This window comes from Rhinatrema bivittatum, chromosome 4, assembly GCF_901001135.1.
Source record: "Rhinatrema bivittatum chromosome 4, aRhiBiv1.1, whole genome shotgun sequence".
Lineage (NCBI taxonomy): Eukaryota > Metazoa > Chordata > Amphibia > Gymnophiona > Rhinatrematidae > Rhinatrema > Rhinatrema bivittatum.
In genome coordinates this window covers 428,651,289-428,795,467 of record NC_042618.1, presented here as the reverse complement: position 1 = coordinate 428,795,467, position 144,179 = coordinate 428,651,289, and the positions used below count along the sequence as shown (strand labels likewise).

General features: G+C 44.5%; 1 protein-coding gene across 1 annotated transcript; it reads right to left on the bottom strand.

Moving 5' to 3' along the window:
- Window positions 1-23,174: 23,174 nt before the first annotated feature.
- SSUH2 (ssu-2 homolog) lies at window positions 23,175-136,308 on the bottom strand. Its single transcript, XM_029597527.1, has 10 exons — window positions 136,060-136,308; window positions 115,640-115,818; window positions 67,839-67,968; window positions 66,644-66,704; window positions 56,535-56,659; window positions 51,122-51,204; window positions 49,080-49,172; window positions 35,060-35,177; window positions 31,311-31,418; window positions 23,175-24,159 (listed from the first exon to the last, which is right to left on the bottom strand). Exons 1-10 carry the CDS (start codon window positions 136,306-136,308, stop codon window positions 24,013-24,015), a joined length of 1,293 nt encoding a protein of 430 aa, XP_029453387.1. The 3' UTR covers window positions 23,175-24,012.
- Window positions 136,309-144,179: the final 7,871 nt, after the last annotated feature.

Here is a 144,179-nt window from a genome sequence, read left to right as displayed (position 1 = left end):
GGTCAAAGCTTATGCTGTGTTTCAAGTCCCCACTCTCTACCAGTGAAAGCGCTCATCCTCCAGTACCGCCCATGCCGTGTTTCAAATCCACCTTCTCATCCCACAAGCAGCTAAAGTACCTGCTATCTGGTGCCACAAATGCATTTGAAACACTCACAAAATATTGTATACAGCTATGAAAAAGAAGAGCTCCTGTGAAGGAGTCTTACGACCATCATAAATTGCCTCTAGAAGCTTTCGGCTTATATATGCAGCCCTTATAGCTCTGGGCTTGACTAATCATAGGTCGTAAGAGGTCCTGTTATTCTCCAACCGGAGCTGTAACATAAGGTAAGGCACTAGATGTATAACTGCTAATACGTGCACTTAACTTAAATCCACAGGCAGCATGTGAAATCCTGAAGACTATCCTCCCTCCGACACGGCAGTGTTTCGGAGTGCAATACTCCTTCTTCAGGGAGCTTCAGGAACCGCAGGTTTATTAATGCGTCTGTGTGGGAAAATCAAAAAGTAGAGCCCTTAAAAAATGCCTACCGGCTAATATAGCATGGAACAACATGGAAATCTTAAACTTACAATATGACACTATTGTGGTCAGTTCTGGGCTGATGGGAGCGAGAAAAAGCGCTGGGAAAACAAATTTAAAAAATGATTAAGGGCTGCATATATAAGCCAAAAGCTTCTAGAGGCAATTTATGATGGTCGTAAGACTCCTTCACAGGAGCTCTTCTTTTTCATAGCTGTAAACAATATTTTGTGAGTGTTTCATACTTTTCAGCTATTTCCTTTGGGGATTTTCATTGTGCTGGGTTACAAATGCATTTGAAGCAGGTCCCTGGACCTGCAGAAAAGCAGAAGTGTAGTGCTGCAGAGCGCGGAAGCCTCAATAAGCTGCTGCCGAGGGGGAGAGAAGCCTGGAGTTACCGCCAGTAAGGATGAAGGCTGCTGGAGTGGGGGGGAAAGGGGGAGAGAGGGACATGCTAGGCGGGGGATGGATGAGGGGTAGAAATGGGAATGTTGCTGAGTGGGTGGGTAATGTTAATATTTTATTGTCCTTGCTTCTGTCCATTAAAATAAACTCCAATATTTACCTGGAAAAATTAGTCTTTTTTTTTTCAACTGATTTTCTCCTGTTTTTGTTCTTGTCATAATAAACCCATTCCCAGGAAAAATAAAGAACAATAGAAACCAAAAATGAAGGTCCTTGGATCTGGGTCACAACATAATATGAATATAGCAACATCTGAAAAACAATGCCAGCAATGAGTTTTCCCCCTCTCTCCTTCAAAATTTCCTTCAAAATACCTCCACCAGAATACTCACAGGAACTAAAAAGTATCATCACATCACTCCAACTCTCATATCACTACACTGGCTCCCAATAAAATACAGGATTGACAACAAAATCCTATCCATAATACACAAAATAATATATGAAAAACAAACAAACTGGCTAAGTGCATCCATAAAACCCCACTAACCAAACCGAAATCTCCGTTCAGCCAACAAAGGTCTATTAAAAATTCCACCGGCTCGGCAAAAACGTACCTCAACTCGGAAGAGAGCCATATCCCTAGGAAGCCCCGAACTCTGGAACACCCTCCCAACTGAAATGAGAACACAGCAAAATTTAAAAACCTTCGAAAAAGAACTAAAGACTTGGATGTTCACCAAAGCCTACCAAAACACCCAATGACTCTATGTTATAACTTCCTTCCTACCGATCCATATAAACATGTAGATCTAATCCATAGCACATAACTTAACCTGTACAGTTCAACAACCGAACTATCTTATAACGCCTACTATAACTATGTTAACAAGCACGTGAATTTTTGAACTCCCTGTTAAACATCGAAACTTTGTAAACCGTTGTGATGGTGAAACCGAACGACGGTATATAAAACTCGATAAATAAATAAAATAAATAAATCTTTAGTCTCAGACCCTGCAGTGCGATGTCCCTCCCATCACTGACCTTTGACCCTGTGACAGAATGACTCTGTTTTCCTTTAAACCTGTACCGGACCAGGCATGGGGCCTGGACCTCTTTAAATCCCACAGAGGGCGAGAGCTCTGTGGGCAGAACCCAGCTCGGGTAGGGATAAGAGTGTAAGCCCAGCTGTGATCAGGAGGCCGGCAGCTCCTGTAAAGCATTTTGTCCAAACCAGAAGGGAGTGAATGTCCATTGGTCAGAAGCAAGGCAGTCTACAACCCCTGTATGTATGTGAATACTGCTAAGGTAGGCAGATCAGAGTTGTGCTGTGTTAATTACATAAATAAAAGTTTGTTTGCATTTTAAGGCTGGAGTCAGTGTGAATTTGTTCATCCAGCCTGGGAAACACTGCTTGGTCTCCCACATATGGTGTCAGGTTGGGGATTTTTTCTGAACCTTGGCACAGAAAAAGGCCCAGATCTCCACGGAAGGACTGTGAGCAAAGGTTTGTATGTGTAGCCTGCCAGAAGCACTTGGAAGCAAAAGGGTATGGCTCAGGGAGCACAATGAAGCAGAGTGGGCTCTTATACTGAGTACAAGAGCACTGGAAGATAAAGACTTGTGGCTCATAGAGGAGCACAGAGAAAAAAAAATCTGAAACAGCCTTTAAAATAGTGAAGAGTCTGGGAGCCTGAAAAGTAGTTAGAATTAGGTTTGTTTTGCAGATTAAGGAGAGAAGCCACGTCTGGAGTTTAGGGATTGTGCTACACGGTGTAGTTAGTGCTGGAGAGGCAGGGGTTTTTTTAAACTTAAAAAAAAAGATAAAAAACAGTTGTGCACTAGGGTGGGAGCAGGGCGTGGCCCAGAATGAAAGTGAAACTGCCAGAAAGTACAGAAGCCAGAGAACTTAGTGGCCTGGGCAGTACTTCAGAAAACCTGGCCTGGATCCAATGGGTGTAACTGCAGTACAGGTGAAAAAGAAAGAGAAGCCAATGGGCTTAACTGAAGCGCGTAACCATTTGCTTCTGTGTAGTGGGAGTCCTCAGTCCCAAGAGCCAGACAAAAGGGAAAATATTAGGATGGAGGTTTGATAGCTAGAGAAGCCGGTCAGGCTAGTGGAGCCAGTGAACCCACTGTCAAATGCCATATATGCCCAGAAAAAGAAAGGCAGAATTAACTGGCAGCAGCTGGGTTGCTGAACCACAGGAGGTTGCAGCAAAAGGGACCCAATGGGAGGTAGAGCTAAGGCAAGTCGCCAGAGAAAACACTATGGTAGTGAATGAGTTGAGAAAAACTGCCAACCTGCCTGGAGCAAGGCCTGAAATTGACACTACAGGAGGTCTGGAGGAAGAGCCTGTAGGCTGCGCAAACACTGCCGGGAACCAAGAAGCAGCTCCCATGAGAATCCCAGAAAAAAAGGGGAGGCAGAGAATCCTGAAAGTGGTATCACAGAGAGCCCTGGAAAGAGCAACATAGACTGCCCAGGAAAGACCACGGAGAGTCTGGAGAATGGAAGCATAGAGACTCCAGCGAGAGGGGCTACAGTGGAGCCAATGCATGGAAGCATCAAGGAGTCAGCGAGCGCCTTGAGGGAGTCACCAGGGGGCGCTGATCATGACAGTGCAGAGGAGGCAGAAGTCATCGCAGAGATGAGTGAAAAATACTAGAGTGGAAGTGGAACCTGGAGCTTCAAAAAGACTCAGTTAAAGGACTGTGGGCATACACTAGGTGAGGGCCACAGTGGGTGGTACTAACAGTGTTGTCAGGGGTAACTCTAATGTGTGAGAGTGAGCAAACCCTAGATCCCATCCCCAAGCCTTGCTGGTGGGAGGCTAGGTGAACGGGAATGGGACATTTTGTACTCTTCTGGATGGAATTGAGAAGGGAATAGTGACGCTCAGACCAACAGGTCCAAGCTGAGGGGGGGTGGGATGTGATAGAGTGACCGTATTTTCCCCCTTTAAACCTGTGCGGGACCAGGCATGGGGCCTGGTCCACCTTAATTCCCACAGAGGGAGAGAGTTCTGTGGGCAGGACCCAGCTTGGGCAGGGATAAGAGTGCAAACCCAGTTGTATTCAGGAGGCTCCTAGGCCTCCAGGAGGCCAGCAGCTCCTGTAAAGTGCTCTGTCCAAAGCAGAAGGGAGTGAGTGTACACTGGCCAGAAGTAAGGCAGTCTACAGCCCCTGTATGTATGTGAATACTGCTGAGGTAGGCAGCTCAGAGTTGTGCTGTGTTAAAAGACAAACTTAAACTTTTATTTATGTAATTAAGGCTGGAGTCTGTGAATTTGTACCTCCAGCTTGCGAAACACTGCTCGTCTCCCACAGACCCCAAAATGGGGGTCTCCTTGAATCCTCCTATTGCTGGCCTAAGGCCTGCCACCCCACCCCCAATCCATTCAATCTGAGTGATTACCCCTTTCCAGTTGAAATGAGGTGTGGTAAAGTAGCCTTCATGTAGGACAATAATCTGAAGAGGATTTAGTACCATTTCTTTCTCCCATGGAGAGAGGAAGAGATAGAAACAGCTCCTGTTTAAAGTCTTTAAGAGCCACCAAAGGATGTAGGGAATGAGGTTCTTCTGGAGGGGAGAATCCAGGGAATACAGTATTACCGGGGCCACAGAGGGATGTCTGAAGGAGGATGGAAAGAAGTTACTGAAAGGACCCATGGGTAAAAAGTGAAGCTATAATGTCAGGGTGCAGGAAACATGTTCAGTGAGAAATCCTCAGGCTAGGAGCTCTACTCACAGGTCACCAGTCTGCCTGAACTAAATCCTAACTCGGTTGCGAGCTCCTTCGAGACATGCAAGCTTTCTAGCAGCGGTGAGGTCGCGCTGCATTAAAAAAATAGGCTGATACCACCAGACACCCAGTACCAGGTGGGAGCCGCCAGAAGGAGCTTTGGATGGAGCAGCTGCTCCACCCCTGCCTGCACTCTGCTTCTTAGTGCAAGTCCGTGAGGCACTTGCAGGGCTGCAGTCACTGGAGACAACTACTTTATGCATTATGTCATGAAAGCTCTGCTTTAAATGAAAACAGCAAGAATGACATAGGAATCAGTAAAGGGCCAAGTATGGTCATTTCTCGGCTTTAAAATATGTCCTAAAATGCTTTGGTTTTTTTTTTAAGGTTGATTAATGAAGGCAAAACATTAGCGAGAGAGAGAGAGAGAGGGCCCTGCCTCCAGTGCAAGCCCCTTCCCTCCCCTCTCAGCCCATGAACTGCTCCACTGTTGAGGGGGAAGGAACAGAGTAAGTTGTATCCCATTGAGCTTTCTGCACAAAATATGTGCTGTGTCAGAAGTACGTAAGGAATGTGCAGGCAGACGCTGGCTGTTGTTCTTTTCTCCATGTCCTGACCGAGCAGGCCATGCTCTTCCTTCTGTCCCACAGGAGACACAAGAGCTACACTTGGATCAGAACCAGCAGCTGCTCCAGGAGAGGAGGAGAGAGTGGCCTTGGTGACCCTGAGTATGAGGCATCCCTACCAAACTCTCGTCTGCAATCAAGGGATCGACAAACATCCATTCTCACTGATCGTGATTCAAGATGGGACTAAATGAGCCTGCCCATCAGATAAAAAAATAACCATCGCCAGTCCTAGCATCATATGCTATTTTATTGTAATTTGGGGGTCTCTTAATTGTGAACCAATAACCCCCTGTCCAATGATAAATATCTGGATAGTGGGTAGGGTTTGAATCCTATATTTAACCTAGCTCTAGAGAAAAGCAAAATTCACTAAAATCTTCTGAAATCCATGATTTATTCCTCCGACACTAATTTAACCAACTCTGTCAGTATCCATCACATTGTAACTCCATGCTACAGACCTATAAATCCCACAAACTCAGACCCTGATCTCACTACTGCCACCACTCACTATAATATGTGACTTTCAGCAAGGCACACATGAGCCAATATTCAAAGGATTTAGGAGCCTAACTATGGGGCCGATGCAATAAAAAGCAAGGAAAGCTGGCACTGACTTTTCAGCGCCCGCAAGGGGGGTGCCATGCTATAACCAAATTAAGGGGTCGCGCTAGCAAGGAGGCGCTAGGGTCGCTTGCACGACCTTAGTGCACCCTTGCTAACGCGACCCCCGCCGCGGCTGCTGGTTATGAAGACTGACGCCGGTAAACTCGGCGTCGGTTTTCATAACTGGCCGTCTGCTAGTAAGGAAACGGCTACCGATAAACAGGCCGATAAACAGGCAGGCGTTAATAGCTGAGCGCAAAATGTGCGTCTGAGACGCACACTTTTTTTTTTGCATGCGGAGTGAATGAGTAATTGCCTCATTCACATGCATTTCCATGTGATGAGCGCTATTGCATTCACTCTGGGTCCGAGACAGGTTAAATAGGCGCTAATCCCCCTATTGCAATAGGGGGTGGATTAGCGCCTACTTAACCCGTGTGGGAGTGCGGGTCATACAGTGCGCTCAGCTGAGCGCACTGTATTGCATCAGCCTCTTTGGGAATTGGGAACCTAAATTGGACCCTTTCAAAAGTAACTAGGGCTGCATGCCTAAATTTAGGTTCCTAATTTCAATAGAAGCTTCAATTTAGGATCCTCAAAAGTGGGCAATTACAGGGGGCAGAATTAGGGAAGGCAAAAACGTTAGGCTCAGAGCACTGAGCTGATGAAGAAAGGATAACTCTGGAATGCTCATCCCAAAAGTATTAAGTTAGTCCAATAAAAAGGTATCGCCTACAAATTGTTCATTGACCCTTATTTGTACAGCCCCTAACTTAAGCTCCTAACTCCAGGCACATGAAGAGCAGGTGTAAATTTAGGATATTACATTTAAGGTACATTTTCAGCTGAAAACCTAAGATCCTCAGTTCTGCTGAAAACAGAAGAACTGAGGGTCTTAGGAGCTCAGCTATTTTTGAATATCAGCCTCAGAGTCTCTTTGTCCTCCAAGTAAAAGCATTGTGAAACAAGGACGCCACCAGGATTTATTACGCAGTTTATGAGGCTTCGTGTATTTGTCTGGTACAGTAAAGCAGAGGTTGGACCAATAGGTCACTGGCACTGCAGTGAGCTACCAAGCAAGAAGCTCGCCACGCTCCCGCTCCTCAGACCGAGAGGTCTGGAGATTCTGAGTGGTAAGGAGCAGTAGATCACAAGAGTTAGGGTTCCCTGATGGCCTCTGTTCATAGCCCCAACCTGGGAGGGGGGAGAGGGAGAGATGGAGTTAAGGAAAAACCAATTCCTTATAAATGATGAAGTCTCAATCCCAGGCCTCCGCTTCAGTCTTAAGGCTGGGACAACAGCATTTCAGTCCAAGGAGGTACAAGGACTGGAGATCCTCGATAAAACCCAGAAACGAAAAAAAAACCCATTTCTGTCACAGAGACCCAGGAAAGTGCTGTTGGGGAATTTTCTCAGGAATGTCTCAGGCCTGCTCCGAATGCGCAGCCATAAGAACTTGCCACATTCTGAGCATCAAGGCGCTTTTCTGGTTTTAACAGTCAAATCTTCTTACTGGACTATTTCCAAATGCATTTGATTTAAGGCCCATTCTCAAGAGATGCCAGGCATGTTTTCATCAGGTATGGCAGCAAAAGCTGGCCTCAGGCAAGCTACCAGCTGCAAAGGATGCCGCTGACTCCCGTAGAGCCACAGTTCCATGCTCAGAATTGATGTAGGACTGTCCCCCATTGCTTGGCTGAAAAATGGTGCAGCTCAGTCCACTATAACCTTGCAGCTTGTTGCTGACCCCCCTTTCGGCATTTTGCAAAACGCATAAGATCCCATTCTTTGATCAAAGTTTTATTTCTTTGCTGAAGAGAGATAAGAGCTTAGCGTACAGTATCCGGAAGCTCCTTGTATTCATTAACTCCCTTTATTATGAATCAAAACAAAACGGGTGCATTTAGTTCCCTGTTAATTGTTCTATATGTTCTAAATTCTCTGTAAATAGTTAAATGTTCCAAATCTTACTATAAAATGTTAACTGTTCTAAGTTATACTGTAAAAATAAGCAGCCCACGCCTTATTTACTGTTCTCTTTATATGTGAACCGATGTGATACCTCGAGTGAATGTCGTATACAAAACCAAACAAATAAATACTCTACTTTGAATAAATGAAGAAGGGAAATAAAGGAGATCTTTACAAACAGAGACCAGAATGGAAGGTTCATGTCTTTTATTCCAAATGAATACAAACTATGGTGTGCTCATTCCAAAAAGAAAAGATCCTAGGAATAAGATCAGAAAAAAGCATGGAGAGGTAATTGAGTGATTAGAAAACCCAGGAAAGCCAGGCTTCAAATCCCACTGCATGCTTTGTGACCTTGGGTAAGTCACTTCACCCTCCATGGCCTCAAACACTAACTTAGGGGCCGAGGCAATACAGTGCGGGTTAAATAGGCACTAATCCACCCCCTAATGCAATAGGGGGATTAGCGCCTATTTAACGCGCGTCTGACGCGGAATGAATGAGTTAGCGCTCATCACATGAAAATGCATGTGAATTACTCATTCACTCCAAATGCAAAAAGATAAATGTGCGTCTCAGATGCACATTTATCGCTCAGATATTAACACCTGCCTGGAGCAGGCGTTAATGGCTGAGCGCACTGAAAAAAAGTACAGAAAAGCAGAAAAAACTGCTTTTCTGTACTTTTTTTAAAAGTAGAAAAAACATTTTTTTTTTAAAAATCTGCCGGCCGTTTTGAAGACCGACGCCGATATGCTCAGCGTCGGTTTTCATAACCGGCCGGCTGCAGTAATGAAAACCGACGGCGAGTTTATCGGCATTGGTGTTCATGACCGGCAGACCGCCGGTAACCGCGGGGTCGCGTTAGCAAGGAGGCGCTAAGGTCGCGTTAGCGACCCTAGTGCCTCCTTGCTAGCGCGACCCCCTAATTTGTTTATTGCATGGTGCCCCCCTTTCTGCAAATTTTATTGCTTCGGCCCCTTAGGACCTGATTTACTAAGGGTTTTTGTTTTTTTTTTCTCATTCTGTATCTATGGGAAAAATGCTTAGTAAATAAGGCCTTTAGAATGTAAAGCCTCCGTGGCAGGGAAGTGCCTACATACTGACTGTAACTCACCTCTAGGCATAGGCTAAATCTAAATAAATAAGAACCGGAAGCTATAGTGCCATAAAATAGTGAACTTGCTGTTTGTTAGATCAGAGCTTATGCTGCTGACGGAAGCAGATGGGAAACTGAGATAAGATGTTAACTGTCTTATTGAGTCCTCCAAACTCCAGGCTGTAGGCTGGAAGACAGCGTCCAGACACCCAGGCTCATTCAGGACATCCCAATCCATGTACAAGCGGCCCAGCACCCTCACGTCCTTTCTGTATGTACTGATGTCCCAGGATGCCGGAGATACGGCTCAGGAGCACTCGCAGTTACCAGCCCGTCATTCTTACAGGATTAAACCATGTTCTAGGGTGATTTAAGAACCCTTGCATGAACCAGATTAAAGTAAAAAGCAGTGACTGCTTTGGGAGGAGAGCAGTCTGGTACAAGAGATACAGTATGTTTCCAAAATGAGAAGTATCATGGAGGTATGAGCTGTGTGAAACGAGCCTCCCACAGCAGGAATGTGAATGTGAATAATCAGATTGTGCAGGAGAGTCACCCCAGGAGGAGGTGGAGGAGTCAGCAGTGATTTACCGAGTTTACAACAATGTCAGAGGGATGGACTGGCTGAGGAGTTCTGGTGGGTTAATTAAACCAGCAGTACAAGAAAAGACAAAGATGATTCAGCTGGAAACTAAATGCAAGCATTCCTTCTGTTTTCCATTCCTGCAGAGCTTAGCCCTTAGCGTTTTTGAAAGCTCCTCCTACTTAGGGGCTGCTGTGCTGATCGTCATCAGAGCCCACATGCAGGGGATCACACAAAAAGCACGAATACAACCAGGCAGTCTGAAAAACAGAACCAGGGAAGGATACTTATGAAACAGAGCGCCATAAAAAGATGCACTCCTTTTATTTCCCAAAATGTACAACATTATGGCTAATAAAATATAATGAGACCTGAATATAAACGCGGTCCTGGTTTGTGATTTCCGGCTGTGTACGAAACGTGCACGTTGAAAGGCAGGACAGAACCTGGTGCTTCTAATCTCCAGCACAGCCTCACAAAACAGATCCCAAAGGGAATCCATCAGCCCGCACACTTTAAAACTGGTCTGTGGATTCCTGAGTAGATACAAATTTCTGTTAACGCAGTGTGAATTGATGCATGCTTCAGTTCAAACCTGATTTATTTATCAAAAGCACACGCGCTCACCTTTTAACAAAGCAAAAGGTAGGCTGACCTTAGGAAAGTAATGCGCTTATAAAATTGAAGATTTCCAGATTTATCCAGAATAACTCGGGAAACGAGAAAGGGATTGTTTTTCCTAAGGCAAGCTAGCTTAGCTATAGGAGCTACGTTTGTGCTTAGATAGCCTTGCAAATGTGTAATAAGATTTAATAATGATTGTTATGTTTTGGGCAGTGGCTAGCCAGAATTGATTTTTTGGGTGGGCACAAGGTTAACATGGGTGGGCTGTAGGCATGCAGGTCTACTAGTTGTTTTTTTACTGATAAATAATGCCAAATTATGCAGCATAGCATTCACATCTACGCCTAAGTATGAGCTTTACTTAATGATACAAACATAATTCACGGTGATTTGTGGTACTTTAGCCTTCTTATTATTACGATTTTATACACGGCTCCTACCTGTCCATAAATTTTGAGAGAGCGGTTGTGTTGCTTATATTTAAATTGCTAACATCTCAAAATATAGATATATATGTTTACCTTTGTTGTCTGATCTTTGTATTTTTCTAATCAGTTGGTCCTGGTCTCTTTTTCCCATTTTTTCCCTTATAGCTCATTTCCTAATTCCTTTTCAGTGTCTTTCTTCTATTACTGTCTTCTTCCCTTCCACACACACACACACACACACACACACACATACACGCTTTCTCTCACAGACTACCTCTCACACACTCAAGCTGTCACTCTCACTTGCTCTCCCCCCCCCCCAAGCTCACATTCTCTGCAGACACACATACAAGTTCTCACTTTCTCACCCCTCCCCAGGCTTATATTCTTATGCACACACAGACGCACATCCAGGCACCCATTCTCACCCACACACATAAACCCAGACTCCCATTCTCACCCACAAACCCATGCTCCCAGTCTCACCCACACATATTCAAGCTCCCATTCTCATCCATACATATACACATTTAAGGTCCTATTCTCACCCACACATACACACATTCAAGCACCCATTCTTATCCACATATTCAAGCTTCCATTCTCACCCACCCACACAAAACCAGGCTCTCATTCTCACCCATATATACACACATTCAAGCTCCCATTCTCACCCACCCACAAACCCAGGCTCCCATTCTCAACCACACATACACACATTCGAGCTCCCATTCATCCACATATTCAAGCTTCCATTCTCACCCACATACCCACCCAGGCTCCAGTTTTCACCCACACACACTCCCATTCTCATCCACACATACACATTCAAGCACGTGCACAGCTTCCGCTTTCTCCCCCAGAGCAGGAAGATCAGCTGCCTCTCCTGCTACCACCGGACTCCTGCTATCTTCGGGCGTCGGGCCGTACTGCCCGCCGAACTTCCTGTTTGGGGGTGGGGGAGCGGAAGCGCCGCGCACAGCTTCCGCTTTCTCCCCCAAAGCAGGAAGATCAGCTGCCTCTCCTGCTGCCACCGGCCTCCTGCTATCTTCGAGCGTTGGGCCGTACTGCCCGCCGAACTTCCTGTCGGGGGGGGGGGGGAGCGGAAGCGCAGCGCACAACGTCCGCTTCCTCCCTCCCCCCCCCAAGCAGGAAGATCGGCGGGCCATACGCCCGACGCCCGAAGATAGCAGGAGGCCGGTGGCAGCAGGAGAGGCAGCTGATCTTCCTGCTTTGGGGGAGAAAGCGGAAGCTGTGCGCGGCGCTTCCGCTCCCCCAAACAGGAAGTTCGGCAGGCCGTTTGGCCCGAAGATAGCAGGAGAACGGGTGGCAGCAGGAGAGGCAGCTGATCTTCCTGCATTGGGGGAGGAAGCGGAAGCTGCGCGCGGCGCTTCGGCTCCCCCCCCCCCCCCCCCCCCCGAACAGGAAGACCGGTTGGCCATACGGCCACAGCAGCGCTTCCCCATGTGTGCCGTGATGGCGCGCGAGGCGTGGGTTCTCTTGTTCGCTATCGCGGGGATGGGATCCCGCGACAGCCTTGCAGTTCCGGTGCCAGTTGGGTGGGCCTGGGTCTAAGTTGGGTGGGCACCTGCCCACCCAGGCCCACCCGTGGCTACGCCACTGGTTTTGGGTTTTTGTTTTTTGTCCCTGAGCAATTGTAGTCCTTTTGGGACTCAAGGAGTTCTCTTTAGACTCTTCTCCGGAGTTAAAGATGGGATGTAATTTAAATTGTAGACCTGTATAATCCTGCTATGCAATTTCTTTTGTCTTGTCTTTTTTTTCCTAAATTCTCCCTTATTTGTGTCCCTCCTTCCTGCTGTTGATTGATCTGGCTCTGGAAGCAAATCTCTTGTAATCGATATTTCCTTTTCTTTTTCCTTGCATGGTTTTCATGTTTCTGCACATAAAGACACTTGTGCTTTGTACAGTATATATATATATTTTTTGAAACTGAATAAATATAAGGTTTAAAAAAAAAGCAAAAGGTAGGCAGCGGAGTAAATGTCCAGGGACGGGGGTGAGGCAGGGCCACTGCAGAAGTTTATGGAACTCCCATCCCGTGCAATTCAGGGATTTGTAGATTTGATTTTTTTTTTTTTTTTTTTTAGGGCCACACATTCCAGATATGAGTGGCAAGGTGGCACCTAGCCAGGGACAGGAAATCGAGCAGCAGCTGTAGGGAGCACTGCTCAGAATTAGAGAAACTGTTCCCAAAGAGAGCGTCCCAGCAGCGTGAGGGAGAGCAGGGTGGACAGGTGAGCAGAGGACTGGAGAGAGAGAGACTGAGAGAAGGATGATGTTCAGTATTTACTAGGGATGTGCAGGGGGAAGAAATCTGTTTGGTTTTTGTTTCGTTTTGGGGGTGGTAGTTCAGGTTTCATTTCATTTAATGTTTATTTCATTTCTGTAGTTTGAAAAAACAAAATAAACATTAAAAAAAAAAAAACCAGAACAAACTGAAACGGGACATACCCAGGTCCCCACTTCTCCCTGTCTCTCTCATCCTGCCAAATATTGCCGGGGCCAGGGATCTCCCCAGCTCCCACGTACCCCATCCATGGGGGATCTGCAGAAGTGGGTCCATCCGAGTACTAGGCCCAGGCCCAAAGACTCAGCCTCATGTATGCCCAGGCCCAAGTCCAATGCTGGGGCCTTGAACTAGCTACAGGCCCCAGGCCCGGAAGTCGGGCACCAGGCCGTAAGGAAGGATCCTCTTCTTTCCGCCATCTTCTTAAAATGACGTCTTCCACCTGAGGGATGTTCCAGAGTGACCTAACTCGGGGTAAGTGGGGGGCTGAGGAGGTTCCTGGCCCTGGCAAATTTTTGGGGTTCGCTATTGGGCCTTGGCCCGGACCTAGGCCAAGGCTCCAGTGACATGACCAGGCTCAGAGGTGGGGCCCGATCTCCAGGTCCTCGGCTTAGGACCAGACTTGCCAATTTTTCTTAATTTTTTTTTTTTTTCAAAAACGAAACAAAAAAAAAAAACAACAAAATTTTGTTGGGTTTTCTATCCTTTTAATTTGAAAATGTTATAAAACAAAATAGGAAATGTGTCATTTCCTATTTCATTTCAAATGAATGCACATCCCTATTATTTACCACCCCCCCCCCCCCCCCCATGCACTGGCACAAAGCATATCCCTAGCGTGACCTCCTGAGAAACTATGTGCTGTAACCTCCATATCTACCACGGAGAGCCTTAATCAGAACCTGGATGATAAACAGAAGAGGCAGGAAGAGTCACTGTTCAAGGTTTCTGAGCAGAAGTGGTTAGAGCTGTGACCCTTCTCCCGTGTCTGTGCCTCATTCTTTGTGATAGCAGACAGTAGCTATCCATAGAGCAGCCCACATCATGACGTAAAGGACTACTAATAACCCTGACATTGAACATCTGGTAGGCGTGAGAAGTAGCAGAGGTGCTCGGAGTGTTTCTTCCTGTCAGGTGAAAAGGAAACCAGGCAGGAATGTCCCAGCAAAAATCCAACCTGAGATCAAGAATCAGGGATCAAGCCTTGGAAATCTCTCCAAAAGCAGTCAGAAAACCAAGAGCAGACTAGGATCTCATCAAGACCTGGAGTTAGACTGGGCATGGGAGTGTCTACAACTTGTGCTCACTTTGGGGATTATTTTCTAAAGGGTTATAGCACGCGCGATACGGCCATATCGCGCATGTGATAAGCCTCTATCGCATGCGATAGCATGCAAATTGGATTCGGGCCGGAGTCGGCGGTGTCTTCGCTGCCGGCGATAATATTACTAACATTATCGTCGGCAGTAGCGCGCCAAATAACTACACCTCTTATGGTGTCGCTATTCAGCGCGAAAGCCAGCAGCCGGTGCACCGCAGTGGTGCGAAGGCTGCGGGCTTTCGCAGGCCCACCCGTTTTCGCAGGATTCACCATTCTGCGAAAGAATGGTGAATCCAGGCCTTTGTCTTACTCAGTCACTGTTTGTGTTTGCAAAGAGTTTACTGCCTTCCTTTGGAGATTTTCCCGAGTTGCTGTCCCAAGGTGACACTTCAGCACGTTCAGGCTGAGTATTTCCACTTGGCATATCCTTCTTCGGCTCCGGAATAGCAGGAAGGTATGTGCACTCTGCGCAGCCTTGAGAACAAGCCTCTGATGCCATCACCTATAAATCATGTTCAAAATCCTCTGTCCCAAACCCTGCCAGCGTTCCCACACCATGCAGCGAGCTTCATCTATCTGGGCAAAAGTGCAATAAATGAAAAGCCAAACTCCATGGAGGGATTTCATGTTCTTTATTAACAGGCTTGCTGTGCTGGCACAGTCTCAGCCAATTCCTCTGTAAACAGCAAATTGAAAACTAAACGCTACTCAAAGTCAAATGAAAGACGGCAGGCATCGCCCGGGGTTCTCATGTTTCTCCCCACATCCTGCACATACACAGAAACTCGATGAGCCAACGTCTCTGGTGATCTCATATATGCCCGCATTTGTGAGGTCACAGTGCACAAAGGATTGTGAAGTCAGACACAAAAGTGAACAAAGGGAATATTTCTTTACAGGCGGGGTGGTGGGCACTTGGCCCAGCCTCCCAGTGGAGGTGGAGGGGACAAAGGCAGTATCTGAATTCCAGAAGGCACGGGATAAGCATGAAGGTGTGGCGTCACCAGAGAAGTTGGATGAGGAGGCAGAGCAGCCTTCAGCCGTGTGCACAGGAAAGAGCAGCTCACAGAGACTCTCCTCATTAACACTGGGAGATTTTTTTTTATGTTTTATGTGAATGGAAAGGAGGGGGCTCAATGATCTTAATATGAGCTCTGGGCCTTATTCTGATAAACAGGAGAGGACGTGACCTTGAGCTGCACAGCACTGACAGCCCCTCCAGTGGGAAATCTTCCAGTTTTTCCCAGCAGATGATGGTTCAAGTGATTCTCATTATCAAGGCTGAATACAAAATACCTTTACTTTCCCCAGAGCTTTAACTGTCACCTCCCCCCAGGTCCAAACGAGGTCCAGAAAAGACCATCTGAGCAAAGGCAGGGGCCGGCTGGCTGGATAACGGAGACCCATATTTAAAGGAAGACAGCACTGAGATGTTAGCAGTCATAAGAGGACTGGTGGCAGGAGTTTAATTTGCTTATGGTCTGAACATAACAAGAGTTCCTGTACCAAGTGCCAAAAATAACTTCATGCTTCTCTATCAGGACTCACAAGGATTTTTTTTGTCCAGTGTCAAGAATTCCCAGGCCGTAGACTGAAATCAGGACATCTTATGGATTAATAAACATTTATCCCCAGATATCAGGGTAACTTAGCTTTTGGGGCCTCCTGATAGCATGTGATGTAGTGAGTAACCCCTGAACCCACCAGCAGGTCAAGGTCCAGCATATTAGGAAGAATCGGGAGACTATAACTGTATCTACTCCAAGAAACCCCCCTACCCCCACCCCCATGTTCCCCTACATCTGTGTCCAGTACAGTGGCTGTCTGTATACTATATCCCATCAAAAACTAGGGCCTGAGAGAAAGCTCTAGGACTGCATCAGTACACGCCAAGCAGAATTACTCTGAGGCCCAGCATTCAACACAAACAGCTGTAGACAGAAAAAAAGATACAGGCAAACCTAAGAAAAGACAAACAGACAGGGATCTATACTGAAGCTAGAATAGGTACTGTTGATTAACCCGGGATAGATGGTGATGAGGAAGAGGGCTGGAGCATACCAAGAAACTCCATTCAGAAAGTAGTTCAATATCAGATCTCTACAGAGATCATACCGCCACTGGACCCCCCCACAGGGAACTTACCATCATCAAAATCCAACAGAAATTATATCACCATAAGATGCCCCAAAGGAAACATCACTATCTGACTCCTACAGGATGTATACCACTATTGAAACCCTACATAGAACATACCACTACTGGAACCCTACATTGAAGATACCACTAATGGAACCCTACATAGAACATACCACTACTGGAAGCCTATGTGGAACATACCACTACTGGAACCCTACATAGAACATACCACTACTGGAAGCCTAGGTGGAACATACCACTATTGGAAGCCTAGGTGGAACATACCACTACTGGAACCCTACATAGAACATACCACTACTGGAAGCCTAGGTGGAACATACCACTATTGGAACCCTACATAGAACATACCACTACTGGAAGCCTAGGTGGAACATACCACTACTGGATCCCTACATAGAACATACCACTGTTGGAACCCTAGGTGGAACATACCACTACTGGTACCCTACATAGAACATACCACTATTGGAAGCCTAGGTGGAACATACCACTACTGGAACCCTATATAGAACATACCACTAGTAGAAGCCTAGGCGGAACATACCACTACTGGAACCCTACATAGAACATACCACTACTGGAAGCCTAGGCGGAACATACCACTATTGGAACCCTACATAGAACATACTACTACTGGAAGCCTAGGTGGAACATACCACTACTGGAACCCTACATAGAACATACCACTACTGGAACCCTAGGTGGAACATACCACTATTGGAACCCTACATAGAACACACCACTACTGGAACCCTAGGTGGAACATACCACTATTGGAATCCTACATAGAACATACCACTACTGGAAGCCTAGGTGGAACATACCACTACTGGAACCCTACATAGAACAAACCACTATTGGAACCCTAGGTGGAACATACCACTACTGGAACCCTACATAGAACATACCACTACTGGAAGCCTATGTGGAACATACCACTACTGGAACCCTACATAGAACATACCACTACTGGAAGCCTAGGTGGAACATACCACTATTGGAACCCTAGGTGGAACATACCACTATTGGAAGCCTAGGTGGAACATACCACTACTGGAACTGCACAGAAAGGACAGTGTAGGAAAAAAATGCAAAGCTTTTTCATTTGTGCAGGCTTAGCCCAAGCTCTAGGATTTTTTCTGATGTGCCAGGGACCTGAGGTTGATGATGAACTGTTTAACTGCTGTGGAATATTATTTTATTTGTATGATGATATGTATATGTCTGATTTAGTTTGTATGTGTCATATTTTGTTTGATGTAATATAATGTATTTTATCATGTTTTACTATGTATGTTAATCGAAATCCTCATTGAACTTTGGTGGAAAGAACTGAAAATAAATATGAATAAATAAAGTATATCACTATATGACCCCTACAGGGAGTATACCATCATTGGAATGCCACAGCTTCAACCCCTTCAGTAGGAAATTGGGGTTTATTTTTAATATTGTTTATCATTGAGAAATATGAAAGCATCCATGAGAATCAATTGTTCTGTCACAGAAAGTGTATTTGTTTATATATTAAGGCCACAGATGAGAAAAGAAAAAAGACTAAATGGTTAAACTTCAAAACCATATTAAAAAAAAAAGAATTATCTCAGAAAGAAAGACTTATGTACTTTTAACAAGAAGGGAGTGGTGTGTGGAAGTCCATGGAGATGTGCGAGTCACCAGTCAGGGTCCGGGGCAGGCTATGTGCAGGCATGGTCAGAAACAAGCAGTAGTCAAGGTAGGCAGCGTTCAGGCGTAGTCGAGTTAGACAATGGTTGAGGCAGGCAGTGTTCGGATGTGGTCAATAGTCAGGCAGTGGTCAGTGGCAGGCAGAGTTCAGGTGAGGTCAAGAATTAATCAGACTGAAGTCAGAATCAGAGATTCATCTGAGGGAAGGTGGGTCGGTTAGGCAGGCTGGGAGGTGAAGAACAAGTCAAGTGGGCAGACAGCGACACAGAAGACATAGAAGAACTGAAGACTGACCACAGGACGAAGACAAAGACCAGGAACTGAAGAGATGAAGACCAGGAACACAAGAATGCTGAGGCAACTTGCTCTACTCGAGGTAGTGGACCTATTGCCAAGGTGCTAGAGGTAGTGTCAGTAGAGGCCTTTTAAATGCCAAAGTGGTGATGTCATCATCGGGGCCGTGGTGAATTTTCCCGTCACAGTCCCTTTAGCTGCAAGAGGGTCACGCGCAAGCCTAGGAGAGATGCTGCGCTCGGGGCTGGTGGCGTCCAGTCACTTATACGGGCAGCTTCAGGGCAGCATGGATGGTCAGGTTGATGGCCTTCTGCCACCTTGAAGGATGATGTCACCGGCTTCAGGAGCCGGCCGGGAGTTGAGGACAATGGTTCACAGTGTTAGCCTGCAGACCACTGAACATAACAGTATGTCCATGGAAACTCAGATCCCAAGATGACAACAGGATCAGAGTAAAAAATCTAATCATTAGGTAGCAAAAAAAAAGACTGACATTTATTGTAACAAAAATGGTTAGAAATGCAATCAAAGCAAGAAAAATAAGGCTTCAAATTAGAGTTCAAACATACTTAACTGACATATGTCTCAGTATATGACACTTTATGGTTCTTGTCTCACAATGGCGGACGCTTTCAGAGACGCAATATCGTTCACATAATGGTGCCCTCTACAAGCTTCACAAAGAGCAGAAGTACAAGACGCAGCCCTCAGACAAAAGTTACAGCTTTCCTACAAGGGCCATGTTTCTCCGAGTAGGCTTTCTCAATAGAACCATGCAATCTGAGAAGAGAGCTCCAATGACCTGCAGCGTCAGATGCTAGACTTCACCCAAAGCATTTTCAAAATCCTATTTAAAAAAAACCTTACAAAAAGCAAGAACATTTGTAAGGAGTCTCTTCAGCAAAAAACAAAAATGATCATGCTTTTAATATACTAAGGCCAACAGCAGACTGAATATATCTGCATAATAAGTAAATTTCTTTCCATTACATTACCATAACTCAGTGATGGTGAAGTGACTGTATCATTGATGAGTGTCACAAATGTCCAATTCTACCACCATCCCAGGGAGACGTGTCCCAAGGGCATTGAAACCCAAGGGAGATATGTCCCAAAGACACCACCACCATCCCAGATAAATATATCCAAGGGATACTGCCACCCAAAGGAGATGTCTCCCACTCAGGAATGAGTGACATTCAATGACACCAGCACCTGGGAGAGACACATCCTGATTGAGAACATCCCAGTAGCAGAGTGGTTGACACAGTCGATGGCACATCCTGTACTTGGGGCATTGAGCTTCTGCATATGGTGTTTGAATGGGCCTTCATACCTCAGTGCATAGATTTATTATCAGATTATAAGGGCTTCACAGCCCAGTTTTGGAAGGTCATCCTTTGCTGAGCTCATTCCTAAATTTAAACTCCCAAGATACTGTTTCTCTTCTTCTCCAGGTCCTACCACTGTGGGTTTGCTTGTGCTGGTAATGGAAGTACCCATCCTCTGTGGCCCTCAGGAACCAGTGTTACATACCTAGGTTATCAGACATTGTGCAGTTTAATTTAAATTACATGGCTTTGTTTATCCCTTTCTTTGGCTGACCTCAGCTCCTTCCTTTCGTTTTGGAAACATCTTGTAAAAGTTTCTTCCCTAGTAGTTTACATTCTGACTTGATAATAGGGATGTGCATTTATTTGAAATGACATAGTCAATATCAACACCATTGTCTAGTATGTCGTTTCTTGTCATTTTCAAAATAAATGGGAAAAACCCCACATCATTTTGTGATTTTTTTTCTTCTATTGTTTTAATGTGCACTATTTCCAAAACATAAGAAACAAGAGAAAAAAGGGGAAAACATTAACAAAAATGAAAATTGTCCCCCAAATGACACAACACGACATGAAATGACCTATGTTTGGCCTGCACACCCCTCAGTAACCATGAGCTGCACTGCCCTGGAAGGACGTTACAGTCTGTAAGAACTGCACTCCCGTGGTTACAAGTACCTAACCCTCTTCACTGATTCTCCTCCAATTGCAGAACCCTTCTGTGCAAACCTTTTCAAGTTCAGACACATTTTAAAATGTACAGTTTTCTGGCAGTTGTTACTGAAGATACCTAGGCAAATCCTCTTTTTTGCTGAGATTTTCATGACTAAGAGCTAAGAAAACCATTAAGTGTATAGTTAGAGGCACAGCATTAGCAAGGATGCATTAACATAATCCCTCTCTTTTGTTCCAGGTGATATATAATTCCCAATTTATATTTTCATTATTAATGAGAAGTGATGAGTCATGCAAATAGGGTGCAGAAAACAAGAGGAGCAGTTTATGGTTATCCATCTAAATGGCTTACCCAGCTATATTCAACCTTTATCCAGCTACATTCTAGCCAGCTAATAAATTAGGCAGCTAGAATTTAGCCCGATAAGTTAGGGGCCGTCCAGGGCATAACTGGGAGGAGATAAGTTAGCTAGCTAAGTTAACCGGCTAATTCCAATATTCAGAGTTAGCCCAATGACTAAGCCGGCTAAGTCGGGTCAAGTCAAAGCGGTGTCCTAAAGTTAGCCGGATATAATTAGCCAACTAACTAATTAAGATAGCTGGATATATAGGTTTATCTGGCTAACTTTGCTATCCAGACTGTGTCTGAATATAAATATAATCTCAAAGTTGCAAAGCAGTATAACTAGGCATTGGCCAGAGCTAGAGGGATGCTGAAGTGCATATGGAGAGGTGTAACCAGTAAAAAAAAAAATAATAATAATAAAGGTGATAACGCATCTGTACACAACATTGCTGAGATCTCACCTAGAATAGTGAGCCCAGTTCTGGAGGCCATAGAAGGCTGGAAGTGGTCCACAGAAAGAACCAAAATGGTGCAGGGTCTGCATCAAAATCTGTAGAGATGAGAATGAAGGTGTTGCATCGGAGGTGGACCTTTGGGCCGAGGTGGGGTTGACACAACCCATAGGTAGGGACCCACGGGTTCCCACCATCGGCAGGTGGAGTGGGCTGAAGCTAGAAGCCACTGGAGCTTCACCTATACCAGCCCTCGTTCCCCTTGAGTCGAGCCTTTGGGTGCCGGGGCCGGCAGGATTTAGGTGGGCCTCGAGGTTAGTTAGTAACGAGAAGTGGTTCAGCCCAGAGACAGCAGCCAGTAGATGGCGTAGTCCTAACCGGACTGGATTTGGTACAGGAACTCAGGTGCCAAAGGAACAACAGGTAACTGGAGGTGCTCAAACAAAGAAAGGCCAAAGCCTTGTAAGTCCACGTCCAGAGGATAGGCAAGAGGAGGCATCACTGACAGGCTAGGATCAGAGCTGGCGGCAAGTGGAGGTCGTGGCAAGCAATGTAGAACTCTGGACATAGAAATGTCTGTAGCATAGTCAATCAAGGCAATGGTCAGGGCATGGAGATGGCAGGCGTAGTCAATTAAGGCAATGGTCAGGGCATGGAGAAGGCAGATGTAATCAAGCAAGGCAATGGTCAGGGCATGGAGATGGCAGGTGTAGTCAATTAAGGCAATGGTCAGGACATGGAGAAGGCAGGCATAGTCACGCAAGGCAATGGTGGGGACATGGAGAAGGCAGGCGTAGTCAAGTGTAACTGAGGTCCGGGGCTGGAGATAGGATGAAGAATAGTCAGGTCTAGCAGAGGTCCAAGGCGGGAGATAGGCTGAAGAGTAGTCAAACAAAGCAGAGTCAAAATCCAAAGAGTCAGTCCAACACATAGATGAGACAGGAACGAGGAAGACAGGAACCAGAAACCACAGGAATCAGGAACACAAAGTAGAGAAGAATATCAGCAAAGAGTACTCGGAGACCAGTTGCAAAGGCAATGCTATGGAGCGAGGCCTGAGCTTTTATACGCTGAAGAGTCTGACATCAGCATCTGGGGCTGCAGCCAAGTTCCCGCCATGGGCCCTTTAAAAGAACTAGTGATACGCGAGGCGCCGATGGCGGCATCTCTCCGAAGGCCACACAGAGAGGCCCGACGAGCAAGGACATCTTGGCTGGCAACACTGGGGACCATGGCAGAGCCGGAGGCAACCTGAGGTTGGAGCTGGCGCCCCACCGTCACCAATGAAGAGGAACCAGGAGCTGGAGTCTGCATGAGAAGGTGAGAGGGCCGCACCGCGGGGCTGCCGCGGGCGGCACCCATAACAGAAGGACCTACAAATGCATCTCCTGCATGAGAATAGAAACTGGGCAGGGAAGGGGGCTGGAGGAAAGGGGGCATACAGGAGAGACATTCAAATATCTGAAAGGCCAATAATGCACAAGAAGCAAACCTGTAAATCGATTAGTTATAATATGGGACTAGAGGCAGATAGAGGAAGAGAACTGCTGTGCTTAAAATCACTGCGGGGTAGAGCCACAGGAGCATCTCTAGGAAGGGAACAAGCATTTTGGAATGCACGGTGAACAAGTTTTTGAAAACGTCACTTTTCATTAAAATGAGTTCAGCAGTTAGCATTAAATAGCAGCAGAGTTTCTGGGGCTCCCATGTGATCACCGGCTCCTGCTCTGATGAGGGGCAGATTTCCCCACTGCAGCCTCTGCCCATTCCCCCTCAGAACTCTCCATCATTCTTATAGGCAACAAACAGGCACAGCCCATGTGCAGGAAATGAGCTTACTGCTCTCTTACATCTTCTGTCTCGCTATTCCCAGGAAAAATTAACATTTTTCTGTAAAGTCGCTGCTTGGATGAGGGTAGTGATGTGGGGAAACAAAGCAGAGAGGCATGCCGGGCTGGCCTTGTAAGTTTAAGTGCTTTCCACAAAACGTTTATTAGAAAATATGTACAACAAAGCATATCGTAGGCCACTGAGCTTTTAAACAAGACTTCTGCTTGATCTTTATCCCTTCACTGCAGGGATGTTTCAGAGTCCACACAACACACGCATGTAGTAATGTTCTTGCATCAAGGTTGTAGTAGAACTGGACTTATGTAGTCCTGCAGCATGGCTGAACGGCAGATCAAAGCCTTAGCCAGCTGCTCCCCGCCCAAGCTCAGGGATGTACTTTAACAAGTAGCTGATTTACCTTTCCAGCTTGGGACAATATTAGCCAGATACAAGAAGGTCTCCTGGGTATGAAGCAGGAGTACAGCTTTATCCTCTATATCCCACAGTCTGCATTTGCATTGCAACCAGATTCATTAAGGCTTTTTTTTTTCCCCCCCATTTTGTGTCTATGGGAAAAACCTTTAGTGAATCAGGTACTTAATCAGGTGTTGAAAAACACCTGAGAATTCCCTGCGAGAGCTGAGCACTGGTACAGCCTCACTCATCTAACAGGAATACTAATTACTTCTTCCCTGGAGTTTCATTTTATCCTGCTGCTACATATTTCTTGGAGGTTTGGGTTGGGAAGCGAGAGCTGTGGTTGGGTTGGAGACAGAGAGCTCATTTGGCTTGAGAAGCGAGAGCTGTGGTTGGGAGGGAGCTCTGTTGTGAGATGGGAGGCGAGAGCTGGTATGCGTTGGGGAGGGAGAAGCAAGACGAGGTTTGGGTTGACAAATGAGAGCTGTGGTTGGGAGAGAGCGCTGGTGTGGGTTAGGGGAGGGAGAGCTGTGGTTGGGAGGGAAAGCTGGTGTGGCTTGGGAATGATGTCACATGATATTACATCCACAGCAGTGTTTCTTGGGGTAATCCGGTGCATACACTCTGTTCTCCAATCCATAAAGGTAGAAAAGGAAGCGTTTTCTGTCATACCGACAGTGAACCACCGTCAGGGGAATCCACTCCACACTTTGGCGCTGGGAACATGAAACCAAGAAGAGAAAAGCATGAAAAAATGTGCATCCATTACAGTACAACACTAATGTATACAGCACCTTTCAGACAAAATCTCCCCCCCCCCCCCAATACTTTGCAGTGCTGTGGGAATGAACGGATATCATGTAATAAACAAGGAGAGGGTGAATGCATGAGATGCGGCATAATGGAATGAGCCAGTGGGTGAAGACTCGATTGTCCATCCCGTAGGGTCTCAGACCTGGAGTTAAAACGAATATCCAGGGCCCAAGGAGGCTTCAGGTGGGATTGGAAAAGAAGTAAGGAGTCTCTCCAGAAGCAGGGGCAGGAGCAGCTACAGGGTTTGGGGTAGAGGATGGTGAAGTGAAGCTGCAGGAGTGGAGTTTCAAGTCCAGGGAGCCATTTTATCTGAGACCCGTGAAAAGCTTGGGAGATTCCGCTCCATCTTACATGGATTCTAAGCTCTGTGTAGAAGTGTCTGCTTCTCAAGAGTATCTTTGCAGCACTCTCTGGACTTGACCTGGATACTCCAGAATTCTAATGGACTTTTGCCAGGTCTCCAGAAAAACACCGGAAAACTCTGGATCCTGCTGTTGAAGCAGCCTGAATATGTGAGCTCCCGAAAAGGAAGTCACCTGGAGGAGTATCAGACTATCAGCCATGTGGCTGGAAGAAGAAGCAGGGGCAGTGTCGGCCGCAAGAAAGAGCGAGGGCAGTGTTGACTCATGCAGCCAGCAGAAAGAGGAGTTGTCCCATCAGCCACAAGAGCCTGAAGTGGAGGCTGCTATTGCTGCTCAGTTTGGGGTGGGGAGAGAGAGAGAGAGAGAGAAGTGAGAGTTTGAGTGTGAGTGAGAATGAGTGTGAGAGGGAGAGAGGTGAGTGTTTGTGTGTGAAGGGGGAGAGAGACAGGTGAAAGTGTGAGTGAGCATGTGTGTGAGAGTCAGCAGGCTAGCATGATCTATTGTGCAAGCTGTGCATTTGCACAAGGTTGTGGCTCAGAGGGGTAGCGGCCTGGCACAGCAGAAATGACCGGTTGAATCAGTAGCAGCGCAGAGGCAACTTATCTACTTTAACCCTGCCCTGGCAACAGAAAAAAAAATATGAACAAATTTCTCACTTAATAATGGACTATGGAAAACAATATACTTGTTTTTTCAGCAACCACCATCTAGCACAGGGTCCGAGATATTCACCTGGTACCCTTTAGAGCTAAAAGCTTCTTTGTGCTGTGGGTAACTTCATAGGTTGCTTTTAAATTGTGTGAACATAAAGTCTCATATAAAGTACTTAACTCGGTGTTGGTAGAGATGAAACTTCTCTGTAATAAATGCCGCTGAATTGCAGGTCCCTTTCAGGTCTTCCTTATGCTTACTGTTAAATCGCCCGTATTGACGCCGTGTTTGAAGGTCCCTTTCAGGTCTTCCTTCTTATATTCGGTGATGAATCGCCCGTATTGACGCCGTGTTTGAAGGTCCCTTTCAGGTCTTCCTTCTTATGTTGGCTGTAGAATCACCCGACTTTGCAGGGTTTCGGAGTAATCTCCTTCTTCAGGGGTCCAGCCAGTTCTTACAAACGAGCTGGCTGGACCCCTGAAAAAGGAGATTACTCCAAAACCCTGCAGAGTCGGGCGATTCTACAGCCAACATAAGAAGGAAGACCTGAAAGGGACCTTCAAACATGGCTTCAATACGGGCGATTCATCACCGAATATAAGAAGGAAGACCTGAAAGGGACTTTCAAACAAGGCATCAATACGGGTGATTTAACAGTAAGCATAAGAAGGAAGACCTGAAAGGGACCTGCAAATCAGCGGCATTTATTGCAGAGAAGTTTCATCTCTACCAGCACCGAGTTAAGTACTTTACCTGTTTATATGAGACTTTATGTTCACACAATTTAAAAGCAACCGATGATTATACCCACAGCACAAAGAAGCTTTTAGCTCTAAAGGGTACCAGGTGAATATCTCGGACCCTTTGCTAGATGATGGTTGCTGAAAAAAAGAGGTATATTGTTTTCCATAGTCCATTACTAAGCGAGAAATCTGTCCATGTTTTTGTTGTATCATTTTTCTCACAGTGAGAGGTTTTTTCTTTATACTGGCAACAGAAAAAGCAGGTGGTGCCAAACCCAACTTCTTCGCTTCTTTCCCCCCTTCCCCAGGCTAGCAGAAGGAGCAGGCAGTGCTTATCATAGAGTTAGCCTCTGGTGCTCGGGGCCCCCACTCACCAAACGTTGGTGCTATGATAAGCTACTGCTGCTGGCCTGGGGAAGGGGGTCCCACTTACTTGGAACCCAGCAGGCCTACCTGAAGGAAAAGAGAAGCCTTGGTGGCAGCCAGTTCTCCATTGAAAGAAAGACCATTGAAGCGCTTGAAGCTGGTGTGCCATGCTTAAAATTCCTGCAGCGGCCCTGCCCCCAAGGAAACCCTTGCTAGGGAATCACTGCAGGACCTTGAAGTGTGCACACACCAGCTCCAGGCACTGCTGGGTTTTTTGCTGCTAGTGTTGTTGCTCCTACCACTGGACCAGGAATACAATTTCTTGGGAAAAAACACCCTTAAAAGGTCCAGACAAAAAGGTAAAGAGAGGAGGGCTGGAGATGGGGGAGAAGCTGGGAAAGGAACTGAGAAGAAGGGAGCGAGATCATGAGTGAGGGTGGGGAAGGAATAAGAGGGAGAGGGGCCTTGATGGGAGAGAAGGGATGCAGAAAGAGGTGGAGAGCCCTGGAGATGGGGGAGGGGGGCGGTAGAGGCCAGGGAAAAGGGAAAATGGGTGAAAGTACAGTGGATAGGGTGGAGGGTGCAGGAGAGAGGAATGAGGATGGAGAGAGAGGGAAGGGAAAGAAGGATTCATGATGAGGAAGAACGGATGAGGGAGAATGAGAGGATTGGTGAGGTGGGGAGGAATCCAGGAATATAATGTATGAGGGAAGGGGAGAAGAAAGAGAGGAGAGAGCATAGTGGAAAGAGGAGGGATGGAAAAGGCAGACAGGAAGAGGAGACGAGGAGGAAAAGAAAGTATGGAGGGATCAATTTGGAAGAAAGAAGCAAAGGAGACCAAACTAAAATAGAATAAAAGGACATCAGAGAGAGAAAATTAAAAAAGGAAGAGAGACAAGCAGAGAATGAAAAAAACCAAAAGCTGGAAACGATTTTATTATCTGATAGAGAATATTAATAACTCCTCAGTGTAAAATATCCTGGGACCCAGTTCAAAGTCTCTGACAGGGCCATGTCTCCCACACAGAATTTACGTTTGTTTGTTTTTTATGTCACTTATTTTTTACAGCTGGATTTCGTAGGCTGATTTGAATTTTTCTGGTGCATAATTCATTCCCTTGTATACAGGACATGCCCACCAGCCTTGAAGCTTTTGTATTGGTTTGAAATATTTAATGGTGACAAAATTCCAAGAATGTGCTTTTAGGTTCATTTTGGAGAAGATTACTGCAGTTTCCCATGGAGCTAGTCCTCTGGACAACCCTTTTTTTTTTTTATTTAAAAGTACTTAATGTTCCTGCACCCTCCTATATTGGGGACGGGGTACAAAATTTACATACATAATAACATCAAGAATACAAAGTCGTAGACAACACAACAATTCACACTACCTGAAACGGATAAACAATTATTATCATAAGGTAATAAACCTGCTACTGGGTTTCTTACTGGGCTGTGTATCACAACATCGGAAATTCCTGGAAAAGCTGTTTTAAACAGGCGGGTTTTCAGGGCCTTTTTAAATTCCTTAGGATCTTGAAACGGCCGTCTATGCAAAGAAAGTGCATTCCATATGCTTGGGCCTGGTAGAGAGAAAGTCCTCTCATGAGTAACCAAAAGCCGGGCAATTTGAGAGGATGGTATGTCAAGTAAATGTTGACTGGGGAGGATCGCAAGGCTCTTGATGGGAGTAGAACTTCAGGCCCGAAGTAATCCAGGGAGAAGTTGCATTATTTAGAAGACTGTGAATTATAATGGCCCACTTGTATTGCATATGTTCTTAAACAGGAAGCCAGTGGAGGCGCTGTACTACTGGGGAGATACGCTTGCCCACTACAGGCACAGTGGGGGAACAAGAGAAGGCCATGAAAGGCTTCATTAGAATTCAGTGGGGGGGGGGGGGGGGGTAGGGGGAGGAGGGAGAGCACAGTAATTGTTTGCACAGGCAGCGAAACAGGTAGCACCTGAGCGCATATGTGTGTGAATGTGAGAGAGAGAGAGAGAGAGAGAGAGAGAGAGTGAGCAAGCGAACGCATGAGAGAGTGTTTAGGGTGTGCATACATCTCGTCCCTCCCCCCCCCCCCCCACTCCCAACTATTCCACAACATCAGAGGGTGACCAGAAATCCAAAGTTCCCATGCATTACATCCTTATTCCACTAAAACCAAAGCTGACCAGACACCCCAGGAACTCTCCATGACTCCAAAATGGTCTTCTTCTCTTGAAGCGGCAATCACTTCAGCTTCAGCGAGCTTGGTAGAAACATAAAACTGACACTAACTTCCATAACTGCAAGGAGCATGCAAAGAAACCTAAAGGAGCCATTCACCAGGCAAAAAAGGATTACATCTCTAAATAACTAGAACTCTCCATGAATCATCCAAGTAAACTATTCAAACTAGTACCGAAACTCTCCTGTCTCACAAATGACTTCCACCACCACAGGGGACCACCCAGCAGAGGACTTTGCCAAATTCATCATGAACAAGATCCTAGCGATATGCTCTTCCTTTGACAACTTTCCCTTCATCATCCCATCACTAATGACCCCATCCTCTCCATCCTCTAGCCAACATCACAATGTCTGAATTCAGAACCATCACTCCCCAAGAATTGGAAAACATCCTCCAGAGAATCAGTCAATCCCCTAGCCCCCTGATCCCCACACTATCAATGTTCATTTGTAACCCGAAACAAGAACTAGCCCCTTCCTCTCCAATATAAATAATATAATTATCTCAAGGCCTCCTTCCCGACATACTTAAAACAGCAGTAATTAAACCTATCCTAAGAAACCAGGCTCTGATCCCAAAACCATAGATAATTACCACCCTGTCTCCAGCCTTCCCTTCTTATCCAAACTTGTGAAAAAGGTAATCTGCTTCCAACTCCTGGATTTTCTTGAGGAGAGAAACATCCTGCAAACCCACCAATCCAGCTTCGGGAAAGAACACAGCACTGAATCTATTCTTATGGATATCACCAATGGCATTTATCTACATGCAGTTCAAGGGAGTGATTCCATTCTAGTCCTACTAGATCTTTCTGCAGATTTTGGCATGGTTGGGCATAGTCTCTTGAGTCATCACCTAGGAAATATTGGTATTGAAGGGAGCGCCCTTAGATGGCTTGAATCCTTTCTATCCTACAGAATGCAGTTAGTTATGTGGGCAAATGAACAATCCACTTCTACAAATGTCATCTGTGGAGTACCACAGGGTTCGGTCCTTTCCCTGATTCTCTTCAACATCTATATTCATTCTAACTGCGATCTAATTCTTTCAACATATCAATTGTCACCTGTTTGCAGACGACATCCAACTTTGCTTCAAACTTGGAGCTGACCAAGCCACTCCCATTGCTAATCTTAACAACTGTCTGAAGGCAATAGCCCAATGGCTCAGCAACCACAAACATAAACTCAACGCCTCCAAATCTTAACTCCTCTAGTTAACCCATTGAGGTCACGCCTTAAGAACAATGTCCACCCTTTTAGGTAAGTAGCCTAGGGTTACATCTTGACCCTAATTTCACAATGGAATCCCACATCTCTAAAGTAGTGAGAACCTCATTCATTTACCTCCATCAGATTTGCCAATTATGCAACTACTTTGACCAGCACAGCCTTATGTTGGTCATCCACTCACTAATCACCAGTTGATTAGATTTTTGTAACTATTGTAACAATAGTGTCTCCCTGATCTGCCTGAAATGACCACAACTTGTGCAAATTAGTGGCCAGAATTTTGGTAGGAGCCAAATCATTGGACCACATACAGACTCCACTGGCTACCAACTGAAACCAGGATTAAATTCAAAATCCTCTGCTTCATCTTCAAGTGTGTAAACAATCAGGCCCCGGACTATCTTTCCCCATGTCCTAGATTTCTACACCCCTGCTAGACAGCTCCGATCCACACAAAAGGCTCCTCTTTCTTCACCATCTCTGACTTCCACAAAACCAAACTGCACGAGTCTGAGGGCCTACTGCTGCAATGCCTCCCCAAGATCTGGACTGAGGCTCCACTACCCATCCGCCTGGAACCAAGCTACCTTGCTTTCTGGAAAAAAAAACAAAAGCACGGTTATTAAACCAGGCCTTCCCTCAGTTAGCCCAGTAGGAAGCTCACAGACCTTATTGGATTTGATTCTACTAAAATGGAATACCTCTAACCAATATACTTGTTAATTCTTAAATTGATTGTAATCCACTTTGAGACCCTCACCGGTACAAAAGCAGAATATCAAATGTCTGTATAAATACAATGTACAGCGCGACCTAGGTCAAGTAGTGCTCTAGAAGTGTTTAGTAGTAGTAATGTTCTCCGAGGACCAGAGAAATGTGAGCCCACTGAGTGTGCATGTTAGACACGTGGATTTCTGATGCAGGTGCTTCATTTGGGACCGCAAGGGTTTTCCCTGCACCAGAGATCATATGTTTTTTTTGTAACGTAGTGTCTATATAAAGATGTCGCTAATGTTTTACCGTCTTCTTTTGTCTCTCTCATCCCTATCCATCTTGCTCTCCCTCTTCTCTGTCTCTATTTCTGCCTCTTTCTCTCTACCAAGTATAACTGTCACTAATAGGATTATTTTTCCTGTCTGCATATTAATGAGGTGCAGAGCAACACCTTCATGCTCCTGATCACATGCTTCCATCTAGTGGCACACTGGAGTAAGTTCGGCACTGATAGAATAAAACATTGAACCCATCCAAGATATACACTGTATATATTCATTTTCTGTGGAAAGGTCAACCAATCAGAATATAGGATTCCCTTTTCAGAATTGCAACAATATCCCCTTAACTGTTTGATTACTTAATCTAAAGTTAAGAAACATCTACACACTACTGTGCTGCATGCAGTGGATTGTACACTGTCCAATATCACAGTGAGATGTACAATGCTGCAGTGCCAGCATCTTCCTCACCTGCTGGAGAATGAGTGACTTGTTAGCATACACAGCTTTGTGTTCTGTGATCCCCCTCAAAGATGCCTGAGAGATCTCAGAGTCTGGGAAGTCAATGATGGGTTTAACCTGAAAAAGATAAAACAAGAAATAACACCAGAAACCCCTGAGACTTTTTATTTTATTTTATTTATTTATTTATTTATTTATTTAATTAAGGGTTTTTATATACTGCGGCACGGTAGGAAACATCACCTCGGTTTACATTGAACATTAACTTAGCAACAGCTTTACAATCCAAATCAAGTAAAAAAGGGTATATCACTCATAACATTAAAACTATAAGATAACATAGGGAGCATAACGAAAAAAAGGGTACAAAGCTGATAGTATTAAACTTGCAAATAAATAATATCCAATAAGTTCAAATGAAGCGCATTTGGCCAGCTGATCAAATTAAGAGTACAAATAATTACATGATGGGCCATATGAAACATGATATGTGGATTATTTATGGTTCAGAAGAAAATTGATGGATCAGTTACAATATTAAGAAAGCTGTGTATATATATAGGTCAGGGGGAATGCTAAAAGTGATTGGAAGTAACATGATTAGAATAAGTGTTATAATTAGTCTCTTAAATGTTATTGTCTGAAGGGAAGTAGTCATATATTGTAGGCCTGTTTAAACAGCCAGGTTTTCAGGTTCTTTTTGAATTTCTTGTGGTAGGGTTCCTGGCGCAGATCTGCGGGCATTTTGTTCCATAAGTTAATTCCAGCTATCGTGAATGATCTTTTTCTTGTTGAAACATATTTTGTATTTTTGAGCGTAGGGAAGGAGAGTTTAGCTTGGTGCATTTTTCTTATTGGTCTGTCTGAAGTATGGACTGTAAAATATCAGAGAACCAGTGCATGTCTTGGTTATGTAATGACTTGTGTATAAGGGTAAGCACTTTGAATAATACCCTTGATGCAATTGGAAGCCAGTGTAGGAATTGTAGCGCTGGTGTGATATGTTTGTGGTGGTGCGTGTTAGTAAGCAAGCGTGCAGCTGCATTTTGTAGCATCTGTAGTGGTTGAAGTGAGTTATTTGGGAGACCTAGTAGTAAAGAGTTGCGGTAGTCCAATTTAGATAATATTGTAGCTTGTAGTACAGTCCGGAAGTCATGTGGGTGTAGAAGGGGTTTGATCCTTTTCAAAGTATGCAGTTTGTAGAAACTATTTTTGATGGTGGAGATAATACATTTTTTTAAAGTGAAATGTTTGTCGATTATAACCCCAAGGCTGTGGACTTGTTGTATGATGTGATGGTCAGCAAGAGATTGTTGAGTGGGGTAAGTATGGGTGTTATTTTGAGGCGAAATGATGAGAAGCTCTGTTTTGTTGGTATTTATAGCCAATGAATTTTCAGTTAGAAGATTCTCAATTTCAGTTAGTGCGGTATTCCATGTATTGAGAGCATTGGGTAGGGAGTCATTGATCGGGATTAGGATCTGCACATCATCTGCATAAATGAAGTGCTGGAGACCCAGTTTTGTCAATAGTCGACAGAGTGGAGTGAGGTATATATTGAAAAGAGTTGAAGAGAGAGAGGATCCTTGGGGTACTCCTTGTAGCAGACTTTTAGGTTTGGATTCGTATTGGCCAACTCTAACACTGTATTTCCTGCCGTTCAGAAAAGATTTAAGCCAACATAGTGCAGTGCCAGTGATGCCGAATTGTGATAGGCGAGTTAAGAGGATGTTGTGGTTGACTGTATCAAATGCCGAGGAAATGTCTAGTAGGGCAAGTATATAAGAGTGACCAGTGTCTAATGCTTTTAGAATTGAATCAGAAAGTGATAGGAGAAGAGTTTCAGTACTATGGTACTTACTGAATCCATATTGGGATGGAGAAAGTAATTCATTTTCATCGAGGTATTCATGAGACTGGCAACTGGGATATACATCCTTAGCAGTGATAATGGGGAAGATTGGAGGGCCATTTGGTTTAACATAGTAGATGATAGCAAATGAATACCAATCAGAGGCCAATTAAGTGATTGGCAATAAGCCAAAGGTAGTTAAACACTTCCAGGTACAAAAGGGTCAATGTATAGGAATAGTCTCGGGTAGGCAACAGTCAGAGTAAAATCATCCCACAATACTCTATAAGCCATCTTCAAAGATAAAAGTGCCAGTCTCTCAGTCTTCACTTGAACAGCAATTAAATCTCCCAACTCTCTGTATCAATACTGTGCTGGAATGTTTGGCTTACATACCTTTATGTTTCAGGACTTAAATTCTCCCCCTTTAAATACACTTCCCATCTCATCCCAACCAACCGTAATATATAGATTAAGTACATTAATCCCAGATTCCTCGCATGGGACGTTAGGGTTACATCCCTTGCTCCTGGGACCTCTCACTCCATACCCCATGCCATTACGCACACCTCCTTGGTCTTCTTGAACTGGGTTCCCTGATTTAACTCCACTCTCTGGAACTCACTGGGGCCCCCTCATACTAGATTCATCCCTTCTCCTTCTCAAGCCAGCTTTTCCCTCAGGTGGAGGAAATGCCTCTGCACGCCATTTTTCCTTTCCTTGGGAGGAGGAAATCCTTCCTTACTTTCCCTTGAGAGAAAAAGCCTCTGCTAAGCCCTCTCCGTACTGGAGGGCTGTCCGGTCCCCGCCAGTCGACAGGCTGGCTACTCCAGGTGCTCTACATCCTGGAGGTCGCTCTCTCTGCCAGCTCCACCCTAGAAAGGGCAAACTACGGTCAGATGGCCCAGAATTTATATCTCCCTGGGACACGTCTTCCAAGAATCAATTTAACCCATGCTCCCTAAGGGGACCAGCACACAACATTAAAATATCCTATAGACCCTCCCTACCACAAATGCTATCCTGTGGACATTCAGGGATATTGCACACACACAAACAGTTGAAACATTTTAGACAAAACTTTAAAACAATGGGAATCCTTGTTTGACTAGAAGTGGAAAAGAGCACATATTTGGGGGTATCCCCATCCAACAATACAGGATTTTTTCTCTGAATAGGTTTGATGAAATCTCAGAGAATGAAAGGTTTCCCTTGCAATTTTCCCAGTAAATTAAAGATGGATGGTTTCTGTCCCACTGCTGACCGTGTGAGGATCACACAATGCAGCAGCTACAGACTCGGACACAGATGTGTCATCTTCTCCTGGACCACAGAGCTGATGGAGGAGGGAAGACAGGGCGGGGCATATGGGAAGGAAAATGGGAGCTGTTATGACTTGTCTAATGATCCCATCCATCATTCTATTATTTATTAATCAAATTCTATGCTCTCTGGAGATCAGGGGGCTCAGCTGGGGGTCAGGGGTGAGGAGGATGCTTGGAGATTCAGAGCAGACAGGACTGTGGCTTCCTACTGCTTCTCAGAGCACATGGTCAGACAGGATGGGGCCATGGCTTGCATATGAGAGAGAGCAGCATAACCCAGGAATTCAAACTTCTTTGTGATGTCTGCTAATGGAGACGCTAAAGAGAATTACAGATTCTACGTTAAACAGGTCCTTCCAAACTTCAACAATTCAACCACAACTTAGTTTGAAATAAAATTATCTATTCAAATATTGTAGTGCCAAAATATTTCATAAGATTTTCAGCACAGCTGCCCCCATTTGTTGGAACGTCCCCTCATCTGGTAGAGGTTACAGCTGCAGCACCCTGACATGCCATATTCTCAATTAATGCATAGCACTTCAGTAGAGTAAAGGCAGTAGAGAAGCTGAAGATCTCACCAGAGCATTCTCATCCATAAGCACGTTCTTCCCATGGACTTTATTGAGGAGCTCCAGTGGAAAGGCCTCCACCCGCTCACGCTGCAACTCCGAAACAAACTCAAAGGCATCATTCTTCCTGGAAGAGGTAAAAAATAATCTCTGTAGGATGAATAGATTCGTATTATAGTTGGGTGAAATTTTTCCTGCTGCCGTCTCTTCCTCCATTTAAAATGGATGAAGGATTGGGTTTATCTCTTGTACAAAAAAAATGGAAGATTAAAATGTGTGTATTCCTTTTAAACCTCTACCAAATGCTGCAACTCTAAGGGTTCCTGTGTCTGTCAGGGAGAGGGTGGGGAAGAACAGGCTGGTTGGGACCTGGGTCCCTGTGTCTATCAGATAACCTGCCTGGGGGTGGGTGGAGGGAACAGGTTGGTTGGGACCTAAGTGCCTGTCTCTGTACAATAGCCTGTCTGGGGGGTAAGAGACTGATTGGGAACTGGGTCAATGTAGGGGAACTTGCCTGGGGGTCAGGGGGTACAGGTTGGTTGAGGCCTAGTCCCTGTCTCTGTAGGGTAACCTACCTGGGGGGGAGGGGGGGGGGAGAGGAGAATTGGCTAGTTGGGACCTGGGTCCCTGTCTCAGTAGGGTATCCTGCCTGGGGTGGAGGATGAGGGTAGGGGTGAAGAACAGGCTGGTTGGGACCTGGATCCCTGTGTCTTAGAGTTACATGCCTGGAGGTGGGGGAGGGGGATTGAGACCTGGATCCCTGTGTCTTTAGGGTAACAAGTCTGGGGGTGGGAGTGGAGTTGGGGGGGTTGTGACCAGGCTGGTTGGGGCCTGGGTCCCCGTCTCTGTAGGGTAACATGTCTGAGAGGAAGGAGCTGGTTGGGACTTAGTTGTATAAAGTCTAGACAGAATAGGGAGATTCAGAATTATAGCCAATTCTTGTGAATCTTAATGAAAAACAGGAGTGTACCAGGCAGGTTTTTCATTTCTTTTTTTTTTTTATTATTTTGTTTGTTTCAGCTTTTTTTCTTTTATTTAAAATGAAAAAAAAAATGTTGAGCCCTCTGATCCTGCCTAGCCCCTACCAAACATGGGACAAAGACGATCCCTGGTCACTCCTGTCCTGCCCCCCATTCCCCCCCCCCCCCCCCACCGGTGATGCACTCAGAAATGGCGCTGGCAGACCGAGGCCAGCACCATTTTAATTTCATCCATACAAAATGGTGCTGGGCTGGGTCTGCCAGCGCCGTTCTTCAGTGAACCACCAGTGAGGCAGGAATGACCAGTGTTACGCGTCCCACCTGCAGCCGTCCCGCGCACGGACCTGCTCACCTTCATGGTTCCACAGTGGGTCCCGGGACGACCTCCCTCGCAGTAGTTGCTAACCCTGCCAGGCCCCGGCGTCCCGCGGCAGCAGTCGCCGGGCCTTCCACTGTGCGTCAGAACTCACGCCGAGGCTCGGCGTCCTCTGCCATGTTAGCCACGCCCTTACGCGTGCACGCGCAGACTGCCCGGACTCATGTAGGGTCAAGGGCAGATCTTAGCTCCGCGGCGCGCCCTGATTGATCCCTCGATACAAGGAAGTTCCTGTCTATGCTTCCTTGCCTTGGCAATCGGTTCGGTTTGTTCTAAGATTGCCTCTGCGTTTGTTCCTGTTCCTGCCTGTTCCTAGTCTCGTTCCAGCGTCCTTCTGTTCCTGACTTGTTCCTGCATCCTAGTTCCTGCGTCCTGCTTGTTCCTGTGTTCATCTGTCTGTCTACCCAGGTAGTACCCTTGGACTGTCTTACTGGTACTGACCTCAGCTTGTTCCTTACCTGTCTGCCTCAAGACCTCAGCCTGCCTTTGACCTCATCTGACCTCCGGTATCTGACCCCTGCTTTACTGACCATTCTCGGATTGACCTCTGGATCTTGACCTTTGCCTGCCTGACCTCGTCTCCAGATTTGGCTCTGTTCCTCGCCTTGTCATCACCAACTCTGTGTTCTGGTTCTCCTTGTTCCAACCAGCCTCCAACTTCGAACCCGATTGCGCTCCCCCTGTGTCCGTGGGCACACCAGACTTCCATTCCTTCAGGAGTCCCTGCGAGGCCCACCTAAGTCCAAGCAGCCCGGGCTTCCAGTGGTGAAGCTCTTCACAGCCTCTGTCTCCTCCCGTGCTCCGCCCCCTGGGGGCAGTTACTTCCTGTTCCCTTTCAGGAGGTGTTCCTCCACTGTCCCAGGACAAGGGTCCACCCCCGAGCGCAACAACCGGGAAGTGTTTCTGCCCCATAAAAAAAGGAAAATGATAAAGATTGGCATTTTGTTTTTTTGCTGGTAGCAGCAGTGGAAACATTTTTAAAATGAAATAAAACTTACAAAACTGTGTTCATTTTTGTTTTGATTAAAAAAAAACAAATTGAAACGAAATGGGAAATTTCATTCAAATTTCCCATTTCATTTGAAATAAATGCTCATCCCTCGAGAAAAATAATGTAAACTTAATGGCTGTTATCTGCCTCTGTGACTATGGGACCAGCATTCTTTGTATATAAGAAAAATTATGAATTTCATCTGAAACATTTCACTGCATACTTTGGGATAAGCAGACAGCTGATGAATATTTTCCTAAAGAGCTCACTTAGGGGGTCATTTTCCAAAGCGATCGCAGATGAAAAAGGGACTTTTCGCGTGCAATCAATAAATGGGGGCGGAGTCGAGGCGGCATCAAGACTGGAACAGGAGGAGTCGGGGCGGACGCCGCAAAGACATCGCGGACAGCGAAAAGGTAAGAACCCTATCAGCTGCCAATTTCACGCCCAATAGCCCCACCTTTTATGATGGCGCTATTGGGTGCGAAAGCCGGCAGCGATCGCACCGCAGAGGTGCGATCACTGCCAGCTTTCGCAGGCCCCGCCCCCCGCTTCACCCCCCCCCCCCCCGCCCCCCTGTACCGCGCGATTCAAAGAGCCCGGCGGTATTAGAGAATCCAGGCCTTAACGAGAATGCTGAACACTGAAAATTAAGAGGTCAATATCCAGTGGACCCAGATATTCAGTGGAGCAGTGAGTGGAAACATTACTTGGGTAACTTTACGCACACATTCAGTGGACGGGATCGTTACCCAGATATTCCACGGAACTTATCTAGGTACATCTTCTGCTGGATATACCCAGGTAACTTTCCCACTCACCAGTCCACTAAATTTCTGGCTAAAGTTATTTGGGTAACTTGAGGGCCGTGATTTTTCTGACCAGACTTACCCAGATAACGTGCGCCTCTGGATATCAGTGCTCACCAGCTGAAATCTGACCCCGCCCTCGGAATGCCTCCGGTGCTTCGTCACTTTACCTGACCAAATTTTGTCTGAGTAATAAGTTACATATATGACTTTTATGTAGTACTGGATCCCTCCCCCACCTGATAGCCTAGGCCACCTGGAACAAAGAAATATCAAGTTGAGCTGACAGTGAATGAAGACAAAGAAAGGTCAGTACTGATTACCTCAAAAATCAGATAAATCTGGTTTCACCACCTCACTACTTTTTCTCCACTTCCAGAGCCATTCAATTGCATACACAACTGTTAGTGTTTGCTGAACATTGTGACTGTCCCATAAGCTAGCTAAGGCCGGTTTTATCCTTCCTAGTGCTAACCATCCGAAGAACTGGGAAAATCTTGTCTTACCTCTCCTGCTCCCCATCGACACAGTATCCCAAGCAATGATCTGCTGTGTGATGCGATCAACGTATCACCTGGACCAACACTGCTGCAGTCCTACTCCGACTATACTGGAAGAACACCGATTCCTAGACCAGCACAGAGCTGCGCAAAAGCTTCACATGCACAGAGCATCCCAGAGGCCAGCAGACACACACATGCACACACATGTATACGCCATAAGAAAGAGGATTAAGAAGATGTTCTGCAAAACCACAGCAGCGAAGAGCTTTACTATACAACCTGGTCATCTCCTACAAAATCCCTGAAATATGTAAGCTTTAGTGTTTTAAGTCGGAGGTAACAGCGTAAGCATTATTCGCTGAAGATCCTGAGAGAATTGCAGGTATATAAGCTCTGAAAAGTGTTCGTCTTTATAAAACTGAAACTGCGATAACACACAGAGTAAAACTAACAAAAACAACAATCTTACAACAACAGGTAGTGTTGATACTTAGGAATGTGGATAAACGTTAATACAATCAATGAACAGGAGCTTACACAGCACGGGTTACATACAGGCCGATGTAATATCGGTGCAAGGAAAACGGGCGCCCGATTTAATATTTAAATTGAGTAACGCGATAAAAAGGAGGCACAAGGGGAAATCGTGCGCTCCTAGCACCACCTCAGCAGCGGGCACCCAGGAGAGGTGGCTGTCAACGGGTTAGGAAAAAGGATGCTCGTTAATTGAGCGTCCCTTTCCCTAACATGGCTGCCGGCACACTTTTTTTTTTTTTTTTTTTTTTTAAACGTTCTCCTCCTTTTTGTTCCTCCAACTTATTATCATCACGATATTAAGTTGGAGGAAGTACAGAAAAGCAGTATTTTCTGCTTTTCTGTACACCTTTTGGGCTGCTCAGAAATTTCTGAGGGTAAAAATGTGGGTGTCGGGTGCACATTTTTTTTTTTGTGTTGGGGAAGAATAGCTAATAGCCTCATCAACACGAATTTACATGTCATGAATGCTATTAGCTTCGCGGGGGTGGGGTACGTGTTTGGTTGCACATTTTGGATGTGCTGATCTCCTTATAGCATAAGGGGTTGTGGACGTGCGTCCAAACTACGGGTTAACCAGAGCGCTTGGCTGAGCGGCACTGTATTGCATCGGCATGAAAATCGTCAGACTTGCCTGAAAGTCTGAGTAAATACAATGTTTTTCTAGTTTTTTTTCCTGAAAGTCTGTGTGCACGAGTCCACCTTTAACTCATCAGGTAGAGCATTCTACGTTGCTGGGCCAGCCATGGTAAACGTTTCACAAAAATGTATACGAAGAAAGGAAGAAACCTCAAGAACATTTCTGCCAGAGATTCACAAAGCTCGAGGTGGAACAAAGATGCATTTATTTAAAAATTGATAGCCTGCACCATCCACAATTCTGGACTGTTAAGAAAATATACATTAGAAAATATAGGAAAATAAAACGTCACAAAATAAAAGATCTTTAATGTGGAGGCACTGCAGAATGGCTTATCGTTCAGCGAGCAATGTATTAGGGTCAAGATCTTAAATGTAATGTGCCACATAATAATTCGTAGCCAAAGTAAAGAAAACAGTACAGGTAAAACAGCAGCATTTTGCCACATGCCTGTCAGCACACGAGCCACGGTGCTCTGTAGCATTTGTAAAGCATTTAATGTGGATGCTGGGAGCCTGATAAACAGCATTACAGTACTCTGAACCAGTAATATTCATTGCCTGCAACGCTGTTCGAAAGTGCTTGAAACTCCAAAAGGGCTTCAATCTCCCCGGTGACCGTAGTTTGAAAAATGAGCCTTTCACTGCAACCTTAACTTGTGGCTGGAAGGATAATGCAGAATGAAATATAATACCCAAGTTCGTTAACTTGCTCAGAGACAGGGATTACCCAGTTTGTCCACTTGTAATGGTAGGGGGCTCTTCAAAACTGGGAAATCTGGATAAGATCATAAGTTCAGCATTAATTTGTTCGCAATTATTCACTGTCTGATTGCCAAAATTACGTTTGCCACTTCAGACAGAGAATCTGAGCTAGATGATGATGATATAGGAATAGAGAACTGTATATCATCAGCACAGAGGTGATAATCAACCCCTAATCTGGCCAAAAGCCTATAGATGACTCTTCAATGTTAAAAAAAAAAAGTGTTTCCCATAAGGCTATGCCACCCCAGTTTCTAAGTTTACCAGGAGAAAATTGAATGACCAACCCTGACTTGTTGTACTCAGTCAGACAGATACAATCTAAACCATTTCATTACAGTTGCCTGTATTCCTATTGCTGCTAGCCAGGACATAAGCGCGCATGTTACAGTTTCAAAAGCCACAGATATTAAAAAAAAAAAAAAAAAAAGTCAATGTATAATGCTTGCCAAAGTCAAAACCTCTTCAGAAAATGTCAAAGCTTGATACAAATAATGCTCTAGCATTATCAGTTTATTTATACCACACCAAGCACTTAATCTCTTGTGTGGTTCAAAAAAGAGCAAACTATGTATACAATAATTACATAGGGGCCAATATTTAAAAAAAGTTGAATTTAAGCCCTTAAATTAGGTTCCCTAAATTTGACACCTATTTTCAGCCAAACTTAGGGGCCTTTCAGATGAAAATTCACATAAATTTAGGATGAATTCACTCCATCACTGTCTGCTGATTGGTGCCTCCATTGATAAAAGTCAGTAAAAGGACCAATCCTCTTTCAGAAGGCTCAGTGAGGGAAAAGCCCTGCTGGGAGGAGTCTTCTCCAGCAGGTGTTCCCAGGTGTGGAGAATGGATTGACACTTTTTTTTTTCAGGGGATAATAATGGGGTGGAAGGACAACCAGACCTAATGGACCCCAGCTCATCCTTTGATTTCTAGGTAGGAGATATTTTCCACATAAATAAAAAAATAATAATAATAATCAGCCTTTTAACTTAAACACAGGGTTGCCCCAGGCCTTATCAAGAGTTTAATCATCCCCTTGTAGGTCACTACCAGATAAATAGTAAATGCACTAATAAATTTAATGAACTCAAATTGTATGCATCCCTATTCCCATAGCAACCTAAACTTAACCAGGAACTAAAAAAAATTAAGATGAAGGCAGCAGTCCAGCAGCAAGAGTGGGGGCTTCCGTTTTTTTTGCATCAAGTGTCACATGTATGATTTTTTGCCTGCCTATGAGAGGTTTTAGGTGTGCACCCAGTGCAAAGAGCTCCTGTCTCTCAGAGAATGAGTCCAATCTCTGGATGCTAGAGTGGCAGATTTGGAGGAGCTGAGATAGACATAGCAGTATATAGATGAGACCTTCCGGGTCATAGTAGCCAATCCCAACTCTAGTCTGGCAGCCCTGGTGCTGCCTTGGAGGAGGAAGGTTTCCTAGTTGGACAGCATCAACCTGATGTGGCAGGAAATGATCCTGTAGCAAGGACCTGCTCTCCAGGTGGTGCATTGTCCTCTTGCACTGAGGATGTGTCTTCCAGGGCTACAGCCCAGGAGGGAAGGGTTAGGTGGGCCATCATAGTTGGTGATTCGATTATTAGGAATGTAGATAGCTGGGTGGCTGGTGGGTGTGAGGATTGCCTGGTAACATGCTTACCTGGCAGACTTCATGTGTCACCTAGATAGGATTTTAGACAGTGCTGGGGAGGATCTGGCTGTCGTGGTACATGTGAGCACCCATGACATTGGAAAATGTGGGATGGTGGTTCTGGAAGCCAAATTTAGGCTCTTAGATAGAAAGCTAAAAACCAGAACCTCCAGGGTAGCATTCTCTGAAATGCTCCCTGTTCCACGCGCAGGTCACCAGAGGCAGACAGAGCTCCGGAGTCTTAAAGCATGGATGAGACGATGGTGCAAGGAAGAGGGATTCAGTTTTGTAAGGAACTAGGGAACCTTTTGGGGAAGGGGGAGTCTTTCTGAAGGGATAGGCTCCACCTTAACCAGGGTGGAACCAGACTGCTGGCGCTAACCTTTAAACTAGAACAAAGGGGAAACAGACAGTTGCTCAGCAGCGCATGGTTCAGAGGGAGGTATCTTCGAAGGATACTAATGAAGCAATAGAGTTAGGGCATCCCAACAGAGAGGTTCCAATAATAAGAAAAGTAGTTCATGTGCCTATAAGTAAAGAATCGCCTGAGCTAAAAGATTCCAAATTATCCCTGACAACTAAAAAAGCAGAATGTTAATAGAAACAAAAAACACACTTTGAAATGTTTGTATGCTAATGCCAGAAGTTTAAGAAGTAAAATGGGAGAGTTAAGAGTGTATAGCAGTGAATGATGACAGACTTAACTGGCATCTCAGAGACATGGTGGAAGGAGGATATCCAATGGGACAGTGCTATTCCAGAGCACAAATTATATTGCAATGATAGAGAGGCACAACTTGGTGGCATGGTGGTGCTTTATGTCTGGGATGGTATAGAGTCCAACAGGATAAAGATCCTGCAAGAGACGAAATGCACAATTGGATCTTTATGGGTAGAAATCCCTTGTGTGCTGGTGAAAAGTATAGCGATAGGAGTATACTACCATCCACCTGGCAAGAATGATGAGACGGACAGTGAAATGCTAAGAGAAATTAGGGAAGCTAACCCAAATTGGTAGTGCAGTAATAATGGGAGATTTCAATACCCCAATATTGACTGCATAAATGTAACATCAGAACATGCTAGAGAGAAAGTTCCTAGATGGAATAAATGGCAGTTTTATGAAGCAATTGGTTCAGGAACTGACAAGAGAGGGAGCAATTTTAGATCTAATTCTCAGTGGAGACTGGGATCTGGTGAGAGAGGTAACAGTGGTGGTGCCATTTGGCAATAGTGATCAAAATATGATCAAAACTGAATTAATGACTGGAAGGGGGTCAGTAAGTTAATCCATGACTCTAGCACTAAACTTTCAAAAGGGAAATAGTTAAAAAAAATGAAAAGTGCAGCTACAAAGGTAAAGAGTGTGCAACAGGCATGGACATTGTTTACAAATATCATCTTAGAAGCACAGTCCAGAACTATTCCGTGCAGTAAGAAAAGTGGAAGGAAGGCCAAACGATTGCCAGCATGGTAAAAAGATAGGTGAAAGAGGATATTTTAGCCAAAAGATCTTCATTTAAAAACTGGAAGAAGGCTCCATCAGAGGAAAATAGGATAAAGCACAAGCATTGGCAAGTTAAATGTAAGACATTGATAAGACAGGCTAAGAGAGAATTTGAAAAGAAGTTGGCTGTAGAGGCAAAAACTCATAATAAAAACTTAGTGAAAGTATGTGGGGCCATTGCCAGGCCGAATGGAAGAGCCTGAAACTGGAAATGTTGACCCAGGACTTTGAACCAGAGGTACCGCTGGTGATCCCGAAGGATCGGGATGTGGAGATATGCCTCGGTGAGATCTAAGGACGCGAGAAACTCCCCTTTGTGCACCGCGGCCACGACCGTCCTCAAGGTCTCAATGCGAAAACGGGGGACTCGAAGACACCGGTTCATCTTCTGCAAATCCAGAATGGGCTGAAAGGTACCCTCTTTCTTGGGAACCACAAAGTACATCAAATACAGGCCCTGGCCCTGTTCCGCTAAGGGAACTAGAACAATGGCTCTGAGGTCGAGAAGCCGTTGCAGAGTCCCTTGCACTGCCTCACGTTTGGCCTGCGAGGCTACACGAGACTCCACAAAGGCCTCCTGCATTGGATACGAAAACTCGAGAGCGTAACCATCCCAGACCACTTCCAAAACCCAACGGTCTGAGGTAATCCTCGCCCATCCATTTAAAAGCTCAACAATCTGCCTCCTACAGCTTCTGCGACGGAATGGGTGCCCCTGGCTTCATTGGGAGGGTTTTCCACGTCCAGCTCCCTGGGGTGTGGACTCTCTGCCTGGGCGACGACCTCCACGAAAGGATTGCTAGCACCCTGGGGCTGGCCTGGACCCCGAAGGAGCTGAAGGCCTACCAGAGTGAAATCTGTGAGAGTCCCAAAAGCGAGGCCGAAGGGGAAAGACCTTCCCTGAAGGTTTCCTATCCTCCGGAAGCTGGTTGCCTTTGGATTCCCCAAGTAACTTCACCAATTGGTCCAGGTCTTCCCCGAAAAGAAGCTTGCCCTTGCAGGGGAGGTTACAAAGCTGAGACTTGGAGGACAAATCCACTGACCAGTTTCGCAACCAGAGGAGTCTACGAGCCAAGGCCGCAGATACCATGCTACACGCCGAGGTACGAATCAAATCATACAGAGTATCTGCGACGTACGCAGCACCTGCCTCCAATTGCGCGGCCTGTAAGGGTCCACCACTGCCAGCATTCGGTGCCGCAGATGCCTCCTAGACCCAACAAAGGCAGGCTCTCTGCATGAGGCTGGCACAAATAGCCGCCCGCAGACTCAGAGCTGAGACCTCAAAGACCCGTTTAAGCTGAATCTCCAGCTTGTGGTCCTGTATGTCCTTCAGTGCCGCAGTCTCGGCAACAGGAATGGTGGTCTTCTTCGTTACGCAGACATTACCGCATCCACCTTTGGCACCTTCACAAGATCCAAAATATCCTGCGAGAGGGAGTAAATCTTCGCCATCGCTCTTCTTACCGTCAAGCTCGCGTCTTGCGAATCCCACTCCCAGGTAACTAGTTTGAGAACCTTCTTTGGTAGCAGAAAAGAGGTCGTCGGACCACAAATCCCCTCCAGGACCGGGTTAACCCCTTTGCTGTCAGACTCCTCCTGAGCCACTTTGCTGTCAGACTCCTCCTGAGCCACCTTGACCTCCAGAACTTCCAAAACCTGGGGAATAAGAGGTCTAAGCTCCTCACGCTTAAACAAGCGCACCACACTGGGGTTATCACCCTCTGATGAAGGCAGCTCATCTGGATCCAGGTCGTCCTGGGTCCCATCACCCATATCCAGCAGGACCCCCGGGTCCTGATCCAAAGGTGAAACCATGGTGTCCTCCAGCAGGGGGGACACCACCTATCTTCAACTTGGGTCCCCTGTTGGTCCCCTGAAGGTGGCTGGGAATCCGAAAGCCCCTTAGATGCTTGCTTAGCCAGAGTTTCTGAAGGCACATCCGGCCGCGTTGCTCTCTTCAGCAATGCCTTCTTCCTAGCCAGGAAAGCCTGGTGAAGCAGAAGTACAAACTCCAGGCAAAACTCCTCTGGGTCCTCTTCCCCCCTCAGCTGAGGGATCCAGTAGTCCAACATCCACCCCAAAAGAACAAACTTGCTCCACAGGGGAAAGGATAGGGGGGGTGGCTTCCTCATCCTGCAGCATCCGATGCGGGTCTCCCCCCCCACGGGGGGGAGGCATAGAACCGGAGGACCACGGGCCTTGTCTGCCAGCCCTTTCCCCGAAGAAGGTCCTTCCTGCCTGGTGCTACAGAGGGAATCTCCATCCAGTGTCTGTCCTGTCACGCCACATGCGTGGCAGGCCGCCATTTTGGTTCGGAGAGCCATGAGCCGGCCCGCGTTGCCACGCGGTAGTCGGCAAAAAAGGAAAAAAAGAAGTCGGGAAAGCGCCACATGGCCAGGGGAACTAAAAATAACCACCTCCCTGCAAGCGCAAAGCTCCGACAGCCGAGACCGGTCGAGAAATGTGGCGAGAGAAAAAAAAAAAATGCACGAAGGCTTCCCCTCCCCCTCCTGTCGACCTACCCGGAGCGCCGGGTCGCCGACAAGGTCTGCAGAGTTCTAAGCTCCCTCCTCACCACTGGCTGCCGGCAACTGCACGGCCCGTCACTAGACAGACTCCACCTACCTTGAGGTAGTCCCTTTGTCTTTTTATTATTATTTTTTTTTTAACTTTAAAGAGACACCCTAGGAGCCTCAGGGAGCTGAGGAAGAGGAGCCGCTTTAGTGGACAAGGAAACCAGGAGCCCCTGGTTGTCGAGCCACTGGACTGCTGCGGGCGAGACATAGGCAGGGGTGTCCAACCCCCCCGGTCGCCCGGCTTCCAAAGAGGGATGGCCCACGAAGGTACCTAACACCTCATGAAGTGGTACTTCTAGTCCTAACTATCCTACTTCTTTTCCCTATCTTTCTCCTTTTTTTCTTTTTTAAACTAACTAACTAACAGACTGCAGTAATGCACCTCTACCATCTGCTGGAGTCAGAGAAATACTGAGGGACTGCAGGTGGCACTCTCGGTTATGTAGCAGTGCCCAAAGTTTTTGTTCTCTGACTCCATCTGCTGGTAGGGATGCATAACCCACTGGTCTGGTCTGATCTGGGTTTGTTCAGGAAAGACATGGTTTAATGAGATACAGCCAGCATGGATTTATCCAAGGGAAGTCTTGCCTCTCAAATCTACTACATTTTTATGAAGGGGATGAATAAATATGTGGACAAAGATTAACCGGTAGATGTGGTGTATTTGGATTTTCAGAAGGCATTCGAAAAAGTCCCTCATGAGAAGCTTCTAAGAAAACTAAAAAGTCATGGTGTTGGAGGCAATATCCTTTTGTGGTTTGCAAATTGGTTAAAAGACAAGAAACAGAGAGTAGGATTAAATGATCTTTTTTTACAGTGGAAAAAGGCAAACAGTGGAGTGCCTCAGGGATCTGTACTAGGACCAGTGCTTTTTAATATATTTATAAATGATCTGGAAAGGGGTATGAGTGAGGTGCTTACATTTGCGGATGACACAAAATTATGCAGAGTAGTTAAATTTCAAGCGGACTGTGATAAATTGCAGCAGGACCTTGTGAGACTGGAAAATTTGACATCGAAATGGCAGATGAAATTTAATGTGGACAAGTGCAAAGTAATGCATATAAGGAAAAATAACCCTTACTGTGGTAACACGATATTAGGTTCCACAACCACTCAGGAAAGAGATCTAAGCGTCATAGTGGATAATACTTTGAACTCGTCGGCTCAGTGTGCTGTGGTGGTCAAAAAAATGAACAGAATGTTAGGAATTATTAGGAAGGGAATGGTGAATAAAATGGTGGCTGTCATAATGCCTCTGTATCAATCCATGGTAAGACTGCACCTTGAATACTGTGTGCAGTTCTGGTCACCACATCTCAAAAAATATATAGTTGCACTGGAAAAAGTACAGAGAAGGGTGGCCAAAATGATCAAGGCAATGGAACGGCTCCCCTATGAGGAAAGGCTAAAGAGGTTAGGGCTGAGAAAAGACGGCTGAGGGGAGATATGATGGAAGGTCTACAAAATCATGAAAGGACTTGAATGGTTAAATGTGATTCGGTTATTTATTCTTTTGGATAATACAGGGAATAGGGGGCACTCCATGATGTTAGCAAGTAGCTCATTTAAAACAAATCAGAGAAAATTATTTTTCACTCAGTGCATAATTAAGCTTTGAAATTCATTGCCAGAGGATGTGGTTACGGCAGGTAGTTTAAATGGGTTCTTAAAAAGGTTTGTATAAGTTTCTAGAGCACAAGTCCATCACTGCTATTAATCAATAAGGATTAGTAGCTTGGGATCTAGTCATTTATTGTTTGGGTACTTTCCAGGTACTTGTGACTTGGTTAGCCACTGTTGGACACAGGATACTGGGCTTGATGGACGCTTGATCTGACCCAGAATGGCATATCTTATGTTTTTATGTTCTGACCTGCTGGACTGGCTAAGGTAAGAAGCAGGGAGGGAGAGATAAGTGGACTGAGGACCAGGAGTGCCTGGCCAGTTGGGCTAGAGTTGGGATCATTTTTATTTTTTTTATTAGCGTGGGATGACATGCAAACAGACTGAGTAAAAAAAAGCATGCTTTTTCAGTTTAGCGCACTTTTTAAATTCCTGGTCTATTTGCATGTCATTAGTTTACTGCATCCCACGAGGACTACTCATTTTACTGCACGCATAAAATAAGAGCCGTGCTACAAGCTAACTCAGATTATAGAGCGGGTTTTATTGTATCAGTCCCTATGTTACTATGGTATGCTGCCAAATGAAGCAAATTTTAACCTTCTGCTGTCATCTCGTGGTCACTATAGGGTATTGCATCTAATTTCTACTCCTATGCATTGCAATCCAAAAACTGCCGTAAACCAGGTATCATTATTTATAAATACCTGCCTCATTGACAAATACTTTACAAGAGGTAACAGTCCAGTTTTTTCACTTTATGCTTCTGATGTGAAAAAATGTACTATATATGTAGAGGTCTGGAACTCAGATTAACTGAGTAACTGCCTCTGTTCTGCCTGTCCCTCAGGGCCACAGTGATAATTCCATCTTTAAGATTTTTAATTTAGTGCAGAGCAACTAAATATACCTCGTCCCATGAGGGTACATGAGGCCCCAGTGTACTCCAGGACGCACTCCTGATATTATCTGTCTGCTTATCTTTGATTTTTTCTTTCTGAAACTCAGGTCATGGAAAAGAAACCCTGGTGTGGACATGAGAATGCCCTGCCCCTCATGACACACTCACCAGGTGATAGTCAGCTGCAGGAAGTGTAGGAGTCTTCCTTCACCTTTGCATGTTGTGCAGATCTTGTGGCCACGTCCTGAACATGTACTGCACCTTAAAGAAAGACCAAGAAAACAGCTTTTTTTGCTTACCATAGAAGGTTAACATTTAAAAAAAATAGGGAAAACAGATAAGTTATAAGGTATACTAGGTGGGATAAACATCCCACTGAATATTCATGAATAAAGTTAACCGGGTACATTTAGCTGGATAACTTTGAAACCTAACTGGATGCATTTGAATTTTGCTGGTTAGGCTTCAACGTTATCTGGGAACACGTACCTGGATAACTTTACTCAAGGATATTCAGGGATGTTCAAAAAATGTAGCCAGTTACATAGTGATGCTAAATTTAAACAAAAAACAAAAAATCCAACCTAGTAGGTCTGCCGGTCCATAACCCCACCCCTCCATCCTGCCCCTCTCCCCCTCCCCACCGTAAGCCCAAGTACAACCCTAATCCCCCACCCCACCCAGAACACCCCCCAAAAACCTCTTAGCGCTGGCTCTCAGAATGTCCAGTGTTGCTATCAGAGTATTGCTTATGGTACCAGTATGACTGTGAAAGCAACGCTGTGAGCATCGGCAGCAGGATAACTGCACTGAGCTCCCGGCAGCAGTGGTAAGAAATTTGGGGGAGGGGGGATTTCCAGGTAGATGGGAGAGTTCAAATTGGAGGGGGAGCCTTCCTTAAAATTTTAATTTTGCAAATTTTGGGAGGAGGAGGGGGCTTTTCGGGCCTATAGACCTGCTACAATTTTGGAATATGTCTGGGGGGGCTTTGGGGGAAAGGGTAAGGATCAGCCAGCAGGGGGCAGGGGGGAATCGGGCTGGGAGTTCTTCTAGGTTTTTCTATTTTAATTTGGCATTGCTATTTAACTGGCTATATTTTTTTGACTACAGCTGGTTAAGGTTATCCGGGAGTTTTAACCCTGCTCTTGATTACGTCTAAACTTAGCCAAATAACTTAGTCGGCTGACTCGTTCGGTTTACATCAACTCTGCCTCGGAATGCCCTGAAACCATATACAAGTTATTCGGATTCATTTTATCTAACGTCATTATCTGTATAAAATTTATCCGGCTAAGAGGCAAAGATGTTCAAAACTTGGCATTTATCTAGATAACTCAAAACATATCTGGATAAATACCTTTGAATATCAATGTCTAAGTTTTCTTTGCAGACCTCCATCAAAGTCTCAGTGTCTCAGGTAGCTCTGGCCAGCTCGGTTCGCTGTTCTACAGCCTCAGCCTCTTCAGGTGAGAAGGCATGCGAAGCTCTCTCTGCAGTTGTGTCAGACAGTAAGTGGGGTGCCATCTTGTGCTGTCACTGATTGTCTGATTAGTGTACAGTATTACAGTGTTTAGGAAGCATTACTATCTCTGGCGACACCTGCTCGGGGGACAGGGAGGACATGGATAGTTTGAAGCATTTTGCACCCTCAAATGTTTGTGTGGTTGTAGTGGCCTGGATGCATCAGAAGATATGGGGGAAACGTTTTAAAGCATGTAATGCCACAATTTGCAGCTGATTCATTAAAACTCGCCATTCTGCTCTCAAGAGCACCAGTGGGAACCCTGGGTGGAAAGAAGCAAATGCCATTGTCCCCTGGTGACACCACTGACCAGTCTGGGAGACCCCGCGCTGGGGCATGAAAGGGTCACTTGGCTCAAGGGTCATGATGAGGAGTGGGGAGAGGATTTAACAAGAAAAACACCAGGAGATCCCTGGACCTCTTCTGTCAGCGCAGAGGGCTGTGATGTCCTGACTGTGATAGAGTGCGATATCCCTCCCCTCCCATGCCCTGGCTGCTTCCTTCTGACGTTCTGCATTCTGCTCAGTAGCAGAATCCTTTTCAAACTTATGTCTGACCTTCTCTGAATTTTCAAAGCTTTCATGGGATCTTCCCCAGCTGGCCAGCAGAATGTGGAGTGCCTGGGTTGCTGTCTCAGGAGCAGGGGTCCAGGTGTGTGTGAGAGACCACAGGGAGCTGGGCAGCTTACCTTCTTCGGCCACTCCCGGCACATAACCGACACTGCTTGTGCTTGTCCCTGTGTCTGGTCCCGTTGCAGGACATGCAGCGTGCCTGAAAAGGATGAGCCGAGACATGTAAGGCGTGTGGATGGAGACACTCAACCCCACAGCCAACGAGATGCCATCAGCTTCAGCAACTGCGGCAAAACCAGCTTTTTTTTCTGAACTTCCTCAGATTTAATATCGTGGTGATATTAAGTCGGAGGAACTAAGAAATAAGAATGTCTGGGAAAAAATAAAATTAAAAAAAAATTTTTAAAAAGGTGTCGGCGGTCATGTTAGGAAAAGGGCATTAATTGAACGTCCGTATTCCTAACTGGATGACAGCCACCTCCCCCGGGCACCCGCTGCCGAGGCGGCGCTAGGGGCGTGCAATTTTCCCTAATGCCCGATTGATCGCCTGCCCCCTTATCGCGCGCCGATCCACCTCTTCCCAATGCCCGATTTAAATATTAAATATTAAATCGGGCATTGGGAAGAGGTGGATCGGCGCGCGATAAGGGGGCGGGCGCTCAATCATGAGCACCGTTTAACGCATGCCGATACTGCATCAGCCTTTGTGTGAGGCGCTCAGTAACTTCCTCACATTCCATGGACGGAAAGCACGATTCCAGAATCAGCTGTCTGGAGCCGTCCAGCTGCAGAGCCTGGTTATGGTTTTACAGTGCCGGACCTCACTCCAGTACACTTATAAAGAGAATCAGACTTGGCAGGGGCTCCTGTGCCTGAGATGTGGACAGTAAACGAAGAGATCTCATCAGTAACATCCCAGTTTAGTTCTGTTATCAGGGGACTAGGTTACCAGACTCAAAGTATTTTACACAGAAATAAAGAACAAACAAAAGTAATTGCTTATGCAGAGATCTTTCTGCTGGACTAACTTAATACATTTCTTGGCTGGATTTTGAGAGTTTACACTCTCTCTCTCAGGTCCAAACACAATCAGGCCGATACTGAACGGTTCGCTCAGGTCAAGCGCAGCATTAGCCCCCGTTTGGACGCGCGTTTTCCACGAGCTATTATTACCCCTTATACAGTAATGGGTAATAGCGCGTGGAAAATGCGTGGCCAACCCCCCCGAAACTAATAGCGTGCATCACATGCAAATGCATGTTGATGAGCCTATTAGTTAGTCCCGCTCAATACAGAAAGTAAAATGCGTGGCCAAACCGCACATTTTACTTTCAGAAATTAACTCCTGCCTTTGGCAGGAGTTAATTTCGGACGGCACCAGGCAAGTGTACAGAAAAGCAGAAAAAACTGCTTTTCTGTACACCCTCCGACTTAATATCAAAGCGATATTAAGTCGGAGGCCCCAAAAATAAAAAATCTTAAAAAAAAAAAAAATCTGCCCACGACCCGCAAGTTGGAAAATGGACGCTCAATTTTGCCGGCATCCGTTTTCCGAACCTGTGGCTGTCAGTGGGTTTGACAACCGACGCCGTTAAATTAAGCGTCTGCTGTCAAACCCACTGACAGCCGCCACTTCTGCCAATAAGGAGGCGCTAGGGCCTTATTAGCGTGGGCCCTTATTTGAATACTGAATCGCGTGCCCAGGAGAGGTGCCTGGGCGCGCGTTGGGAGAGTGGGCGCTCGCATCGGAGCACTTTACTGTATCGGCCTGAATGTTTGCCAGCAGAATGCATGTTCCTGGGTCTGGTTTTTCCACACATCATACTATAAGATTTGAACATTATTATCCATTATACGCACCCTGCCTGCACCCTGGCACCGGCTGCATTTCTTCCTGCTACGCCCTTGGCATTTGTGGCACATCTGAAACAGAAAAACCATCCCGAAGTCAAATAGCTTAGCTGCCGGTCAGTCACCACATCTGTCCGTCTTGTTACTCTGGGGACCCTAGAAATAGCTTTCATCCCGCTCGTTCAGAGTTGATTGTGATGCGTGTAGCTTTACAGTGAGCGCTCAACGCGGCAGAAGTTCATACTGGAATTCACAAGCAAAGGTGCTTCCAGCAGCCTCCCCTCTCTCTGTATCTTATGCTTTTCCCTCTCTCTCTGTATCTCATACCCTCTCCCCTCCCTCCATCTTTCATGCTCCTCTCCATTCTCCTTTTTGGGTCCTTACAGGTTTTGAATCATGGTTATATTTCACTTCTCATTCATTCAGTAGAGTATGATACATTGTAAAATTAAATTTAAGAGTGCAACATCTCTCCCTACTCATTAGGACAGAGAGAATAATCAGCCTGTCACCGAGGTCAGTATGACTGTTCCTGGGATAAATGTTCCAGGGATAAATGTACCCGGAACATAGCATTTCTAATTGCATATGCTTTGTCTGGGTATAAGCATCCCATTCCCCCAGAATACTCGAAGTCTTGGGGGCTTTGCTGATGATCTGAGGGCTGTTGAGTAAAAAAAAAAAAAAAAAACTTTCCATGCTACAACATAAGTCTCTGTCACTTTTCACTGATGTGGCTCCATTACTGCAGGAGTGTGATGGACCTCACCTCCAGGGTGGCATAGGATGGCATGAATAAGGTGAAGCTAGGGTAATGCTTGGACTGGAACTTAGGAACTGTGCATGGGCAAGGCTGGAACTTAGGAACAGTGTATGGTAAGGCTTGAAATTAGGAACCGTATTGCAGGCAGGGTTGGAACATTTGGAAGAGGCTGGAGCTGGGTAGAGGTAAGGGTGAACTGGAACTCAGGAACAGACTGGAGTTGGGTAGAGATAAGAGTAAACTAGAACTTGGGATTAGATCGGAGGTGTATGAAGGTAAGAGGGAACTTGAATACCTGGAACACACCGAAGCAGTGTGAAGATAAGAGTGAACTGGAACACCTGGAACAGACTAGAGCTGTGCGGACGTAAAGGTGAATTGGAACACCTAGACAGACTGGAGCTGTGTGGAAGTAATGGTGAATTGGAACACCTAGACAGACTGGAGCTGTGCGGACGTAAAAGTGAATTGGAACACCTAGACAGACTGGAGCTGTGTGGAAGTAAGGGTGAACTGGAAGAGACTGGAGCTGCGTGGAGGTAAGGGTGAATTGGAACACCTGGAAGAGACTGGAGCTGCATGGAGGTAAGGGTGAACTGGAACACCTGGAAGAGACTGGAGCTGCATGGAGGTAAGGGTGAATTGGAACACCTGGAAGAGACTGGAGCTGCATGGAGGTAAGGGTGAACTGGAACACCCGGACAGACTGGAGCTGTGTGGAAGTAAAGGTGAATTGGAACACCTGGAAGAGACTGGAGCTGCGTGGAGGTAAGGGTGAACTGGAACACCTGGAAGAGACTGGAGCTGCGTGGAGGTAAAAGTGAACTGGAACACCTGGAAGAGACTGGAGCTGCATGGAAGTAAGGGTGAACTGGAACACCTGAAGAGACTGGAGCTGCATGGAGGTAAAGGTGAACTGGAACACCTGGAAGAGACTGGAGCTGCATGGAGGTAAAGGTGAACTGGAACACCTGGAAGAGACTGGAGCTGCATGGAGGTAAAGGTGAACTGGAACACCTGGAAGAGACTGGAGCTGCGTGGAAGTAAGGGTGAACTGGAACACCTGGAAGAGACTGGAGCTGCATGGAGGTAAAGGTGAATTGGAACACTGGACAGACTGGAGCTGTGTGAAGGTAAGGGTGAACTGGAACTCAGGAACAGACTGGGTAAGCATGGAACTGGAACAACTGGAACAGAGGCTAGGGCAAGGACAGACTAAGACAATACCCCTGAAAAAGTCATGAGAGTATCCATTGGGCACATACAAGTTGCCTCAAGCCAATTTTTGATTAAATAAAGAATCCAGTAAAATAACAAATCTGCCCTCTTCATCCTGCAGCTGATGTTCCATTTGGTAAGGAAGTGATTTGGGAATCAGTATTGCAACATTCCTCTGACATCTTGTAAAAGAAGAATAATAGCCATAGTGTGTCTCTTGCAATAAAATATTACGGGATTTTCAGGACCTTAAACATGTTTAATGATTTATTGCGCTTTATGGGTAGATGGATTCCATGTATGCTGAGTTTAGCAACATTAACCCTTGCCATAAAATCTTAAAACAAGCCAAAGCAATAATCTGCCATGGCCGACTGCACTTGCATTACATATGAAGTCTGGATGTACCCAAGTCTAGAAACCCAGAATGTCGCCCCCTATCCTTGCTATGGGGCTGCCCTCCCCATTTTGTTTATAGATTGATAAGCAAAAAATTCCCCTCCCTCACACACACTACATATATCATTACATTCAATCAGACAAACAACCTGCTTGTGCCCCATGTGGTTTTAGTGCTCATGTCCTATCTGTCAAACTCACTTAAAACTGGCAAAGAGCAAATGCTACCATCACTAACACAAAAGTGTAAAATTCAAAACCGGAAATGTAGCCAGTATCCGCAAAAAGATTGAGTATGCAGGGAGTACGTTCTAGAGCCCGCTGTAACGTTTGGCCAGCTGCATTCACCCCAAGACACAGACACACTTCGCGGCTCCAGCACTGCCATTGCTTCGTCACCACTGCCACTCTCCTTAGGCACGCGAGCGCACACATGCATGCATTATTATAGGCCCCACGGCGACAAGCTGGACGTGGCATGCTCAGTTGACGTTGGCCACCTTGGACTATTTTAATCCGCTGAACCCTTCACTCCTTGCCTCAAAAACAGATCCCCTGCCTTGCTCGCAGTGTGTGTTCCTAGTTCCCACTCGCCTTGTTCCTATGTCAGCGTTCCTTGTTCCTAATCCTGCCTGTCCTGTTCCGGATCTAGCGTGCCTTGTTCCTGGGGCAGGGCATTTGCCTTGCCTTCTGCAGTCTGCCCTGCTTTGTTCCCATCACGTCCCACCCTCTCCTCTTGCCTGCCGCCTAGGCCCAACCTCTGCTTTGGACGCAGGCTACCCTTTGCTTACTGCCTGCCCTAACCTCAGCCCGTCTCTGGAATCTCTCGCTCTAACTGCCCTCAGAGACATTCTCCTGTTGGCCCCCTGAACCCAAGGGCTCATCTTGTGGGGAACGGGGCTGGTAAAGGTGAAGCTCCAGCTTGGTCCCAGTCAAAGGCATTTCTGCCAGCCATCAGCGGGGGCCTACTAGACTGGATCAACTATACCACAGCAGAAGAGCTCACAAACATGACACCCGAATCTGTTCGGCTTCCCGCCATAACAGGAAGTCCCCAATCTGGTTTTTCTATGTCTGTATTCCCTAATAAATACTGCAGTAGCATCTCACAACTCATAGAGACTTTGCACCAGTTACACATAGCATGATGTGAAGAGCTCTATAAGAACAGGATGATCCCCCAGGGAAGAGAGAGCCATACTATTAACCAAAGAGGAGAGACACCAGCAGCAAGACGGCCGTTCTGTTACCTCCACCAGTGAGGAGAGACACCAGCAATGAGACAGCTGCACCATTACCTTTACTTGTGAGGAGTGAGGAACTTGCAATCTCCTGGTATTTTCCTGAAACATATTTGGAGCTGAGACCTGAACATCCCATGGCTGTGGCCAGGCTCCATCCTCAGGCCCATCGATTAACTGACCTGCAGTGAGAAAAAAATCTCAGCATAGCAATGAATGGCAAATCCACACCCCACCACCAACACACACACACAACCACCACTACTCATGACTTGGCCTAGATTACAATTTGTATTAAAGAAAGCTGGACATTTTAAAAGAAAAAAAAGTCTACAGGAATACAGTACAGCAATGAACAATCTGAGATAAGTGACTGTTGCCTCATGAGTTTTCAATGCAGAAAAAAGAAACAAAAAGATAAAATCTCATACAGCTATACTGAGTTTGAACTAGTACATGATTATATTTGGTGATTTTTAGCCAAATATATGTGGTGGTTCTTCATCCTGTATGATACCAGTAGTAGAGATGATTTACTGTTTCTAAAGGAAACTATAAGAAGAGAATGTTTAATCAGCTCGGTTGTAGCAGTACCCTGGTCGGCCACCAGATGGCCCTAGATCCTTTATCAAGAAACACAGCTTGGTGAGATTTCCACTCCTTTTCGGTCCCTCTCAACCTGGAGGGCTTTGATTGGTTGTCTCGGGGTACTTAATGAGGTGATCAGTGAGTTCAGGTGTAGCCATTTTCAGTTAGCCTGTGGAGAGGCAAGAGCTCTTTTCGTTCCCAGGAGGTTCCCCTCAGTACACTCCCTATCTGAGGGGTCCTGGCCTAAATTTGGAAGAGAGAGAAATGTTTGCCAGATTCCTTTTTGTATTTTCTTTCTGGGGAAAACCATTATCTCCTTTCAAGGGACCAGGGGCTGAAGACCTGTGAACCATCCCTCTACTCCCCAGGGGAGCACTACCTAGCGTGGGACTTATCCTGTTTTGAGATTGGGACTGTTTTATTTATTTATTTATAGATTTTCTATACCGGGGTACGTAAGTAACATCACCTCGGTTTACATTCAAACAGTAATTCAGCATTGCGCTTTACAATATAACATAGTAACTGAACAAATACAATACAATGTATAACTTTGTATTAATAGAATATAAGCAATATATGAGAGACTGTGGAAATTAGGAAGAGTAGTTGAGGTTCAAATCATTAATAGTAGGCTTTTTTAAACAACCATGTTTTAAGGTTTTGTTTAAATTTTTTGTGACAAAGTTCTTGGCGTAATTCAGAGGGCATAGTGTTCCAAATTGTTGATCCAGCAATGATGAAAGATCGTTCTTTTGTACTAGAGAGTTTAGTCAGATTGGGTGCTGGAATCTTTAATTTAGCTAAGTTTTGGGATCTCGTTGGGCGGGAAGATGTTTTGAATTGTAGTTGATCTGTGAACCAGTGCATATCTCTATTTTGAATGGCTTTATGTATCAGCGTCTTAGATTTATAGATTATCCTGTGAGCCACGGGTAGCCAGTGCAAAGACTGAAGAGCTGGAGTGATGTGATCATGGTGGCTTGTGTCGGTGATAATGCTGTTTAATGTTTAATGTTGTTTAAACCTTGAACCCTTTTGGAGAAGGCAATCCCCTGGACCCAAAGGACAAGGGCTGGAGACCTGTGAGCCTTTTTCTACTTCCTAGAAGAGGCAGGCACCAGTGACAGCATAACATCAGCTACAGAGAGATTCTTGAAAATAAGAAGGTATTCCCATTTTGTTGGTGGGGAGGATTCCTGAACCACCCTACTTACTGCGAATCAGGGCTGGGACAGCCAGTTTCCTGTCCTCCATAAACTTTTCCTCCAGAGCCCACTGAAATCAGGAAGAAGGACCATGTAGGCCCCCCCCCCCCCCCCCCATAGGATCTCCACCTCAAGGGACCAGAACACCAGCTGGATGACCAGGAATGAACATCTGCAACCAAGGTAGGATTTTTCTGTGCTAAAGGGGATCCCACCTCCGTAAGATTTCCCTGTAGCACTGAGACAGTTTATAGAGTAAAAGTGGTAAAGTAGAAAGGACACCTATCCAGAAAAGAGAGACATCTGTAAACAGCACAGCTGTACTTTCACCTGTTGGATAAACTGGACTTTGAATTAACTTTAAAAGAATCAGTAAACTTTTATTTTAATGCCCAGCACCTTGTCCTGCCTGTTTAATCCAAGAACAGCATTAAAGTTATTAAGGAAAAAGGAGCCAGACACACCACCACCTGGGCCACAAGCTTCAGCTTCTCTTTTGGGTTCTTAGTCCAAACTCATGGCCTCCAGCAAATCACTTTACTCAAATTGGAGAATAAACTCTTAGGAGTTTGGCTGCATGATGATTTTCACTGCACTCAGTATGCATGAAAAATCTCAGACCAAATTCAAACAGCAACAAATGTAATTAACCCAGAAAATCACCTTCTCTTCCATAACAACAAGGCTCCTAGGGAAATTAACTTACTACCAGAATGTTGCAAAAAATAAAATAAAATAAAATTGTGAAAGTAGGGAGGTTAAAAAAAAAAGTTTTTTTTAGTTTTACTTTAAAAAGAAGAATACTTTTCTTTTTTATCAATGGAAATTTATGATTTTCAAATATACAAATTAGTGGAGAAACCTGAGACATAGGCCTCACTGATAAGACAGGGAGAATCTCATATAATCTGGGACTCGTGTCACAATCCCACCCTCCCACTGACTCCCTGTGTGACCCTGTGCCTCAGATTTACCTCCGTGCCATTCTCAGGCACAGAGGTAAATCAAGAAATATAATATTAACAACAATGTTCCTCTTTCTGCTAATCTGGTAGCCAAATATTCCTGCCCAGAAGTGGCTGCATGGATGTTTCAGAAATATTGTAATTGTTAAATTCACTGGGATTTTGTTTGGATAAAAGACACTATGAGGTTGATCTTAAAAACATACGTGCGTGCGAACAAAAGTACACCGGATTTTATAAGATACGTGCGTAGCCGCGCGTATCTTATAAAATCCGGGGTCGGCGCGCGGAAGGCTGTGCAAAATCGGCAGCCTGCGTGCGCCAAGCCGCACAGACTGCCTCCGTTCCCTCCGAGGCCGCCCCCGAACCATCACCACGCCCCCGGACCCGCCCCGGACCGCCCCCTGACCCCAGACACGCCCCCACAGACACGACCCTCCCGCCCCTTTTATGAAGCCCCGGGACTTGCGCGCGTCCCGGGGCTTTGCGCGCGCCGGCGGCCTATGCAAAATAGGTGCGCCGGCGTGCAGGGCTTTTAAAATCTAGCCCTATGTAAATAAATTCTAGTTGTTATTTTTATTGGACTAGATATGAAGGGCTGCAGGCATGAGAAGGCTTCATTGTACAAGCTGATGGCCTCTTGCCATATATTCAACCTATTTCTAAAATTTGAAACTTATTTAATATTGCTATTCTTTTAACAACAAATTATTATAGCTTTGGAATTTGACATAATAAAGTAGCCCCTTCCCCCGCGCCCAATTTTACAGAAGGCGTAGACACAACTCCTTTTACAGAGGAGAATGTATAGGAAGAGCTAGGAAAATTGAAAGTGGACAAAGCCCATAGGACTGGGTGAGATACACCCCAGGATACTGAGGGAGCCCAGAGATGTCCTGGAGGGTTTGCTGAAAGACTTGTTCAATAAATCCCTGGAAACGGGAGTGGTGCTGCGAGATTGGAGAAGAGTGGTGGTGGTCCTGCTTCCTAAGGGTGGTAGCAGAGAGGAGGCTGGAAACTATTGGCTGGTTAGCCTCACCTCTGTGGTAGGAAAATGAATGGAGATCCTGCTGAAGGAAAGGATAGTGAACTATGTACAATCCGGTAAGTTGCTGGACCCAAGGCAGCATGGATTCACCAGGGGAAGGTCCTGTCAGACAAATCTGGTTGATATTTTTGATTGGGTAACTAGAGAATTGGATCGAGGAAGAGCGCTCTGTGTGATACATTTGGATTTCAGCAAAGACAAAAGAACTTAAAATTCAAGAAGCAGCTAAAAATTACCCCATCTCCCTGGAAGTACGAGATCTAGGAATATTCATAGCTTACGAGTTCTCAATGAAAACTTGCATTAAAAAAAATCATAAGGGTTGGCTATTTTAAATTAAATATCCTTAAAAGATTAAAACCTCTTCTATTCCCAAAAGATTTTAGAACTGTTTTACAGGCACTTGTCTTGTCAAGATTAGACTACTGCAATTCACTATTTTTAGGCCTACCAGCAAATGTCACAAGACCACTGCAACTTCTGCAGAACTCAGCTGCTAGACTTTTGACAGGAACTAGAAGATCTGAGCATATCACTCCTATATTGAAAGAACTTCACTGGCTGCCGGTCAAGTACAGGGCCTGGCATAAAATCTTGTCCCTAATTCACAAAACGCTCTACAATGAAAAAATTGAATGGTTAACTTCATCACTTCATTTCCATATCCCCTCAAGAATTACTAGATCAACAGGAACAGGGATGTTGCCAATTCCTTCCCCTAAAATTGTGCATCTAAATAATGTAAGAGAAAGAACTATCTCTATTGCTGGACCCCAACTATGGAACTCTTTACCACAAGAATTACGATTGGAAGCAGACATTAAATTATTCAAAAAGGGCATCAAAACATGGCTATTCAAACAAGCCTTCCAAGAGCTGTTAACTTAATGATTTCAAACTACTGATTTTACACCAAGGTAATGTATATTTTTTATTATATTATCTCTTCTCTTACTATACTGCCTCTCTAATTGTTTAAATTTTATGATTATTTTAACTTACTATTTTTTTACTATTTTATTTATTTACATTACAAAACTATGTATCTATCTACTTCCTTTCTTCTTTTTGAAATGCAAATATTTTTAAATGAATATTTGTTAACTACTATAAACCAATTTGATATGCTCACATGAAAAATCGGTATATAAAAATTATTAATTAAATAAATAAATACTGTCCCGCATAGGAGGCTTGTGAATAAAATGAGTAGCTTGGGAGTGAGCACCAAGGTGGTGGTGTGGATTACAAACTGGGTGACCAATAGGGGAGAGAGTGTAATAGTAAATGGAACCTACTCTAAAGAGAGAGCCATGTTAAGTGGATTGCCACAGGGATCAGTAATGGGACTGGTTCTATTCAATTTCTTTGTGAGCAACAGTGCGGAAGGGATAGAAGGAAAAGTTTGTCTGTTTGCGGATGATACTAAGATCTGCAACAGGTTGGACACATCTGAAAGAGTAGAGAGAATGAAAAGTGATTTAAGAAAGCTCGAAGAGTGGGCTGAAGATTTGGCAGCTGGGATTCAATGCCAAGAATTGCAGAGTCATGCATCGGGGATGTGGTAATCCAAAAACGTTGTATGCAATGCAATGGTAGGTGAAAGAATGATGTGCACAGACCAAGAGAGGGATTTTGGGGTGATAGTGTCTGGCGATCTGAGGATGGCGAAACAATATGACAAGATGATACTATAAAGCCAGAAGAATGCTGGGCTGCACAGAGAGAGGAATAATCAGTAAGAAAAAGGAAATGATAATGCCCTTGTACCAGGTCCTTGGTGAGGCTTCACCTTGAATACTATGTTCAGTTCTAAAACCCTTATCTGACAGGGACAGAGAAAGGACAGAGGCGGTACAGGGAAGGGCAATGAGAATGGTGAGGGGTCAGACTTATGAGGATAGGCTGAAGGATCTGAATATGTATATCCTGGAAGAGAGGTGGTGCAGGGGAGATAGGATACAGACCTTCAGTTACTTGAAAGGTTTTAATGATGCACAAATGTCAAACATTTTCTGTTGGAAAGAAATCAATAGAACTAGGGGATCACAAAATGAAACTCCAGGTAGGATGACTCAGAACCAACATCAGAACATAACAATAACCAATTTACATTAACCGGTTGAAGTCCTTTCATGATTTTGTAGACCTCTATCATATTCCCCCTCAGCCTTCTCTTCTATAAGCGGAACAGCCCTAACTTCCTTGGCCTTTTCTCATAGGACAGGTGGTCCATGCCATTTATCATTTTGGTTGCCCTTCTCTGCACTTTCTCCAGTGCAACTATATCTTTTTTGAAATGCAGTGACCAGAATTGCACACAGTATTCAAGTTCCATAAGAACATGCCATACTGGGTCAGACCAAGGGTCCTTCAAGCCCAGCATCCTGTTTCCAACAGTGGCCAATCCAAGCTATAAGAACCTGGCAAGTACCCAAAAACTAAGTCTATTCCATGCTACTGATGCTAGTAATAGCAGTGGCTATTTTCTAAGTAAACTTGATTAATAGCAGGTAATGAACTTCTCCTCCAAGAACTTATCCAAACCTTTTTTAAACCCAGCTACACTAACTGCATTAACCACATCCCCTGGCAACAAATTCCAGAGTTTAATTGTACGTTGAGTGAAAAAGAACTTAAATGTTTTAAATGTGCCACTTGCTAACTTCATGGAGTGCCCCCCTGGTCCTTCTATTATCCAAAAGAGTAAATAACAGATTCACATTTACCTGTTATAGACCTTTCATGATTTTAAACACCTCTATCATATCCCCCCTCAGCCGTCTCTTCTCCAAGCTGTAAAGTCCTAACCTCTTCAGTTTTTCCTCGTAGGGGAGCTGTTCCATTCCCTTTATCATTTTTGTCATCCTTCTCTCCATTGTTTTATTTGCCATTCCCTTTTTAATAATTCCTAACATTGTTTGCTTTTTTTGACTGCTGCAGCACACTGAGTCGATGATTTTAATGTATTATCCACTATGATGCCAAGACCTTTCATGAGTGGTATCTCCTAAGATAGAACCTAACATTGTGTAACTACAGCAAGGGTTATTTTTCCCTATATGCATCACTTTCCATTTGTCCATGTTAAGTTTCATCTAACATTTGGAAGCCCAATCTTCCAGTCTTGCAAGGTTCTCCTGCAATTTATCACAATCCTCTTGAGATTTCATTAGTCTGCATAATTTTGTGTCATCCACAAATTTGATCACCTTACTCGTTGTTACTCTTTCCAGATCATTTATAAATATATTAAAAAGCACCAATCCTAGTACAGATCCCTGAGGCACTCCACTGTTTACCTTTTTCCAATGTGAAGATTGACCATTTAATCATACTCTGTTTCCTGTCTTTTAACCAGCTTGCTATCAATAAAAGGACATCACCTCCTATCCCATGACTCTTTAGTTTTCTTAGAAGCTTCTCATCAGTAAAAATATTGCTAACAGTAATTTTTTTATGGGTTTTACAGTTGCTTAATTTTTTATTGTAAATATTACTACCCTTATCATAAGGCTTGGGAATAACTACACGGATTACCCTTAAGAGAAACTTGGGGGTAACCTGCACTGTGCAGCAGATTTTATCATAAGAAGCTTGCTGGACAGACTGGATGGACCATTTGTTTTTTTCTGCCATCATTATGTTACCTTTCAAATCAATACATGTACCTCGCAAACACTATGCTCCTTGGTATTCCCCTGAGTTAAAAAAAAAAAATGAAGCAAAATTTAAGACAACTGGAACGCCGATGGCAAAAAATTCCTATACCACCATGGAAAACAGCATATTGATCTTACTTACATTTGTACAGAAAACACATTGATGAGACTAAAAACAATTACTCATCCAAAATACATTACACTGGTAATGACTTCTGTTTTGTTCAATATCATTAAAACATTAACCACTACTAAGAAGAATATAACACATTAAGCTACTACTGAACATTGTGATGATCAGGCTAAATTTATTCTGGGAAAAATATCCACAATAAACAATAGTTTTTCCCATCTCCCACTACCAATAATTCCCCTTCTACCAACTCTGAATCTAACTGGAGTTCCTTTGCAGTGGTAACTGCAGATACTATACACTTAATCCTGACCAAAATGAAATCCTCATCAAGCCCACATAACCCATGCCCAACTATTATATTGAAATCTGCCAAAGACAACATCTCACAATACATAACTGACACTATTAATCTATCCCTATCCTTAAGGAAATGACCACCACTTTTAAAGCAAGCTTCAGTGACCCCCATTTTAAAAAAGACTTAAGCCGACACCTCCAACATGTCAGACTATCAGCCAATCTTGTCCCTCTTATCACTAACCAAAGTAATTGAATCAGTAATCCTTCATCAATTATCCAACTTCATCAATGACAACTTCATATGCAGCCCTCATAAACATGGATTCAGGAAGGGCTTTAGCACAAAACACTTTTACCATCAACCTTTGACACGATAATTCTTGGATTTGACTCAAATACAGATTATATAATGGTACTTTTAGACATAACGGCTACATTCGATACACTAGATCATGAAATTCTCCTCAAACAACTGCACTCTGTTGGTATCTCAAAAATCGTTCTAAGATGGTTCAACTTCTACCTATCAGAAAGATCATTACAAGTTGGGATAGATTCTTTTTGTTCCAGCTGGCATGCAATGTCCTCTGGCATTCACCAAAGATCAGCACTTTCCACTATCCTCTTCAATATATAACTAGCCCCCTTTTGCTAAGTTTTTTCATGCCTGGGAATAAATTGTAACATCCACATCGATGATATATAGTTTTTTGTGCCTTACAATTTATCATGGTCCCTAGCTCTGGTTTCCTTATGCCTTAGCACTGTTAATTGTTGACTGACTCATCATCGAGTAAAATTAAATGTTGCAAAAACAGAAATATTACTTCTTACAACTCATAAATCTTTTCCCCCTCACATTCCATCTACACTTAACTTTCAAAGACACTGCATTTTTAATTGGACAAAAAGCCAAAAATCTAGGTGTTACTTTAGACTCCGGTCTCTCCATGAAACAAACCAGCTCCATGACAGCAAAAGCATCTTTTTATAAACTTCATCTGCTAAAACGACTAAAACCCCTCCTTGAACCACAAGACTTGCATTTGATTTTACAATCCCTGATTTTTAACAACATCGACTATTGCAATTCATTATACCTTGGATTACCAGCTTATCAATTACATCCACTTCAAGCAGTACAAAATAGAGCAACTCAACTACTTATCAGTGAAAACTACATGATCATATTTCACCCATTCTATAAACTCTCCACTGGCTTCCAGTCATCTTTAGGATACAATACAAAGTTATAATGTTATTTTATAAATTGTTTCAAAATGAATCATCAATATGGCTAAATACCGTTCTCCGACTTTACAAGCCTACCAGACAGGTACACTCTTCCACAAGATTCTTTTAAAAAATCTCCAGTCCAAAACTGGCCAGACTAGATATCACCAGGCAGCGTGCTGTGTCAGGAGCAGGTCCGTACCTATGGAATGCAATGCCTGACGTTCTACGAGCTGTGTCCTCTACTATGAACTTTAAGGAGGCTTTAAAAAGGAATCTTTTATCCACCACCTTTATCTAATTATTATTATCCAGAGTATGGTTTAGTTAGCTGCCCTGCTAGCTATTGTCATCTTTTACTATGATTGTACCTCACTGCCTTATGTTTATTTTAAATTATTTCTGCTTGGTTTTTGTTAGCTGCCTCATACTCTACAAGAGTGCGGGATATAAACTTTTAAAAATAAATTAAAAAAAAGTAATTCCAATAGTTTCTCACCAAAAAGCTTTTCAAAAATAGCAATAAATGGCATGCCAGGTCTTCTCCTCTGCTGTTATCTGGGGCAAAGGCCAGAAAAATCTCCAGGGCTCAGCCCTTCAAGATACTGAGGATTTGCCCTTTTCTCAGGAAACTGGTCCAAAATGACCAAAAATTCAACAATCTGCCAAACAACTCCTCTCTACAAAACTCCTCGCTCCTTGGGTACAATCCACCAGGGAAGCAGAAAGCCCCCCTCTGATCAATCTTCTTAGGAAGGAAGGGAAAAAAAACCCCTGTTTACATGTTTGGGGTGGGGGGGGGGAGGGGAATTAATATCCCTGACTCACAGTTCACAAAAAGGTGGGGATAAAGCAAGGGGATGACCCTAAAAAATGCAAAGCCCCCCCCCCCCCAAATATACTGGAAACAGGGCAATTTAAAGTAGCAGGTGCTACACCAAAATAATAGAAGAACTGTAATGCATAAACAATCCACCCAGGCGTGACTCAGACATACAGAGCTACCAAGATTCCCATATTACTCACTAGTGTAAGGTTGGAACATCCATTCACAGGACCTGTGCTCACTGAAGGTCTCCAGTCGATACTGGAAAACAGGAGTAAGGAACATTAAACTCAGCCACAGACCAATCAAAGATACAGCAGTTTTCTGCTGAGGCCTGTACTGGGGAAAATGGGGCTATGTGAGGTCCACGTGCTGCCCGCCTTCACTGCATTGAATGTTGCTTTGACAGATGGAAAAATATGACAAAATGCTATCAAGGATTGATGGGAGGCCCAGCTGAGCACGTGGTCATCCTTGTCATGAATGAGAACTTCCCCTTGCCCGCGCCCTTCAAACTCTGCTCCGTCCCCAGAAAGCAGAGCCTGATCTCATGTAAGAGTGAGGACGGCTCTGTCCCTTAGCTCTTGACTCGTTTGTATACCCAGGGAAATTGAGAGATAAACCACGCTAGCCAGGGGAGGATTCTTACTGTAAGCGCACGTCACTCTCACCACTCTGCTGAGCAACTCTCAGCTGATGACTGACTCTGAGAATGAGAGCCCCAGATCGCCAGCCACATAACACAGAGACCTGACGTCTCCTGAGATGGGCACATCCAGGCAGAGAGAAATGCATTTGATTTTACTGTCATTCTTCCTCCCATTACTGCCCTCATCAGTTTAGATCAAACCTCATTCAAAAAAGCTATATTTAGCCCATTACTCTGGAAGGTAAATCAGCCATGTTGCGAGGCGCTGAAGCAGAAGGGGGAAGGAAGAAGCTCCCAACCTGAGTGTAAGAGACTATGAGACAGCTCAGGTTATGCGATCTGTTTCTTTTGCTCCAGACAGTCATTTGTCTTTAGACAGAGTGTTGCAAGTGAAAACGGAAAGATGTTTTTTTGTGAAAAAATAAAATGAGCTCCTGGTGTAGGGGGGAGGCTCAGCTCGGGCACAGTGAGTATGGGACAGAAGGACAGACTGATCATTCGTGCAGTAGGTAGTGCCGGAGAAGTACTTTCCCCTAGCCTCAGATGGGGTGGTTAGGGGTCAATGACCCTTATTGCCCCAGGGCCCAGATCACTGTCAGTCCGCCCTGGTGAGACCCACGAGGCCGTAGCACTGGGAAGGACTTTGCTTGGGAGTAGTGAGAGTGTGGTCTGTGAGGCTGTAGCACATGGGAGGGCTCAGCTTGGGGACAGTGAGGGGGTCTCCCCACTCAGTGTGTTTTCCTTACCCGGTACAGACTCAGTTGATTGAAATCTTGGATGAGCAGCTCTACAAGGGGTTTCCTACTGTAGCAACATTTGGAATTAACAAAGTGGAAGAGGGCTTCCCTCGCCAGGTCTTCGGTTACTGCTGCAACACTGAAGAGAAAGAAGATTCTCTATGATTATAACCCTGGAGTTTCTCAGTAAAATAAACATATCACAACTAGAAATGCCCATCATAGTCTACTCCACGCCCTAATTGTGGTCATGTCGGTGGCTCTGGGACAGTGAAGCTCTGGAGGAGCCATTGGGTGGGGCTGGAATGCATCGTAAAGACAGCATTTTCAGTTCTGATCCATGTGGAGTAGGAAGTCTCCAGTCAACACTCCAAACGCACAAACACACTCCCAAAACACATACCCTCACACAAATACAATTCACCCACTTCCACACATAGTCACACCAGCCCACAACATACACATGAAAATTCTAAAAAGGGGAGTTTATTTGTACGCTGCAGTCTCTGCTAGCTGCATTGTACAAATCAATTCTTTTTCATCACTTATAAGGTCAAAAAATATTTAATAATGTGGATTTTACAATGAATACCTCTGAATTTGTCTGTAACACCATTCCCCCAACCCCAACACACCTCCCAAAAATTCACCCCGAATGAAAGCATCCCCTTTAGAATGGTCCATATATAGAGTATCAGACTGATCCCTACAAAGAGACTCCCCCTTTCTCTCCCCCCCCCCCCCCCCCCAGCCATTTAAAATTCACACAGCTCCCATGCTTGTCAATTTGAGTTCTGGCTCAGTGCAGCTATCAGTCATCTGACATTTTTCACTCCATGTCTCCCTTTCACAAACCCGGTTTGGTCTGAGCGTATTAACTTTGGCAAAACAATATTAATCCTATTTGCTAGTATAGCAGCATTTATTAAAGAGATGGGGAGATAAGAACTAGCATCTTGTGGATCTTTCCCCTTCTTTGGTAACACCACTATGACTCGCCTATTCATATCGGAAGGCAGCTTTTTTTATGTTCAAGATATCATTATAAAATTTGGTCAATGCTGAGAGTATAAGAAATTTCAAAATATTATAGAATTCTGTTCCCGGACAGTCCAACCCGGCCACTTTCTCCAATTTAAGGCCCTATAAGACCTGAGTCAGAGATAGGACGATTCAATCATCCTCTCTCCCTCTCTGTGATTTGCAACCAACAAAAATTCAGAAAAAACTGATCCCTCATCCCCTCATCTAGCTTTTGAGTACTATATAAGTTTTCATAATATTTAATAAAACACCTAGCTATTTGACCTGAGTCAACATGCACCATCCTTTGATGATCCTTTATATTTGTAATAACTGATTTTTGGTTCTTTATTTTTACTACATTTGCCAACATCTTGCTTTCCCTGTTCCCATATTTATATAACTTGTATTGGAAAAACCATAAAGATTTTGCAGCATGTTAAAACAATAGCTTATTCAGGATGCTTTTAATTTGTAGCTCCTGTCGCTTGCCTCAGTTTTGTGCTTGAATTGTATCTCTTGCAGGAGCATTGTCAATCGCAAGATCTCGCTCTCACTTTCTTTTGCTTTGCTGTGTGTAAGCTCTTATGTTTCGCCTCATAACTACTTTCCCTGCATTCCTAAGAAAGTGGGATCTGCCCAGGGGCTGTCATTATACTGCACATATTCTCGCCGTGAGTTCTGTAAATACTTGTGAAAGTTTTCATCCCCACATAAACCAGGATACTTCCGCCAGGTAAAGTTGTTTAGGTTTAGAGTGCCCCAGCTCCATTTCCAGTGTGACTGGAGCATGATCGGATAACGCAGTGACCCCAATCTTCCAACCTTTCACCCTAACAAACAAATTCTCATCCAATAGTATGTAGTTTAACCCGGATTTGGAATAAAATGTGAAATCCTGCCTTATATCCGAAGGACCCGTCTCTTTACATACCAAGCTAACCCCCTTGTGCTGCTTCCTCTCACTTTTTCTCTTTTGGGGGCTTACAGTCTACTTTTTTATTAGCAACTACATTGAAATTAGCACCTGCAATGACTGAGTAATCTGGAAAGCCCAACAATCTTGTTATCACCTCCTGAAAAAAGTAGTGGCCATCTGTATTAGGTGCGTGTAAATTACACAGAGCTAGTTAAAGACCGAACAGTGTACCTAATACAATAAGAAATCTTCCATCTGCATCTTGGATTTGTTTATCGAGCTGGAAGGGAATCTGTTTTTGGATTAGAATTGCTACCCTCTTTGGCGGCGTGCATAGGAAGCAGAAAAGCATTGTCCAACCCAATCCTGCTTCAGCTCTTTGTGTTCTGATTCCATAAGATGCATTTCTTGGAAAAAAAAAAAAGGAATATGAGCAACCATTCTTTTCTGTTTTATGCCATCCACGTTCCAAGTTATCAGATGAACCTGAACCATCAATCTCTGGGTTGCTCACTGTACAAAGTCCCCGTCCCCCCAAGTGGGAGCCCAAGTTGATACCAATTTATCACCCAGAACACTCCCCAGCCTAGGCGTCCCGAACTATCCATCCTTTTCCTGGGATGGCCTGAGTCCTTCCCTATGTCCTTCCATAACTGCTATACTTCAGAAACATTCCCAGCTTAGTGCCAGAGCCTTAATCACACCACATCCACACCCATATATCTCAGCCATATTCTCCCCCTCCCCCCCCCACAATCCCCCAATTCTCCAAGGGTCTGACATCTCGCCACCTATTTTGGCATTAGGATGTGCCCTGGCAGTCTCCCCGTCGTAAAGAAAAATAAATAAATAAAGGTTATTTTACCCTTGGGTCTACCCCAAAAATGATCCTCCCTATGCTCAAACTCCTTCCAACAATTTTGAACTCTCCAAGAATTTAACTTCGGAAGGAGAAACGCAAACATTTCAAAGTCAGCAAACCCATTACCAATCGGTATGGCAGCTGAATTCCAGTGGCATACAAAAATCAGCAACACACATAACCTAAGGAACACAGAAAACCCGCCAGTGCTAATGCCCTAACACTAGGCTTATCTTACACCACAATAAGACCACTACAAAACACAGCTGCAAGAATTCTGACTGGTAAAAGTAAAAGAGACCACGTCACCGAAACCCTAGCTGAATTACACTGGTTACCAGTTGAGCAAAGAATACAACACAAAACACTATGCACCATACATAAATTAATACATAACGAAAAAGCAGAATGGCTGAACACTGCCCTTCGCGTACACGTCCCTCACAGAAACCTGAGATCAGCCAACAAAGCACTCCTAACTATTCCCTCAGTCAAAACAGCAAGACTAACCCAAGTAAGGGAAAGAGCGCTATCCTTAGCAGGTCCTATACTATGGAACACCATGCCTTAGAGATCAGATTACAAAGCGACATCAAAACCTTTAGAGAAAGTTTAAAAACATGGCTCTTTAAACAAGCGTATCACAAAGAGAATGGAGAATAGAATCCAGGGAAGTGTAAGGTGCGGACAGCAGAACGTTGACACACTTCACCTTAATCAATATGTGTGTATTTTATTTTTTCTCTCACCTCTGAAGGAGAAGACACAGTTACAGTTATAAATCTAATCTTGTAATCAAAATCGATACAGATAGAAATGGACATGATTCATCACATTTACCAAATAATAATTTATTATAAAACTATGTTACTGAACTTTGATGGCACCTGTTTAATTGTTATAAGTTGATACATTTACCTACATTATTTTATGTGCCTTACTGTAAACCGTTGTGAAGGTATCCATCTTAATGACGGTATAGAAAAGATTTTAAATAAAAATAAATAAATAAATAAATGCCCTCATTTTATCTGTCTTGCATCAGTTTGATTTCCTCTCTAGTGTGCGACCTGTAGTTTCGGTGCATATTTCTTTTACCGTATATCAGTTCACTCTATCTAAAACATGAACTTTATTGTGAACAGAGAACGAAAAGGACTAGTACCAGCGAGCAGAAACCCGAGTCATATGGTTCTTTTTTCTTTACTTTTATGTTCAGTTCCATACTACAAACTTCATCGCGTACTCCCGCATCACTGTTTGCAAACTTTAATCCTTGCTGCAATGAAGACAAGTTAAGCCCATAGGTCCAGGCAAAGCAGCCACAAAAACCTGTGGCTCCCGTTTGTTACTGAGAAACCTTCTTCTACCTTCTAGATACTGGACTCTGATTTTAGAGGGAAAGAGTAACGCACACGGGAGCCCTTTCTCTTAAAGGTCGGTACAAAATGGCGCCATTTCGCATTGAAAAGCAATACCTTATGCCCTTCATATTTAACTTCTTTAACATTTCTATATGCTCTCAAGATTGAGGTTTTATGATCCCAGTTTAGAATTCTTGCCATCACTGGCTGTGGCCGATTATCATTTTCAGATCGTTGCCCGACTCTGTGCACTCTCTCACATTTTAGATCGATCTCAGCGGCATTCAGGCCCAATTGCTCCAGGAGCCATTTTTCAACAGTTTTTAGCAGCTCTCACCATCCTTCACTACTTCAGGGAGTCCAATTATGCGAAGATTATTTTGTCTCTGCCTTTGTTCTTGGTCTTCAACCCTGGCTGCCAATTTAGCTGTTTGTGATTGTAAGTCGGCTAACTGCTGCTCCAGCTGAAGGGAGCCATCTTCTTGCACCGATATCCTTAACTCTGCCGCTTCGATTCTCTTTGCATGCCCCTCCAAACTCTCTTTTAGATCTTCTATAGTGACTTTTAGCTTAAATCAATCGTTCATTGATTGCAGCGGTAACATTTTTAGAAATTTGCGCAACCATCTCGCTAGACATTGCCACTAAATTTACCTCACTCTTAGCGGTCGCTCCGGATGCCATGACATAGCCACTAAGTTTTGATCGTTCCCGGGCAGTACAAGGCATTTTGGTGCTCATATCCTGATACTTTGCACCAGACCGTTCTGGATCCGCTCACCTCACTTTAGCAGAAACAGCTCCCTCATCAAAAATGATAAAATAGGTCTCAGGGAAAAGCCTTGGGGGTGCTGAAAAGCAGGGAGCACTGCAGGAGCTCTTTATCCCACATCTGCTCAGCTTCCCACCATAACCGGAAGTCAACTCCCCCTTCTACATGGAGAGCATTCCCAAAGCCATGCCTCTGCATGCTTTTTCTACTTGTTCCTATCAGCAGGAGGAGAACAAAATGCTCTAATCTATAATCTGATCACATTTATTTGTCAGTCTTCGTTGCAGCCAAGCATGCCACAGGGACTTATGATTCGACAGACAGGTCCTACCATAGTCATGATTGGCAGGAAGAGGTCCAGACTAAGGCCATTTGTAGCCCTTGCACTCTCATTCTTCAAATGATGACTACAGAGCCAGAGATTCCATGCTATCAGTTCCACTGCCACTTATTTAAGGAATAATGTCTCCAGCTATTCTCTTGCACAGGTGGATCTAGAAGGTTCAGATCCCCAGACCTGGAGCTGAGAACACTTCATGTAATGCTCCTACTGCCTTCCTTGGACAGACTGCAAGGACTTCACTTCTACTGAAAAATTCTCACCCAGGGATCTTTAAGTTAAAAAAAGAAGGATGCATTAACTTAATTAGAAGAGATTTAACATATCACACACATGGTTAATTCTCATCATCCTTTGTTTCCATATTCCTGGTGTGATAATATCTGCTGTGAACCAATCCGAATTTTCAGCTTTCTGTGAACATGCCTGATTCGTGTTTACCCATTCCATTCCGCTCATTATTTTATAGACCTCTATCATATCTCCCTTTAGTTGTCTCTTCTCCAAGCTAAAGAGCCCTAACTTCTTTAGTCTTTCCTAAAAGGGGAACCATTCCATCTATTTTATCATTTTGGTCACTATTCCTAATTCTGCTATATCTTCTTAGAGATGTGGTGACCAAAATTGCACACAATACTCAAGATGAGGTCGCACCATGGAGCAATACAGAGGCATTGTGATATTCTCTGTTTTATTCTCCGTTCCTTTCCTAATAATTCCCAGCATTCTATTTGCTTTCTTGTCTGGTGCTGAACAGAAGCTTTCAGCATATTATCCACGATGACACTAGATCCTTTCTTGAGTGGTGACTTCTTTAACAGGCTGGATGTGCTAGGTGGATTACAGTAAAAAAAAAAAAGATGATAATAATGAACAATTAGAATAATCAACAAATATAAAAAAATCTGTAGTAACTTAACAAGAATAAAAACATAAAAAAATATGACATTTCATCCTTGTCTCCCTCTCCCATCTGTTCCTTCTAGGTTCCTCTCTACCTTCCCCTTCCCTTTCCCAGTTCTCTCTCTATTGCTCCCCCCCACCCCCAGCCAGGTTCTTCTCTGTTTCTTCCCTTCTCTCCCCAGGGCCAGTGCAAGGGTATTAAGTGCCCTAAGAGAACCTTCTGCCTTGTGCCCACCACCCCCTCCCCCCCCCCCCCCCCCCCAGTCCAGACCCTGGCTCCGGCCACGACCTCATTCATTCAGACAGGCCCCATCTCTTACACACACTTAGGTTCTTTGTCTCATTCACACATGCAACCTTACACAGGCTCCTTCCTATCTCTTACTAACACCATTGCTCTGTCATACACACACAATCCCTCTCACTCACACACACACACACACACACACAGAAACAGAGGCACCGCTCGTGGCCCGCCGAGACTCTGCTTCTCTCGGCCATGAGGAGGGTGGGCAGCCCCGCATAGCTGCTCTTTGCTGCCCCAAAATGGCTGGCACCCTAGGCGACCGCCTAGTTCGCTAATTGGGATGCGCCGGCACTGCCTCTACCTCAGGTTTTCCATCTCTCACCCCTTAAATTCTTTTCTATCTCCTCTCTTATGTTACGTTCTATATCTTTAACCCACCCCCACCCAAAGTCCCTCTCCATTTTCTCTTCACACACCCACAGGTTCCTCTCCATCCCCTCCTCCCTTGCTAGGGTCTTCTTCATCTCTCTCACATCCATCCCCATCTCCCCCTTCCTCCACCCTATCTCCCCAGGTTCATCTCCTCCTTCACCAGGGCTTTACTCATCTCCCCTGTCCCTGGATTCCTATATTTCTCTCCCCTCACCCACCTCCCCAGGTTCATCTCTATTCCTCCTCATATCCTTTAGGTTTATCTCAATTTCTTAGAAGCACAGGGAGGAGAGAAGGCAGAAGAAGGTTTTCCTTTTAAATGTGATAGGACTTTTATCTTGGGAATGTTCTGTATTCTGGGGATCTGTCAGTGTCTGCCCAACACAGGCTTATGAGCTTCTAATCTATAAACTGCCTTTCTGGTCCACCAAGGAGTCACCTAATGCTGTTTACGATGAACACCTCCTGCTGCTCTTATCAACTATTATATAAAGTAAAACAGCCAAATGGAGGAACCCTAGCAGGGCTGTCTGAAGAGTGAGGGAAGTCAAAACACAGCAAAGCAAAAGCCATCCATCCCAAGTGAGGTCAAATAAGTAAGCCAGAGAGCTCCAAACTAATGCAGCTCAATCTAAACTGCAGATTTCCACAGGAGATACGCTGAGCTTTTCTCGGTATAATTGTTATGCCCTATAGTCAGAACCTCCATGGAGGACATTCGCTTTCAGGGTCTGCCCCATGTGGAAGTGATGAATTTAGTGATTCGAGAGATACTTTTAAATAATCTCAAATGGATGTCAGCTTTGTGTAGGGGAACCAGAATTTTGCAGTTATCTATATTAACAGTTTCTTTTCCTTCTGCCAGCCTTAGAAAAATGTCAGGTCTCATCTCTGCAACTGAAAATAGCTGAAGTCCCTCACCTGCAGTCCAGTGGCACCGCACTCCTTGTCTCCGCGGTAAGAGCAGGCAGAGGGAACAGGCTTAGTTTTTGGTTTCCCACTAGAGCCGGGAAAGAGGATAGCAAAGATGAGAAAAATCATTGCTCATTTTCTAGGTTTCATTTCTGGGAGGGCTTTTTCATACTATTTGCTAGTCATATAAACCCTTTGGGTCACATATACTTTGCACTTATTATATAGCAACAAAGTGAGAGAATCCCTGGTTATACCTTTGATGTCATCCTCTATGAAAATCTCTGAGTGCAGCAGTCACTGTGCACACTACAAAGTCCGCACACACATTCTGCACACTACAAAATCCACATGTTTTCATTGTGTAGGGATAATAAAACTTAGCTGAAACCATGGGGCCAATTATTGTGCTCTAAGACACTCTTTAGAAAACCTCCTCCCTTTGCAACACAGAAGAAGCTATTTTGGGCATCAGACAGGCTGGCTTCTGTACGGCTCACTACACCCCAGTATCTCAAGAGAACAGTTCTTCCTACTTTTTGTTTTCAGTTCACTGAGCTCTTAAAATATTCTTCCTTCAGTACAGCTAGAACAATCTGGGGCCGCTGACCTTTCCCCATTACACACCAGCCTTTGCTACCTTTTTTTTTTTTTTCTAAATCTCAAAGACTCTAGTCTAGAGGTACCAGCAAGGCTGGCTTTTCGGGTGTGCAACCTGTGTGGCTGCACAGCACACCATGTTAAAAGGGGTGCAGTCACGCCGGCACTCTCTTCCTCCATACCTTTCCACATCATGTTGGCAGATGATGAAGAGGGGGGTGGAGAGTTAATGGTCCTGGGCAAAGGAAGAAAGGGATGCTGAGTAGGAGAAGAAAGGGGGATGGAGCCAGTGCCCCTACTGATGGAGGGAGTGCTGTGCCAGAACCGCCATCACCCAAGGGAGAGGAGAGTGGCACCAATTTCAGTTTTCACAAAGGGTTAACTGAGAGCCAGTCCTGGGTACCAGTGAGGACCAGAAAGAGCAGGAGGTGGTAGCAGGGTCAGGCCAGCCGCTGTACAGTTTATTCTAGTACTCGGAAGAAATGTACACCTGCCAAAAATGGCTAAAATATGCACCTACTATCAAGCCGTTTTTTCTTTCCAGCTGTGCCCTGGGCAGCAGCAGCTAGGTTCCAATGGGTTCAAATTGGCCTCAAGGTCATTAACATCACACAAATAGCCCTATTGTGAGGTCATTACTGAACCTCCTCTGTGCAGAGTGGAGGAGCTGTTTAAAGAATTTCAGATTCCGCAGTAGGAAAGTGATTAGTACTAATGCACAAGGGGCATATCGCTGCTCGCCATGCTGCCTAGTGAGCTGGGAGTGCACTGTGCAAGGGTTTATTCATTATTCTGCTCTGTTATCCTACAGTCTCTCCACTTGTAATATCACACTCCTGGCCTCCCATGCCAGTTTCCTGATGGCCTCTTCACTCTTCCTGTGCCTACGTCCCTCCTCCTGTGTCCATGTCATTAGCCTGGTGCCCACATCACACTCTCTCACTGCTGTCTTCACTCTCCTATGCCCACATCCGTCACTCTCCCTGTGTGCACATCACTCTCTCACTGCTCTCTTCACTCTCATGGTGCACATCGCTCTCTCCGGTGCCCATGTCACTCTCCCTGACTCTTGCTGTTCTCTTCATGCTCCTGATACCCACATCTGCCAGTTTCCCTTTGCGCACATCACTCTCTTGCTGCTGTTTTCACTCTCCTATGCCCACATCCGTCACTCTCCCTGTGTGCACATCACTCTCTCACTGCTCTCTTCACTCTCATGGTGCACATCACTCTCTCCGCTGCTCTCTTCACTCTCATGGTGCACATCACTCTCTCCGGTGCCCATGTCACTCTCCCTGACTCTTGCTGTTCTCTTCATGCTCCTGATACCCACATCTGCCAGTTTCCCTGTGGGCACATCACTCTCTCACTGCTGTCTTCACTCTCCTGTGCCCACATCCGTCACTCTCCCTGTGTGCACATCACTCTCTCTGCTGCTCTCTTCACTCTCATGGTGCACATCGCTCTCTCCTGTACCCATGTTACTCCCTGACTCTTGCTGTTCTCTTCAGGCTTCTGATAACCACATCTGCCAGTCTCCCTGTGGGCACATCACTCTCTCACTGCTCTCTTCACTCTCCTGTACCCACATCCATCGTTCTGTGCTCACATTTGTCACTCCCCCTGTGTGCACATCTTTGATTCTTATTTATTATGAGCTAGGCAATGCAGAGAGCTGGCAGAGCCACCTGAATCATTGGGAATGGGGATCAGGTAAGACTAAATATTTCCTTTACGGATTCCTTAGAGATTCTTTCTGGAATGAAGGTGACCTCTTGTCCTCTGCTTTATACTTCTGCATGCACCAGATGCCCTGAGTGTAGCACTACCCTGTGGTCCCCGTCCCATCAAGCCTCATTACCACTGCCCAGACCAAATTCCCAAGAAAACACAAAGGAAGAAAGAAACATAAACTGCCACTTTCATTCCTAACTAAAAGCAGAAATTAAATACCTGACTGATGATGATCATTACAAAAACAGTGACAGAATCTGCGTAGACAGCGAGTGAAAATTTGTACATTCTTACATTCTGCAGCTTCCAGCCCAGTTGTCCAATGCGGATTACATAATGAATGAATTAACACTTTTCTTTATGGCATACTTCACTGCAAATAACTAAATAGGAGGTGGAGAATAGCAAACACATACCAGCAGGAATGCAAAAGGAAAGGGTGAGTTGCATTAAAGGAAGGATCTCCTCAAGTTATAAGTCCTTTTTTCTAATTTAAATCTTTTTATTATTATTAGCCTTACTGACCATCCCGTCAGTTAAAACAGCTAAACTAACCCAAGTAAGGGAAATAGCGCAGGTCCTATGCTATGGAATACCATGCCGGTCAAGATCCGCTTACAAACAGACATCAAAGCCTTCAGAAAACACGAAAACATGGTTATTTAAACAAGCCTACAACAATGAGAAAGGAGAGTAGTATACAGTGACAAAGAGAAAAAACAAAAAACGATCTGCAGAACACTCATGCACTCTACCCCAACCTACACGGGTATATATTCCACCTTTATTTTTAAATTTTTAAATATGTTTGCTCACAATTTAAAATATGAGACAATAAAGAATGGATATGATTGAACATAACACTCACAATTATGAGTAATTATAAACGAGCTATGTTACCGTATAGTCTTGGCATTTGTTTAGTGATAGATTTTATCTGTTTTCCAATATTAATATTTGTGCCTTCCTGTAAACCGTTATGATGGTACTTAACTTAATGACGGTATAGAAAAGTTTTTAAATAAATAAATAAATAAATAAATAGACAATAAAAACAATCAGAATCTGGTACACACTGATTTCCTGCGTACACCAGCATCACAAGTCAGTATATATATAAATTTCCCCTTATAATCCCCCCACCCGTCGTCATAAAGTCCAGATGTCAAACCCCCACATCTCCTCTCCTTCCCCTTTCTCACATTCAACGATCCTTTCGATTCCCCTCAAAGTGCACTTTGAAGACAATAAAAACATTCTTTTGAAAAAAAGACTCATAAGCTGCGGAAATCCTTCCTTTGATGCTGCAGTGCAGCACACAAGTTACAAAGGGAACGTGAGAGGGCATCTCTTCTACTCACCGTCGGCGTCCTCGCCTCGTCCATCCTCCATGGCACAAGAGGTCTCACCAGGGCATCCCGTCAGCAGCACATTTGCAAGGGAGTGTATCGCCCTGCCCCTCTCTCCCATCCCAGAGCATGCAAGCAGGAGGGGGCGAAGCTGGCAAATTAGCAGGAAACAAACAAAGGGAAAGTATAAAAAGTCTGTTCCTTTACTAAGTTGGTAGCTCTGGGTCAGGAGGCAGCGATCCTTCCATCCAGCAGATCCTGCAATGCCCACATCTACCAGTACTCACCTCCAAACTCTGCTTCCCCTCTCACTTCTATTCAGTTTTCCTCAGCAGAATTCTTCCACAGTGTAAGGTGACAGCAAAAGCCAGAAAGACGCTTGGCTGCACTGGGAGAGGAATGGTCAGCAGAAAAAGGGAGGTGATATTGCCCCTGTATAGGTCCCTGGTGAGACCTCACTTGGAATACTGTGCACAGTTCTGGAGATCGCACCTTCAAAAGGATATAAACAGGATGGAGTCAGTCCAGAGGGTGGCTACTAAAGTGGTCAGTGGTCTTCATTCTAAAGCATATAGGGATAGACTTGAAGATCTAAACATGCATACCCTAGAGGAAAGGTGAGATACGGGAGATATGATAGAGACATTTAAATACCTCCAATGTTTCCATGCACAGGGCCGGCCTCTTTCAATGGAAAGGAAGCTCTAGAATGAGGGGTTCGTAGGATGGGGATGAAAGGTGGCAGACTCAGGAGTAATCTAAGGGAATATTTCTTTACAGAGAGGGTAGTGGATGCATGGAAAAGTCTCCCGATGGAGGTGGTGGAGGCAAGGACAGAATCTGAATTCAAGAAGGCATAGGTCAAGCACAGAGGATCACTGAGGAAGTGGTAGGGGTTATAAAGCTGAATAGTTGGGGGTGGATGGTTGTAATGGTCTTTTTCTGCTGTCACGTTTCTATGTTTCAGACTAAGCCAGGATCTTTCCATCTCCCCCCCCCCCCCCTCCTTCCTTAGTCACCTGTTACTTCCTGGCACTTGCCAACTCTAATTCTCAGCTCCCTATGACTCAATATTGTACTGCTGGAAGGGGTTAGTATTTGGAGGAGGAGAGGTGCCCACTATCCCACAGTGACCATATTCTGCTAATTTAGGACCTGATTTACTTGGACTTTTTTCCCATTTTGTGTCTATAGGAAAAAAGCTTAGTAAATTGGGTCGTTAGTGCTTTGTCACCAGGTGAACATAAGGAGTAGCCATACAGGGCCAGACTGAGGGTCCATCAAACCTAGTATCCGGATTCTAACAGTGGCCAATCCAGGATACAAGTACCTGGCAAGTGCCCAAACATTAAATAGATCTCATGTTAGTAATGCTAGTAATAAGCGGTGACTATTCCCCAAGTCAACTTGACTTGGGGAATGGACTTCTCCAGGAACTTCTCCAGGAACTTGTTCAAACCTTTTTTAAACCCAGCTAAGCTAACTGCCATAACCACATCCTCTGGTAATGAATTCCAGAGCTTAATTTGTGTTGTGAAAAAGAATTTTCTCTAATTTGTTTTAAATGTGCTACTTGTTAACTTCATGGAGTCTTTGCATTACCTAAAAGAGTAAACAACTTATTTATATTAACCCATTCTAGTCCTCTCATGATTTCATAGACTTCCATCATAACCCTCAGCCATCTCTTCTCCAAGCCACATAAGCAATTATCTAGCTAAAATCTAGCCATATAAAAGGCTGAATATACCAAAACTTTTGATTATCTACTTCATTGATTTTAAGGGATAAGATTTCCACAAAAAAGAGAGGTGCAAATCTCTGTTTTTTCCTGGGGCAATATTCAAAGGAAAAGTACCCGTGGACTTTGCCGGGTTGGGGGGCAGGTGCTGTAGTGGGTGGAGGAGCTACTCTTAGTTTTCTTTTTAAATGACATGCAAGTGTTTTAGCACATTTAAAAATGAATGCACATGCTGTCTCTCTCTTTGCATTTCAACACACACACACCTTTCTGGACACCCTACCAAAACCAAGGCCAATGTAAGGGCATTAGCCACCAGAGGTGAACCGGCCTTGCCACTCTCCCCTCCATTCTCCCCACCCCCATCCCACCCCCACCATGCTCCAGATTAACTTTCAGGACCACAGGCTAACCCTCTTGCCCAAGATTTTGACAATTTAAATCATGATGACCCCACCAGTAGCACCACAGAACAATTTTGTAAAGACACAATTGGACACAGGTAGGACAATTTACAAAAGCCATTTATGTGTGAAAATACTGATTTTCCCAAGTAAAAAAGCTTTTTGAAAATTGCCAGTCCTAAGAGCACCTAACTATGCACAGTTGTAAGGAGAAGAATACTTGTATGTCCAATTATGTGTTTTTATAAGATTGTTGTAAGGGAAGAGCAGACCCAGCCTATCATACCAATACAGCAATAATCCTATGTATGAAAAGGCAACAATGCAAATACTACAAAAGTCCTAGAACAGCATTACTGTTCCTCCCAGCAGGGAAAAGGAGTGGCTTAGTGGTTAGAGCAACACGCAGGGCTTAAATCCCACTGCCCCCACTGACTCTCCTCGTGAGCATGGTTAAGATTTTTTATTTTATTTTAATATATTCAATTTTCATCAGTATATCCAATAAACTATTATTGAGACAAACACAAGATACATATCTCCAATACAAGATAATATAAAAAAGAAAAAAAAAGAACAAAATCACGTCTTGTACCCCATTAGTCCTAATTTAAGGGGAGAAGTCAAGTGAAAATACCCAAAATAATAAAACAATATCCAAACTAGAATATAAACTCACAATAGCTGAATTTGCCTTCCCTTACTGTGGGGATCCTCTGGTTACCCACTAGATGGCCACAGATCCCTGCCATAGATATTCCAGCTGGTGGGAGAGACATTTCTATGCAGCACTTGATGCTGGCTGTAAATGGTGTCTCTTTAGCCCGCTTGGGGGAGCTAGGAGTAGGAGGAGTGTGGTCAGTTTCAGTTAACTTTTGAGACGTGAGGAGTTATTTTTGAGTACTCTACTATTATGTTTTGTGGCTCATGTGGCAAGCCATGGCACTCACCTGATGCCACCAAGCTGTCAGCCCCTCTCTTACAGTGGGACACCGCCAAACAGTCACTCCGTGGCTCAGGACGCCACCATCTTCATGCCCTCCCAGCACACCTCTAGCGGCATATGTGCCAGACCATGAAGGCTTTAAAGGGCCCATGGCAGGAAATGCTCGAGGCGCCTCTCAATGACATCAACTGCTCAGCCCTATTTTAGGTCCTTCCAAGACGTCCTCCCTTCGCCTCAGCAATGGGTCGCTTGCATCACATATGTAGTGTGAGTTGAGGCTCTTCCTGTGTTCCTGATCCTGATTCTGTTCCTGTGCCTGCCTCATCCTCCAGCTCAATCTGCCTAATCTCTCCACTCTTGTCTCATCCAGCCTTTACCTTCCTTCGTAAGAACATAAGAACATGCCATACTGGGTCAGACCAAGGTCCATCAAACCCAGTATCCTGTCTCCAACAGTGGCCAATCCAGGCCATAAGAACCTGGCAAGATCCCAAAAACTATGTCTATCCCATGTTACTGTTGCTAGTAATAGCAGTGGCTATTTTCTAAGTAAACTTAATTAATAGCAGGTAATGGACTGCTCCTCCAAGAACTTATCCAATCCTTTTTTAAACCCAGCTACATTAACTGCACTAACCACATCCCCTGGCAACAAATTCCAGAGTTTAATTGTGCGTTGAGTGAAAAAGAACTTTCTCTAATTAGTTTTAAATGTGCTACATGCTAACTTCATGGAGTGCCCCCTGGTCCTTCTATTATCCAAAAGAGTAACTAACTGATTCACATTTACCCGTTCTAGACCTTTCATGATTTTAAACACCTCTCTCACATCCCCCCTCAGCCGTCTCTTCTCCAAGCTGAACAGTCCTAATCTCTTTAGTCTTTCCTCATAGGGGAGCTGTTCCATCCCCTTTATCGTGCCCATCCTTATCAGTCTTTTCCTTGCCTCTTATGCTTGCACTTGGACTGAATACTGGGTTTGACCCTAGCGCTGACATTGACCTTTCTTACCTGCCTCCTACCACAGACCCTTGCCTGGACATTGACCACTCTCATTTGCCATCTGTCTCTGATCCTAGCCTGATACTGATCTTACACTCTCACCTCCTTCCTAGAGTCTCTTGCCTAAGGCCTGCTGGCCCCCAGAACCCAAGGGTTCAACCCACAGGGAAAGGGGTTGATATAAGTGAAGCTCCTGGTCCATCTCTTCCTAGCCTATGTCCACCAGTTGTCAGTGAGGACCTATGGGGCCTTCCTTGTAGCCTGAGCCAACTTTACCATCTTACATCTACTGAATTAGGGTTTATCACCTTGACTTAGTATTTGTCATGATCTGGCAGGCTGGAGTCAGGAAGCATCCTCACAGAAGTGGTACAGGACCACAGCACTGACCTGGAGCTGGTCTTCTGCCTAACCAACCCTCTTCCCTCACAGGTTGAGCCCTTGGGTTCTGGGGGCCGGTAGGACTTGTCTTCTTGAGAACATCATGGTGACAAGAAAGGAGCTGAATATAGGCAGAGCTGAGGGTATAGTCTGGAGTCAGGGGCCAGACTAGGGTTGGAGAAATGCTGGGACTGGAACAGGTGCAGGACAGGCTGGACACAGAGCACAGGCTAGGGACTGGATACAGAGCACAGACTGGGGGTTGGATACAAGAGCAAGGCCTGGGAAACAGACAAGGAACTGAATAAGGCTGGGCAGGATTGGGACTGGATGGGACAAGGACAGGACTGGACAAGAACTAGACAAGGACAGAACTGGACAAGAACATGCAACAGTAAACAGGAAAGCCAAAACTGGGCACAAAGCTGGCTAGGCTACCCTAGAAGGCCCCGAGACACACGGTAAGGCAGGAAAGCACAAGAGGGCACTGAGCATGGCAATTAGGCCTGGGAGCCACAGAACAAGGTCAGAAGGCCCAGAAGTGTCCATTGTAAGGCAGGTAGGCCTGGAAAGGCACAGAGCAAGGCAGGAGGACCAGGTAGGCTGTAAGACAAGGCAGAAAGCCTGGGTAGGCCACAAGGTAAGACAGGAGACCTGGGTATGCCACAAGGCAAGTTAGAAGGTCTAGGTAGGTCACAAAGCAGGACAGAATAACAGGTAAGGCTGGTCAGGTCAGAGAGCTGAAGTGACGCAATGAAGAAGCCTTGAGGGACTGGACAAGCTGAGTTAATAGGGCTGGGGCTGAGGCATCTAGTCTTGGGGGAATTCTGCACTACTGCGGAGCACAGAATTTGCACAGAATTCTCCCCCTGTGCAGAACTGCCATTTTCTTTGCAGAATTTGGCAATTCTGCGCAGAAAATGGCAGAGGAGATCCTAGCATGCCGCAAACGGAGCGCGTGAAGATGAAGGCCCTGGTGCACTGTTTGCTGTGAAAATGAAGGCCACCAGTGCCGCAGGATTCGCGCTGTTCACAGCGAAAATGAAGGCCCCCGGTGCCACGGGATGTGTGCCATTCACCACAAAAATGAAGGCCCCTGTGTGTCGTGAATGGAGTGTGCTCCATTCGCGGCGAAGATGAAGGTCCCGATGAGAATGAATGTGTGTGTGTGAGAGGAGAGGGAGAGGGGTGAGAGGAGAGAGGAGAGTGAGAGAGCAGGGAGGGGAGGATGTGAGAGAGAGCAGGGGGCTGAGAGAGCAGGGGGTTGAGCAGGAGGGGGTGAGGGGGGATGCTTGAGTGTGGGTGCCAGAGAGAGGGAACCTATATGAGGAGATTGCAAAGGTGTGTGTATGTATGTGAGAGATTGGGAGCTGGTGTGTATGACAAAGGAATTGTGTGTATGTGAGGGTGCTAGCCTGTGTGAAGGGATTGTGTATGTGTGAGACAAAGCCTGTGTGAAGGGCTGCGTGAGAGAGAGACATAGGTAGCCTGTGTGAGGGTGTATGCGTTAGAGAGAAAGGGAGCTTGTGTGGGTGTGTATGCAAGAGAGAGAGGGACCATGTATGAGGGGCTGTGGGTGTGCAAGAGAGTGAGGGAGCCTGTATGAGGGTGTGTGTATGTGTACTAGAGAGAGGGAGGGACAGAGGGAGCCTATATGAGGGGCAGTACTGAGAACAGGGTCAAACTCTGGTGCTGGCAATAGATTGGAAGGGGTTGACCCTAGAGGTAGAGGGGAGAGATACTGGCAGGTGGAGCAGCTGGGGCCTGAGAGGGCAAATTGGCCAGGGGAGTAGGTAGAGCGAGTGGAAGGGACACTCTTACAGTGAATTTCTAGGGAAAGTCTGCTCAAAATATTTAAAATTTTGCATCTCTAAGTAATACCTTTTTTCTTATTTAATTTAAAATGTAATTACTTAAAGACTGTCATGTAAATTGTGTTATTTTGACCAATATAAAGTTTGCAGAATTTTAAGTTTTTGTGCACAGAATTTTTAATTTTTTGTGCAGAATTCCCCCAGGAGTAGGCATCAGGTGATCAGTGGGGTGGTAACTTGCACAGCTGGGAGCGGTGCTTGCTAAGGACCCGTTAGTAGAGGGGAGGCTGCGCAGCAGGCAAAACCATATTGTATTTTTCTGTGTTTGATGAGATTCCTGACAGAGTTCTTCCTGCCTGTGAGGATCTGTCTCTTTTTGAAAAAGACTGTTTTGAGGTTTTTGGATAATTTAGTGAGGATTGACTGGTGTGAACTCTGAACTCCCTTTAGTGAAGAACAAATCCCAGGATCCGAAGGGGAGGGAGCTAAAGACCTGTGATCCACAGAAAGAGCTGCAGTGAAAGTGTCATCCCAAATTGAGTTTGGACTTTGTGTTTTTTCTCCTTTTTGGTGTGAGGAGGTTTTTGATCTATCCATCCTCACAGGGAAGCTGGGCTGTGATAGCTGGTTTCCTTCTCTCATTCAGACTTTTCCCTTAAAGAAGTCACATTCATCAGAAGTTCAGGAAGAAAAAGCAAGATCAGGAGACCTGCCACTGGATCTCCACCCCATGGAACCAGGACACAGGCTGGATGAGAGAGAGTGAACATTTGGACTCAGGTGGGATTTTTCTGGGATTAAGTGGTGTATTAGATTAGGAGAGAGTGAACATGAAGTTTTCTAGATGTATGAAGTAGGATAAAATATGCCCCATTTGTTTGAAAGCATGATCAGTAGTCGTAACTGTAAGATGGCTGAACAAGATGTCAGTGAAAAGAGCTTAGATTCTATCTCAGGGATATATTACCAGCATGTAGTGAGAGTTAGATGCAGGGCAGAGATCTTCAAAGGCAGGTAACTAGGCTGAAATTTCAAAAGAGAAGCTTCAAAGAGAAATACAGGAAACTAGACTAGCTTCTATGCATGCACTAGAAATGCAATGCTATGAGCTTAAAAGAAGAATATACAAGAGAGTGGATGGATTCCCTGCTGAGATGCTGAGCCTGACCAGGTCAGCATGACCCCTTCAACAAAGACAAAGGATCCTTGCTATTGTTCAGTCTTCCTAATGAGACCATGCTTGCACATCACCATCTGGAGAACAAGGAGTATATTCTCTCAGGAAAGTGACAAGCTTCTGCTAGGCCATTTGTATATATTTTTATCCCTTTTAGCTGGGGGAATATTTACTCTGCTATATTGCTTGTATAATTTGTTTGTGCCTACATAACTGATTGGTTTGTTACATTCTACGTTTGTGAATAATAATAGAGCTGCTTTTATATACATAACACTAACGGGCCGGTACACTAAAAAATGTGGGAGAGCGGGCACTCCGTGTTGAGTGCCCACTCTCCCGAAGTACACCCAGGCACCTCTCCTAGGCACGCAATTCTGTATTTAAATGAGGTGGCACACTAATAAGGAGGCACTAGGGATAATAGCGCGTCCCTAGCACTTCCTTATTAGTGATAGAGGTGGCAGTCATGAGGTCCAACAAACGATGCTCTATTTTTCCAGCATCGGTTCTCGAACCCGCTGATAGCCACAGGTTAGGAAAACGTATGCCAGTAAAATTGAGCATCCATTTTTCTAACCCGCTCACAGGCGGGCAGAAATTGTTTTACTTTAAAAACAATTTTTTTTTAAAGCTTTGGTTCCTCCGATTTAATATCGCTAGGTCATTAAGTCGGAGGGTGTACAGAAAAGCAGTATTTTCTGCTTTTCTGTACACTTTACCAGGTTGCTCAGGAATTAATGCCTGCCCTTGGGCTCCAGTAAAACAAGACCTGTGACTCTGAGACACCCAGTTTCCCTAACTTTGAAGCATTCTGAGTATTTACCCCCACTCCCATAGAGAAGTCTGACATCCAGGATTCAGAATCTCAGGAATAATTGGATTATAGTAGGTTTGGGTAAAATAAAACCTGTGATGAAGCGACATCCTCTCTCCCTGCTGTTACCCTTACATAATGCATTTTCTGCATTGGAGAATGAAGAAGTCCAAGTAACAAAATATGTAATGGGGTCTGAAAGGGAAGTAGTCACCCAATACACCCAGAAACCCTTCAAGATGATCAAATGTCATGGAGATGGAGATTCCATCATCAGAAGAACCAATTTGGGAACTCAATTTGATGGGAACACAACTGTTAAATGCCTTCCACGATCTTCAGCTAACCAAAATTTAAATCAGGTGGTGAACGCAATTATAAAAGAAAGTAAAAACTCTGATATCAATGTTATCATCCATCTGGGTACCAATGACCTTGCTAGAAACTGTGTCCATAAAGCACAGAAAGATTTCCAAAACCTAGGGAAGAAGATTAGACTCATGGAAAAGACTATTGCCTTTTCAGAAGTATTACCTGTTTATGGAAAGGGAATGGAAATGTTATGCCATATATAGAGAATTTCAATGCCTGGTTCAAAACCTGGTGTAAAGAATGTGGATTTGGATACATTGGAGGCTGGGGCCATGCATGGAGCAATAAAAAATTATATGGTAAGGATAGCTTATATTTGTCAATGGCAGGAAAAAGGATGCTAAGTGAAAAATTCAGATTATATGTTATCAGGTATTTAAACTAAGGAGCAGGGGTGGCAGGATGTGGTCAGTGAATTTGGCATGTTACCCCCAAGTAAAACAGGAAGAGGGAAGAGGAAATAAAATCAATCAGTTCAAAAAAGCAGAAAACTTGAATGTGAAGAGCAGCTGGAAAGCTATGACTACAAATGCTCGAAGTCTGGGCAACAAAATCCCAGACCTGCAGGCCCTAATGGTGACATTGTTGCTGTTACAGAGATGTGATTCACTGATTCTCATGATTGGAATACGGCCATTCCATGCTATAACGTGCTAGAAAGGACAGAAAAAGGGGAGGAGTAGCTCTTTATGTCAAAAACAATATACAAACAACTGAATTGTAAGGGGCGTGGGGTAGAAAAGAAGCATTGTGGAATGACCTAAAAAAAGAAGATAGTGCTTCCATTTTTACTGGTGTGATCTACAAGCCCCTGACTCAAACAGAAGAACTGGATAGTGAACTCATTGAAGAAATTCAAAAGGTGGGAAAGAAGGGTGAAGTGTTGCTTGTTGGAGATTTTAATCTGCCAGATGTGGATTGGAATATCCCTTCTGTGGAATCTGTGAGAAATAGAGAGATAGTTGATGCCCTTCAAGGGGCTCTGCTCAAACAAATGGTAATGGAACTCACAAGAGAGGGTGTAATACTTGATCTGGTGCTCACTAATGGTTGTAATGTCTCTAATGTTTGGGTAGAGGCTCACCTGAGCACCAGTGATCATCAGATGGTGTGATTCGATTTTGTGAATAGGACACAAAGAAGTCACACAAAGACCCGAGTTTTGAATTTTAAAAATACTGACTTTGTCAAACTGGGGACATACCTGGAGGAAGAACTAGAAGAGTGGAAGAAAATGGGTGAGGTGGAACAACAGTGGGCCAAGTTAAAAGGAGCTATTGCAAAGGCAACAAATCTATAGGTTAGAAAAGTAAACAAGAGTAAGAGGAAAAAGAAACTGATCTGGTTCTCTAAGGAGATGGCTAAAAAAAAAAAGCCAAAAAGAATAGCATTCAAAAAGTACAAAGGATCTAAAAAAAAAAACACAGGGAAGAATATCTGTCAAAACTGAGGAGGACAAAACAATATGGAATGCAAAAGATCAAGCGGAAGAAAGGATGGCCAAAGAGGTAGAGACAAAACATTTTTCATATATATCAGAGAAAGAACAGAGGTCAGAAATTGTATAGTGAAACTGAAAGGTGACAAGGAGCAATGTGTAGAGAGTAACAAAGAAATGGCAGAAATATTAAATAAATACTTCAGTTCAGTATTCAGTAAAGAAGACCCTGGAGAAGGACCGTTGCTGATTAATAAGACCATAGATGGGCATGGAGTAGACAAAACTCCATGCCCATCTATGCTAAGCAAACTGGAAGTGAACAAGGCCATGGGATACACCCCAGGATATTGAAAGAGCTCAGAGATGTGCTGGCAGGACTGCCAAAGGATCTGTTCAATAGATCCCTGGAAACAGGAGTGGTGCTGCAGGATTGGAGAAGAGAGGTGGTGGTCCCACTTCACAAGATTGGCACTAGAGAAGAGGCCGGAAACTACAGACCAGTTAGCCTCTGAAAATTAATGGAGACTCTGCTGAAGAAAAGGATAGTGAACTATCAACAATCTAGTGAGTTGCTGGACCCAAGGCAGCATGGATTCACCAGGGGAAGGTCCTGTCAGACAAATCTGACTGATTTTTTTGATTGGGTGACTAAAGAATTGGATCAAGGAAGAATGCTCGATGTGATCTACTTGAGATTCAGCAAAGCTTTTGATACAATCCCAAACAGGAAGCTTGTGAATAAAATGAGAAGCCTGGGAGTGAGTGCCAAGGTGGTGGCGTGGATTACAAACTGGTTGCCTGATAGAGGATAGTAGGTAAAATTTGTTTATTTGTGGATGATACTAAGATCTGCATAGAAAGAGGAATAACCAGTAAGAAAAAGGAGGTGATAATGCCCTTGTATAGTTCCTTGGTGAGGCCTCACTTGAAGTACTGTGTTCAGTTCTGGAGTCCATATCTCAAGAGGGACAAAGAAAAGATGAAAGCGGTCCAGAGAAGCATGACCAAAATGGTGTGGGGGTCTGCATGAGAAGACCTATGAGGAAAGGCTGAAGGATCTGAATATGCATACCCTGGAAGAGAGGAGGTGCAGGAGAGATATGATACAGACCTTCAGATACCTGAAATGTTTTAGTGATGCACATTCAACAAACCTTTTCCATTGGCAGTAGAAGTAGGGGTCACAAAATGAAACCCCAGGGAGGATGACTCAGAACCAATGTCAGGAAATATTTCTTCATGGAGAGGGTGGTGGGTGCCTGGAATACCCTCCCGGAGGTGGTGGTGAAGATGAAAACTGTGAAAGAATTCAAAGAAGCATGGGATAAACACTGTGGATCCTTAAAGGCTAGAGTATGGAAAGGAAGAAAAGAATGCATGGAGTTAACTTGCTGGTGAAGTGGTTACTTCCCTTAACCAATAAGCCTTTATACTCTTGATGCAACTCCATCATGGCTCTCTGCTTCAATGTCAGGGGGAAAAGGGGAACTGGATTCAAATAGTAACCAACGAGAGGCCTGACTTTTATGGTCTGGGAAACTGATAACAGTGCAGTAGATACTACCATAAGCTTCTAGGCAGACTGGATGGACCATTTGGTACTTTTCTGCTGCCATTTCTGTTTTTATGTTTTCTATGAAAGTAGCAGGGGTCATGTCTTTATCTGCAGAATTTTCCAAAATGGAGGTTAAGTTCAATACCTCACTAATATCTTGATCAATGTGATAAGCAGCTAAAGGCTCTTTTTTAAAGAGACGCAGATAATATCCCCTGGCAACTGGGAGTGGGAGCGGGGTGGACAAGAGTAAGGATGTTTCAGGAACCTGCAATACTTCCATAAAATATTTTCTGAACATCTCCAAAGGGGATACAAACTTTTTTCGTGGAAAAGTTATAAATCTAATATTTCTACGCTATTTAGAATTCTCGAAGCTCCATTTATTCTGTAATAATGAGTAACCTTTGTATATAGAACAAACTGAATCTTAAATAGTTTATGCTATTCTTATACATTCATACTATATTTCACATTCACAACTTGCTGTGCAACATTTACATTTCAAAACTCAGAAAGAAAACTCTTGCTGTTTGGTGACAAACTGTCCAAGTTGCAAGGAAAGCTTAGCTATTGCCTCCCATATAAACTCTAATGTGATCTCAGTAGGTTTAATGAAGACATACTCTGAAACCACTGCTGGCTGTAACTGCCCAAGAGGTAATAGCAGTAAAAGATTATCCAGATGGAATGAGTGAATCCTCACGACCCCCTCATGCTGGTAGAGTTCTCCTCATTCTCCATCACACAACGGACACTCATCTCAACTGGAGCAGGACGTCGATCTCACAGTCATACCAAAACCACCATCTCCTATCAACCGTGCCAGGACTTGAGCCACTCCTTCCAGCTCTAGTCCTTGCAACTCCGGCTGCAAAACAGCCTTGTGCATCTCCAAGGAGAATGAATCTTCAAAGTTAGGGAGCACCAGCAAGGATCCCACTGCAGCTGAAACCTCCTGTAATGTCATCCCAAAGCTATGCCGATGGAAGTGCAGGTACCTCAGGGAAGGTATGAACCTTCCCGTTTCTTTCCCCCATGGAATAATGCCAGGAAATATTTTTTGAGGAAACAAAGTTTTAAGTATTTATTTATTTAAAAACGTTTCTATACCGTCGTTAAGTTAGATAACCATCACAACGGTTTACAGCAAGGCAGGCAGGAACAAGATGGCCTCCAGCAGGAAGTGTGGGCCAAGGAACTGGAAGGACTGACCAGCTGGTCCCCAAAGCCCAAAGAGGGCCCTGCTGGTGGGAGGTGAGAATTTCCTATCAGGATCTCACAACCCTTCCTTGTGAACTCTATTCATCAGGAAAACCACTCTTACCTGTGCCCTTCTCCTCCATCACCAGCTCCCAATGCCATGCTTTCCTCCTTGCTGCACGGTGTGCCTGGAGTAGACTTCTTGAGTAGGTGTGTCCTGCCTCCTCTCTGGCCATTTTCAAATCATGCCTAAAAACACATCTTGTTGAGGCTGTTTTTAAATCTTAAACCCAGGCTCATTTTGTTCACAGCCTTGATTTTAACCATATTTTCTCTAACAAATAAAAGTCCTAAATTTCTCTTTTGTCTCATCTGAGTATCTTGACTAATTATAAGCTCCACAGAGTAGGGATTGTTTCTCGTGTATCTGTACAGAGCTGCATAAGTCTACTAGCAAGACAGAAGTGATAAGTAGTAGTATTAGTATTTACAGAAGCATCTTTTTTATTTATTTGTTTATTTAGGTGACTAATGCCTTGGCCTGAAGCAGCTTACTGATCAACATACACAAGGCAATATAAAACAAATCATCCAGCTAAAATCATAACATCACTAACATTAAATAAAACATAAAATCTCTGGATTCAACAGATCAAATTTTGACAGAATTTAAAAAGCTAAAAAAAAAAAAAATAGCAGTGTAACACCCCTCTTGATATATGTTTACTTAGTGCCAAGGGAGAGGGCTACACAAGAAGAATAACCCCCACTTGCACCCCCAGTGATGCGGGGACATCATGGAGGGCCTTGGGTTACATTAGCGACTCTGGGATAGATAATCCTAGTGCCCAATACTCTTTTCTCGAGGGTCCTGTGATTTGCACCCTATGCCTGGTAACAGGGTATAGCAAAGAAAAACACCACTCCACTGTAAACACGTAATGCTTTTACTATTAACTTGGAATAACACAATAGATACAATACTGATAAGGAAGGAATCGTGGCAAACATTCTAACAGAGGAAAAAAAATAATAAAATGAAGTTAGGTATAATTTATCTCGTAATGGTGTGGTATCTAAGAGATGCTAGGATAGTAATAGCAAAATACAATACAGATCACTAAGAACAATAAAGAAAATGCCTGATTGAGCTATACCTTGTGAAGGATACCAGATTATACCCTAAAATCCTTACAGTAACTTCATATACTTGCCCACAAAAAGTATTATACCTTTCCCTGTCACAGTTTCCAGTCCAGTAAGTGGGTTCATAACAAAAGAGAAAAAATAAAAAAAATTGTACAAATAAAAGTTGGGGCCTGTGTAGTTTGGTACAAGATGTTGATAACGCACCACCTCAAGAGTGCCGCAGTATTTTGGTATGGATTGAATTCCCTCGGGGAATAAACTCCAGTTCAATAAATACTCAACTTGCCACTGGGACCCCACCAGCCCTGTAGTGGGTCCTTGTCCACCTGAATTAGTTTATGCTCAGTCTGGGACAAACAGCAGTGTGTTTCTGGAAACTTAGCTGATGAGCCAGACTAACAGTTACTCTGGCTGTGTAGATGTTATAATGCAGGCCCACAGACAGAAAGAGGGACCCTCTGTGTGTATTGCGCCTGAGAAAGTTAATATTTGATTTATGGGAGGTTGGCTCTGTCCTTTGGCTCAGACATCCAGCTCCTGCATCCAAAGACCTGGGCAACCTTTTTCTGAACCCTCCCCTGGACTCCTGGGTGTTGTGACAAGGACCAGGACCATGGGGGAGGAGGGAATCCTCCCAGCAGCATGAAACTGCTCTCTGCCGCTGCTATGCAAACGCTGTTCCTTCTCCTCTGTTTCTTCCTCTCCAGCTCTGTGTTTGTTTTGTTTTTCCTTTTCCTTAGCTCTCCAGTTCTCGGTAAACCAGCAAGCTTCTCTGCCCTCAGATTGCTCTCTCGCTCTCTCTCTGGATTCTTCCCCAGGGACGGTGTCCTTCCTTGCTTCTCTGTGAAGCTCCTATCTCTGGCTAATGGCACACAAACAAAACCACAGAAAAAACAAACACAATGCGCCTTTTTTCTCATCTGACTTTCCAGTGGCGAGGCTCCCCTTGATTTTGCTTCCTGGATCTTTGTTGAGCTCCCACTCACTGAAAAACATGGGACCTCCTAGGTTACATCAGTCTCAAGATGGGAGGGCTTCTTGCTCCGTAAGTCTTACCCTGAAGCATATAGTTCTGAAAAAGCAAAACTGCTGCAGTGCAACAAGTCTGGTGGCACCTACAGACAGTTTCTTCTGGTTTCCTTTTCTTATTTTCCTTTCTGGTAACAGTGGACTGCTAAAGCTTGTGAGTGCCTCTCTTTTAATATGCAACTGGGAGTCAGTATAGCAATTCAATACTAGCACTCATTCTCCATGCCCAAGCCTCACATGAATACATGCTCATGGGGGCAGGGAACTGTACTGTAGTATTCTGCCACAGCCAGCATCTCTAAAATATAAAAAAGTCAACAGACTAGAATAAGATATAATCCAAATTAAGATAAGTTAAAAGCCTGTTTTAAAAAATATGTTTTTAAGACAGATTTAAACCTCTTTGGATACCCTCTTACCCTAATTTCCAGAGGCTAGGTGCTGTCATGGAAAATGCACGTTCTCTGGTTTCACATAGCCTTGCCTGCTTGGTGGGAGGAACATAAGCAGTGTTATCTGAGAAGATCTTAAAGCTCTTGCTTAAAGGTCTTTTTTTTAATGGTATATGATCCTCTAAATCCAGACCCAATTCACTTTTGTGAGTGAAATGGACATTCCAGCCTGCTCCCCCTTCTGAATATGGTTTGGTAGCGAGCCATGGGAACCAATCAGAAACAGCCCGATCCAGTAAAGTCCGTGGGAGAGCGGACTAACGCCCGCTCTCCCGGCGCGCGCACCGGCCCCTCGCTGGTGCGCGCGATCCAGTATTTAAATTAGGCGACGCGGTGCAAACGAGGAAAAGGAGGCGCTAGGGACACTAGCGCGTCCCTAGCGCCTCCTTTTGGCCTGGAGCGGCGGCTGTCAGCGGGTTTGACAGCCGACGCTCAATTTTGCCGGCGTCAGTTCTCGAGCCCGCTGACAGCCACGGGCTCGGAAACCGGACGCCGGCAAAATTGAGCGTCCGGTTTTTCGGCCCGACAGCCGCGGGCCGAATTCAAAATTTTTTTTTTTTTTTTTTTACTTTTTTATACTTTTGGGGACCTCCGACTTAATATCGCTATGATATTAAGTCGGAGGGTGCACAGAAAAGCAGTTTTTACTGCTTTTCTGTGCACTTCCCTGGCGCCGGAAGAAATTAGCGCCGACCTTTGGGCGGCGCTAATTTCTTAGAGTAAAATGTGCGGCTTGGCTGCACATTTTACTTACTGGATCGCTCGGGAATACCTAATAGGGCCATCAACATGCATTTGCATGTTGAGGGCGCTATTAGGTGCCGCGGGTGGGCCGCGTGTTTTCCTCCCCTTACTGAATAAGGGGTAAGGGAAAACACGCGTCCAGAGCAGGGTGACAGTGCGCTCCGACGGAGCACACTTTACTGGATCGACCTGAAAGTAAACCTGCTTACACAGCAGGTGCTCTCTTATTGGCTGCTGTTTCCATTCACACAAAGCAATGCTTCTCCCCTGCAGGCTCATTCCTGGGTTTGCAGTAAGTGCATTTTTAAAATCAGATAAAGTGTAGTGCTATGCCTACACAATGATAGTGCTATACATCTGCAAACTTAGGGCCTTATTCAGAAAGCACGTTTTACCATTCTGTGCCTGTGGAAAAATCTTTATCGAACAAAACCCAGTGCTGCTTGAAGTTTTTAAACAGACATTGAGATATTTCATAAACACTGAAAAATGAAACTTGAGAAATTTTTAGAGAACGCAAGGCCGGAGAACCTGTATTTAACTATGGCAGCCCCCCTATAATTGAACTTTTAACTCTAGAAATGAAAAAAAAAAACTTGGCTCTGTTATGCATTAATGGGAAATTCCTGATTCCTGTCTTGCTATTGAAAGTGCCCATATCGTATTGCGCTAAAAATAAAATCACACAGCAGTCCCTTATCTGAAACCAGAAGCTAGTTGAGAACAATAAACCAACTAGGAACCAGATATTTAAATCCCATTGATGTAAGCACACCAACATGTTTTCATGGTGCTCATATGCTACTTCTTTATTGACTTCAAAATATTCTTTCAAATACATTATCAACTATAATAAAATTAGCGAAAGGTGCCTGGTGTTGCTCAGATAGTATGGTCTGTAACAGCCTGGGGGGGGTGGGGGGGGGTGGCTGTGTGACTGTGTGGATACCTCTGCCTAACAATGTGGGTACCTGTATCTGTGTGTATTTTGGGGGGAGTCTGTGTTTGTGCCATTGCGTGTGTGCATGAGTGCCTGTGCCTGTGTGTATGTCTGCCTGAGTGTGTGTTTGTTTATATGTGTGTTTGGCAGAACCTATGGGTGTGTGTGCCTGTGCCTGTGTGTTTCTTTTCTTGTGTGTGTGTGCCTATGCGTGCACCTCTGCTTATGTGGGGTCTGTGCCTCTGTGTGTGTACCTGTGCGGGAGGAACCTATGCCTGTTTGTATGTGTGAGTGCCTGTTCATGTGTGTGCATGCACCAGGGTGTGTGTGTGTGTGTGTGTGTGTGTTAGTATATCTGCCTGTGTGTGTCTGTGTGTGTGGTGTACCTGTGTGTGTGTGCAACAGGGCTTTACAGACAGAACGAATTGTCTTTGCATAGTGCACCTGCCACTGTTCCGGGAGCCAACTGGTGGCCACAGACAGACACAACATTGTCACCAACTGACTTACACAAGCCTTTTATATATATAAAGATTATGTAAGCTGAAGCAGAGATTTTCAGTCAATCCACAGGTATTAGGAAATCACAGAGAATGGTAGTAAACCTTTGTGGAAATTGCAAGCGTGTGCCTGGGTGTGCTTCCTGAAATGTTAGGAGGATGAACAAAACATAAGATAGGCTTGCAGAATGTAGAAAGTTGTGCTAAAGAAGAGAGAACAGGTGTGCAGGATGTGAAGTGACTGTGTACCAAACAGGCTTGGTGTACACTATTTGAGAATTGTGTAGCGAGCTTGGCACAGGGCATAGTACTAGACAGGTGAGCAAAATGTGGGACAGATGTGAAGAAAGCAATGGTAAAAACAGATGGGTGAAATGTGGAAGACCTGCAGGGATATGAAAGACTTATGGGGACATAGAAAAGCTATGCAGAATGCAGGAGACCTGCAGGGACATAGGAAAGCTGTGCAGAAAGGAAAATTGGTTCTTACCTGCTAATTTTCATTCCTGTATTACCAGAGATCAGTCCAGACTACTTGGATTTGCATCCCTGCCAATAGATGGAGACAGAGAATATTTTACTGACACTGTACATAACCTAGTGTGCCACCTGCAGTCCCTCAGTATTGACCTATATCCAAGCCAAGATGACAGCAACACTCATATCCTTAAATGCAAACTCCCCTGATGAGCAAGAAGACAAGGAAATTGCAACAAAATGGAAAACTCGTTCCCAAAAAATAACGTAAGCACATAGCCTTGAAACCATCAACAACTCTGCATTATATACAAATCAACATTATGAGTGCAGACCCCCTCCCCCCCCCCCCCAAATGGGCGGGTCTCTGGACTGATCTGTGTATTACAGGAATGAAAATTAGTAGATAATAACCAATTTTCCTTTCCTGTTCATACCCAGATCAGTCCAGACTCCTGGGATGTACCTAATTTCCCCTAAATAGAGTGGGACCTGGAAAGTCCTGCTCACAGAACACTCTCCGCAAAGCACATGGAAGCCAGAGTCCCAACATCCAAATGATAAAACCTCGCAAAAGTGTGCAGCAACTTCCATGTAGCCACCCTGAAAATCTCCTGTGGAGATACCTGTTGCAACTCAGCCCAAGAGGTTGCCTGAGAATGCGTCGAGTGAGCCCTCAAACCCTCAGGCACAGGACGATCCTTAGATATATGTCGACCCAATCACCTCCTTAAGCCACCATGTAATTGTAGCCTTAGATGCTTTACTTCCCTTCTTTGGGCCACTCCACATTCCAAAGAGGTGTTCTAACCTTCAGACACCTTAACAAAGCAAGCCTTACATCCAATAGCTTAAGTTCTTTTGTGAGGCGTGGATGAATCCAAATCCGGAAAAGTCAGAAACCATTTGATTAAGATGGAATGCTGAAATCACCCTTGGCAGAAAAGAAGGCACTGTGCATGATGACACCCCTAAATCTGAAATCTGCAGAAAGGGATCTTGACACCACAAAGCCTGGATCTCTGAGATTCTCCTGGCAGAACAAATAGCCACCAGAGTCAAGTTCTTTATGATTGCCCTCTTCAGTGGTTAAAATGGAGCCTCACACATTTCTCTAAGCACCAGATTAAGATTTCAGGACAGACAGATCCTGTGCACCAGAGGACGTAAATTCTTAGCCCTCCGAAGAAACCGCATGACATCCAGATGAGAAGACAGAGGATATCCCTCTACCTTACCTTGAAGACAACCCAAGGCTGCTGCCTGGACTCTTAGGGAGTTAAAGGCCAGACCTTTTGACAAATCCTCCTCTGGAAAACCAAAATATCCCATACTGTAGCTTGAATAGGCTGCACTCTGTTAACTGCACACCAAAACTTGAAGATCCTCCAAATCCTCACATATGCCAAGGATGTGGAAGGACACCTGGCTTGCAGCAAGGTGGTAATAGTCACTTCAGAATATCCCCTCCATCTCAATCATCTCCTCTCAAAAGCCAGACTGCAAGACAGAAGTGAGCCGGCTAATCCAAAAATATGGGACCCTGACTAAGAAGATTCGACAGATGGCGGAACCTTTGAGGTCCGTCTATGGCCATGTTGATTAGATTCGTGAATCATAGCTGACGCAGCCACTCAAGAGCCACCAGAATTACATTGCCTGGATGCTTCTCTATCCACCGTTATCTTCTTGCCCACCAAAGGCCATGGAGGAACGATATACAGGAGAATGCCTCGAGGCCATGGTAGAGCTAGAGCATCGATGCCTTCTGCCCCATATTCTCTCTGGCACCTTGATGTTCTGCCTGGTCACCATTAAGTCTATATGGGAATATTCCCATGTCTTAGGGATGAGACGCATCACCACCTCTGACAGCTCCCACTCCCTGACTGAGAAAAACCACATGAACATTGTCCACCTTGGTAATGTAAGATGTTGCTATCCTCTCCGACTGCTGTTCCACCCAGAAAACCAATTCCTGGGTCTCTTGAGCTACCGCTATCAACTCCTCCCTGCTGATGTTGCATTGTCTGAAAGGACTTGCACAGGATGACCACATAAGCGAAGCAAAAGGCAAGTAATGCATAACGCACCACTCTTGTCTCTAACCAATTAACAGAGCAAGAAGCTTCTTTCTTCAACCATTGCCCTTGTGCCGACTTATCCTGACACATTGCTCCCTAAAAAGAAAGACTGACATCAGTGTGAGTATCACCCAATCCAGAACCTCCAAATCCACACCATGCTCCAGATTGATCCAAATAAGCAACCAAGAAAGACTGTGCTTGCCTTCCCCTCAAGGGGAAGAGGGAGATGGAACTACTCTGATAATGGATTTCAGTGGGAGAGAAGAGCACTATGAAGAGGCCGCATATATGCAAATGCCCAATGCACCAGTTCTAATGTCGATGCCATAGAACCTAGGACCTGCAATTAGTCCCACACCTTGGGAATCAAAAGCTCTAACAGGTGTCGAATCTGACCTTGAAACTTTAGCAACCCCTGTTCCATGAGAAACACTCTCCTCCAAGGTGTCGATCTAAGCTCTCAGATACTCTAGTGTCTGAGAGGGAATGAGATGGCTCTTCACTAGATTCACCATCCAGCCCAGATATCTTAACTGGTTCAGCACATTCTGAACCGACTGCCGACAGAGGTCTTTGATTTTGCAAGAATAAGCCAGTCATCCAGATACGAATGCATCAATCCACCTTCCCGTTGTAAGGCTGCCACCACAACCACCATCACTTTGGTGAACGTACATAGAACCATTGCCACACCAAAGGGAAGGGCACAAAACTGAAAATGTTCCCCTAGAATCATGAATGTCAGAAACTTCTAGTGCTCCATCTTGATGGCTATGTGTAGATATGTCTCTGTCAGGTTGAGAGATGCCAAGAACTCTCCTTTGCGTACCGCCACTATGCCTGACCTCAGGGTGTCCATGCAGAGCCGAGGAATCTTGAGAGCCACATTTACCTTCTTCAGATCCAAAAATGTCCGAAACATCCCTTCTTTTTTCAGAACCACAAAATAGATGTCTGCTCTTTGTGAGAAACTGGTACTATAGCCCACAGACTTCACAAGTGATGCATCATCTCTTGAACAGCTAGTCGCTTTGTGTGAGGAGCACAAGAAGAAACGATACATGTGTCTCGTATTGGACATGCAAATTCTAATGCATAGCCATCTTTTTCACTTTTAGGACCCACTGATTATGATAATTTTGGCACACTCCTCATAAAACAGTGCCAAGTGCCCTGCGACAGCCAGAACTGGAGAGTGGATGATCCTTGTTTCATTGTGAAGACTTCACAAGTCCTGTAGTCATACCAGGGTTGTCCTGGGATGGCTTTCAACCACCCCAAAAGGACTGAACCTAGGATTGAAGTCTAACTGCGGTTTGCTTCTGAAGGCCTGAAGAACCTTTAGTTTGGCAAAATCTTCTACTGTCCCAAAATCTTGCCCGAGCAGGAAAAAAAATCGTCTGCCTTTTGTCTTGTCTTCCAGCAACGTATACACTGTGGATTCTCCCAGATACTTCATAATTTGCTCCGATCAGTTACACAGCATAGTAATCTTCTGGCAGTCACCACTAACATCATCATCCTGGAAGAAGTCCTAATCAAGTCATAGAAAGCATCTACACTGTATGCCACAGCCGCTTCTAAACACTCCATCTCCTGCGCCACAGACCCCTGACTTCGCCTGTGTCTCCTGCAATTGCTGAACCCAGTGTAGACAAGCTCTCTGCATAAAACTGCTACAAATCGTAGCTCTTATGCCCAGGGCCAAGACCTCAAAAATCCTCTTAAGGTAGACCTCCAACTTGCAATCTTAAACATCTGTCAGAGCGGCTAACCCAGCTACCGGAATAGAGGTCTTCTTAGTGACTGCCGACACAGAAGTGTTGATTTTAGAGAGCACAAAAAGCTCCGTCTCTGATAACGGATAAAGCTTCGCCATAGCTCTACCAACCCTTAAGCCGAACTCCGGCATATCCCATTCCTGAACTACCAACTTTTTCACTGACTTATGAAAAGGAAAGGCTTTTGCTGGACTATGCAACCAGTCCAAGACGGGATCTGCTCCTTCCTGGTCAGAATCCTCTTGCGAAACCTTGATACCCAGCTCCTGGAGGACATGGGGAAGCAAAGGCCAGAGCTCCTCCCTGCAAAATATGTGCACCTTGGGATCATCTCCTTCGGCAAGCAGCACTTCTTCTGTGTCTTCAGCTGAATCTGCTACATCAGGCATTGGGGAAAAACTACAGTACCTGAATGTAATCAGCTTTGCAGGGATGAAAAGCGGAATATAAAAATCTGATAAATAAATAAATAAAATCCTGCTGCAGCCATTGGATTATCTGAGTCATCAGTGTCTCCATCATTTTCATCTGTCCACGAGGAAAGGCCCAGCACCCACCGAATGCCCTCCAAGCACTTGCTTTTGGCTCTCATGGGACTCTTTACTAGCCAGGCATCCACCATAGACTGAGATTGCTGCTTTCGTCACTTATGTATAAGGCATATTTAGCCACACAAAGTCTGTAGAAAAGGCTTGGGATTCATCCGAATCCCAATCCAGTGGAAAATCCTCTCCATGACCTTGATTCAGCAGAAAATCCTCAAATTCAGAGTCCTCCCCCCCCCCCCCCCCCCATGTCATCCCCAAAGCCAGCAACCTCTGGTAACAATCGCATTGGAGATGCTCCTGCCTCTCCCGCCAATGGCCCTGAGAAAGAATTTAAGATGGCCACAATTCCCACATTGGTTGGGACACCCTCTGCGGCAGAACTGGACATCTGCGCTGACGTGAGCAGGAGCCTCAGCAGCAGATACTCCTGAAGTGCCTTCTCCACCTGACAAACAGCCAGAACACAGGCCCACGCGATTAAGCTGCGAACACAACTCCCCACAAGTGCTACAAGACTTACTGTGCACCATCGCCACATGGTTCATCCACGTATAGCAACACTGCTGCACCGCAGCACTCACAGTTGGGAAGCCGATCACCCGAGCAGCACAGCCCTGTAGCTCCAGTCGCTGACCTCCAATTGCTCAAAGCACTGCCACTAAAGGGAACTGGGAGACCATCTTTGTTTTGATTCTTTTTTTTTTTTAAACAAAACTTTAGCAACAATCGTCCAGACCTAACTCAAGCTAAATTTAATAAAAGGGATACTTCCCTGCTCCTCTGGGCTGATAATGCGGAGTTGCCAACAAGTTCCAAGGCTACCTCATGAGAGATGATGGGATCTGGACCATCAGATGTCCATCCCATAGATTTAGAACTGAGCCAATAAAAAGGGTCACAACCCCCTCACCATCCAGACCAAGGGAGATGACTCCACCAGGACCTCACAATCCCCTAAGAGAATCCAGACATCTTCTTGCTTTCTTTCTTTTTTTAAGTTTTCTCTTCCAGACTGCAGGTTTTAACTATCTAACATCTGCTGGAGATAGAAAAATACTGAGGGACCACAGATGGCATGCTAGGTTATGTACAGTGTCCATAAATATTTTTCTGTCTCCCTCTGCTGGCAGGGAGGCAAAACCCCAAGAGTATGGCTAATCTGGGTATGAAAAGGAATGTGGAATACTTGCAGGGATGTGGAAGAGATGAGATGTGCCTACATTCAGTCACAATCTCCAGCCACACCAGTCTATGGTACTAGCAGATGAAGACCAAAATGGAAGGAGGGCACTAAAGAAATTTACTGTGATAGCATAACTTTCAAAGAGGTGACTGATAAAATGAGGAAAATGGTTAGGAAAAAACTAAAAGGAGCAACTGCAAGGGGAAGAAAAGCCCTGCAAACCCAAGAAGCCGAACACAAGAAAACAACTCTAAAGAAAAGGAGAGCCATATTTCTTCCGAGAGCCTCATTTCAGAGTTGAAGGTTTGCCACTCTTGGTCTCCTCAGGTGCACCCCCTGATGACATTCCCAGATCCAGCCATTAATCAGGCCTCTCAGAACGCCTTGCAGCAGCATTGCACCCAGTTTGCTTCCATGGCAGGTAGGCTTCGGTGGAGTTCTGCCGTCCAGACGTCATAGAATGCAGAATTTAGATTTAGATTTTTATATTCCACGTTTCGCACTTTTTTCAGCACTTCAAAGCAGATTACATTCAGGTACTGTAGGTAGCACATGCACCGCAAGATGTACCATGCACGTGCGCATACACACACTACAATATGTGGTGCCATAGTACGCGCCATGCACACATGTACACTATGAATTTGGTGCAGGATTTGGTGCTCTAAGGACTAAAGTCCTCCTTTTATCGCGAAAATTAATTTATGAATACACTGCAGTTATTTTCCCAGGTGAGGATCTGTAATTATTTGATGCCACAAACATATCTTCAGGCTAGAAAGCGGTATACAACTCTTGCAGGAGCTAACAGCCTGAGAGCTACAAGGGTAAATGATATCTTTTTATAAGCAGGATCATGGTTGCTACCAGTGAGAGCCGGGCCATAGGATACTTGGGAAGAATCAAATGAAAGGTACCAACAAGAGGAGTTGATTTGTATAAAGCAGTCTCTAGCTAGCTAGAATCATTCAAATGATAGAAATTCATCAATCATATCGAATTTGCAGATAATTCCTCTGACTGTGTATGGAAACCCCCTGCCCCCAGCCCGCCTCGAGTAGAAAGTAGTATATATATAGCATGTCATATTGACTCTATACAGAGGTTCTCTCTCTCTCATGCTTAACAACATGTGGTAACTCTACAATTTGCCTGACAATGCTCATTTTTTATCGCAGGCCCTAATTCCGCTATATTTAAAGCAATTTGATGAATCTAGGGTTACTTTGGTGTGTAGTATCATACTCCTTTAATGCATTTTCACCTTGTTGCACACTATGGGCCGGATTTTCAAAAGGTTACGCGCACCAGGCCTATTTTAAAAAGGCTCAGCGACACGCGTAAAGCCCTTGGACACATGTAAGTCCTGGGGCTTTACAAAAGGGGCGGTGCGGAGGCGTGGCCAGAAGCCTCATCACGGCTGCTGGGCCGGGGATCGCGTACTGGCAGTTGGCCGGCGCACGCAGCTTACTTCAGGTCCAGGGCTGAATTAAGTTTTAAAACAAAAAAAAGAAGTCATCAAAGGTAGGGAGAAAGGCCCGGGGAGGTAGGGGAAGGGAAGGTGGGGTGGGGGGTAGGAAAGTTCCCTCCCAGGCCGATCTGATTTCAGAACGGCCTGGGAGGGAACGGAGGAAGGCAGCGCAGCTCGGAGTGGGCTCGGCCCGTGCAAGGTGCACAATTGTGCACCCCCTTGCGCACGCCAACCCCAGATTTTATAACATGCGTGCATGTTATGAAATTGGGAGTACATGTGTGCACGCCGTATAGCGCGCACATATATGCCTGCGCGCTCCTTTTTAAATTCTACCCCTATATGTGGACAGGTTGAAGAAATGTTAAAAAGTTTACCTGCTTATGGGAGCATCCACACCCCTGGCCAGGCTGAAGAAAGAGGCAGGCAAACTAAATGAATAAAAGGAATAAAAATAAAAGAGAAAAGAAGTAAAATAAATTAAAATAAAAGGAAGAGGGGTGCTTCTCAGAATTCCCAGTAATGCACCGGAGCATGGGGAGAAATAGGATATCAGCAAGGGATCATGGGCTAGCTCAGCTGCTGCTTGGCTGTATGGGAGTGGGCTTCCGGAGAGAAATGGAAGACCGGGGCACTAAGTCCATGCAGCCCTGGGGAGAAAAACAATTTAAACTAATTGTTGGCCAATTTTGAGTATTGGGGTGCCCTGTACTAGCCTCCATCATATGTGCCAGGGAGTTTTGGAAGGTTCTGTTTGCCAAGGGACAAAGCCTCTGTACTGGAACTCCAGTCTAGGCAGGAATACATGCTGGGGTTTGCCTGCAGGTCTCTGTATATTTCCTGTAACAGGCTCAAAAGCATGTGAGCTAGCCTCCTGGGGGTGATTTGCCCAGTGTAGGGACACTAAAAGCAAGGTGACTATCCCCTGGGAACCTTATTTGGGAGCAATGCAGTAAATATAAAAAGTGTCAGAAATAAAATAGAAGTGGCTGACACCTCTGCCCAGTCATTGGGACGGCTGAAAGTGGAAGTGCTAGAGAAACTAAGCAGGGTTAAAAGTGGCACGAATTGGGTGACATCAGAGGAGCAGGGATCTGCTCCCTGAAGAAAAGTAGTCTGCAGTGGAGATCTAAGGAGAGAGCAGGAGATTTTGGAGAAGGCAGTAGTGTTGATAACCAGCTCTGTCTTCCTCCAGAGGAATTGTGGTGGAGCCAACCTTCACTAGAGGGGAACAGCTACAGGAACAAGTAGCACTGCTGTTGCTGTGTTCCTGATGAGATTTGGAAGCAGAAGATGGAAGAAAAAAAAGTTTGATTCCCAATTGCAGAGTGAATCCTGTATCCTGCAAGGTAAAGACAAAAGGGACTGGGTAATTAATGGTAATAAAGCTAAACAGAAGCACGGTCTAATAGAACCTGTTCTAGTTAGAGGGAAGTGTGAAGATTTAAAGGTTGAAAAAGTGAATACTTTCCCTTGAAATTAAAGGCAGTGAATTTTTTAAATTATCTTTTGTTTTCCATAGCTAGATATATCCAATTCCACTAAACCGCCAGACACTACACTAGAAGGATCTTAGGTTTGTGGAAGATACTTGGTGCCAGAAAGGCAGTCTTTATTATTGACTTTTTATAAAGACCAATGTAATGAGGTGTGCTCAGCCTAGCGCACAGGTTAACCTGCAGTTGGACATGCGTTTTGGATACGCTAGACTAACACCCAGGGCCGGCGGAAGCACTAGGCGAACTAGGCGGTCGCCTAGGGCGCCAGCTTCCCGGGGGCGGCACTGCCCCGGTAAAATTAAGAGAGCCGCGCTCAGCCGCTGCCCCGGTAAAATGAAAAGAGCTGCATTAAGCCGCCGCTCCCCCCCCCCCCCCGATAAAAATAAAAGAGCCGCTGCCGGCAGCCCACCCCAAAAGACCCATCTGACCTCCCCCAGCGGTTCGCGTGCTCCCGGTCTCTCCCGCTGCTCTTTCTTCCCTGCTGCCATTGCCGCCGGGCTATCAGCACGTTCAAGCCCAGCGGGAACGGCAGCAGTGCAAAAAAAAAAAAAAAAAACTGTGGCATCCGCGGCTGCCCTTTTCTTCCTCCCGCCCCCCCTGACCTGGAACAGGAAGTGATGCGCGGGAAGGAGAAAGAGCGGTACCGCATGAAAAAAATAGCGGCGACAGCAGCATCGGCCCCCGAGCAATTGAAGCAGCCGGTAATCGGGAAAGGAGTCAGCAGTATGAGCCTCCCGCGGCCGATGGGATTCTTCCTTTTTGGCCTGCGGGGGCTGGAAGAGGAGGCTGCTACAGCTACCATTTGTGCTGGGGGGGGGGAGGAAGTGAGTGAGAGAAAGAGAGAGAAGCAGCCAGCCTGCCTGTATGTGATTGAGAGCCTGTGTGTAAGTGAGAGAATGTGTGTGTGATTGAGAGCCTGTGTGTGATTGAGAGAATGTATTTGATCGAGAACATGTGTGTGTGATTGAGAGAAACTGGTCAGAGAGCTGATGTATGTGTATATGTGAGAGACAATGAAAGTGACTGCTCAAGGAGATGACTGATGTGTGAGAGTGTGAGACAGTCAGGGATGTGACTGATGTGTGTGTGTGTGTGTGTGAAAGAGAGAAAAAGCATGGAAGTGAGAACTCTGGGTATGTGAGAAAGCATGGGAGTAAGAAGCCTGGTGTTGTGGGGGTGTATGTGAAAGAAAGCATTGGAGTGAGAAGCCTGATTATGTGAGAGAGAGCATGGGAGTGGGAAGCCTGTGTGTGTGTGTGTTCATGTATGAGAGAGAGACTGGTTGGTAAGATGACGGTGTGACTGGTGTGTATGTGAATGTGAGAGAGAGAGAATGTGATTCAGGGAATGAGAAGCCTGTGCACCTGGAGAGCGAGCATGGAAATGAGAGAGAGACTGGTGTATGTGTGTGTGTGTGTGTGTGTAACAGAGAGAAAGTGATTATGGGAATGAGAAGTCTGTGCATGTGAAGAGAGTGAGCATGGGAGTGAGAACCTGGGTGTGTGGGAGACACAGCATGGGAGGGAGAAGTCTATATATGTAAGACAGAACAGGTGACTGGTGTGTGTTTGTGTGTATGTGAGAGAGAGAAAGAAAGTGATTATGGGAATGAGAAGCCTGTGCATGTGAAGAGTGAGCATGGGAGTGAGAAAGCTGGGAGTGTGTGAGATACAGCATGGGAGTGAGAAGCCTGTATATCTGAAAGAGAACATGGGCGTGGGAAGCCTGTGTGTGTGTATGCATGAGAGAGATCAGGTGACCGGTGTGTGTGTGTTTGTGTATGTGTGTGAGAGAAAGAAAGTGATTATGGGAATGAGAAGCCTGTGCATGTGGAGAGAACAAGCATGAGAGTGAGAGACTGGTGAGTGTGTGTGAGAAAGAGAAAGTGATTATGAGAGTGAGAAGCCCATATATGTAAGTGGAACACGGGAGTGGGAAGCCTGTGTGTGTATGGCATGAGAGAAACTGTTCAGGAAGGTGACTGGTGTGTTTGTCAAAGACTGTTTGGGAGATGATTGGTGTGTGAGAGACAGAAACTGGTCATGGGGGCATGACTGATATGGTGTGTGTGTGAGAGACATGGGCCTTAAGGAAGAGGACCATGAGTATAGAGCTTAGCCACTACTGCTGCTTCTGGTGTGTACTACAGCCTGCATGGAAGAGGAGTAAGAGAGCTGCTGGAGGGGGTAAGTAAAGATGGCTTTTTAAGTTTATTTTTCTTGATTGACTGCCATTTTAATTATTTAATATTACGTGATGTGTCTGCTTTTTTTGTTTGAGCAACAAGTATAGCTTTGGTTTATGTTTATTTTATTTATTTTTATTTATTTATTTATAAACGTTTCTATACCGTCGATAAGACAAATCATCTCAATGGTTTACATGGCATAAAAATGTCAAATAAGTGTTCTGTTATAAATACAGACTTCGTTATTTTCATTAATGCACAATGTAAGTTAATTGTGTGTGGAGGCGGGGGGGGGGGGGGGCGGCATAGCTGACGTTTCGCCTAGGGCGCCTAATACCCTTGCACCGGCCCTGCTAACACCTGATGCAATAAGGGATTAGCGTATCCAAAACGCATGTCTAAACAAACATGTAGCTAATAGTGCTCATCACATGTAAATGTTATGTAGATGAGGCTATTAGCTATTACCCTCGATGCAATCACCATGCACCCGATGCACACTTTTTAACATGTCAAATTTAACGCCAGCCCCAGAGCTGGCATGAAGTCTTGTCACATGTCAAGGGCTCAACTATAAAAAAAAAAATACTGCTTTTCTGTGGTTCCTCTTATTTAGTAATTATTAAAAAATGAAAAATTCGTCTTTTACGCGAGAGTTGAGACCCTCCATGAATATGGCACGTAAGCATCCAGTGTCCCAATGTAGTTCGGATACTAGAGTCTTAAATTCAATAGCAAAGTCTGTAAGAGGCTTGTTACCTTGCTGAAGGTTGAGCAAGGCGGATCCAGCGATGGTCTGGCGAGCCGGGTCATCAAACACAGACTTTAAAAGTTTTAGAAATCCTGGTAGGCCATTCAGGATAGGATCTTCACATTCCCATAACGGTGAAGCCCAGGCCAGGGCTCGTCCTTCAAGGAACAACAAGATGTAGGTGGATTTGAAGCTTCAGTAGGAAAGAGGGTAGGCTGTAATGAAAAATGCATGTTGCATTGATTAACAAACCCTCTGCACATCTTGGCTTCACCCGTAAAGCTGGTAGGTGTGGATAAAGGTACAGTGGTCTTAAGGGTTACCACTGGTGACAGCAATTCCTTCACAGGAGGAGCTGAAGAGTTCAGTTGAGCATGTAACTGATTGAAGGCAATAGCTAGGCTCTCCAAAGACTTTTGTTGTTCCGTGATCCACTGGGCTAGGCTAGGGATGGCCTGCAGAGCTGCAATCTGTTGTGTTTGTGGCATTGTGGACCCTTGGTCGCAATGGAGATGACTCCGCCCATGGGGAAGGGCCCTGTGGGGAACCACAGTGATAGGCTGAACTCAGATAGCAGACACAGTATGGATAGAGGCTTTATTGTACTGCTGTAGATAGATGGTGATATCAGGAAGGTAAGGCACTGATCTAAGAAGTGCCAGTACGTTCAACAGGCTCAAATGTGAAGTCTCACCCAGATGTTATGATAGGCAGAAGCCCGCAGTGCGGGTAACATCGCGGCTGGTGGGTGGAGCTTGAGCACCGGATCGTAGAGGTACTCACAGGAATGATGGCGTCTTCCTGATGGTGGAAAGTTGGAACTGAAGGTCTGTGGTGCAGGATATAATGGATGGTAGACCCTCGATGAGCGAGTACCCGATGGTCCGATATCCTGAAATGTAGAAGAGGGAGAAAGACCCCCGAGGAGCGGTTGCCTTAGTTAGAGAGGACCCCAAAGGGTAGTTGGAAGCAAGAGACCCCCAAGGAGTGGGTATCTGGAGCTTCTACAGGAGCGAGGCCCTTGGAGTGGAAGCAGCTTCTAAGCGTACAGCTTAAGCGGTCAGAGTAGCTAAAACTGGAGTTCTTGCTAACTCAAGGTGGTAGCGGAAGTGGAGGCCAGATATACCCGGAGGTTCTAACGTCATGCGGTGGGGCCACCGCCGAGGTTCCCGCCATGACGTGTATTTGAGTGTAGGAGACGTGCGCGCTCGCGCCCTAGGAGGCCATGGGAGTGAGCATGGCGGATGGGGACGCCCATGCTGGTTTGAAAACACCGAGACCCTCGGCACTCAGCACCGGAGGCAGCGATCTTGCCCAAAGAGAGTGAAAGAGGAGAAAAAGAGGTAAGGCAGAGCGGTCACAGCCATCTGCGACCGATGGACGCAACAATGGAGACCTAACATTATGCAGTAAATTATGTTATCATGACAACAATCTTATATTTATTATGGGCAGAAGCTGATAATCAGTGCAGATCTTTCAAAATTGTGGTAATGTGGTTTCTAGTGGGACTACCAGTGAGTAGTAGATGGGCAGTGGAGATTTGAATGTTCTCAGGGAATACTGAGGTAGACCAACATAAAGAGAATTACAGTAGTCTACCGTGAGAAAAAATAAGACTTGAAGGACAATATGAAAGCTTGTAGGTTCAAGAATAGGTTTTAGATGATGAAGCATTTTCAGTTTGATAAAGGAACTCATTACCACAGATTTAATTTGGCGATTGATGGTGAGCTTTGGATCTAACATGATACCAATGTTACAGACAGTTTGTGAAACTGGGATATTGACATCTGCAAGTTGGAAGGAATCTGGGATAGTATATGTGGAATTACTGCCAAGGACAATTGGTTCTGTCTTATTAAGATTTAGGGAGAGTTTGTTATTAGAAAGCCAAGAATTGACAGCAAGAAGGGATGATGATGCAAATTGAAGGTAGAGGACTAAGTAGCCTGTAATGAAAAGAAAAACTGAATGTTGCCTGCGTAAATCTCATATGTGACACCCAATTGAGAAAGTAAATGGAAGAGAGGTGTTATAGATATTGAAGAGTGTAGCAGAGAGAGCAGAACCTTGTGGAATGCCAGAAGTGACTGGATTGCAAGATGAAAAATCATTATTGAAATAAGTCTGCTAGGAATCATTAGATATGTATGAAGAAAACCATGTACGTGCAGAGCCACCTACGCCAATTTCTGAGAGAAGGAAAAGAAGAATGGAATGGTCAAGGGTATCAAAGGCTGATGAAATATGAAGGAGAAGTAAAAAATAGTGAGAGCCAGAATCAAAACTATGGTGAATAGTAGCAAGGCTAGAAATCAGTAAAGTCTCTTTGCTGTGAAAAGATCAAAAACCAAATTGATGCTGATCTAAAATAATATGTTCTTCAAAAAATTTGGAAAGTTGTTTCAGCAGAGAGGCTTCAATGATTTTTGAAAAAAAGGGCAAAGAAGATATAGGGTGATAATTTGAGAAAGCAGAGAAGTCTAAAGTTTGCTTTTTTAAGTGATAGCGGCACTTGATCGGAAGATAGAGACAAATTAGTAATATTTGTCAGAAATGGTACTATTTCATCATGATAACATTTGAGAAGTGCCATGGTACAAGGGTCCAGAGAGTATGTGGTACAGTTAATAGAACTGATGATTTGAAATTTTTCTAACTGGGAGACAGTGGAAAAGCTGGACCACAAGAGTTCTGGAGAAGCAAGAGGAAAGAGATTTATTTATTTATTTATTTAGTGTTTTTCTAAACCGGCATTCGCGATAGGTATCACATTATGCCGGTTTACAAATAACACAGGGGTGTAAGATACAATAAGAACATTAACAGGTGCGGAACAAAAACATTGCAGTTACAATAAAACAGGGAAATACACAACTGGGAGCAGTGAAAAGTCAATAGGAAATTAACAGAAAGAACAGATTTACAAATTTATGGTATTTACTAAGTAATGGAGTTTCGCAATGAAATTGCTTATCATGTTAAGGTATGGTCTGAAATAGATAGAATCAGTACTAGGAAAAGAGGAGCTTAAACTCTGAATTTTAGGCCTGGATTCTCTAATACCACCAGGCTTTTTGAGTAGCGCGGGGCGGGGGGGGCGAAGCGGGGGAGCGAGCCTGCGAAAGCCAGCAGCAATAGCACCTCTGCGGTTCGATCGCTGCTGGTTTTTGCACCCAATAGCGCCATCATAAAAGGTGGCGCTATTGGGCGCGAAATTGGCAGTGAAAAGGGTTCTTACCTTCTCGCTGTCCGCAATGTCTTCGCGGCGTCTGGCCCGGTGCCACCCCGACTCCTCCTGTTCCGGTCTTGATGCTGTCCCGACTCCACCCCCATTGAGTGATCACAAGCGAAAAGGGACTTTTCGCGTGCGATCGCTTTGGAAAATGACCCCCTTAGATTGGAAATACAAAGCAAAAGAGTCAGCTAAATATTGGCCTGCTGAAGGTTTGAGGAGCATATGTATATTGAAAGAGGATGTAGTCAATGATTTTATAGTATAAAACAATTCACGAGAGTTGTTTAAGGAGACCATGATTCTATTGTTGAAATATTGAATTCAGCATTGAAGTCAATACAATATTCTAAAAGAAGTTGTTTGTAAGTTATGTAATTATCTTGGGACTTAAATTTCCTCCTGTGAGTTTCTGACTGATGGAGCAAATGCCTCTTTTCTTTGAATTGCTGAGAAAACCAAGGGACGAATTTAGCTCATTTTGGATGCCAAGATTTCAGTGGGGCCAGTGCGTCAGCTATTTCTAGAATAGAGTCATGCCACCCATTTACTCGAGTGTCTAGGTTATTGGAGGAAGCATTCAGCCTCGGGAGAAGTTTTTGTTTGAACAGAATGGAGTCAATGTGCCCGTGCTTGGAAACCAGTTGTTGACTAGGAGTGTCTGAATATTGGGAAGTAAGAAGAGAGAGAGTAGTTTTTATTACATAATGATCAGACCAGGGAACTGGTTGTATGTGAATGTTCTGTGATTGAAATGAAAAAAAATGAGATGAATTAATGAGTATGAGAGCCAATGTATGTCCGGCTCTGTGCATGAGGCCAGTGAGAATCTGTTCCCACCCACAGACCCCCATAATATCTAACAATAGTTCAGCAGTATTGGAGAGAGGAATAGAATCAATGTGGACATTGAAATCACCCAGCACAATAGTTATGGAGAGATAAGTGTTCTGTAAAAGAAGACTTTTTTTTTTATATTCTGCTTTTTGACACTTCAAAGCAGATTACATTCAGGTGATATGGATTAAAAGACCAGGAAGGCAATAAGCCAAGCAAACATTAACTTTTTTAAAAGTAAGTAACAATAATAATTCATAGGGGCAATATTATTAACCTGATGCGAAATGAAACAAAAACATGATTTTTGGATTATCAACAGTCCTCCCACTCGTCAGTAACTACGGGGGTGGAAGATATATGAATATCCAGGGGGGACAGCACTGTTTAAGCAATGGAGTGGCATATTCAGACAGCTAGGTTTCAGAGATACACGATAAGTCTGGTTGATGCTGGGTAATTAAATAAAAAATAATCAGAACTTTCTGGAAATAGATTGAGGGTCAATAGGCAAAATAGCAATTAAAGTTATTATTTGAGAAGGATGCAGTGGAATGAAAATGAATGCAGACCTGGTTGGAAGATGACAATGCTTTCTTATAGATGACAATGAACCGTATCAACCACATCCGATAACCACAGGAATCGGGTGCAGAATCGGAGGATCCGTGCTAGAAGACGTATTAAAGCTAGAACTCATGAGTGCATGAAGAGGTGCACAAAGGGACAAGCTCTTTTGTGTGTGTGTAACAAGCCCTCTGGTGTTTGCGGTCCTCAGAAATTCTCAGCGCCCCCCGGACGTTGGTCAACTGGGGGAGAAGGAACTCCCACTGAGCAGAGATGGGTGGGTGAGGCTGGCAAACAGGCAGTCCAGGTCCAGAGCAGAGCAGAGCAGCCGATAGGTGGAGATGGGGCTGAAGCAAGCAGGAATATGCTGAGGTGATACTGAGTCGGCAGGGGGCAGTATTAGGTATTTTTTTGAACATATAGTCCGCATTTGACACTGACACGTCTTCTAGGGCATTATATAAAGCATAGTTGTGGCCGTTGGCTTGACCATGGAGTGTGATAATGGTTATGTTCATCAACCATCTTTTTAATAAAGGCCAGGTCAGTGAGGCCAAGTACTGGCCTGGGCATGATATGAGAAGGAAGAGGGAGTGGGGGTCTATTCCCAGGATGGTTCCTGAGTGACATGTCTGCTATGAGTAAGGAGGGGGGGAGGCATTGCTCCGGGGAGGTGAATGGGTTGAAAATCTACACTTATGGTACGCAAAACAAAAACAACTCTAAACAGACTTTTTATTTATACTAACATTGGCTGATGCCTGCAGCTAAGGAACAAAAATGTTTAGTACACAGAAAAGAAAACAAAGGGATATTATTATTTTTTATATACTGACATTCAATCTCAGTATCACACCAGTTTACATTCAGGTACTGTAGGTATTTCTCTGTCTCCAGAGGGCTTACAATCTAAGTTTTTGTACTTGAGGCAATGGAGGGTAAAGTGACTTGCCCAAGGTCACAAGGAGCAACAGCAGGACTCGAACCCTGGTCTTCTGGTTCATAATCCATTGCTCTAACCACTAGGCTATTCCTCCTCTTATTCTTTTTAATGTTAGTAAAAAAAAAAATTAAAAAAAAAAAATATATATATATATATATATTTTTTTTTTTTACTAACACCACCCCACTCCACCTTCCCTTCCCCTAACTCTCCTGTCCCCCAGCCCCAAGTTAAACCCCCCCCTAAAAAATGTATCTTACCCCATTATGCCTGCCTTGTGCAGGCGTAAGTCGCGCATGCCGGCCAATAGCCGGCCCGCGATCCCGGGCACAGCAGATGGCCGCTGTGCCTGGAGGCTCCGGCCCCGCCCACACCCCGCCCCTTTTTTCAGACCCCAGGACTTACACGCGTCCCGGGGCTTTACATGCGCCGCCGGGCCTTTTGAAAGTGTGTAGGGCTTTGAAAATCTGCCCCTTTGGGTCTGAAAAATTGCATTGCCGCCACCTGCCAAAACATGACTGAACTTGTCAGTGCATTGTTCCTACTTCAAGACATGCTTGATCATGTTATGACAGTGAGGAGAAGGGCGAGGGAGGAGTCTATTCTCAGAGTGGGTCAAACTACAGAGCCCGGCATGCACCATTCCTGCGTAATAGTTCTGCTATCAGCAAGGAGAGGGAGTATCCGAGGAGATGAATGGGCTGAAATCCTACACTTATGCTATGCAAAACAAAAACAACTCTTAACATACTTCTTATTTACACTAAGATTGGCTGTATGCATTTCTTCTAAAAGGATTGTATTGCATTTCTGACCCTGATTGTGGTGAGAGCGAGAGGAATTGATGCAAAAAAAAAAAAAAAAAAAATTCAAAGGGTTGAAATTCTCTGCTTAGCAAAATAAATTAGCTGGTTCAGCCAGAGGCAAAAGCTTTCTTTCAGCACATTCTCTTTTGTTTAAAAACTACCTGCCTGAAGCTAAAAGACAAAAATGTTTTGCATGTAAAACATAAACAAGCAATTCTTATGTTTTTACTAACATGAACTATACATTCAAAAAAAGGCTGTTTACTGAGCATGTTCGGGTGATTTCATTAATTAAAACATAGCTGCTAACCATGCCCCATCTCTGTAAACAAACATAGCTACCGACTGAGCTATGACGCCTTTTATGGTGATGTCATCCAAGATGGCCACTCCCAGGGCACCTGCCACCATCTTGAAAAAATATTTCCCAGGGCCAAAAAGGAGCATGGTGTGGGAGGGGCTAGGATGAATATCAACAAAGGGGTGGGGCTACAGTGAAGAAAGGGGCACTGTCATAACATGATCAAGCATGTCTTGAAGTAGGAACAATGCACTGACAAGTTCAGTCATGTTTTGGCAGGTGGCGCCAATGCAGTTTTTCAGACCCTAAACTATCTGCCCCTTGTACCAGGGATGAATGCTGATTGGTTGAGGAGGGCCAGTGGGCATGGCTTAACCCAAAGGTGGACACTGATTGGCTGAGCTACCTGTCATTCACCTGTTAAAACAAAGTTTGACAACTAATGTACCCTATAACTACGTCTAGTGTTAAAGTATACGAGTTAGGAGAACAATAAGGGGTGAAAAGGGAGCAGAAACCAGGAGGTTACAGGAACATAGGAAATTTCCTCTAGTTAGCATGATTTGTTTATTCTAGGTGGAGTATAAATATTAAAAAAAAACAAAAAAACCAAATGTTTGCAGGCTACGAAGGGAGCAAAGCACAGGAACTTATACAACATGGGGGCACTTTGCCAGTATTTTAGTGCAGGTGTGTTGGAATTCCTTCTGAGTGATAGGTGCACAAACAGCTTCTGGGAGCTCTTGCTGTTACATCAGTATTAAATTCTGAAATTATCTAACTCTGAAATTGCCTAACAAATGACTGCTATTTTTGTGTGAATATTGTGAGTGCCCGCATTTCTTAGTCTCTTTTCTAGGATTCGGTTAATGAAGCATTTTATTTATTACCTAACAAATGAGCTGAGGGCGATTTACATAATAAGAATTTATAAGGTGAATACACGGCTGGGAGGGACAGTGGTGTTCACACTGCTGGAAAATGAATTCACAGGAAACTATTAAACAAGTCGCGTCTTGCCTTGACGCACCCTCTCCAGCTGCTGCCAGACCCATCCATCATCCCCGTTGCAAAAAACAATTACTGTCTACCCCATAAAGCAGTGCACCTACCCGGAGAAGGGGAACGTGCAACGAAAGAGCCCCATGTACGCTGGGAGATTCTGCTTACTTCATTAATGTCTGCTGAGGAATTGAAATTGCAGTCTCAGTGTAAGAGACTGAGTCTTATTATGTGTTAAAACTCTCACATACAGCCTAAGCAGTTAAAGATTTTTGCTGCTGCTGCTGCTGCTGCTGCTGCTACAGGTCAGATTTCCCTCTGTGAGTACTACTGGACCCAGAGGTATGAAGGAGAAGAACAGCAGCCAGTGCTGGGCACCATCTCACAGACCCATGCTGTCCCTTGATGTGGCACCCTCTGCAGTGTTTTTAAACCTCCCTCGCACTCAGAAAACGTTTGTGGTTACCCAGCAATTTAGCATCAGGTAAGCTCTGGGGGGATCAGGACAGCCATCCGTGGTGTCCCTGGTCATATATGTCATTAGTTTACTGCATCTCACGGGGTCTACTCATTTAAGCGTGGGCGTAAAATAAAACCTGTGCTACAATCTAATTCCAATTCTAGCGTGGGTTTTATGACATCAGCTCCTATGTTACTGTTATGCTGCCAAAAGAAGCAAATTTTAACCTTCTGCTGCCATCTCGTGGTCACCATACGGTATTGCATCTAATTTCTAATCCTGTTCACTGCAATCCCTTAATACAAGAATTGAAGTAAACTAAATATACCTGGGGTACATATTCAAAACATAGCTGTTTATCTAAGTTAGCTAAATAGACTTATTTGGTTAACTTAGAGTGGATATTCAGCAGCTAAATATCCCCGGCTAAATAGTTACTTAGCCAGATAAGTGTTACCCGGCTAAATTTAGACCTAATAACTTAGCTGGGTAACTTAACCGACCAAGGCTGAATATCGCTACTTAGCCAGATAACTTATTCAGCTAAGTTGCGCTGCCCCCTCCCATTACATCCATTGCCCGTCCCCGAGTTAGCTGGCTAACAGATACATTTTAAAAGGAGTGCACGTGCTCCCATAAACGCGTATATTGGGCACACAAGCAAAAATATACTTAAATTTATACCATGTGTGTGGGCAAGTACATGCATATGGGTGGAGCCTTTACACATGAGAGAGAGAGAGAGATAGAATCTGACACTGTAAGGTGGGCATTTTCAACTCAGGGTGGGTTTTTGGTGGGGTGGTGTTACAAGGATCTACAGACACTTGCGCCTTAGGCAGACCAATGTAACACCACCGGGCCCCCCCCCCCCCAAAACCCCACCCTAAATTGAAAGATCCCCACTTACAGTGGGAGATATATAGAGTGTCAGATTCTCTCTCTCTGTCTCTTAGGATCCCTCTGTCCCCAAATCTCCAGACCTGCGCCTCATCAGGACCAGTAGTAAAGTTCTGCAGGTAACATGGCATGCGTTGCCATGTTCAGGCTTGCAAATTTCAAGGGTTATGCGCGTAAATCTTGGCAAGACCCTGGAACGCCCATTCCCCACCACTTTTCTGTGGGTGTGTGAAAGAGCAAGTGGAAGCGCGTCTGTATTTGTGTAAGAGCAAATGTAAGAGTGTGTGTGTATATGTGAAAGAGCAAGTGTGAGATGTTGTTTATGTGATAGCAAGGGTGTGTTTGTGTGTGAATGAGCAAGTGTCAGAGCAAGTGTCTGTGAGAATGTATGAAAGAGCAAGTGTGAGAGAGTGTGTGTATGTGAAAGCATCTGCATGTATGTGAGCATTTGAGAACATTTGTATGTGTGTGAGCGCACATTGTGGGTGAAAGCACATGGATATGTGAGTGAGAGCATGTGTATGTGTGAGCATGTCTGTTAGAGATGTGCTTAGTTTTAAGTGTTCGGGTCGGGCTTCGGGTCGAGCGCTTTGTGGGAAAATTCGTTTTCCCACGGTTGTTTTTTGTTTTTCGGCAAAACGGATCGAAAAAAACCCCAACCCTTCAAATTTACTTAATTACAACACCCCCCCACCACCACCATCCCGATCCCCCCCTCAAGACTTACTAAAAGCCCTGGTGGTTCAGTGGGGTCCCGGGAGCAATCTCTCCCTCTCAGGCCGCCAGCTGCCACTAATCAAAATGGCGCCGGTGGCGCCATTTTCAAAGATGGTGCCGGCATCCATTGCTCCTACCATATGACAGGGGCTGACCAATGGCACCGGTAGCCCCTGTCACATAGTAAGAGCAAAGGGCCACCGGCGCCATTTTGATTCCTGGCAAGCTCAACGGCCTGAGAGTGGAAGATCGCTCCCGGGACCCCCAATGGATCACCAGGGCTTTCGGTAAGTCTTGGGGGCGATCGGGATGGTGGGGGGGTTGTAATTAAGTAAATTTGAAGGGTTGGCTTTGGTTTGGTTTTTTTTAAATAAATGTACCCCTCCCCCCTGCGCTAACCCAAAAAACGAATTTTTCCCGAAGTTCGGGGAAAATCCGTTTCGGGATTCAGGCCCTCCAACCCATGCTGAATTAGACAATTTTGTTGAAATTGTCCAGTTCAGCAAAAACGAATGCACATCTCTAGTGTCTATGTGTGTGAGCATGAATGAACATGTGTGTGTGAGAGAGAGAAAGAGAAAAGAAAAGAAAGTTCCCCTTTCCTGCCACTGCGCCCCCTCCCCCACTAATCCACAGAAATTTTAGGGTGATGGGACATCAAAAGTTCCCAGGTTTGAATTTTTTAATTCTTACCAGGTTTAATTATTGGGTACTATTTCATGTGTCTGCCATTTTGAAATATTTAATTGGTGTTTGGTAAATTTTAAAATTTTTATATGATATTTTAATTATTCAATGATATGCTATTCATCAGCTGTTTTGAAATATTTTTTTTTTTTACTAGTATGATTTTACTATTATTGTTTTATATTTTTTTATTTTGTTTTGAGGAATGGTATTTCTGTATTTCCATTTTTGCACTGCATATAGTGTGGCTTGTCGAGGTTTTCAATTCAGTTTTTGTCTATATGTTTCTGTTTATACTTTATGGTCTCTTTTTATTGTGTATTTGGTGAGGTCTGTCTGTGTTCTGCATATATGACTTGAGTTGAGGTACCCTGCTAGTGTAGTTTCTGTCTGAGGATCTATAACTGTTGCGTCCGGTCTTCAACAGTTTCGCCCCACTTGTTGCACCCCTATCTCGGCTCCTCCCGCTTACCTAGGCAAGATGGCTACCACAGTGTCGTCAAGCCGACCTCTCTGGCGTCCCCAGAACGGCTATGGTGTTGCCGTACGCCATTGTTCCTCCCAGGTACCTGGCTAGGGTGCGCGCGCGTGCAACCCACATCTAAGTACGCCCAGTGGCGCAAACCTTGAGGGCGTTCCCTCAGCTGATGTCATGCACTCCGGCTATATCTACTTCTCAAGATTGCTAGCTCGTCAAGGTGGCAAAGGCTCGAATGGTCACATACTGTTCCTGTCTGCGCTACCCTGCCACTTCCCTGCTGCCTGCAGGAAGCTCTCCTTCTGCCCTTTGGGGTTTTACTACTATCTTGGGTACCTGCTCCTCGGGGGCCCTCTGTTCTATTTTAAGGTGCCTTTCAGGGAACAGGTACTAGCTCCTCGAGGGCCTGCTCTCCCTGCCTCAGTACCTGTACCTACATCAACTATCTGGTGGAATCGCTTCCATAACAGCTAACACCGAGTGAGTACTCTAATCTCTCATCTGTCTCATCCACAGTAACTCCTTGCTGCGGAACCTCCTGACGTCATCTTGGAGAGAAGGGTTCCCTCTGCCGAGGTCCCTGAGACTACAAGTCACCACTGCCACTGGTGGCTATCTTCAAGCTGTGTAAATAAAGAGTTCAATCCCCGTGTTTTGTGTATAGAATCTAGCCCAGTGCTGTGGCTCCTCACAAGGCTCCTCCGCGTGGGATTGGTCATCGCCACAGCACCCAAGCATCCACTAAAACACACGTGATAACAACAATAACAGGCTGTTTTCTTCCATTTTCCTAATAGAGGGTGTATTGCTTTTTAGAGCTTAGTGTAATATTTGCAGTGTTGCGATTTCATAGTTATGGTTTTTACTGTTTTGAGTGCTGGCAGTTAGTGCTCTTTCTTAGTATGAGAGGGTTACTATATTGTAATTGTAATTCCCTTTACTCATGGCCTTCTGGGGACACAACCCATACCCAATGTGCATTCCAAGTGTTGTTTTGCTTTCTTTGCAGGATTTTCTGGATGGCGCCACAGCAGTGCATGTAAAACTAATATGCATGTTGTGACATTTTTATCTCAGAAAACTATACTTTGGGGGGGGGGGGGGAGTGCTGTGATACCCACCTGAAGACCTGGAAGATCAAGGACACTTAAGGGTTTGAGTGGGCATTCTGTTCCGGGTTCCCCTCCCATCTGCCCGAGCCAGCCTATGTATTTGAGGCTGTAGTAGTGCATAGCATCTGTGTGCTGCCGAAATCATGCACCAAAGGGGCGTGCCCCTTATGCCCAATGGGAAAGAAAAGGAAAATATGGACAGGAGTAAAAAAGAGAACATTAAATTAAGTTACCTGGCTGCTGTGCTGTCAAAACAGTGGTTGGGACTGAAACAACAGTAGCTGTGCTGTAGAAAGCAGTGTCTCAGGCTGCAGAAAGCAGTGGCAGCATGTTTTGTTTCTATGCTGTCAGCTGTTTGCAGACCCAATGCAGTTAGAGTGCCAGAAATCAACTGTCTATAAGAGGCGGAAGGATGGAGAGTCTGAGCAGGAGGTGTACTGTTTACTTTCATTTTGGCGGCAGCAGCCCTGTGAACTGGAGCTTGCATGCAGGAGGCAAGATCCAGCAACTGGTTCAGGAAAATCCCTTGCTGCAGAGAGGAAGTCAGGCCACATGCAGAAAGTAAGGAAGAGGGCTAATGATGTCGCATCCTTTGCTGGGTGGCAGGCTTTCCCATGATTAAAAATAAAGTGCATTAAAGCAAGCTAAAAGTGGAAGAATTACTTAAAGGAGGCACAGGGACCCTTAAAATAAAGTGCTGAATGTGATTTGGGTGCAAACAAATGTCAAGGTTTAAGTTTATTGAAAACTGTGACTCCGATCCACTGAATGGAAGGAATCTATTTCAGGATTTCACTGTGACTTCCCTGCAGAGATTCAAGCTTGGAAGTTTGCCAAGTAATTAGAAATTCCACAAGGTGTTCTCCACATGAGTAAAGGCAGGAAAGGAGCCAGTGGACGAATATATAAAATTCCTGCAGTGCTTCAGTTTAATTAAGGTTACTGAAAGTTATTTCAATGATTTAGACCAGTGGTTCTCACCATCGTGACACACCTAACAGACCACACTCACATGTGTGACACACTGCTCATTACAATTTACGGCAGAAATAAAAAATAAAGGTCCAGTATTATTTTTATTATTAAGAATGACACAAGGAAAAAATACATATTCTGTCTGAACAGAAATTGCATAAAAGGTAAACATTCCACACCAAAACAACACCAATTTCCAGCACTTAACAGTAACCACCTTACCTTAGAAAAGGCAACACTGAAAATATTGCACCAGGCCTTAAGACACCAATATATCTCCTATTAGGAAAATGGACCAAGTCAGGCTGCTATAGAGCCCTACCCAGAAACTACACACCAGCAGAGAACCTCATCTGAATCACATGTGCTGACCCTCACCTAACAAAGAATAAAGAGACCAAAACGCATAACTAGAAGCATGCAGACAAAAACGGAATTGGAAACCTCAACAAGCCAGAGTCTCTGTATGCAGTGAAACAAACGAGAAAAAAGAAACATCAGCAGTCCTTATAAAACAAATCAAGAAATATAAAATCAATAGCAGTAAAACTATACCAACAAAAAGAACAGATTTCAAAACAGCAGATGAATGGAATATCCAATAATTAAAAACTCATATAAAAAATTTCTAGATACCAATAAAATATTTCAAAATAGCAGACACAAAGACCCAGTAATGAAAAATAATAAGGATACAAAAAAATGTTTTGCTCTGCATACCTGGGAACGTTTGATATCCAGGTGCCCTGAGATTGTTTTGAATTAGCAGGAGGAGGAGTGGTTTGCTTGGAACTTTCTCCTCTCTCTCTCTCACTGGCTCACAATCGCTCACATATACACATGCTTTTTCTCTCTCACTTATATAGGCTCTTAATTACACATTTACACACATGCTGTCTATTTTTTCAGGCTTACACATACAGGCTTTCAATCACACACATACATGCTGTCCTTTTCTCTCACACATAGACTCTCATTCACATGCTTACAAACATGCTCTCTCTCTTTCTCTCATTTACACACAGGCTCTCAATCACATACTCACATGCTCCCTCACCTAAACCAGCTCTCAATCACACACATGCTCTCTCTTTCTCTCATTTACACACAGGCTCTCAATCACATACTCACATGCTCCCTCACCTAAACCAGCTCTCAATCACACACATACTCTCTTTCACATGTACAAGCTCTCAATCATTCACATACATGCTATCTCAATCTCAAACACACATGCTTGCTCATTCACTCACTCTCCCCCCTCCCCCGAACTAGTGGCAGCAGCAGCCTCCTCCACTTCTAACCCTAAAGGCAGCAGCAACCTACTTCATTTTCAGCTCTCGTGGAGCAAGGAGTCCCATCGGCCGTGGGTGTTGACGACGTTCTTCGTTTTTCTCCGAGCTGCACTGCTCATTCCTTGAGCTGCGCCTCTCTTTTCTTCGGGCCGACGCTGCCTGCACTAGCATGGTCTCTTCTTCCCACGCACGCACCCGCTGATCACCACTTCCTCTTCCAGGCCGTGGAAGGGGGCGGGAAGAAGTGAGCATGCCGGTGCCGCTGACTCCAGCTCTCCTGCTGCGTTCCGCCCGGGCTTTCAGCATTTTAAGCACGGGTGGAGGAACTATCTTGCTCGGGTAGGGGGAGCAGCTGGGTCAGCAGGGGACCGGGAAGTGTGGCCACACACCGGTAGAGAACCACTGATTTAGACAATACCAAAAATTATCATTCCTGCTGGCTATTGTAAGCAGCGGGAAAAGGAAAATTTTATGTAATTATAAATGTTAGCCCCGAGGACTCCTGAGCACTATTTTCTCAGACATCATAAGCAAAGGATGGGTATCCTAGGACAGAAAAAAGGGTCTGGCTGCAGTGGGTTGGGAAGAGGCAAAGCAGCAGCTGATGGAGGCAGGCTGGAGAAGGACAGCTGAGAAAGAAAGTAGCAGAGAAAAGAGAGAAAGAAAGCAGAGAGAAGGAAAAACAGCTGGAACAGGGACAGAGGCATAAGCATTGCTCCTGCCATTCCACGGGACCTGCTTTGGTGCTAAGGCACTACAAAAGAATATTTGGTTTATTGCATCAAAATACAAGGACCAGCTACAAAGATGTTGAACTAAGTATACATGCATCGCAGCTTACAGTCTAGCCAGACCAAATCACAGGACAGAGGTTCAAAAAAGAGTGTACATTTACATAGACAAAGAAAGACAGCTACACGTTCACTCTGAGAAGATGAGGTCGTTCAATAAAGACAAATACAAATAATTAGAGATGTGCAATCGTTTGCAATGAAATAGGAAATAAAGACGATATTTCCTATTTTGTTGCACTTCGGGAAGCATAAAACCAATAGGAAAACCACAAAATTTCATGTGGTTTTCTTAGCTTAGTGTGCACCTAAAAAAAAATAGCCACCAAAGGACGCAGCCATTTTATAACATATGTGCGTATATGCATGCATGATATAAAATAGGCTGTATTCACGCAAGTATGCACAATTTTAATGGACACATGCATGTGCATGCAAATGCCTCCTTTACCGTGTAAGTGCGGGATTTTAGTAGACACACAATCTGATGCAATTATCAGTTTCCCCAGTTTGTTCCCAGTTCGCCCAGGTAAAGGATAGGACTTCCTAACCTCCCTAGTTAATTAGCCTCCCTTTTATCCTGTTGTTCCGACCTTTAAAACTCCTCTGACTAGCCTAATTTTTTTTGTTTTACACGCAATCCAATACCTACCACCCACACTGGCTCTCAACATACTCGCACAGGCTCACACACCCACCCACAGGCTCACCCATACACTCTCAGGGCCTGGGCCTCTTCTTCAGCTACCAGTGGGATGGGGGTCCACTGGAGGTTGCTGGGTGTTCTCTCTCTCTTCCGTGACAGCAGGATGGGCTCCACGGCAATCTGCAGGGCCTCTTAATCTTCAGCCATCAGTAAGATGAGATCCGCTGGTGGCCCCTAGATCCTCTCTCTGCAATGATGGTTGCCTGCTGGATCATGGGGTGCATGGCAGCAGGAGTTGCGTTTAACCAAACGTCATCTCCTGCTGCCACTGGGCTGGTCTCACGATAACAGCTGCGAGACTGGCCTCATGGCAGCAGGAAGACGTTTGGTTTAAACGCCACTCCTGATGCAAGTGCAGGGGTTGTGGGGTGTGTATTGCCAAGACCTGTAGGACACTTATGAGGCTTAGTAGGGCTGTGTGCGTTAATCAGCAGTGGTAATGGCGGTGGTCAGTGTCTCCACTCATCTGCTATTCAGTGCCTGCTGCGCTGCTGCTGACGTGCCACTAAAAATGTCCTTGCATGCCATGGGTTGCCAACCCCTGTACTAGAGCCTCCTTTCTACTGAAAGAGGCTTGCCCCTGTGCATGGAAACCTTGGAGGTATTTACATTTCTCTATCATTTATCCCATATCCAACTTGTCCTCTATAGTGTATGTGTTTAGATCTGTCCCAATATACCCTCTGGACTGGTGGTTTATATCATTTTCAAGGTGTGGATTTCAGAATTGTACACAATATTCCAAATGAAGTCTCACCAGAGACCTAAACAGGGGCAATATCACCTCCCTTCTTCTGCTGACTATTCTTCTCCCTACGCAGTCAAGCATCTTTCTGGCTTTTGCCAGAAACCTGCTGAGGAAAACTGAATAGAACTGAGAGGGGAAGCAGAGTTTGGAGGTGAGTACTGGTAGATGTGGGCATTGCAGGATCTGCTGGATGGAAGGATCGCTGCCTCCTGACTCAGAGTTGCCAACTCTGAGTCAGGCTTTTTATACTTTCCTGATAATTTGCCAGCTTCGCCCCTCCTGCCTGCATCCTCTGGGATGGGAGAGAGGGGCAGGGCATTACATTCCCTTGTGAATGTGCTGCCCTGGTGCTGCTGGCGGGATGCCCTGGTGAAACCTCTTGTGCCATGGAGGATGGACGAGCCGAGGACACTGACGGTGAGTAGAAGAGATGCCCTCTCACTTTTCATTTGTAACTAGAGTGTTGCACTGAAGTAAGCCATGAAGAAAAGTGTAAATTATTTCATGATGTAATTTGCATTGGACAATTGGACTGGAAGCTGCAGAATGTAAGAATGTACAAATTTTCACTCGCTGTCTACGCAGATTCTGTCACTGTTTTTGTAATGATCATCATCAGCCAGGTACTAAATGTCTGCTTTTAGTTAGGAATGAAAGTGTCAGTTTATGTTTCTTTCTTCCTTTGTGTTTTCTTGGGAATTTGGTCTGGGTGGCGGTAATGAGGCTCGATGACAGTGTGCCAGCAGTGAGACGGGGACCACAGGGTAGTGCTACACTCAGGGCATCTGGTGCATGCAGAAGTATAAAGCAGAGGACAAGAGATCACCTTCATTCCAGAAAGAATCTCTAAGGAATCCATAAGGAAAATATTTAGTCTTACCTGATCCCTGTTTCCAATGATTCAGGTGGCTCTGCCAGCCCTCTGATAATAAATAAGAATAAAAAAATGTGGGTGCAGGGAGAGTGATGTGCACACAGGGGGAGTGCAAATGTGAGCACAGAACGATGGATGTGGGCACAGGAAAGTGAAAGCAGCGAGAGAGTGATGTGCCCACAGGGCGACTGGCAGATGTGGGTATCAGGAGCATGAAGAGAACAGCAAGAGTCAGGGAGAGTGACATGGGCACAGGAGAGAGTGATGTGCACCATGAGAGTGAAGAGAGCAGCAGAGAGAGTGATGTGCACACAGAGAGAGTGACGGATGTGGGCACAGGAGAGTGAGAAGTGCAGTGAGAGAAAGACAACATTGGAGAGAGAGTGTCTGATTACAGGTGGAAGAGAAAGCATGTGATTTCATGTGGAAGGGAGAGAGCATGCGACTGCATGTGGGAGGGAGGGAGAGCATGTGTGTGTGATTGCGTGTGGGAAAGAGAGCATGTGTGTGATTGTATGCAAGAGAGAGTGTGTGTGCAATTGCATGTGAGACTGAAAGAGTGTGTGTTTGATTGCAAGCAGGAGAAAAAGAGCATGTGTGTGTATTTGTATGTAGGAGAGAAAGAGAGCGTGTGTGTGTATGATTGCACACGGGACAGAGAGAGTGTATGCATGATTGCATATGGAAGAGAGTGAGCATTTGTGTGACTGGGAGAAAGAGAGTCTATGTGTGTGATTTCATGCAGGAGAGAGAGAGAAAGATCGAGTGTTTGTATGTGAGAGAGAGAAAGAAGAAAGCTTGTGTGCCCCTCCTTCACCCCAACTAATTTATGACAATCTCAGGGTGATTGGAAATCAAAAGTTATCAGGTATGGAGTACAGTTTTTTTAATCCTTATAAGTTTTAATTATTGGATGTTGTTTGATGTTTTGCTGTTTTGAAATATTTTATTGGTATTTGGAAAATTTTTAAAAATTGGGGTATGAGTTTTAAATTATTTGATGTTATTCTATTTGTCAGCTGTTGTAAATATTCTTTTTATTAGTCTGGTTTTTATGTTTGATATTTTATATTTCTTAATTGTGTTGTTTAATGTTTTATGAGGCAGTTTCTGCACTGCATTCACAGTTTGGCTTGTTGCAGTTTCCAGGTCAGTTTTTGTCTGCATGTTTCTTTTTTATGGTCACTTTATTTAGGTTTTTTATTTAGTGAGGTTCTGCATATATGACTGAGGTGTGTAGCTAGTGTGTAGTTTCCGTGTCGGGATCTATCGCAGCCTGGCCTGTTCTATTTTCCTAATAGGGGTTGTATTAGCGACGAACAGGAAGGGAGTGAGGGACATTTTTCTCTTCTCCTTTTATAATTTTGTCTTTATGTGGGGAAAAAGAACTTAGATTACCAGAATATTAATTTTTTTTTCGAAACTACAATAGAATAAGTAGGGATGTCGTTTACTAGGGATGTGAATCGTGTGATCGATCGTCTTAACGATCGATTTTGGCTGGGGGGGGGAGGGAAATCTGATAGTCATGGGTTTTGTTTTGTTTTTTTAAATCGTTAAAAATCGTAAATCGGGGGAGGGCGGGAAAACCGGCACACCAAAACAACCCTAAAACCCACCCCGACACTTTAAAACAAATCCCCCACCCTCCCAAACCCCCCCCCCCAAATGTTTTAAATTACCTGGGGTCCAGTGGGGGGCTCCTGGCGCGGGAGGGGGCGAGGGCGGGAAAACCGGCACACCAAATCAACCCTAAACCCCCCCCCCCCCCAAAATGTTTTAAATTACCTGGGGTCCAGTGGGGGTGTCCCGGCACGATCTCCCGCTCTCGGGCCATGGCTGCGTTAATAGAAATGGCGCCGGTGGCCCTTTGCCCTTACCATATGACAGGCAAAGGTAGCGCCGGCGCCATTTTGGTTCCTGTCACCCGACGTCACGAGTGCAGGAGATCGCTCCCGGACCCCCGCTGGACCCCCAGGGACTTTTGGCCAGCTTGGGGGGGCCTCCTGACCCCCCACAAGACTTGCCAAAAGTCCAGGTTAAAAGAGAGTATTTTTCTAAATGTATTGTTTTGGTACCCTCTTGACCAAGAGAATTATTTCATATAGTAAATTCTTTAGTTAAAATGCCAACCAGTAGCAAACTGGAGCCTTCGGTAATAGAATGTGAATGTTTTGCAGTATTTTTTTAGGGATAAAATTGTCATCTGATGGAGGGCCTAGAAGTTAAGCCCTACAGTCCTTTGTAGGTCAGGTAAGGGCTAATTTATTTATTTTTATTTATTTTTAGATTTTTATATACCGGTGTTCCTATATGAAATAAAGATCACATCGGTTTACATTGAAACAGAACATGAAAATTGCCAAAAGGCATTACATAGAACAAGGTTATGAAACTTGGAACAGTGTACATAAGTTCAAAATTTAACAATAACGTTGTAACATTGATGACCAAAAGATAAAGGAGAAAAAAAAAAAAAAAAAAGACAAACAATTAAGTTGACAGGTCTTATTGAGCATAAAAATTATAACGTATAAGTGAGAAAGTCTCAAGTGTCCTGCAGCAAGAGATTAGATACCGAAGTAGGTAGTGGTATGGAAAATGGGGGTTTGTGAAGAAGATATGTTCTTGCTGGTTGGAGGGGAAAAAATGATGATCATGGTCCTGGAAAAGCTTGGCTAAAGAGCCAGGTTTTAAGTTTTTTTTTGAATGAAGAGTGGCAGAACTCTTTATTTAATTTAATTTATTTAATTTATTTAATTTATTTAATTTATGGAGTGATTTTAACCTCCCATCTGATTCAAAGATTTGTTCCATCACAGGGCAGTTGAAAGATAATTTTTGTGTCTTGAATCAACGTTCAATGGCCTTGATGAAAGTGCTGCAGTTAGGAGATTTTGTCAAAGATGAGGTTTATGCCTATTTAATCCAAGAGATATTACCATCTAAGCTAAAATCAACCACAGTGCGTCCTATTTTGAAAAAAACAAATCTGAATTCATCCAGCTTGAATAATTATTGACGAGTCTCCTCCCTTTTGTTTTTGACCAAGGTGACTGAGAACGTAGTATTGGAAGAGTTACAGGAATTTCTTTTATTTAATGGTATATTACATTATTCCCAATTTGGTTTCAAACACAACATGGTAGGGAAACCCTTCTTATTTCTATGTTTGACAGGGTTTTGATTCTGGGGTCCAATATCTATTGGTTTTTTAGATCTATCATTGGAGTTTAACACCTTAGATCATCAGATCTTGCTGAATAGACTTGAGGCCATTGGTATTTCATTGACTGTTTTATCATGGTTTTCTTCATTTTTGACAACCTATTTCTATAAGGTTATTCTAAGCGATGCCAGCTCAAGCGCAGTCCCTTTGTCCACATGGGGTTGCGCAAGGGTCTGTGCTTTCTCTTTTGCTATTTAGAATTTACTTGTGTGAGCTGTTGTCACATCTTTTGATTTTGCCTTGAATTCGCTTTCTAGGTGTGTGTTGGTAATTCATAGCTGGCTCTCCAATAGCAAACTATTTCTGAATGTGAACAAAACAGAGATGTTGTTTCTTTTTTGCTGCAAAACAATGAATGCTCCCTCTGTGTGTTCTTGATGGGGTTTCAATTTCTATTAAATCAGAAGCTAAGGACGTAGGGATTGTGGTAGATTCTGCCCTGTCCCTTCGATCTCATGTCCAATCTTTGATTCAGAGTTTGTTTTTCAAGCTTCGGCTTCTACAGTCCTTAAAACAGGTCTTACAGTTTGCAGATCTTCATTTAGTGACTCAGAGATTAATTTACTCTTCATTAGATTATTGCAGTTCTGTATTTCTGGGCCTTCCCATGTCTACTGTGAAAGCATTACAATTAATTCAAAATTCAGGGCATATGACAGGAGTCTAGAAAATCATGAAAGGACTTGAACAAGTTAATGTAAATCAGTTATTTACTCTCTCAGATAATAGAAGGACCAGGGGGCACTTCATGAAGTTAGCAAGTAGCTCATTTAAAACAAATTGAAGAAAATTCTTTTTCACTCAGTGCATAGTTAAGCTATAGAATTCATTGCCAGAGGATGTGCTTACAGCAGCTACTGTAACTGGGTTTAAAAAAGATTTGGATAAATTCCTAGAGGAATAATCCATAAACTGCTATTATGGTAATTAATAAGCAAAAGAAGCGTGAGATTTATTTAATGTTTAGGTACTTGCGACTTGAATTGGACACTGTGGGAAACAGGATACTGGGCTTGATGGACCCTTGGTGTGAGCCACTATGGCATTTCTTATGTTCTGAATGCTCCTTGTGTGACCATATTTTTCCTGTATTGGTTAACCTTCATTGGTTACCAATATACTGGCACATTAGGTATAAAATTCTGGTTTTAATATTTAAAGCTATTCCTCACTGTTTTTCTGAAAAAAATGGTACATTGACTCCCCCCGAAATCTACAGTCATCCATGAAATATCTATTGGAGGCACTGTCACACAGGGCAATAAAATTAAAGGAATCATGGGAACTCATCTTTTGGTTGGCAGGGCCGAGTCTCTGACATGAACTCCCTGAATTCCTAAAAAGAGAAGACGACTTATTGAGGTTTAGGAAACAATTGAAAACATCTTTTCTTTTTAGCTTTTGCTTGTTAGTAGTTTATTGTTGGAGCCTACAGGTTGGGAGGCTGGGTTGGTTGTTATGGGCCTTGGATTAGATGAGTGCTGTATTAGGCAAGACTTTTTATATTGCTTGTGTGTCTTTTGTGTATACATGGAAATGACATTTTATATGAATATGACATTATATATGTTTATTTGTTCCCTGCTGAGATTTGTGGATCAGCAGGTTATACATTTGATACATAAATAAATATCAGTTTTTATCATATTTTTAGAAATAAATAACTCTTGAATATTTTAATTGAAAATTAATGTCAAAATGAATATTCAGAGTTGTATGAAAGGAATCTGGCAAATCAGTGTGCAGAACGGCTTGTGGCAATCAAGGACCAGAGCTGTCTACCCCTGATTTAAATCTTGGCACACCATGGGATGAGGGTGAAAGAGGTTAGACTCAGGACTAATCTAAGAAAATATTTTGTTAAAGAAAGGGTAGTGGAAGCATGGAACAGTCTCCCCGTGGAGGAGGTGGAGACAAGGACAGTATCTGAATTGAAAAGGGCATAGGACAAGCACAGAGGATCACTGAGGGAGTAGTAAGGATTATAAAGCAGTATAGTTGGAGTGGATGGTTGTAATGGTCTTTTTCTGCTGTCACTTTTCTGTGTTTCAGACCAAACCAGGATCCTCCCATCTTTCCTCTTCTCCCTCAATCACCTGTTCCTGCCAGAAGGGGTTAGTATTTAGAAGAGGAGAGGTGCCAATTATCCCACAGTGACCCTATTTTGCTAATTTAGGACCTGATTTATTAAGACTTTTCTCCCATTCTGTGTCTATGGAAAAAAAGCTTAGTTTAGTTTATCGGGTCCCTAGAGCTTTGTCACCAGGTGATTTTAATTTAATTCTGTTTCTGTAACTCTTGTTATGGCACAGCAGGATGATGATGCACATGTAACCCTGACTAGGGTCACCAAGTAGTGTGCTAGAGGTTCTGGGGGGATCCAGCTCTCCAGGGCAAGTGAGGAAAGTGTTTTAGAGTGTTCCTACTCTCTTAGAGACCAGTTAGAGAACAGACAGCTCTGCTAGTGCGGAGCTTATGCAAACTGCAGGGCTGAGTGCTTTGCAATTCTCCTTCCTATTTAGGGGAGGGAAGTAGAGAGAGATGCAAGAGTTTGGTGCTATAAAGGATAAGTAATGTAGGAGGTGCATTCCCTCCATGGGGAATGGGTAGGGGTTATTGAGAATCTATATAAGACGCCCCAGGCATCTGTTGGTTATTGTCTTGTGAGGCCCTGAGAAGAGACAGGGCTTGTGAGGCATCCAAGCTGAGGAAAAGTTATGGCCTACCAGAAGGAGAACCCCCTATTAAGGAAAGGGATAAAATCCTTGACTGGGAAAGCTCCAATACTATTGAACTTTATGTTGCCCCGAAGGCCTTGGGGCTGAAGTGCTGAGTAAGTAGGATTCATTCTGCTCAGAGAAGAGTTAAAAATTACTGGATCTATTGTATTTCCTATTGGACTGTACCCAGCTATTCTATTCAAGATTTTACTATTTTTCTCTGCTCTCTGTCATTTCGATTCACAAATAAAATTCATTTTGGAACCATCACCGGTGTGGCTATTAGTTAGTCTTCCCCTGGGCCTCCCAGATTCAGTCTAGTCCCCACTGGCAATCCCTGGAGGACTTTAACTGTTCCGGGGCTGCAGCAGTGTAACTCACCATCCCTGCAGGACCTAAAGGTGACACTAAGGAAAAGGGGGTTACATACAGAATGGGGACAGCAGACAGTAGCAGAAACAGGACCAGACAAGCTCCTTGTTGACCTAACCAGGGTTAGTCTAGCAATGTTCTCTCAACCTAGCTTGATGGACTCTCTACCTGGGTGACATCAAGCTAGGTCGAGAGAATATTGGTAGCTTGAATTGTAGGATGTGTGGGATGTGCAGGCCCAGCATTAAATAAATGTTTGCATTTTTTAATTTCTACCCTCCCTGCATTTGGCGAGGCCTCCATTGGTAGCTTGAATTCATTGTAGGATGGGTATACAAATCTCATCATTGTGTGAGTTTCTTCACTCCAAAGGACATCAAATCTCCACAAGAGTGTACAGTTCTGTTCGTACATCTCACTCTGCATATAAAAGTAGCCCCTAACCCCTACAGTACTACCTAATTCTCACCTCGAGTTACTAGGTGGGCCTCCTATAGTAGTATAAATAGCTGCTTACTATAGTGCGCTCTCTCTCTCTCCCCCTTTCCCCCCCCCCCCCCCCCATCCCAGGCCCTTCCCCCACTCTCCTCCCACATCTCAGGCCCTTCCCCAGCCTAAAAATTCCCAAAATGGAATTTGCGAAAAAATTGCAAATTGCGTTATGGGCATAACGCATGATATTGCACAGCTTAACGCAATTGAAAAAGGTGTAGTTATTTTTGGTGTTAAAACTGTGCGATATCACTCTAGTGTGCATTATATCATGTATATCACTGTGATTGTGCATTATCGCAGCAATATAACATGATATATGCGATATTTTGCATGACCCCTCCATGATACCCTCCATGATACCAGAAATCCTGTCTACCCCACTATCGCAGCAATATAACATGATATATGCGATATTTTGCATGACCCCTCCATGATACCCTCCATGATACCAGAAATCCTGCCCCTGTCTCCTCCCCAATCCCTCCCCTTTTAAATATTTGCATCGCACCATGTGTTATGGTGCTTAACGCATGCGAAAACGCCATAATGCAATTTGGTAAATGACCCTGTAAGTATCTAGCTAATTTAGTGGGGATATTCAGTAGTGCAGTCGTGCCACTGAATAGACCCAGATAAGTTTAAAGTTAGCTAGATAAGTTAACCGGATAAGTTTGAATATTGCTACTTATCCAGCTAATAGGGTCATTCATCAAATTGTGTTAGGGCCTTATGGCATGATAATAGGCTCTAGTGCGCGTTATATCATGTATATCACTGTGATAGTGCACTATCGCAGCAATTTAACATGATATATGCGATATTTTGCATGACCCCTCCCCTCTTACAACAACCTACTTTGCATGTGATTTGCATGCATGACTAAATGCAAATGCATGCAAAGAAGGTCATTACTAGGCAATCTGATGCAAATATTTTATTGTGGCCAACTGAGGTGATCAGCCACAATAAAATTACAATACCTTCTTGTTTAGAATTAAATGTGTGGTGGGAGGCCTGTGATCCTAACATAGGTCCTGAGGCTCCTGTCGCACATTTAAAGCGACAAGAAAAAAAACCCACAGCGACATGGGGAGGTTGAGCAGGAGTTATTGCTGATCCGTTTCAACCTGGGGCTGCTGTTCGAGGTGGCCCCGACTCCCCCAAAATAAAAATAAAATTTATAGTATGCACATGGCTGCAGCACTCCTCTCCTGGCCTCCCTGATACCCAAGCCCCCCTCCAGAGACCCCCTTAGCTTATCATGGATCCTGCATCAAGGATGGATGCACCCTCGCACCCTTCCCAGTTGGCACCATTTTGCAAAATGGCGCCGACCTCACCTTGCCCCAGCCATGTGACTGGGGTAAGGTCCAGAGATCCGAGTCCAGTGCAAATAGTGCTTTACCCAAGTAAAAAAGCTTTTTGAAAACTGCCCACCCTAAAAGCGTGTACCACTATGCACAGTTAAAAGGGAAATCATGCTTATATGTTCAAATACATGTTTTTACAGGATTATTCTAATGGAAGAGCAAACGCAGCCTACCATACAAAAACAGCACTAACACCCAGCATTCAAACAGCAACAACCCTATGTATGAAAAGGCATCAATGAAAATATTATCCAAGCCCTAGAACAGCATTACTATTCTTCACACAGGGAAAATGGCTTAGTGATTAGAGCAATGTGCAGGTTTTAAATCGATTTTTATCAGTACATCCAAAAACTTATTGCTGAGAAAAACACAAGGTACAAACAACCATATCTTGTACCCACTCAGTCAACAACTGAAGCGGAGAAGTAAAAAAAATACCCCCAAAAATATAACAATATACATTATACAAACAAAAATATAAGCTCACAATAGCAAAACTTGCCTTCCTTTACTATTGCGTGTCAATCTCCATGAAACAAGGTAGCTTCTGGCTGATAAAAATCAAGGGAGCCCCATCAGAGAATAAATTTGGAAAATTGAGACGGATCATGAAAAAAATACTTTACACCCCAAATTTTTAGCACACATTTACAAGGGAAATTTAACCAGTGTAACTTGTAGCACAGCAGGTCTCATTAACAAAAATGTGCTCCACTTGGAGTGTGAACCTTTTGCTACATCTGGATACATAAATTCATTTAAATTATAAAAGGAAACTCTTAATTTACGAAGAAAAGCTTAAACATATCATCTGTATCTGATTCTATTACCGGAGTTATTATGAGAGCAGCAGGGGTCACGTCTGTGTAGATTTTTCCAAAAAAGGAGATTAAGTTCAATACCTCAATAAAAGCTTGATCAATATGATCAGCAGCTATAGGCTCTTTTTTAAAGGGGGAACAGATAGTATGCCCCAGCCCTGGCACCTGTGGGGAGGTACAGATGTTTCAGGAACCTGCAATACTTCTATAAGATATTTCCTCAACATCTCCAAAGGGGATACAAACTTCTTCCTTGGAAAATTTATGTCTAATACTCCTATGCTGTATGGAATTCTCGAGAAGCTCCATCGTATTCTGTAGCCACGAATAACCTTTTTATTTAGAAGAAACTGAATCTTGAATAGTCTCCATACTATATTTCACAATCACAACTTGCCGTGCAACTATTACATTTTAAAAACTCAGAAGAAAAAATCTTACTATTTGGTGACAAACTGTCCAAGCTGCAAGGAAAGTTTAGCTATTGCCTCCCATATAACCTTTAATGTGATCTCAGCAGGTTTAATGAAGACATACCCTGAAGCCACTGCTGGCTGTAACTGCTTCTGAGTAGTAATAGCAGTAAAAGACATTCCCAATGGAATGAATGAATCCTCACGACCCCTCATGATGGTAGAGGTCTCCTGATTTTCCTCCACACAATGGACACTCACCTGAACTGGATCAGGACTCTGATCCAACAGACATACCAGCACCACCATCTCTTGTTGACTGGTGACATGATCATCCCATGCCAGGGTTAGAACCACTCCTTCCAGCTCCAGCACTTGCAGCTCCAGCTGCAAAAGAGCCTCACGCATCTCCAGAAAGAATGAAACTTCAAAGCCAGGGAGTGCCAGCAGGGACCCCCCCACTGCAGCTGGAATCTCCAGCAATGTCATCCCAGAGCAATGTTCATCCATGGGGCCTATCATCAGTGCAGGTACTTCAGGGAATGTACAAACCTTCCCTTTCCTTTTCCCCATGGAATACTAGGAAAATTATTTTGAAAAACCAAAGTTTTAAGTAGTCCAGACCGGAAACAAGATGGCCACCAGCAGGAAGTGTGGGCCAAGGAACTGCAAGGACTGACTGGCTGGTCCCCAAAGCCTAGAGAGGTCCTGCTGGTGGGAGGGAAGAACTACCTATCAAGATCTCATAACTCTTCCTTGTGATCTCTATTCATCAGGCAAACCACTGTTATCTGTGCCCTTCTCCTTCATATCCAGCTCCCAACACCACGCTTTCCACCTTGCTGCACTGTGTGCCTGAAATAGACTTCTTGAGTAGGCGTGTCCTGCCTCCTGCCTGGCCATATTCAAATCATGCCTAAAAGCCCACCTTGTTGAGACTGCTTTTAAATTTGAATTTGAATGAATTTATTAATCGCCTTGCACTGAAAAGCTGAAGCAATGTACAAGATAAAACATACATAAAATAATTATTTTCATAAATGAAATAATGACAACAAATAAAAATAGTTAAAACAACTACAATAAACATATATAAAAACAGTTAAATTAATTTAAAAGTCATCTGTATCAAATGCCTATAAGAAAGTAATAAAAAATCTTCTAGAAGGCCTGTTGCGGAAAAACAAACTCTTGAGCATCATCTTAAACAGCTTGCTGCAAGGATTCAGTCTCAATTCAATTGGTAGAAAGTTCCATATTTTTGGGGCCACTACAGAAAAAGCTGAGTCTCCAGTGGAAGAAAGATGAGCAAGTTTAACTGAAGGGATGTCTAACAAGCCCCGCTGAGACGAACGAAGCACTTTTAATAAAGCATTTGCCCAAGAGCAGGCATTTGGATTCAGCAGTTTGGCAGTAAGCATACTGACTTTAAAGGCAATACATTGTTTAATGGACAAGCAATTTAAATCCATTAAAACTGGAGTGATGTGCTGATTACGTTTAGTACCAGTAAGAAGACGAGCTGCAGAATTGAGAAGAAGCTGCAGAGGTTATAGTACAGAGGCAGGTATTCCTAAATATAAGCTACTGCAATAGTCAATCATGGGGAAAATGATAGCGTGCACAACCATTTGGAAATCAGCAGGAATTAATAACTTTTTCAAAATCTTAAACCCTGGCTCGCTTTGTTCACAGTCTTCATTTTAACCACGCTTACTTTAACAAATACATTTCCTGAAGTCTTTCTTTTGCCTTGTCTGAGTATCTTGACTAATTATAAACTCCAGAGCAGGTGTGGAGATTTTTTTTTTTTTTTTTAAATATTTTCTCTAATTTTCTAAAGGCCCTGGTGATTCTCTCCACAAAATTAAAATAGATTAAAATGAATCTGCTGCAGTACAAATCTACCAAGTTTAATTGACATGTAATATTTACATACGAAAAAAATTCTTCTTAGGAACCCACACTTTCGAAAAGGCTCTCAGTGGGTAGTCTCCAAATTTAATATTTACAAATGAGAATTTCTGACATGAACAAGCCTCACCAGAGTTCTAAAAAAGCCCTCCCTCCTAAGCTCACAATTTTCACCCGATTTATACTTTTTAATAGTTTACAAAAAAGGGATTATAAATCAGATTCTGGTATTTAAAAACAGTGCACATAGCATCTAATAATTCAATAAACAAATAACAGATATAGAGCACATAATGTCTACTACTTAGCAATTTAAAAACAAAGAATACATAGAGACATATAAGTCCTACCTGATATCATATATTTATGTCTAATGACTTATAAGCTCTTCCTGTTATCATCCTTTCCCAGAAACCTGATGTTAAATCCTTTCTGCACAGCTGTGATACATTTCGGACAAGTTATTAATTGCTAGTTTCTAAACTGCACAATCACTGACCTCGGGCCCATTTCTTATTGTTCATAGCAAGCATGACATAAATCAGGAAAATAGGAGAAATTATTACTTACCTAATAATTTCCTTTTCTTTAATGAAGACAGGTTAATCCACAACAGTGGGTGATGCATCTCTACCAGCAGATAGAGATGGAGCAAAGCTGACGTCACGGTATATATACCCCTGCACCAACCGACATCAGCCCGCAGTTATTTTCTGCAAAAGCCAACTGTGGACAACTAAACAATATATGTTCATAACTATTAAAGACAACCGCTCAAACACTCAGTTAACAGAAAAAACACTGAGGTCAGACAAGGAGTGTATTATTACTATTCTAGGGACTGGTTCTGACACTTACCAGTAATCCCCAGAACTGGTTCTGACACTTACCAGTAATCCCCAGAACCGCAGCTACTCAGGAGGACAATAGCACCAGCCAAGGGCAAGAAGGTAGATTAACCTGTCTTCATTAAAGAAAAGGAAATTATCAGGTAAGTAGTAATTACTCTTTTCTTAGCATTCAGACAGGTTAATCCATACCAGTGGGATGTAGCAAAGCTACTCCTGGACAAGACGGGAGGCTGCCCATGGTCCAATCAACACCGCACACGCATGGCTGCGTCTTTCCAGGTTTACAAATCCAGGTGATAATGCCCGGAAAAGTTGCGTGAGAAAGATCACATTGCAACTCGGCAAATCTCGACGGGAGACAACCATTTAATCTCTGCCCATGACGCTGCCTGAGCCCTAGTGGAATGAGCAGTATCTTGACCAGGAAATGGCTGCTGGGGAGCTGCCAAACGGAGAGGAGTGGGTCACCATTGCCCTCACCGGGAGAGACTTATTAAAAACCTTTCATCCCTGGAACAGCAGCGGGACTCGGCTGCCCCGACCCGGAAGGAGGTCCCTCGGTCACGTGAGCAGTTCGCGTCTGCTGCTATAAAAATCAAGCGGCAGACGCTGGAATTTGGGAGCTGCCAAACGGAGAGGAGTGGGTCACCATTGCCCTCACCGGGAGAGACTTATTAAAAACCTTTCATCCCTGGAACAGCAGCGGGACTCGGCTGCCCCGACCCGGAAGGAGGTCCCTCGGTCACGTGAGCAGTTCGCGTCTGCTGCTATAAAAATCTAGCGACAGACGGCGCACTGCCGCCGTCGGCGCACGCTGCCTAAGCCGCGCGCTCCATAAGGGGCGCACGGCTTGGTCCGGCTTAGGCCGGCGAAGGCGAAGAAGGCGCCAGGAACTTCGCTCTAGGACTGTGGAAACCGGCTCCTACCCCTCTAATTCCGGATAAGTTTGTTGATTAACAGAAGCGTGAGTAGATTTTTAGTTTCATTGATAAACTTTATTTTGGAAAAATGCCCCATACTAAACGCAAGGGAAAGGTCAGGCAGGACTCCTCAATACCTGCCAGATCAAATCCCACACAAGCAATGATAACTGGCTTTTACTCACCGTCGGGAGTTCAAACCCCGGAGAGGCCTATTATGGAGGCAGATAAGGAGCAAATATCCCCTCTATTAGGCGAAGTGACTCTTAGTCCTGGGGCACCAACAGTACCGACTCCCCCTCTGACTACTGGCTATACCATGGAACCTGGCTTTCTAGACATACGGAAGTCGATGTTACTAGAAAGTCCAATTGAGGAGGCACAGGGTATAAAGCCAGCTCTTGTGAGCGTGCTTGATGTAGCAGCTGGTCCATCATCAGAGGGAGAGCATAATGTCGGGGAAAATTTAAAGAAACCCGACAGAAGATCAAAGATTGCTGGAGAACTTATTTCTTCCCCACATATCGGGAACTCTGACAGACAAGAAAATATTGTGCATAATGTTTTGTCCTCAACCCCTATATTTACATTGTCACCCCCTAAACAGGTTTTCCTAGAAATGCTATGGCAAGCAATAACAGCTCTACAGACTAATATTACAAATTTAAACACGAACATTAAAGAGATGCAAAATGTGATATTAAATATAAACCCGTTGGTCACTAGCAATAGCGCTACATTAGTAAGAGTTGAAGAAGAACTAAATTCTGTAAAAAATGTACAGGCCAGTATTATCAAGGGTGAAAATATAATAACTAAGGAAATGGCTGCTTAGCATCCACATATGCACCCGTGATAACTTCCTTAAACCAGCAGCTATTGTAGCCCGCAATGCTGGCTCACCCTGTTTACCCCCACCATGGAGAATAAACAGCCGGTCTGTCTTCCTGAGAGGTTTAGAAACCTCCAAACACCTCATGATATGCCACTTGACATCCAAGGTCCGAAGCAGATGATATTCATCCACATCTCTCTCCCTGTCCAGGGCCAGCAGGGAAATCGATTGAGTCAAGAGAAAATCTGAGACTACCTTCGGCAAAAAGACGGAAGAGTTTGCAGCTGGACTAACCCCAGAGTCACTTGCAGGAAAGGATCCCATCAAGATAGAGCTCACAGTTCAGAAACTCTATGCGCAGAGCACCATCCTCAAGTAAGTAACCTCAAGCAAAGGCTATGCAAGGGCCAAAAAGTAGGACCCGCCAAAATATCCAGAACCAGATTAAGGCTCTATAGGAGCAATGGAAACCGCAAGGGAAGAAGCTTCACCCCTTTCAAGAATCAGGACACAATCAGATGGGCCGACAAGGGTTCACCATTCATGTGGCCTTGGAAACAGGCAAGAATTGCCACCTGTACCTTCAAGAATTAAGGGCCAAGCCCTCAATCAACCCATCCTGCAAAAAATCCAAACTGAGCGGAATCTTAACTGAACGAGGATGAACCCCTCACTCCTCACACCAAGCCTCAACACTTGCCAAACCCCAACATAGGCTAAGGAAGTGGAAAACTTTCACACTCAAAGCAGGGTAGAGATTGCAGCAGTGGATTATCCACACTTAGGCAACTAAGCCCTCTCAAGGGTCACACCATAAGTCAAAATCAAGTCAGATTTTCAAGAATAGGTCCCACCATAGCATATCCCTGTGGTACTGGTAATTGGAGAGGACAGTCCCCCAGGAGTCTCCACAGATTGCATACCACGGCCTTCAGGGCCAATCTGGTGCCACCAGAAGCCCCAATCCCGTGTGTCTCGCAATCTTCCGAATCATTCTGCTTCACATGGGCCATGGGGAAAAGGCATAAAGAAGCTTACCTTCCAAGCACTCCTGCACAGGAGCATCGATACCTAAAAACTTCATATCTCTCCTGTGACTAAAAAAACGAGGAACCTTCAAATTATGTGATGTCACTAACAAATCTAGAAATGGGAGGCCCCAGCAGTCCACTATGAGCTGGAGCGCTTCGTTTGACAATTCCAATTCACCTGGGTCCAGATTCTGTCTGAAAGAAAGCCAGCTTTTACATTGTCTTTTCCTGCAATGTGTGAGGCTGAAATCACCTGAAGATGTACCTCTGCCCATTCCATGAGTTGGGCTATTTCCTGCGACACTTGCTGGCTCATGGTTCCTCCCTAGTGTTTGATGTAAGCCACCTTCATTGCATTGACCAATATCATTCGGACCGCTCAACCCTGCAAGCGGCAACGAATTGCAAACATGCCAACCGAACGGCATGGGCTTCCAGCCAATTGATGCTCCAGGGAGACTCGTCTGTACTCTAGCACCCCTGTGCTGTCAACTCCTGACTGTGAGTCCCCAAAAACTGGAGGCTCGCATCCATGGTGAGTACTAGCCAGTCAGGTGTTCGTAGGGGAACACCCTTTGTTAGATGATTTGTTTGCAGCTACCACTGGAATTGGATCCCGATCTTCGTTGGTAAGTGAAGCCTTATCGAGTAGTCCTGAGAATGTGGACTCCAACACGCCCATAGTTTGTGCTGAAGAGGACGCATATGTGCCCTTGTCCCTAGAACCACCTCTAGGGTGGCTGCCATCTCACACCATCAGGCATATTGTTTCTGTAGTAGTCGCACCTGTGCGACTACTACAGACTACTACTCCAGCATGAACACCTTCCCTTGCTTCATGTCGAAAACTACCACCGAGATACTCCAGTGTCTGGGATATCTGCAAATTGCTCTTGCCAAGTTCACCACCCAACCTAGTTGCTGTAGCAAGGAGATCACCTTGTGCGCAACCTGAAGACTCTCTTTCATAGCTCTTGGCCCGAACTAGCCAATCTAAGTACAGGTGAACCAGAATGCCATCCTTTTTCAATACTGCCGCTACCATCATCATGACCTTAGAGAAAGTTCTGCGTGCGGTGGCCAAACCAAAGGGTAGCACTCAAAACTGATAATGTCACCCCAAAACAGCAAAATGCAGAAAACTCTTGATGCACCAGCTGAATGGGACTATGCAGACATGCCTCTGACAAATCCAGAGACTTAAGAAAATTCCCCCGACTGTATTGTCATTATCAGGAGTGTAAGGTTTCCAAGCAGGAACGAGTCACTTGCAAAAGCCAGTTGACTCCCTTGAGATCCAGGATTGGGCAAAAGGAACACTCCTTTTTGGGTACAATGAAATAAATGGAATATCGGCCCATATTTTCTTGTGACATGGGCACTGGGATCACAGCCTTGCCAATGTACACTCCACTGCCTGTCTCTTCTGCAGAGAGCCACAGGGAGAACCCATGAAAATGTCCCGAGGAACGCTGAGAAACTCCAGAGCTAGTAATTTCTTATCATCTCCAGGACCCACTGGTCTGATGTGATCTCAACCCACCTCCAGTAAAAGGGAGAGATAGGTGACCCTCTATCTCCTGTTCCCAGGGGTGGGTCAGCACACCTCATTGAGGGGGTCGGAGGGACACCGCCACTCGAGCCTAGGCTCCCATCTGGGCAGCTTGGGATGAAGGACTGAGGCCTATCCTCTGTGGAGTCAAAAACATTTGAAAAGCCCTAGCACAACCTCTCGCACTGCAGAAATGTGGCATCTCCTTTTAATCCTCTGCTAACCGAGGAACCTGGGATTCACCCCGCTTATTGGCCATTTTGTTTTTCCAATTCACTTGCAAACCAGAGTGATCCTTTAAAAGACAATTTCATAAGATTAGATTTTGAAATTGTATCAGCCGACTAATTCATCAGCCATAGCTGATGCTCAACCCTGCTTAACTTCCCAGATCAGGGGAGATCGGGCGCATTCAGGGTGGTGTTCAACAGGCCATTGCCCTGAAATTCAAACCAGACTCATTGACTCCCTGAGAGAGAAGCAAGCAAGAGCGAGTCACCAGGGAGCGGCAAGAGATCATCTGCAATTCATTGGTACCACCTCAAAGGCCTGCTTTAGGTTAGCCTCAATTCTCCTATCCTGTGCCTCCTTCAAGCTGTTCCCCCTTCCACAGGGATAGTTGACCACTTGGTGATGGCATACACCACAGCTCATTCACTTTTTGAAAGCGCAAGTGATCTCTCCACAGGGGTACAGTGCTTCCAAGGCTCATCCTCTTTTAAAATTAGCTTCCAGAGCGCCCCATTCAAGATCAATCAGTTCTTGAATAACATCCATAATGCTTTATGCAAGGAATCTAAATGGGATTCTTCTTTGGCTCAGACATGGAATCAGCACCCAGCACTCCCAGCATCTTCAGTGTCTACAAGATCTGAGCCAACAACTCATCTCTATGAAAGAAACGCAACACTGTGCTATACATCTCCAACCCTGGAGGAATTTCCCATCCTCCAAGGAGAAAGGATAGCCTTTACCATCCGTGCTATCTGGGTCGCTATCAGCGTGACTCACAGCAGGTCTAGATGTACTTCGATGCTTACCCATGGCACCAGGCATGCAGGGATCTGCAGTCTGTGATCCTGAACTCTTAAGCATACCATGTGTGTCTGTGCAAGACCTGACTGCGGGGCCTAGCCAAAAGGCTGCTCAACCCACCAAGTTGTTTCATGGCAGACTTGCATGTAGAAAAGCACACGAATGCCGCCGCGGTCCATATCAAAACCAGGGGGCATCGGTCCTGCACCAACTGAGTTGCCTTCCCCTGCTAGCAAACCACTT

Excerpts from the sequence above, each read along its gene's own strand:
- SSUH2 (XM_029597527.1), bottom strand. The coding sequence starts at position 136,308 with ATGGATGAACATTGCTCTGGGATGACATTGCTGGAGATTCCAGCTGCA. Across the intron at positions 67,969-115,639 it reads GTTTACAGAGATGGGGCATG|TGTTGCAGCAGTAACCGAAG; the intron begins GTTAGCAGCTAT and ends CTTTCTCTTCAG. Across the intron at positions 35,178-49,079 it reads CTGCAGCTGACTATCACCTG|GAAGAATGATGCCTTTGAGT; the intron begins GTGAGTGTGTCA and ends TACCTCTTCCAG.